The sequence below is a fragment of the Anastrepha ludens genome, chromosome 2 (genome assembly GCF_028408465.1).
Source record: "Anastrepha ludens isolate Willacy chromosome 2, idAnaLude1.1, whole genome shotgun sequence".
In the NCBI taxonomy this organism is placed as follows: Eukaryota; Metazoa; Arthropoda; class Insecta; order Diptera; family Tephritidae; genus Anastrepha; species Anastrepha ludens.
In genome coordinates this window covers 132853101-132997279 of record NC_071498.1, presented here as the reverse complement: position 1 = coordinate 132997279, position 144179 = coordinate 132853101, and the positions used below count along the sequence as shown (strand labels likewise).

The window sequence follows — 144179 nt, the reverse complement described above, 5'->3', positions numbered from 1 at the left end:
AAATTCCACGCATATCGTTCGGCAACCACCGTATTCGCCTGACTTGGCTCCGTGTGACTTCTGGCTATTCCCAAAACTCAAGAGTCCACTCCGGGGAACGCGTTTCGAGTCGATTGAGGAGATAAAAGCTGAATCGAAGAAGGTGCTGATGGCTATACCGGAAATGGACTATTTGGCATGTTTCGGGGATTAGAAAAATCGTTGGCATAAGTGTATTTCATCGAGAGGGAATTATTTTGAAGGGGATGAAATTGATTTACAAGAATAAAGAAAAAATTTTCATTTTACAACCATATTCACCTTACTTTTTGCCAAAAAGAGTATGTTGCCTTGACTAATAAATATTTTTCGTGCTTCATATTAATAATTTCATATAATATATTAATAGGAATTTGTTTGCATAACCTTTTATTGGTGTAAGTCTATTCAATAATTTTTGGTATAATTATGTTGATCAAAATGGCTTGGTTCCCTCGTAGGTTGGACTTTTTATGTAGTAATTTATAACGTTTCTAATTTCCTCCTCTAGTTTCGGCGTCATCATTGGCACAGACCATATTTTCATGGTGAAAAACATTTAGAAGGTGTGGCCAATATCAGACCACTAACCGGCTCACAGCGAATCTGAAAGAATCAGCTGATGCACTGATATAACTGGGAATATAACAGTGGATTGTTTACGAAAACATTAAAATTTTGTTGGTGATATACGAAAAAACTCAACACAGTCCACGCTCATGTTACTTCATTACCATCTCAACACTACTGATTGGACAAGTGTGTGAATAAGTGTGAAATGAGTGGCCAGAATTATACTGCCGAGTACTCGGTGACATAGCAGCCGAAGTTCCCCCCCTCAATTTCATTTTCCATCATAGCTGAAGGCCAAACCTGGTAATCTATCCCTCCTGATACTTTTCACATAGTCCCAGAGAAGTGCAGTGGTGACAAATCGCAATATCTGGACGGTTATTTGACTTCATAATTTTCTGAGATAATGCATCCTGGAACCTTGTTGGCAATAGAACCATTGATTCGTGTCATATATGTGACCAGTGGAACATATTTTCTAAGTCACTTAATTTAGGCCATCAAAAGTAGGTTATAATAACTCAATAGCACTCACCGTTCACCAAAACTGTGCTACTTTAGTTTACTTTCCACATATTGATGTAAAAATTTGTTTCTTTGGGAATTATACACCAAAGACAAAATGTGACTCTGAGTTGAAGATATTTACAGGGTCCGGCACTCGAAGTGTAACCAACTTCAGACCGCTCACGCAGCTGACGCACGGGCATAAGCTGTCTGTTAGTTGACAAAAAACAGCCCAGAGTATTGTTTACAAGCGCGTTGAAGTATTTTGCCGAGAGTAAAAGCGAAAAATAAAAATCAGTAATGGATTTCAAGCGAAATAGTGCGATTGCATTGAAGTCGTCTGGAAAATCACAGACAGCGATTGTTCGTGAGCTCGAGCACCTTAGAGTAAACAAAGTTTTTGTTTATCGCACCAACTCTCGTTACAACGATACTGGTAGTTCGGCGAAGCGTCATGGAGGTGATTATCAAAAGACTGCAACGTCACGTGAAATGGTTCAAAAGTGAAGAAGCGACTTGAGCGAAATCTCCGAGGAAGTTCCAATCGTATGGGGAAATAACTGAAAATATCTGACCGTAGTATCCGCCATATTCCGAAAAATTATCTCAAAGTCAAGCCTTAGAGCATTCAAAATGCGCATGATCTCACCCCAAAGCAGCAACAAGTCAGACTTGAGAGGCCGAAGGAGTTGATTCGTTTGACCGTAAACGGTCAATTTCCAAACTTTGTGTTTTCTGACTAGAAAATTTTTCAAATTGCGCAATTCGTAAACTCCCAAAACGATAGGGTTTATTTGACCGATCGTTCACACGAGAATTTGAGTCATCGATTGGCCACCCGCCACAGGTAATGGTTTAGGCCGCTGTAACCGCAGATGGGCGCTCTCCAATCGTTTTCATCGAGCCTGGCGTAAGGTAAATGCGACATATGTATTATCGGGAAAGTATTTCAACGTCTGTGGAATCTATCTGTCAATAAGATTCTTGCGGAACGAGTATTCTCGGATAAACACCTTCCAAGATTGTGTGATCTTCAACAAAGATCTCTCAAAAGATTATCACTTTGGTGTAAAAGGCGAGGACTAGAACTAAATCCGAAAAACACGTATCTGATACAGACGCGAATCCGATGGAATATTCTCTTTGGACCATTTCGGAGGAACTAAAAGATTCAACAATCTCGATGCGCTGAAAAAAGCCATTGTCCGCGAGTGCGCCAAAATACCTGCAAGTCACATTCGTCCAGCTTGCGATTGGTTTCTGGACCGTCTTAAGGCCGTAGTCAAGGCCAAAGGTGATCATATCGAGCAAGAGTGAATTGAGTTTCAATTTTATGATATTTTCCCACATTTTTTATTCTTAATTGAATACGGGGTGTGTTCAAAAAGTATCGCGAATTTTGTGTTTTTTCAAAACTTATTTATTTATTCATTAATATCTATTTTGTCCCCTTCAAAGTAATTCCCATGAGATATTATGCACTTGTGCCAACGTTTTTTCCAATCTTCGAAGCACTTCAAAAAATCACTTCTTTTTTATCTTGTTCAGCTCCTCTTTCGATGCCGTCTTTATCTCGTCAATCGTAGCGTAGCGCCTTCCTTTCATGGATCTCCAGTTTCGGGAACAAGAAAAAGTGGCAGGGAACCAGGTGGTTGTGGCATCATATTCTAGGGATAAAAATAAGAAACTTTGCCAAAGGAACCATCCTCTAAAACGAATTCTGATGTTCCCCAATTTGGGTAGATCGGCCGTCCAAAGTTAGTGGGGGTCGGTCATACATTTGGACTCGATTGGAGCACTCTAAATGGGTTAGAGTGGGATTTTTCGTTCGACCCAAATTGGGGGACATCAGAATTCGTTTTAGAGGTATAGTTCCTCCGGCAAAGTTTCTTATTTTGATCCCTAGAATACGATTTTCACAGAGCAACGAGCGATTTTTAAATCGACCCGCCCTAATGTATATATACTTTATACTTCTATAATATACACCTGGAAATATATCGCCGATTAATCCGGAGTGAGTAGTAAATATTATAATCTAAGTTATCTAAGTCTATTGGAATTGTTGCTCAAACTTCAAACGCAATTTTCTTCCAACTACTTTTTTTGAGATGGTCGTCTTGATATCTCAAGCTCTACTTGACTGATCGCTTTGAAGTTTGACAGGAATTTTTTATTATACATCTGTCTATCGCGCCTGCCTCGGATTTTGAAAAATTTAAGTTTGAAGTATTTTTAAAAAATTTGAAAAGGTAAAAAAAGAGGGTAAAAAATGTTTGTTTTTTTAAGTTGACGCCATTTTGTGCATTTTTTTAAATTTGATTTGGCGTAATCCGATAGCGACATCCTAACTAATGAAGAATTTTTTTAATTTGTTTGTTTTAGATCACTACAAGGGTTGGAATTTTGACAACCATGGAGCACCGTTTTTTATGCAGCCCCCACTCCGGCGGTCTGTATTTCCACGATTTTTGGATTTTTTTTATACTTTTCCAATATTAATAAAAACCATAAAAAATGGATAGTAAAAATGCTTTTCATTTTTTTTTCTTACTTTTAAAAATACCTAAAATTAATTCGTCTAAACCAGAATACCTCTTAAATATCAGACTCATCGATTCAGCGGCAAATCTTACATAAGAAATAGCATTTAAATGAAAGCAAATTAGCGCACGTGGCTGGAATATCCCCTACTATGGGCTAACTAAAATCAATTATGCCTCATTTATGTATGCCTTTGTGTGCCACTTTTTGGGAAATGAATCGGTTCATTTGTAACTTATGAGTATCACAAAATTGCTACCTCATCTGGTAGTTAATTTGCAAATGTTGCGTGCAGCACGCAAGAAACGCATTGGACAAATTAGCTGGCATAGAAAGGCACTTTGACTAACAGATGGTATATGCCCACTTACGGTAAAATAATAGGCCGGCGGCCGTCGTGGTCAGTCATGTTTTGCACCCCCCGCACATGCACGCGCACACAAACCTCAAAGTGTCGGGCAAAAAATAAGAAATATCGAACAGAAAACATCAATCGTGTATTTATGTAATTATGCGACACTCACCTACAGATTCACAATAGCAGCACTTTTAATAGGCTGTCATATTGGCCTCGTTTTACTGTAGTTATTGTTGTACACAAAGTGACCTTTCATATTTGCTTAAGATTTTCTTTGCGTTTGCTTATTTTTACTATTTGTTTTCCTCTTTCCTTTTTGCTTGTTACTGTTGGCTTGCCTGCTGTCGGCACTGTGTTGTTGCATTTTGTGTTGGTCCTTGTTAACTTGACATATTTCCCACGGGGAGTGTAAATCTGAAAACAGTGTAAACAGCCCCGCAAAACGAAAGCATCAGAGAAAAAAATAATAATAACTTTTTTATAAGTGCCTGCGTCTCATCCTCTGCCACTACTACAACGGTAACAACAGCAATAAAAGCAACAACAAAAAGTGGAGACTAAACGAAACGGACACGAAATTGAGCCCCTCAACATTAGTGGTCCAAACCACCTCTAGTGCCGTGAACCATAACGCTACAGGTGAGTGACAACTAAGACCAACAAATATGACAGCAACCTTAACAAATACAGCTGGGGTTAATGGCGGTATGATAGGGGTGTGATGGACAATAGTAACAAGGAGGGTTACGTAAATCAGGAATTTGTATCTGAAGAATGAGTTCTGTCGTTTGAAATGAAATAATTTTATGCAATACAAATGATGTAACATTTCGTGTGTGCTGGAATTGAAGGGTGAACAATAAGAGTTAACCGAGATAATTTTTCACTTAAGCCTCAATTATAAATACACACACATACTCATACATATCTTCTGCTTCTCACACATATAGGTACATACAGTAAATATGTGTAGCTATTAAGACGCAACCATTGAGTGCAGTACTTCCAAATACACGGCGAAGGCGTAACTGCTTGAAATAAATTAAATATTAATTTAGTTGAAAAACGATATTCAAAAACAACAACAACAAAAAAAGCATTGCAAACGCTGCTGAGTAATAGTAAAAGCAATCAGCTACACGCAGCCTGAGAAGGGTCAATTTGGTCCCAATTGAGTACTACAAAGTCCATTAGAATCTCTGTCGCAGGTGTTTGCCGCTATGGAAAGCAACATTTTCGCTGCATAAAAAATAGAGAGGGATTGCCAAATCGCGAAAATTGTCCCGAAACGACTACGGTATATCGAATAAATTAAAAATATGTGGAATAAAATCATATGAAGAAGTTCCAGATTCAATTTCGAGCCAAATTTGATCTAGTGGGTTACCAGGAATTACAAGGCCCCGGCGTGGAACCTCCTGAAGCTAGGAAACAATGAACTACTTCTCAAAGATCATGGACAGCAAATTGCTGTAAGAGCTCAATGTTGACGAAAGGGTGAAAAAGGCATGTAGTGCATTGTACGGACGTAAAAAATTGCTGGTCGTTACTTCGGGTCTATCACCCTCTCTGGTGTATTGTTGCTACACAGCAGTAGTTAGACCGATATTGCTGTATGGGGCCTTAGTATGGTAAACTGCGAGAAGAAAACTGGCACATTTAATGCGACTGGAGAGGATTCAGCGACTCGCTGTTCTGTGCATAACAAGAGCGATGAAAACCACTCCAACGGCGACGCTGGAAATGATACTCAGCATGCCACCTATTAATCTTATGGCGGAAAACCTGGCAGCGAATTCCGCGCGGAGGTTAGTGGCTGCTGGGGTATTCACTTGTAGAATCTTCGGACACAACTCAATAGGAAAGTGGAGTTCAGGTTGCACAGACTACGTGACTCCATACTTTAATTGGGAGAGAAGTTTTGGCGGCTCCAAAACTTTAGAGGGAGTGGGAGCAGGCATTTACTGCCCAGAACTAGGGACAAGGCAGCCTATTAAACTGCCAGATCACAGCACTATTTTCCAAGCGGAAGTTTTTGCTGTGGGGAAAGCCGCGTAGCTAGCCTACACAGGAACATGAAAGAACTCAATAATTAACATATGGATGGTCAGCCAAGCAACAATAAAAGCAATGAACTCATATTGCATTAAGTCCAAAGCTCTTCAACGGAGCAAGGAGGTCATAGAAAGGCTAGCCGCAAACAGTAGGCTGCATATCTACTGGGTACTTGGTCACGAAGGTATTATGGAGAACGAAATAGTAGATGAGATAGCAAAAAGTGATGTTAGACTACCTTTTGAACAAGAGAACGACATACCAAAACCGCTAAATACAATATGCAATGAAATGGATGACTACATGAAAAGGCGAGTGAAAGCTAGGTGGACTAATCTAACCACATGCAAAACAGCAAAATTTAAGTGTAGAACTAAACTGACTCAATTCGTACTTACGCTCTCGCGAAAGGAATGCAGAACTATCATAGGTATGCTAACAGGTCATAATCTAGTGGCTGCACATTCGTACAAGATAGGGATTGCTAACACGGACAAATGCAGGAAATGTAGAGAGGTGTTGAGGAAACTTTAGAACACCGTCTGAGCGTTTGTCCGGCATTATTAAAAACGCGATTAAAGTACCTGGGAGCCCCATTGTTTGAGGGTCTGAAGGACGTCTCAAAAGCGGATCTCCCAGCTCTGCTTTGATTCGCCAAAAGCGTTGACATCCTACTTGTCTACTTTAGGTATTCATAGAGGTCGGTCTCCTTCTGGTATCGCTAGGGACCAAAAGATCTACGTGTGGCTTAATGTCAACCAGGCTAACCGAGTCGAGTGGGTTGATGTGACCAAAGAGCTCTACGCTCAATCATTTTTTTTTTCAAGTTTGTCTGTTACATTAGAACTAATACTGCTGGTGCAAACTTCTTCAAGATTTTAGATAAAAAAAATACAAAAACAACAACGATAATTTTCTTCATATGTCATTCATGAACGTCCGGGAGCAATTTCTACGCTGTACATTTTATGAATCCAGAGTTTTATTATAATAAAAACATCTACGATTTGCTTATGATCGGTCTATATGAAAGCGATTAAAATTAAGTCAGAGCCAGTTAGTCTTATACGTAGAGAATTTTCTCAGATTAGTTTTATTGGAGAAACGGAACTGGATGGTAAAGAGTGATCAGATGGAAGGTACTTTTTCCAATAGGGCTTTTTTTGGCAGACCACGCGGACAACTGTCAAACTACAGCGCATGCTCGATAACGTGAACTAATTCAAACCAAGGGAGTTCACGTTAACAAAAGTGTTGGAATGCCCAAAAAGACTAAGTAAATATATTTTTTCACATTTAAATTCACATTTTATTCTTGTTTTCGTTACATATTAATTGAAAATTAAGTCATATGATGGTTTTATTAAAAAAAAATCAGTCATCTTTTTTGTATCTTCTGTTTTTCTAAAACTTGAAGCACAGCTTTCTCCCTTAACCGTTTTAGCACACTCATATCATTTTGATCGACGTCTTCATGACCAGCCCATACTAACGCCTTGTTGAAAATGTCAATTGCTTCAGTCGGTTTAATTTTCTCCAGTTGCTCTGATACGCTGTCATCATCGGATTCGTCGTCTTGTTGATGATCGTCATCTGCATTGCTCTCCTCGCTATCTTCGTTCCATTCATGAATGGCTGGTAATGTGAATTCAATCTGAAATGTTTAATAAAAAAAAGTTTTTTGAATAATCCACATACATATATTTCAGCATATCTGCGAACACGAACGAACCTCAGAGTGTTGCTCATCAAGGTGCGAAGTTCAGCTTCCCATGTTTCTTATAAAACCGCAAACGGAACATTATCTTCGGGATCACCATTGTTTACCGCAAAATTTAAAATTTAGCTAATGTTGCTTCACCAACACGAAACCAAGCCACATCCAAAACATTTATAACTGTTTTTAAGTTAATTTTTAATCAACGACTCGAGCAAATCAGACTTTGTCGCTGCTATTGAAGCTAGAAGGTTGTTTCTGTAATGCAACTTAGTGTTTTCATTGCATTCTGATCCATCGGTTGAATGAGTAACGTTTGGTGGCATAAATAATGCCAAAATTTGCCCATTCTCCGTTGTCAGTTCAGCTTCATTTGGGTGAGAAAGAGCGTTGTCGATTAGGAGGAGAGCTTTAATTGGTAAGGCTTGCTCCTTTAAAAACTATGTAACCTTCAAAAACAACCAGTTAACTTTAAAAATCGGACAAAACTTAAAAGGAATTTTCCCTTGTGGAACAAATGACTCATGAAACCATTGCTTGAAATTAGCCGACGTCATCCCGGCGGATTTCGAGCTCTTATAGTCGGTGGGACACTGAAAGTTTTTAAAGCAGCGTGGATTCTTCGCATTTCCAGTTTGAACAGCATAAAACCGTGATTCGCTGCTTCTCGGACTTTACCCCTGGGGCTCTCTTCTCCAAATTTGACGCGTACGTTTTCTCTGGCAAAAGTATCCAGAATAACCCCGACTCATCAGCATTATATAACTGATCGTTGCAAAACTCCGATTCGGCCGTTTTATATTAGCTTTAAGTTTTTCTTTAAACGGATCCACTAGCTGAGGTTGCGAAGAGATTTTTTGGCCTGATATTTTAAGAAGACGAGTACCGTACCTCTTCTTGAATCCTTGGAGCCATCCATCACTAGCGAAGAAGTTTGCTTCATTTTCTTTAAATTTTGCATGTAGTGATTTTGCCTTTTCTTTCAACATTAGAGCACTTACTAGCCAGCATTCGGATAAACCAACGATAAAGAGCTCTCTCCATTTTGGGCAACTCTGAAGATCGCAGTGGTTTTCTATTTCCAGGTCCACAAAACGTGTTGTTTACGCATTTTAAAATCAATTGCTTTTTCGTTGTTGTTGATTTAGCAACATTATATTTCTTTGCTAAATTCGTCACAGATGAGCCTTTTTTTAAAAAGCCGAGAATTTTAGCGTTTTGTTTTAATGTCAAGCACACGGGTTTTTTAGAACTCATTTTCACCAGAAAACATAAGACGAAACACTCTTTGCAAAACCAAAACCGCGACTGAAATATTTTACTCCTTACATGCAATTACGAAAAATATGCCTATTTTATAATTAGGGCATTCCCCAATTTCAGAACTACTTGAGATCAATGTAAACTGCATTCAAATAATTGTAACGTTTATTGTTCATGTTATAGAGCTTTTTGGGTTTGTTCACGTTTTAGAGTAGTCAATGAACAAAAACGTCTGTTCACGTCTTGGGGTGTTCCCGCTTTAGAGCGTTCACGTTATCAAGCGTGCGCTGTAAATGCATATTTTATTCAGTTTTCAGTAACATTTCATCACGAAAAGACTAGCGCCTCAACAACGTTTACAAATCGTATAATTGTTTTACGAATATCAACGCTATATGAAAAGGGTTCATTGCACGCTCAGGTCAAATGAGGCCCACTTTTGGATTAATGGCTACGCATATAAACAAAATTGTTATATGTGAGCTAAAGAGCAACCCGAAGCCATTCAAAAAGAGCCATTACATCTATGGGCCGGTGGAATCATCGGCGAGGCTTTTAAAATTGGTGTTTATGGATGGTCGAATTATGGCGCAGTTGCGACCAACATTTGAAAGGAATTATGCTTAAAAAATAAACTTCATGAATGGTTCTACACAAATATAATATAATAAAGATTGCCCAATCAATTTGAAGTTTAGAGTTTATTCTAAGACACCGATTTCAGTCGTTAAAACTCTTGTTTAACTTCTCAATGACTACTCTACGACCAATCTAGCATTATGTGCAGGAATTCAACAGCAGGGACAGGTTCTTTTACAGAAAATACATCGTGATGGTTTCATTAGCCTTTTGAAATCTTGTATATAATCTAATTTAATTTGTGTGAGTAATCTGTAATAATTTGTTGTTCATAGGTTAGGTTAGGTTATACTGGCTGGCCAAGGCCAAGCAGAGACCATTACAAATGTTGTTCATAGACTTTAAATAATTAAAGTAAAGATCTCGACTTGTGTTAAAATGCATTTTAATTTGACTAGGGCAGAGTTGATTATAAAACGAGATTTCAATCGTTAAAACCTTTTCTTTAACTGTTTTATGACATCTTCTTCTTCTTAATTGGAGCGATAACCGCTTGCGTGATTTTGGACGAGTTTAACAAAGCGCACCAGTCGTTACTTTCTCGAGCTAACCGCCGCCAGTTGGACACACCAAGTGAAGCCAAGTCCTTCTCCACCTGATCTTTCCAACGCAAAGGAGGCCTTCCTCTTCCTCTGCTACCTCCAGCTGGTACCGCATTACATACTCTCAGAGCGTTTGTATCCATTCGGACGACATAACTCAGCCAACGTAGCCGCTGGATCTTTATTCGCTGCGCTATGTCTATGTCGTCGTCAAGCTTATACAGCTCATTGTTTCATCGCCTGTGATACTCGCCGTCTCCAACTACTCATCTATGACTACTGGTTTACTAATTGGGGCTTACGCTCTTTATTAGGTGTTTGGCCGAACTCCTCCTCCTATTTGTGAGATGCCTCTTGATGTTTTTCGATATATCGTGGAACCTATAGCTTTATGCTGACTCGGAACGGCAGATGGTTTTATTTGAGAAGCTTTTTTTATCGAGTATTTTGAATAAATTACAAATCTTTCACAAGCTATGTAGATATAAGAAAGTGAAATTCCATTGTTGAGTCACAGATGTCACGATCCACCATGAAAGTGTATTTTGTCAACTTTTCAGAGTGTCAAAGTTAAGTAAACGATTTTTTAGCGCGGAAGTATTTAGACAATAGCGAAGTGCCACTAGCAATGAATAGATAAGCTATGAATTAATCAGAGATTAGACAATTTAAACACCATGAATCGATTGTATTCTCTGTGGCAGTTTTCCTCTTTTTCATTCGATTAACTCATACAGCACAGATTGACTCATGTAGTAGCGCCCTGCATTGTCTTTACAAACTACTTTAAACTATTTTCCTTTACTGCTGCCTAATTAAAATGCCTCTATGGTAATGCGTCCCATTAAAAAGAAGCCAAGCAATCGAATGTAGCCTAATTAACACAGCTTGCAAAAACAAAGAAGCCTTATGGGAGTGCAGCGAGTACTCTTGCAATCTGTAGTGAAAGCCAAGCGTATTTGACAACAGCAGCAAGCAGCAACGGCAAATGTAGTGCTTCAGCCAAGGATATCATGCCTCGTCAATTACATGTCTAAATGTCATCCAATCTGTTTGTAAGAATGTCAGTAACGAAATCGAGGCTATATAGTAGGAAAATTTACAACTAAAATAGCAGTAGAAAATAGAGTATTAAATGAGCAGTGACAGCCGTTTGGCTGATCATATGGCAGTCACTGTTACTGATGCAAATAACCAACAATGCTCGGAGCAACGTTTCTATCACGTTTCTGTTCTTAATGACAATGTAAAATAGTTGATGTAAACATTTGTATGGATGTAATTTTGCATGCTCCTCTAACTTAAGGATTTTGTCGGCAAATCAAGTACTACTGTGGGCAAAAAGTAAGGTGAATTTGGTTGTAAAATGAAAAGTATTTATTTATTCTTGTAAGTCAATTTCATCCCCTTCAAAATAATCCCCTCTCGATGCCAACGATTTTTCCAATCCCCGAAACATGCCAAATAGTCCATTTCCGGTATCGCCATCAGCACCTTCTTCGATTCAGCTTTAATCTCCTCAATCGACTCAAAACGCGTTCCCCGAAGTGGTCTCTTGAGTTTTGGGAATAGCCAGAAGTCACACGTAGCCAAATCAGGCGAATACGGTGGTTGCGGAACGATATGCGTGGAATTTTTGGCGAAATGGTCACGAAGAACGAGTGCAGTGTGAGACGGTGCATTATCGTGATGCAAAAACCAAGAGTTGTTGGCCCATAATTCTGGTCTTTTTAGACGAATTGCTTCACGTAAATGACGCATAACGCTCAAATAATATTCCTTATTAACAGTTTGACCAGGTGGAAGGGTTTCATAGTGCACCACACCACGAAAATCGAAAAAAACTGTCATCATGATCTTCATTTTTGAGCGACTTTGACGTGCTCTTTTCGGTCTGGCCTCGCCTTTAGCACGATATTCGCTTGATTGGTCGGTTGTTTCAGGGTCGTAAGGCCTGATAGTCTGAAAGCATTGTTTCACACACATCAACGCGACGACTTTTTTTCAAGAAATTGAGAGTTTTCGGTACCACACGTGATTTGACTTTTCGTAGGCCCAAATGGTCTTTCAAAATGGTTTTCACAGATCCTTCTTATATTCCGATCATATCAATAAGGTCTTTAACAGTCAACCGACGATTTTTGAGCACTAACTCCTTCACTTTATTGACGTGTTGATCATCTGTTAACGTCGATGGTCGTCCGGAGCGCTCCAAGTCATCAACTCGTTCTCGACCCTCTTTGAAGTCTTTGTACCACTTATAAAAATTTTGCTGCGACATGGTCGAATCACCAAATGCCTTCTGCAACATGCTAAACGTTTCCGCAGCCGAAATTTCATTCCGCAAACAAAATTTGATAGCACTTCTCTGCTCAATCAAATCAGACATTGTAAAAATCGAAAAATGCACTCTTGGTCGTTTGGTAAACACAAGCGTAAATATATTACTGATAATGACATTCAAATGAAAGTTGGCCCAGATGTTATTAACACTGCTGCCAACTCATGGAAAAAATAACTAGAGCGAAATTTTAATCCCGCGAAGTCTGACAAATAAATTCACCTTACTTTTTGTCCACAGTAAATGCGAGGAGCAGGGAGAGCAGGCCTCCTTCACTCCTTTTTTGTCAATATTATCGACATATGACAAATCATAATTTATGTAATTTTTGCTTGATCAAACTTAATATGAACCCATCAATAAAGGTGATACGTGAAAATATCTTTCATTTTGTAAACAAATGAGAATTGGGCAATCGAGAAAATGAGTTTTTGTTTAAAAACCTCTGAAATAAAGCAAATATTTACATACAAATTACAAGTTATTGAAATCTCACAAATTAATGTTTTACAAATTATACAAAAAATATGAAATTTATAGAAGGACTGTCCATGATTTGATCTCGTCACAATTGTCCTGCTATCACCGACGGGAGTGAATGTTCTAGAATAAGACTCAGAATCAACGCTACCAGAAGCTTAAAATTCATTTCACTAACACGCCGCATAATACAAAGGTCCTACAAATGGGTATGGTTTTGGCCTAGAAATTAAATATCATATAATCATTAACACTAGGTACCAGACACGCATCCGAGGGGGGGCTTGGGGTTAAAACGAAAATTTTTACGAAGAAATTCCGCAAAACCGTCTTGGAAAAAATTACAAAAAATTATAGACATTTTTTTTGCAACTTCAAACTCGAAATCTGTACGCTATAGTTCATATTATGAATGTCATCTCACCTTATTAAATTATTGCACACTCGATGCACGGCTGTACTTTGAAGCTCTTCATTGTAGTAGTAGTTGAAGGAGCCAGCCGAAATGCTGCAGCAACAATATGCAACAATCTTAACGATTCTTATAAAAAAAAGATCAAATAGATAAACTCTCACTAACCGATGTGCAACAATTGGTAGAAAGTTAAAGAAATTACTTACTGTGGCCAATATCAAAAAGGCTAAACAAGTAATTTATTTACTCAAAAATATGACTGCATTAATCGGAAGAGATGGTAATCCGAAGGCGCAATGTCTGTGAAATACGGTGGGTGGGGCAATATTTCCCAATTCAGTCCATCTAAATATTTTTGGACCGATTTGGCAACGTGTGGCCTGACGCTGTCATGCAGCAAAATCTGTTTGTCATGTCTTACGTCCCATTCCGGCCGTTTTCCTTTAAGAGCTCGATTCAAACGCATTAGCTGCAGTCAGCAACGACCCCCAGTGATGACTTCAGATGGCTTAAGGAGTTCATAATACATGACACTCTTCTGATTCCACCAGAATGTTTCCTCACGTAACCTTTGAAGCATGATTTTTTTCCGCTATCGATGGGCCTGGTTCGCTTGGCAGGCTCCAATATTCTCGGCGCTTAGGCTTATCATAATAGCTCCATTTTTCATCACCAGTAACGATACAATGCAGAAAACCTTTTCTTTTCTGCCGTTCAAGAAGCATCTCACATGTCACCAAACGTATTTCGAGGAACATCGATTCATTCTTCAATTGATGTGGCACCTAGTTACCTACTTTCTGTACCATTCCCATCGCGTGCAAATGTCTACCGACGGTTGATCTGTCAACATACAACTCTTTAGACATATCATCGAGAGTTCGATATGCGTCTTCATCCAATAATTGTTGTTGTTGAGTGTCTTCGAATTTGTTCTTTGCGCCTTCGCAATCTTTATCACTCGCATCTAAATTGCCACTTTGGAAGCGCCGAAACAACGCTTTTCAAGTTGTATTTGATGGAGCCTGATTACCGTAAATATGAATCAATATACGACACGTTTCAGCTGCACTTTTCTTCAAAAGGTAATAATGAAGTATAACTTCCCGCAAATACTGCTTTTTTGGGATTAACGTAAACATTTTTGACGTCAGATAAATAAGATCTTTACGCTTCAAACGAATGTCAGCTACTGCAATCGAGATCTCACATATACACCTTCAAACCTCCAGTATATTATATATAGCGAACACAAAAGTAGTATCAGCTGCGACACCTCTTTTAAAAATAAAAATAAATAAATAATTGGCGCGTACACTTCTGTTAGGTGTTTGGCCGAGCTCCTCCTCCTATTTGTGGTGTGCGTCTTGATGTTGTTCCACAAATGGAGGGACCTACAGTTTCAAGCCGACTCCGAACGGCAGATATTTTTGTGAGGAGCTTTTTCATGGCAGAAATACACTCGGAGGTTTGCCATTGCCTGCCGAGGGGCGACCGCTATTAGAAAAAGGTTTTTATTAATTTTGCTTTCACCGAGATTCGAACCAACGACCTCTCTGTGAATTCCGAATGGTAATCACGCACCAACCCATTCGGCTACGGCGGCCGCCTCTTTTACGAGGGCGAAAACGGCAGATTTCTAGGGTCCCTGCTATACGAGTATGTCTTTTTTTTTTACGAGGTGTAAAAGCAATCGAAAGCCTTATTCAGTGTGGGACTTTAACGCCACTAAAAGTCCGACAGTTCTTCCTACAGGGATACCGTTTTGGTAATTACGTCTGAAGGCCGTCGTGAGCAATAAGCTCAATCGTCATTTATATTCGTCTACTTATCGCCTTGCTACTTTGTATCAAAGCGACAGTTGTGGTTGCTGCCGCGTTCGTCTCGCGTGGTGCCTTCGCCTCCAATCAATGTTGCGAAGTTCCACGATAATTCGAGTTGCACAAACTTGCGTTGCCCTCCATTTTTCATTTGACTCAAGCGTTTATGGGACTAGGTTAATGGGAGTCAGAAACACACCAGTTGTTCTTGCTAGGTCCTCGCATTCTTTAACGAACTGGCAACAATAGAAGGCCACATGTTCGATCGTCTCCTCTTCGTCAAAGCACTCTGGACAATAATAGCTATGTACGTTAGGAAGAAATCAATGTCCTCGTGTTTACGACAGATCCACCCGTTAATCCGTGGGACCAACCTACGCGTCCACCGGCCTTTTGATGACTGGTCCCACTTTGATTGCCAGTCAGCTATCGAGGTAGAATGTTCTGCTTGTTTGAATTCGTCTGTCGGCTTCTTATTTTACCTCTGACTAACCACTTTCAGAGGAGACGAACTCAACTATAGGAACATTTGCAGACGACACAGTTATATTGTCCTCTGAGAGGAATTTCTCAACCGCAACAACAAAACTACAGCTCTACACCTACAACGTGAAGAAGTAGTTTGATAAATGGAGTTTAAAAATAAAGAAATACATATCTGTACAAGTAATATTTACGACAAGATCAAAGCTTGCTGCTGCGCCGGTTAAGCTCAACAATAAAAATATCATATAATAAAATATGCAAATCTATCTGGAACCTCAATGGGGACTCAAAATTAGCTTGGAAATATCACATCAAACGGATAAGAAAACAAATAAAGGAAAACATTTCGACAATTACTTTGACTAGTAGGTAAGAATCCGAAGCTCAGCATTCTCAACAAACTATTACTATACAACGCGGTCATTAAAGGAAATTGGGCCTACGCACTTCAGGTGTGTGGAACGGCAAAAAGAACTCGCATAAATGAAATTCAACGACAAGAAGCAGAAATCTTATGTAATGGTGCCCAACAAGTACAAAACTGATGACATCCATAAAACATCGACTAGGAAATAAAAACGATATCAGCAAAATATTTTAATGAAATAAGCCAGCACAAAAACTAAGTAGTCAATACACTCTCGCAAATTGAAGAAAGGCTGTACGACGTCGGAAGAGGAGCCGACCAATTACCTATTAAATTAAATTAAATATGTATTCTCGTCTGGTTCCGCGTAAAATGAAATTGTTGTCTACCTCAAACTGTGTTTGTTTTGTCACTGACCATGGAAATATATTCAAAATCTTCCTATCCAATTATTACAAAATGTACTTATTGCCAGGAAGACAAATGTATGATTAATGTAAAAAAATGAGAGTCTATAAGCACCGGGAGCATTGAGTCGCTTGATAAAAATGTTCATATTGAAGACAATAGTTTCTCTTCCCAAGTTTAGTTCTGTTGCTCGTATCCTACAGCTTATGAAGGCAAATCAGAGACCTCCTTTCACTTTTCACTTTTAACTCTAACACTTTGTGCTAATACTTGCACCACTTAAATAGAGACGAATACTTTTGACACAACCTGACAATTGACTTCAATCGGCAATCTTTTTAGTTCAAGACTCTTAAGAGAGGCCAGAGTAACCGAACTAATGTGCATTTCAAAATATAAATATATAAACATCGAAGGTCTGCTGGTGCCCATTGGCCAGTTAACCTGCACTGAGCGTGGGAATAATTCTAACTAAATACTTCAAAGAGGAAAGTAGCCGCGCAGGAGCATATCCCGCGAGATATGTCAAAGGAAGTGTAGTCGATGTAAAGAATGACCTTTGTATGGCAGGAAGAATGCTAAACAAACTAAGCATTGAGGGACAAATAATGACATAAATCAATCGTAACAACAATAATACACACACATAAAAACAAAAACAAAAAAAGACAATGATGCCTCAGACTTACGGACAGACGACCGCTGGCGCAGAACAACTGACTGAGCAGGAAATTCCAAATGTCGAACGATGCTATAAAGTGTATGGAAAAATTACAACAAACATACAAAAATTATATAATCAAAACTACATAACAACACATCAGTATTGGATTCACAACAACAACATAAACATGTTGACTACGTGCCACTCAAGTATCTGAGTAGGTGGGGGCGGACCGAAGAAGAAATTGGTTAGGCGAACGGTCGAAGAGCAACAAGCAGACGCTACACAAGTGGATATCGTCAAATTGAAATGTGGGCAAAAAAAATTAGAATGCCACACAACGACAGATCAGCAGCGCAACGGAGTAGTTGAAAAGCGAAATGCCTCATGAGACATGGGTCTGGGGATGTGAGGCACAATTGAAAAAGTAGCAAAGAAAATACGAATGAATCAACAAAGAGTTTGCAAAGAATCAAGCAGAAAAACATAACTAGAATCAATGTTGCAAGTAGTGCAAGCCGAGCAAACGGGCATACGGACAGTCAAACAGTTAGATTGACAGGCGAGTACGAGTGCGCCGGGTCTTATGCATGCTGACTGACGGGCCAAGTTGACGATCGGAACGGAGGCAAACATGGATGCTTACATGAAAAATCACTGTAAAATACCACAGGAAAATAAAAGAAACGAATAAGTGTATTTGTGAGGAAATTCAGTTGACTGAATGGACAAAAAATCAAATTGGATATATGCATGTAATACAAAATGAAAAAACGAAAAAATAAATAAAAGACAAGAAAAAAACACACAACAATGAAAAGTTGTCAAGCACCGAACGGCCAGCAGCAGGCGCAAGCACAAGCACAAACTCTCGCACGTGCACGTGGGCAACAGCGCAGTAGATGGTGGCGACTGTTGAGGCACATGCAGGCAAATGAGACTAAAAGACCAAACACAAATCCAAGTAAATCGGATTTTATGATTTTCGCCTGCACTTTACCTCCTCACTTCACTGCTGTCAATTCTATTTGTGCTTTAATATTTTACGTATTTTTATTTATTCTTATATGTGCATGCACAGCTAAGCCTTTGTGTGCCGGTCGTTGTTGGTTGGAGATTTCGTTGTTGTCGCTCGTTAACTTCAATTGGACAACACAACACAGTGATGCACTTGTCGCACAGTGGATGCAATTTGGCACGCGGAGTGGGTATTTATTTTGCAAATGATTTGTTGGTTTGAAGCAATTGTGCTTAGGAAATCTATTGATTAGGGACCCCAGAGTTAGCAGTCAAGAGGGACAAGCCAAACCCGGGGTGCTGGCGCAATGCTCTGATGCTATTAGACGGAGCAAAATGCAAATGATGATGACAAGGCTGATCAGGCCTTTTTTTCGTATGCAATTTTGCTTTTATTTTCATCTACAACCGATGACAGAGCGTCTGAGTAATTTTAATGCAGTTATTTGCTTTTGTCTCTGCCCTACTTACACAAAAGGCAGCATTTCAATGAAAATGTAATACTTTCAAATAGATAGTTGCAACCCTGCTTATGTTAACGAACAGAAAAAATGGTGTATTACAGCAATTATGTTTTTATAGACAAGATGAGACGCTCATTTCTAGTGGTAGAGGGCACGGCGTATGAGTAATTTTTCAAACTATTTAAGGTGACGCGTTCAAAAAATCGATTTTTTTTTTCTAACATTTTTCGGAAGAAAAATATCTTAAAAATTTACTATAAAAATTTCAGACAGAAATTTTAATTATTTTTGAAGTTATAGCGCAGTGAAGAGAGCGCGCCGTAGTGTGTATGAAAGCGTGTGACACGCCAACAGCAGCTGATCTGACCGTCTTTAAACGCGTTTTTCTCAAAACCATTTTTTCGACATTTCGGGGAACCACTGACTCAAAACTACTCAACCGACTTGGCTACAAATTTAACTCTTTATTCTAGACGCACATATCTAGATCCCGGACCTTTAAAACATCTAATTTTTTAATAATAAACTGAACTTTTGAAGAAAAAAAATTAGATTTTGAGAACTTTTTTCACAAGTCCGCCATTTTGTTTTTGTTTTTTTTTATTTTTATGCATATTTTAGGTTCGGGACTTAAAATAAAGTCTACAAAATAATAATCTCTTTGAATTTTTAATTTCAGATGACTTTGGAAGGCTGTGTGTTTCCCCGAACCAACTCATCTGTTTTTTAAGGACTCTACTTTGACGTCAAAAATTTTAAACAAATTAATATAAAATTAACTTTACAAAATTTTTTTATATCCTTAAAAACACCAATAAAAACATGTAAAAACTTTAAAATGATCGCATTTTATTTTCTTTTTAAAAAAGATTAATGAAAAAACTCGAAATTTCGGTCGTTACACCGGACTACTACCTCAAGCTGTTGCCGGTACAGCGAAATAAATATAGGGCAGCGATCTGGTTCATAATTTTAATAAAATTCATAATTAAGAAAAAATTCACTTAATTTTAATAAAATTCATAATTAAAGAAAAGTTTATAATTTTAACAAAATTCATAGTTAAGAAAGAATTTATGATTTTATTAAAATTCATAATTAAAGAAAAGTTTATAATTTTAATAAAATTCATAATTTTAAAGCATAAATATCATCTTTTTTATGACATTTAAAAATTAATATTATTACAATTTTTTTTTTTAATTAAAAAAGAATTACTTTCGTAGTCTGTGGACGAAAACACTCCTTTAGAAGAGCACAAAGTTAAAGCTAACGCAACTAAAACATTTTATTTGAGCAATCAACAATTTAAAGTAATTTAAGACAGAGATAGTGGAACGCATTGATGCCTTCGGTTAGCGAGAATACAACTCACTACGACTACAAAATATTAAAAATATAAAATACAACTGTTTTTTTTTTTTTGTTTTGCAAACGCAGAGGCGGCAGCCGGTAATTTAAGTCCCCGTGTGTGCTGCCGTGTAAAAGCTTTTTATAAATATAATCTGCAGTTGTGTTTATATGTTCATTTAATTTTATTTATTAAATTGTAGGCTGCAAAACCTTATAGAGAAGAAGGACACAGAGTGGTCTGAAGATAACACTTAGAAGTAATATTCATTTTTGTTGTAGTTTGCTTTGCAATTTCAATTTATTACTTGTATATTCTACAGACTTATGGACAATTGATTTTTTTTTTATTCATAAGAAGTTATTCAAACACAATGATGATTCATTTTGCGACTCCTTGCATATGGGAAAACCATTTCCCTTAAGTTGACAGCTACCTGTAAACGACCATATTTTCCCTGATTTTCATTAAATTAAAAATGAAGCAGTCAATATATTTTTTTTTAAATTGGCATACAGTTTATTTATACACTAAAATAATATAATTTCTTTTCTTATTTTAACCATTTAAAATGGTGGATGTACACTCAATTCTTCCAGGAAGGTCGCAGCGGGGCTTCTAAATCGGCGGACATTGTAGCATTTGCGTCAGTCACCTGAATACAAAAAATCAAAAATTGTTTTCTTTACTAATGTGATAATTTCTATATGAATTAAGCAAATATGAAAAAAAAATCACGGAATAAAATGCTTAAAAAAAAAATATAAATTTTGCGGCGAATTTCCTACTATTTTTGCTTCTCATTAGAACATAAATTTAAGTATTTCTTAATTATAGATCGTCAACTGTGACGACCCTATTCTTTGCGTTGGGGCGCTGGGAGGGGTATAGTTACGTTGCCGACTTTAGACTTGTTTTTCTGAAAACTCTATTTTTCGTATTGGCGTACACGATAACTCAAAAAGTTATTGACCGATCTCCCTGAAATTTTGCACACATCTTTTTTATGATATTACTTTCAATGTTAATTTACAATTTGAAAATTTTTCGAAAAAATAATTTTTTCGAAGCAAAAATAGTAGGAAAAATCGCCCAAAAATGCATTTTTTTTTTTTAACATTTTATTCAGCGAAGTTTTTTTTTCCATTCTTCTTAATTCATATAGAAATTAATAAACAAAAACATTTTTGGTTTTTTGTATTCAGGTCACTGACGCCGATGCTACAATGCCCGCCGATTGAGTAGCCCCGCTGCGACCTTCCTGGAAGAATTGAGTGTACATCCGCCATTTTAAATGGTTAAAATAAAAAAAAAATATTTTTTATTATTTTAATGTATAAATAAACTGCATGCCAATTTTGAAAAAAAATGTATTAACTTCTTCATTTTAAATAATTTTAATGAAAATCAGGGAAAATATGGCCGTTTACAGGTATCTGCCCCCTTAACGCGAAATAGTTGAATTTTCATCAGTTAACTGTAATGCCTATGATGTTGTAGTGGGCCTATCAGCATCATATGAAAGTAACTGCTAAGATTTCCCGTTTGAAGCTATCTGATTTTGAACTACTGGAACCCAAGCAACTTTATTTGGTTGTGATTGTGACGTATCCATATCGGTACTATGTCTAGAATTCAGCTAGTTTGCGTGGCTTTTGAAATAATAAAAAGAAGTCTTCATGGGATATACCATTTTACCCAGTTTCTGTGTAATTAAGGCTTTTACTCATTTTTCCACTCACGCATAGTTAGAAAAAAATCAGGTTGATTCACGTGGACCGAATGCTTACTGGGAAGCGCTTGTACTTGACTTAATACCCTTGAACCCAATCTTCCATGAAGAAGTTCGAAATTAGATTTACCATCGGAATTTGCCATAAATCGGTACGTGGATGAAAATTTACAGTTACAGCTCTATTTAGTGCAGGTCGTCATAAGAAGGACCTTAACCGCTGTTCCAAAAGAGCTTAAAAAATGTTCAGTGAGGGCGTTTGATGCTGGATGAAACAACGCACTTATAAAATGCTTTAAACTGTATCAGCTGGGCGCAGAAAACTTTGAAATCATCGGATGTGGGCTGTGGGCCATTATCCTTCACGAACGCTATCGGAATTACTTCAATAGCAAATATCGACGATAAAGCTACCGTTGTGTCAGCTGAAGTTATTGTTATCATTTAAATGGGGAACCGAAATTGCGAAAAGACATTATCACATATAAGTCACATAGAGTTATAAAACGGTTCGGCAAAGTCCATGTGAATCCTCTCTCAAGGATGGCTTGGCGCAGGCCATTCACCATTTACACAATTTGAAGCCGAATTGGTAGCTTTGAAAATGTCACATTGATCGTCAAGATTCGCTATGTTTCTATCAATGTTAACCCGCCATTGATGTTTGCTCGCTAGTCGTTTGAAGCACCCCAGTGCCCAACATGTAACTGCTCGAGGATGTGCTGCTGTAGCACAACGGTGATGACGGGTCGGTATTTATTTTCTTTAAACATACATATATTCAAGCACTTTAGAAATTTTTGGCAACTTATCAAACAGGTCCATAGTTACAGACATTTGTTTTTATTACTCTTCAACAGGGGGCTAATATAGGCAACTTTCCAAACGTCAACCACAACGCCTGAGGCAAGTGATTTATTCGAAGCAATGCGTAATGGTAAAACCAAGGCTGGAATATTTTTACTTAAGGGGTTATATACCTTGTGAGCCCAAAAAAATGCCCGATTGTCACAATTTTTTTTTTTTAATATATTTTAGAACTTCAATTCAAATGAGACATATATCATACTGAAGGGTAACACTCGAAGAATACCTTTTCGTGTTTTTATTTAAAAAAATGTTATTATTTATTGTTGATATCGCCCCTCCGCCGAAACGCTGTTTTTTAGAGGAGGCTTGCGGTGATCACTGTAGCGCGTGAGCAGCTCAACTGAAATCAAAAAATGTAAATGATTATTGTAGAAAAATGTTTTTTAGTGAATCTGAAAGGTTTATTTACACAAACAAAATTTTCTCGATTTGAAAACCGCTTTGCACCAAAAACGCGATTTTTGAGGGTTTAAAAAATTAAAAAAAAAAATTAATTCCAGCGAACTGTGCAAATATTTATAAAAAGTGAACCGTTCAGATTCACGAGGTTGTAACTTAGAATAATTAAAAAAAAAGTTTATGCAAATCGGTCAAATAGTTTCTGATAAATAATGATTACTGCGACAATAATTTTCAAAAAACACGAGCTCGAGATAATCGCGTCTAAAGTTTTGCGTGCACTTTATTTATGCCGGGCGCTAAGCCTCGTTCCAAGAAGGGTCGCGCGCTTCCACGGTCTGTAACTTTCGTTCAAGTGCTCCGATCTTTATGATTTTTTGAATTTATATTTTTAAGATGTTGTACTTTTAGAATATGCCATAAAAAAGTTTCGATTTTTTAGTCCAACACAAGGTATATAACACCTTAAAGAGCAGAAAAACCATTTAGATCCATTTTTATATATGGTTTCAGTTTAGCGATCCCATTTGAGACATCATCGAACGACAAAGCCAGAGAGTCAAAATTGGCAGAGAAGTTTATTGAAGAATTGAATATGCATTCAGCAGTAGAAAAATGTGAACTGAAAAGTTGTGCAAAAGTCTTAGCAACATCTGCTCGGTTACTAATAAACTTTCCTCGAGAAAAACTGCTGATGGTATCCTAGAGCTAGATTTTTTGGATTTAACAAACTCCAAAATGCCTTTGAATTAACTTTAATATTCGCAAAGAAATTTATCCAAACTGTTGAACTCCTCGAGATATTTCTGAGAGTCTGCAAAAAATTAGGCTCCCGGATAATAAAGGGTGGTTAAGTTTTAAGAGCCGGTGTTGATTTTGAAAAAAATACAATTTTTTTAGAAATTATTCTGATTTTTCTTTATTATGATAATATTAGTATGATTTAATTACGTATAAAATAAAATAGCGGCCAAATGGCCGCCGCGGCTTGGCGACACACCTCCAAAACCACCAAGTGCAAATAGTTCCTTATCTAAAGAGTGGTTAACTTTCGAGGGCCGGTGTTGACTTTGAATAAAATACAATTTCTTTAAAAATTATTATCATTTACCTTTTTTATGATAATATTAGTACGGCTCAATTACGTATGGAATAAAATATCGGCCAAATGGCCGCCGCGGCGACACACCTCCATCCGATGGTCAAAATTTTCGATGACGCTGAGGCATAATTGAGATTCTATGCCGTTAATATGCCGAATTATCTCATCCTTTAGCTCTTTAATTGTTGCTGGATCATCGACGTATACCTTCTATTTCAAAGAAAGAAGTGCAAAGAAAGAAGTCCAACGGTGTCGTTGACGCTTAGGTGTGGTTCACATTCAACATTGGTCCTTGAAATTTAACCACCCTTTACTTTATAAAAAATGTATTCCTAAGGATCTTTGATATTTTTATTTTGCAATTTTATCATGATAATTTAGCAAATATAAGATCCAGAGTTCTATCCAATTTATTAGCGTTCTTATTACCTTGTATTAAATTTAGGCTTAAAAGGTCATCAATTAGAAAGGCTCTTCACTGGCGAGAGACCAAAAGTTAAGAAAAGTTTTCTTATCAACGTACATTGGCTAAGTTCAAATCACTTAGAACACATAAATGATTATCTCCTCGTTATCAGTATGGGAGCAATACAATTTTTCACAGTGGGCAACTACAAAAAACTGTGCACTGGTACACAGATGGCTCGAAGACGTCGGAAGGCATATACATATATACATACATATAAATGACGCTTACACCGTTTTTGGGTGTTTGGCCGAGCTCCTCCTCCTATTTGTGGTGTGCGTCTTGATGTTGTTCCACAAATAGAGGGGCATACAGTTTTAACCCGACTCCGAACGGCAGATATTTTTATGAGCAGCTTTTTCATGGCAGAAATACACTCGGAGGTTTGCCATTGCCTGCCTAGGGGCGACTGTTATTAGAAAAATGTTTTTCTTAATTTTTGGTGTTTCACCGAAATTCGAACCAATGACCTCTCTGTGAATTCCGAATGGTAGACACGCACCAACCCATTCGGCTACGGCGGCCGGAAGGCATAGGCGCTGTAATATATGGCACCAGAGCCAAGTGTTCCGTGCCGATGTGTGGTTTTCCAAGCCTCTTTCAAGGAGAGGTTCATGCGATGTGTGCAGAGTTTAACTTAGATTAAGTTCTCACTGGTCCTAGAGAGTATAGAGAAACTTAATCTATTTGGAACGCACAATCTCATCCGGCTAATTTGGCTCGCAGAATACAGGAATATAACTGGGAATCGGACTCGAGCCCTTCTTTGCTATGGAGCAACACACCATCACGAAGAAGCTAAACAGCTACGGTTAAGAGATGTTAGCTGGCACTAAACAATGAGGTTACGCCAGGGGAAATCCTTACAACCAAAAGAGGTTTTAAAGACTAATGATCCTCCCCAAGGATAAACTGAGAGTAGTAGCGAGCTTTCTCACAGGCCTCTGCAGACTGCATAGTCATCTGCACAGGGTCGGGATATGGTCCACTGAATCTTTTCGTTTCTGCGACCAATCCCAAGAGACTCCAATTTACCTTCTCATTGAATGCAGCACTATAGTGCACAGAAGGTTGAGACATCCAGGCCACTTGGAATCAAAGGCACATACGCTCAGTCCAACACGGCTCTATGTTGAGTTTAATAAGGGAACTGGGCATGGGTGAGGCACTGAGATCAGTAGAGGGCACAAAAGATCATGAGGTCGAAGTGCAAATCTCCAATAAAACTTAATCTAAATCTAAAAAAGTGATCCAGAAGACGGAGCTCCACTTACTCAGACACACAGTTAGTCCAAAAGAGCAGAAGAGGTTTTAAGAGTCATAACGCTCAAGAACGATCAACATGCCCATTATAAATATGAGATGTTGCTCGGTCAAACACCCAAAAAGGCTGCAGGTGACAATCAAACAATATATAAATAAAGATTGTTTTTCCCTCGTACCCAATACCGCCTCTTCTATAATATATTACATACCTACACAAATACCTACAAATTTTCAAGTGCTTCTTGAGCCGGCGGTATTATGCCAGTATGCATAGTTAGTTTTCTTCGGAAGCAAAGAGTTTCAGAAGATAGTTTGGGACGCACAACTAAGCTTGAATAATTTCAGTAATGATTTGATATAGCCCCAGTTTCGGCACGCTGTTTGGCTTTTCTTTAAGCTCTGCTTCTTTAACGCAATGATTATACATTCAGTACCTGCCGGAGGTCATTTACTCTTAAAACACGTATAATTTTGTTTTTGTTTTGATATATCCATTGAAATGCTCACCAATATTAATGTGAGATTAAAAACTTTCGTATGCGCAATCAACCTATTTCGCTTCGATATTAACAGTCACAGCCACATTAAAAACAGTGAACCAAAGCTTCGTTCGAGATTTAATAATAATCCACACAATTTGCGCCGTCCAGCGCAACTGGCGGTCATAGCAAACACAGATTGGTGCTCAGTTGGCTTAGCAGTGCAATGCTAACAACAAAAAAGGAAAATAAAGCAAAATCAAAAGCAAAAAGCTGCAGCTCACTCGATAACCAAACTTTGTAGTCGGCCAACCACTTCAAACAACAACACAACAACTGGCAAATGCACTTATCATAAGCCATCAGCTGTCGGTTGGTATTTCATATTGTGAAATACACAAGAATTCTGAAAAAAAAATAGAGGAGCAAAAAGCAGCTGCAATTCCTAGCACACTTCAGGTACTTATCCTACATATCCCGTTATCCCGTTTGCACAGCAACGCACTCACACACACTAGCACACAACGTGCTGTCAAAGTTTCATAAATATGCAACGACCAATTGTTCTCTGCAAATCCATTTTACGATTATATTTTTGTGCTGGCCACAATTAATGCAGATCCGCATATTACAAGAAAAATATACAACAGCGGTCAGCTGCTGAATGAGATGTGTATTATGATAGTCAAACGCTGCCTGCCTGCCAACCGAACTGTTGTCTATGCAGACGTTGTCAGGATGTTGTCTGTTGAAGTGGCAGTAAAGTCATTGCTGTCAATGCACTCCACTGCAAGCCAACTACTCCACTTTGCAGTGCTGAGCCTTTGGGCAGACAGCTGGGGCATAGGGAGAAACGGGAATGTCAGCTAGACTGACGGATGACCACTCTCAATAGCTAACTTATTATCCAGCCGTGACCTCCTTGCTACACATTCCAGCTACTCCTTGCTTATCCCGTATATTTGCATTTTATTCTATCACTGACCATTTACTTGTGTGTCTCTTCATATTTTATTATTTGCCTTTGTTTTATCCTTCCAACTGTTTGACTTTATTTAATTTTATTCTGTCAATTCATTCATACTAAATGTGTTTTCCTTACGATTTAGTGGAAAAATGAAACGGAAACGGATACGACTGCGACAGAGATTAGCATTTACTCCCGGTTGTATGCACACGTACACATACACACTCCGGAATATGCAGAAGCAAATACTGGTGCATGTGAAAGAAAGTCCTCTGCAATAGCTGGTTGGCCATTAAACGAGCCACATAAATGAATCATAACTTCGCTGCAGACAAACACTTGCTTGCCCTTATTTAAGAGAATTGAAGATGACGACCAGAGCTTGGAAAGGAGAGAAATAGTGGTAATAGGGAATAAGCAACTATTAACTTAATCACTCAAACATATATTATATATACATACATACACATGAATATAGGTTTTACTGCAGAAATCCATTGTAAAATGTTTGCCTTTTAAAGCTAAAAGTATTTAATTCTCATCGAGGATGGTGTATTGGGAGTAAAATCAAATTCCATAAGTTCATACCCAATTTGCACCAAATATTAATTATAATGCCAAAGGAAAGTGAAAAAGGAAAATAGAGATAGAGACAGAGATAGGGATAGAGATAGAGATAGATATAGAGATAGAGATAGAGATAGAGATAGAGATAGAGATAGAGATAGAGATAGAGATAGAGATAGAGATAGAGATAGAGATAGAGATAGAGATAGAGATAGAGATAGAGATAGAGATAGAGATAGAGATAGAGATAGAGATAGAGATAGAGATAGAGATAGAGATAGAGATAGAGATAGAGATAGAGATAGAGATAGAGATAGAGACAGAGATAGACATAGAGATAGAGATAGAGATAGAGATAGAGATAGAGATAGAGATAGAGATAGAGATAGAGATAGAGATAGAGGTGGAGATAGAGATAGAGATAGAGGTGGAGATAGAGATAGAGATAGAGATGGAGGTGGAACCCGGTTAAGTTCGACGGTTGTTCCCAATATGTTGCAAGTACACAATTCGATTAGTTTTTCTTTTTATTTCATTGAGTTCAACATCGACATGAAAATAGTGGTGTGGACTATTACTTAGATTTACCCTCAATAATCCAGAAATTAAATATTCATTCTCGGGTAGTTCTTTCAGTAAATCATAATTCGACGTTGTGGTTTCTTTCCTAATTTCATGCGAAGTTTACCAAAATTGTATTTCTTCATTATTTCACATAACTTTTTTTCCGTGGAAACTAAAAGAGGATCTGATTTTAAATTGAAATAAAACAACGAAAGTTCAAATTGATTGGGCAATCTTTATTAATTTTGTGTAGAACCATTTATCATCCTCATTTTTTAAAGATACTCCCTTTCAAATGTTTGCCGGAACCGCGCCGTAATTGGGCCATCCGTAAACACCAACTTTGAATGACTCGCAGGAGGACTGCGGTTGGTATCTCGTGAATAACTTTAGTAATGTTGACTTCCACCAATGCTCAAATAGGATCTGATCTTGGTGGCCAGTACATTGGTCCGAGACAAGAGAAAAACTGCTTACCGAAACGACGACGCAGTAAAACCATTGTTTAACGGGCTATATGGCAAGTAGCCCGGTCTTGTTGGAGCCAACTGTTGTGAACATCACGGATTTCAATTTCCGGCATCCGGCATCTGACATCAACAAGTCCTTTATTATCATGCGATAGCGTTTGCCATTCACTGCTACATTGGCACCAGCCTCTTCTTTTTAGAAATATGAGCCGATGATTCCTCCAGCCCATAGGTTCTTCTTAAATGACTTCGGATTGCTCTTCAGTTCAAATACGGCCATTAAGGCAAAAATGGGCCTCATCGCCGAAAACCATAAATTGTTCACGCGCTCAGAACACTTTTCACAGAGCATCGATCCTCGAAATACGATTTGTAAGCCGTTAGTCTTTCCATGAAGAAATGTCAATGAGTACTGAATTATGTCATGTTAGTTTTCCAGTAGTCGTGCATAATCTGTTAAACAAACCCTGTTGGAAAAAATACCGCCAATCTGATCAGCCTTCAGAAAAAGAGCTCAAAGGTACTGTTTTGCAGAAAAAAATGGAGAGGTACCATATCCGAATGAAACATGTTGCATGCACAGTTCCATTGTACCAGCATCAGTCTCCAGTTAATTGCCAAAATGCAAACTACTTTTGCACTTCTTGATATTTCGTAAAATCTACCGAAATTCACTCTAAGCTACTTGTCTGCATAGGGGAAAAATTCAACCAATTTAGTAGCAAAATCCAATATGGCAGCATTGCTAGAGAATAAACAGAATATACAATAAGCAGCAAACTACTGCGAATTTCGTAGAAGATTTAGTAATCCGCGCAAAATTTAACTCCATAAGAGTAAGAAAGAATGACAATTTCGAACGCACTCTTATTTACATCTTCGAGTAGTATATCTGCAGAAAAGAGGCAAAGGGATTACAGAATTCCAATTACGAATAGCGACACGTATGGCTGCATTGTTCGCTCACAATCCGTCATCACCATGCCTCTTATAGTTTTTCTTTTTTCAGTTCATAATTTGAATTACTAAAATGCATATGAAACTTACTTATGCAAGTAGAAGGTGAGCCAAATTTTATCTCGAAAATAATTTTTATAATCATTAATATGTTAATATGTTAAAAATTTAAGCAACGAGCAATATCTAAAACTTTCATTACAGTGAAACTGACTCTGCTCTGGAAGAGTCACTTTAGCAAAGGCGAGCTTCAAGCTATTGTTCAACATGAAACTTTCTCCTTCAAATGCCGTAGCTTTCGCTTTTATAGAGGAATTCGTGTAGCCATAGTCTCAAGTCCCCGTCAATTTTTTTATTTTTTGATTTGAATGCTTTTATGCTGTGAGAGAAAAAGCCGTTCCCATAGAGATTAAGACTTCTAGCACTGATTTAGGAGGAAGTGTGCGTGCACATAGATGATGATAATAATTAAATGAGGATATAATAAACATAAAAATCTTTATCAATATCAGTTTGAATATATAATAGTCACACCTCCTACTGTGATTTGCCTAATTAAATAATTTTCCAGATAGTTGGAATGCATGGCAAGTAAAGTACCGAAAATATTTATATCCGTGACAAAAATTGGACAAAAACTCAGTGGGGAAATGATTCTTTGAATACGCCAAAATATATTTAGAGCGCCTCAGAGAGAGCTCAAACGTTTTGATAGTAAGTGAGCCCAAAATAACTGCAGCGAAGAGAAAATAAGAAGAGGGAGTCCGCGGCTGTAACTACAGTAATTGTCTCATATTAATAGTAGTCAGCAAAATGCTTTGCCTTGGCATTATTTTAAAATATCAACAAATAGTTTGAACGCACCATTGGCAAGTGTTACAAGGGAAAGTGGAGACGAGCGAGAGGAGCCAAAACAGACATTTCCGCTCATTAAAGCTTACACGGTAGCCTTCGACCCTTCAACACAAAACAATACTGTTTTCATAACTGGTAATATTTTCACCTACCTTTGAATTGTCGTCGCATTCGGAAGATTATTCGCAGCGAAAAAAATCACGAATTTTGCAAAATGTTGTCGCATAATAATAATACTTGAAAACTTTCAAAGACGTCGTAAAAAAAATGTACCGTCTAGGAATTATTTATTACTGTCATCTAGGCGCCACTTTTGACAAGCCCTTTACTTCTCTCTGTACTTTCAGACAGATTGGCAATGTGTTGCTATTGTTGGTGCTGTTCGTACCCATTGTATTGTTAGCTGCTGACTTTTGTGTAGACAGATAATATTGAGGCACTTTTCTACTCTGATTTTATTTTTGTTATTTTTTTTAGATTGATGCCCATCTACCTGCTGTTCTCCCATACGCTGAATAGCCAGCTTTAGCCAAGGTTCAAAGTGCGGCAAAAATGGTGCTCTCCATTTCGATGTTGACAACACCTTTGCTGCTTAACATTTCCAAATACTCCATTTTATCAGCTTCGGTGAACTCGCAGAATGCGCCATCCAGACGACGTTGACCCTAAAAAAAATTTTAATTCAATTAAAAAAAAAATTAATTTAATTTAAAAAAATTTAATTTAATAAAAAAAATTTAATTTAATAAAAAAAATAAATAAAAATTAAATACAATTTTCTTTTAATTTTTTTATTAATTGCTAATAAGGGCAATCTGAAATTTTAATTTTTTTTTAAGTTTTTTTTTAATTTTTTAATTAATTATTAATAATGACAATCTGAAGTTTTAATTTTTTTTTTTAAGTTTTTTTATTTAAATTTTTTTATTAATTGTTAATAATGGCATTCTGAAATTTAAATTTTTTTTAAATGCTTTTTTTTAATTTTTTAATTAATTATTAATAATGGAAATCTGGAATATTAATTTTTTTAATCTTTTAAATTTTAATATTTCAATTAATTGTTAATAATGGCAATCCGAAATTTTAATTTTTTTTTTTAAGTTTTTTTTTTTTAATATTTTAAATTTTTAATTTTTAATTATTTATTGTATTAATAATGGCAATCTGAAATTTTAATTTTTTTAAAATGTGTTTTTTTTTTAATCTTAATTTTTTTATTAATTGTTAATGGCTATCTAAAATTTTACTTTATTTTTTTTAATTTGTAAATTTTAATATTTTAATTAGTTGTTAAAAATTGGAATCTGAAGTGGAAACTCACCTTGATAGAAGTCATTTGTGCAAAAGGTTCAAATCAAACACTTAAACTAAGAACATATGTGTGTATTCTTCATTGGTGCTTATTTTTGGTTTTGTTGTTGCTTCTGCCTTGTCGTACCTGTTGTTCAATCAAATCATTATTTCGGTGTCTGCCTAACAATTTAAGCATTGCATGCCACTTAGACCACGAAATGGATCCGTGGTGAGCACAGCGTTTTCAGCACATTTTTGGTAGTTTCATTTTCCTCCCTGCAGAACCCATAAGTTCCATTGGAGTATATTTCCAGGTTAGTTAGATGATGATTCAATCAACAATGCCCGGTAGAATTCTTGTGATGATTCTAAAATTATTCTTATTTAGTTCCATAAAATCTTTAAATCGGTTTAGGTTGAAGCCAATTATCATTGAATTTTATTGCGATAAACTCAGTATGACCTTCTTTGTCTTTTCTCTACTTCCTGAATAAGAGAGGACAAGTTACCTTTTCTAGGCTACAAATTATTGTTGGGCTTATAAACAGTGAGGCTGCTCTTCCTTAACTAATTTATCTGCCATTTCATTCCCAGAAATTTCTATGTGACCTGGAATTCGGATGCATACCTGATTGTTAAGGTCTAAGACATGGAGAGTTTCGAAAGCATTGATTGCTGCCAGACACATGCTCCTTCATCTTTCTAGGTGAGGAATTCATCCGTGTACCATGCGAATATTCATCGAGATATTTAATTACTTAATTTATATAGATGTCGCTTGTTTTGGGTTTGGCTGAGCCCCTTCTGATATCTGTGGTGTGCATCCTGATATTTTTCCTTACCTAAAGTTTTATGTTGCCTATGAGGAGCCTCTTTATGGCAGAAATACACTCGAAGGCTTGCCATTGCTTGCCGAGGGGGGACTGCTATTAGAAAATAGTTTTTCCATCATTTGATGTTTCATTTCCGAGATTTCGAAACCGGGTCATACCGAATGGCCGCGTGCTAACCCATAAAAATTCATATAGCGCATACAAATTGAGGGAAAACTTCAAAAGAGATGGTACAATTGTCACTGCAGATCCATTTCACGAATAAGAATGCAGAACTTGAAACGTAGCAAAATTCAAAAATATCAGGTCCGTTCATGAGTTCGTGCGTTTTTTAAAGGCGGATCAAAAAACTTTCTTTTTCAAGCCGATGCAGCAGCTGAGAACTCATATTCACTCTATGCTGAAGGTTGGCGACGGAAAGTCTATGCGGAACCCATTTACCCAGCTTTGAAACTTTTTCCAACTAAACCAGGTGCCTGTGAACTGTTCCATGCGATGAATTTAACCTCTGAGCTATCATATCGACTGTCATATTTGGCTCAGCTTCCACGAGTTCGAGCAAGACGTCGGAGTTAAAGACTTCAAGACGACCAGAGGGCGCGGCATCCTCCACGTCGCAGTTACCACTTCGGAATTTTGAAAACCACTTTTGCGCAGTCCTTACACTGACGGTATCCTCTCCGTGAACAGTGTTTATTTCCGCAGCAGCAGTTGTTGTATTTTTACCACTTTTATAAAAAAAATACAAAATATGTCTCTTATACGCGTTCGTAAATTCCATTTTATTTTTTAACAACACGTGCTTCTATCCGCGATTAAAATCACTTTGTTGAATGCACAATATACCAAAGAAAATATAAATAATTTCTTTATATTCCGCGAATAATTTTTTGTATGCAAAAATCGTACAAAAGTGAAATTATGGGTAAAATACGCTCGCACTTATGGACTGAAAACAATGATTTCCACTACTCAAAATCAGTTGTTTTATTTAGTAAAAAGTGATTCAAACACAAAATCGGATGATTAATTTTGCGCCAACTTGAACGTATCGTATGTTTTTGACGTTATAACGTCTTATAATTCGATTTAATAGGCTGCACGCGCGAAAAAATGTGTCGTTACCTTGCTCATTAGTGTTGCCTTGCTCATTTTTCGTTACCTTGCTCATTGCCGTTACCTTGAATGAACTGCAAGCGAAAGCGCGGAACGAACAAAACAAACGAAAGGCAACGTTCGACATCTTGCTCTCTCCTATTTAAGTGAGCGTATAAATGTATGTATATGCGCATATGTACATATATAAATTCACGTATTTGTATTTGCATATGCCTTCTTATTGATTATTAATAATTTGATTTACTTGAAGAATTTAAAATAAAACCAAGTTTGTTAATAATACCTGTTGTTTTAATGTTATTATTATTAATTTTTTTATTATATATGAAGGAAAAAATATATAGTACAATAATATTTACCATATACCTTATAACATATGTGGTATACTAATATATGTATATAAACATGCATATACATATACAATTTCGCGCAATTTTCAAAAAGAATAAATCTATATGTAAAGATGCATACAAATCATATGGACATATCAAATATACGAATCTATTCCGTACGCAAGCAAATGTAAGCTAATGTGCTTGAACTGCAAGCGAGAGCGCGGAACGAACGACAAAGAGCACAATCGGTCCCCGCGTTCGGCAACGTTCGACATCTGGCTCTGTCCTACTTGAGTAAGCATATATATGTACACTACCGGTCAAAAGTTTGGGTTCACTTACATTATTTTGGAATTTTACTAAATAAAGTCGGCTTATTAGTGGTTTTGTTTTTAAAACGTGCGTTCTGCTACTAGTTTGAGTTTAGGAGATTGTTATTGTTTACAAAGTGACTGTGGGAGACGTGTAGATCAAGCATTAACGGGTTATGACTTACTGCATTCTGTCAATGCGTCAAGTGCCTATTACGCGTAACATCTTACTGCTGCAAAACTCGCTTCAAGAGTTATATTTCTAATTGTTGGTGTCATCTTTGTTATCAAAAAGGTAAGTAAAACAATTTTTTTGTATTCCAAAAAATAACTGTCTTACAAAAACTTACATACAAGTCGACGTTATACCAAAATTATCTTCTAATTATTAAAATTTAAATAAAACTACATATTTCTTGTTTTATTATTTAAAATCTGTCGGAAAGCAGAGCTTAGTGTAGAAACACGAGCAGTTATTGTAGCACTACATGGAGAAGGCTATTCAACGCGAAAATTTGCTTCGAAATGTAATGTCTCTCAAAATGCTGTCATGAGAACGTTACAAAGAAAGAGCGATACTGGGTGTAATCACAGTCGTCATCGTTCTGGAAAGCCTAAAACTTCGTCAAATGGAAAGGATAAGTTCATATGTGTTGTAAGCAAAAAAAATCGTTTTCTAACAGCCCCGCGAACAACTCAATTCCTCGCGCGAGGCTCCAGTATCTGTTTCGACGGTACAGCGACGACTAAGAAACTACGGCCTAAAAGGGTGCGTCGCCGCCAAAAAACTTTTACTTCGAAAGCAAAATGAAGTAAAGAGACTTAATTGGGCTAAAAAACATAAAGAGTGGACAACTGAACAATGGTCTAAAGTCTTGTTCACGGACGAGACCAAATTTGAAATTTTCAACAAACGACGCCGCCAACATATTGGCCGTTTGTCGGTGAACGAGTGATGAACCAATCTGTTGTTCCCACAGTTAAGCACGGTGGAGGGTTAGTGTTAGTCTGGGGATGCTTTGCTGGAGAAAAAGTTGGAAACATTGTACAAATTAAGGGTATCATGGACAAAAAGTCTACCACAACATACCTCAAAGGCACGCTTTTCCATGTGGGAAAAGACTTGTGGGCAGCGGATTCGTTTTCCAGCAGGATAACGATCCTAAGCACCCTTCAAAATTTTGCCAGGATTACATTGCAGCCAAAGAAAATCAAAAACAACTCAAATATATGGAATGGCATCCTCAGTCGCCGGATTGTAACCCGATCGAGTTCCTGTGGGACGAGTTGGTCAGAGAAGTAAGAATATTGCAACCTACTAATACAAAACAACTTTGTACATTTCTACAAAATTGCTGGAATCAAATAACAGAAGAATCTTTGCGAAAATTAGTTGATAGGATGCCCAGAATATGCAATGCTGTAATAGGAGCCAAAGGTGGATATTTCGAGGAAACGAAAATATGAACAAATACTTGCGGGTTTCTTTAAAAGTTAACATATTTTGTATTAAACACAATTACTTTCTGTAAAATAACAATATTAAAAAATCTTTGACGAAGAAAATCATGATTATTTGAAATTTTTTGACAATTTTTCAAGTGAACCCAAACTTTTGTCCGGTAGTGTATGTATATGTATGTGTATGCGCATTTGTATATAAATTCACATACTTGTATTTGCATATGCCTTCTTCCTGTGTGCATTGTAATGAACCATTTCTCTGTTGAGAATAGGTCGATGATAGAAAAAGTAAGAAATGAAAGGGAGTGTTTCGAGTGTAAAGTGTCTTGAAAAAGCAAATCGATGATGGTGCCTCTTAGTGTTGTTGACTTATTAACGTCTGATGCACAATCGAAATTGAAGATATCTTTCATGAATTTGATAAATGTTTCGTCATTTTTCACGTTTGTGTAAATGTAACTTGACCTATTCCATTGCGATCCCACTTACCTACTTCTCTATATCCATACAAAATATCTATCAAACAAATAAAATTAAAATTTTGTTTTGAAAAATGCAACCGTTCCATCAATATTTTCTTATGACGTTGTCACATTAAACTATCGTCAGTAAATCGACTTTACAGACAACATCTTTTTTATCTGCATGAGAAGTATCGATATCGATAATTACAGTCTATAATTTAATCTATATTTGGTCATATCACCTTTTTATGTGTCTTACTAATCTACTGCACCAATACATATCCAACTTATGGACTGACCTTATACTAAAGGATTCTCTAATAGCAGGTGTTACAGGTGAATGGATTGCGCTATTGAAAGATGAATAACGATTTTTTACGGCCGGAATTGGATAGTATTGATCTGGACAACGTTTATTTTCAACAAGATGAAAATTTTACGGGACAAATTTCCGGATTGTGTTATCTCTCGAAGAGGTGATCACAATTGGCCACCGAGATCTTGTGATTTAACACCTTGTGACTTGTTTCTTTCGGGCCATTTGAAAGAGAAGATCTACGCAAACAGCCCAGAATCGGTTCAAGACCTCAAAGATGAAATTCGTGAGGCTTTCGAGGACATAGGGCAATTCGGTTATGGAAAATTTCATGAAAAGGATACTCTCCTGTAAGCGTGGTCGCGGTGGTAATTTGCCTGATGTTATTTTCCACTATTAAGGACATACCTTCCTTCCTCTTTATATTGAAATAAACATCCGATCATTTAAATTAAAAAAATAGCATTTTTCTATGAATATCAAAATAACACCTCTTATTAAAAAACCCTATATAAGACAAAGGGAGGATGACTTTCTGCTCTACAATTTTCTTGATTACATTTAGTTTTGTAAGTTTTTATTTTTTTTTTCACAAATATTCTTAATACAGTGATTTTTTACAATATTCACCAAATTTTATTATATTTCAAATGCATAGATTTGTTTCATAAAAATGCAGAAATTATAAAAAAATCTGCGACAATTTATGACTTTTAACTCTCAATTTATTGTGCTAAAACTAAATAAACAATATCCACTTTACTAATACTATTTTTATATGGTAATCCTATATTGAAAATAACCTGCCTGCGTAACATATTTGTATTCAGCAATCAAAGGGAGGTAGTTTAGATACAAATCTACGTTTTGTGCATACGCAGGATTTACATGGATTAGTGTCTGTGAATAAATGTGACAAATAGATCAGAGCTAGCGAATTCAGGTTAAATTTTTGTTATGCAAGGCGAAGTCCACAATAAACAATACTGCGCTAAAATACAAACGACAGGAGCTTTATTCTGATAACTTCGAGTTTATTTATTCAAAATAGTCCCCTCTGGCCTCGATTTTTGAGTAGTTGATATTAGCGTGAATTCACTGTGCATATAAAGGGTGGGTTTTTTAAGAGCCATAGGAAAGTTTTTCAAAAAAACACACGTAAAATTCAGGAAAATGCATGAAGTTTTTATTTTAATCGATAGTACAGTCAATATAATTTAATGGTTGATGATTATTTCATGCAAATGTTGACTGCGACTACGCTTCAAATGGTCTATCCGCTTAGTCCAATTTTGGCATACTCTTTCCAATGTTTCGGCCGGTATCTCAAATATAAATGCTTTAATGTTGTCTTCCCGTTAATTCAAGCAGGCTTGTCTGAATAGAAATGAGCTTTAACATAGCCCCACAAAAAATAATATAAAGGCGTTATATCGCACGATCTGGGTGGCCAATTGACAGAACCCGAACGTGAAATAAAATGTATACCGAACTCGCCTCTCAATAAGTCCATTGTTACGCGTGCTGTGTGGCATGTGGCACCGTCTTGCTGAAACCACATGTCATGCAAGTCAAGCTCTTGTATTTTGGGCAAAAAAGAGTTGGATACCATTTCACGGTAGCACTCACCATTCACAGTTACGTTACGATTCGCAGCATCTTTAAAGAAGTGCCTTCCAATGATACCTCCAGCCCATAAACCGCACCAAACTGTGACCTTTTCTTGATACATTGATAGCTCTTGCAATTCTTTTGGCTGATCCTCACTCCAAAATCGACAATTCTGCTTATTTCCCTACTCATTGATTCAAAAATGAGCTTCGTCGCTGAACACAATTTTTCGACTCTAAACTTTCTTAACAGAACACGCATTTTTATAATAAAATTCAATCATTTGCAAGCGTTGTTCATTTGTAAAACGATTCATGGTTACAGGGCCGTAGAGAGCATATCCGGGCCCCGGGGGAAAATTGCAAATGCGGGCCCTTTCCAATGATGTCTAATTCATATAAATACGTATAATCTCGAGTCCGGGCCCCTCTGAAAATTCCGGGCCCGGGGGAAAAAGTACCCGATCCCCCCCCCCCCCCCCCTCGTCGGGCCTGCATGGTTATATTACAGACCAAACTGAAGATATTTGACAGTGAAACAAAACACGAAACATGCGTCCGCTGTTTAAATTAACTGTTTAAAAAGATAATAGCTAAAAAATCACCCTTTATATTTATATTCCGCCGGCATTCACACATTTAACAATACCCACTCCCGCTACCCATCTGCAATTTGCATCCAATTATTCTTGCCACTGCAATTCATACTGTACACTTATCCTTGGAAAATAATCGACATTTTCAGAAAAAAGCGTAACCAGAAAGAAAAACTATGTTAAATAAATAACTGTAAGCTCTGCACTTTTTGCCCTTTTCGCTTACCAATTTCGTGGTCTGTATTCCTCATTTGTTTGTTGTGTTTGCATTATTTTATTGTTATTGTTGTGTTTATGTTTAAAGCACTTTTAACAGCATTTTGAGGTTAACTGCAGTTGCATATGCGAACGCTTGACTTTTGGAGTGCAACTTAGAATTTATTTGCGTTTCTGGGTTTTTTTATGCCATTCGCTTTTTATGGCGTTTTCGCTGCATTTCATGTTTACACATGCAACAACACTGCCCCCCTACACACTTATCACATTGGCCACACTACAAACGCATAATTTAATTAACAAGTTGGCACGAACTCTTGCCACACGAACTGACTGTGAAATATGCACTCGAGACGTGCCATGCCACGCTGCACGCGTCCAAACTGCCGAACTACTGAACTGCAAAGCTCTTGCACGCGCCCTCCCCATCACTACACACCTGCAACTCCAGCGCCAGTGGCAGCGGCAGCGGCAGCGGCAACGGCAGCAATGGTATGGCATCATCGTTAATTGTTCTGATTAATGGATGCATCCATGACCTCGCCACCATGTGGCAGCAAGTGGCACCGTTTTAGCGCAATGCTGCATGTTAGCATAAAAAATATTCAACAACAATATGCAAAACGGTTCACATTTGCAGTTTGCAGTTTACAGTTTACAGTTTGCATTTTTCAGTTCGCTGTTTGCACTTTTCGTTCTTCGCTTTAGCATTCGGTTTAAATGCAGCTTAGAGTTTTTCTTCGTCAATGATATGTAGCAGAAAAATCTGCTCATTGGCTTTGTTTGGCGCGGCAGTTAAGTGTGCGGCGTTGCTGCTACATACCGCTAGCGCAGTGGTGGTGCCGTCAGTTTATTTGAATAACTCGTGCCATGACTGCCACTACTGCCATTCCTTTGCCACTCATCCTCTTCGTTCGGCCACCGCAACTGCTCCAGCTGCCATTTGTTGGCGTTGCCGTGGCTCTTAATGCGTTCCTACCGCCACATGATGACTAACCATGCCGCCATAAATCGGTTTTAGTTACTGTTGCATGCGCCACTCTTCACTTCTTTTCCACAATTACAGCCCTGCTAAAGTGAATGCCACAAATAATTGTGCGCCAACTCCCTAAAACATCACCCTGACGCTTACTCAAGGTGCCAACTTTTTGCTGTTCTATTTCCTGTTCTTTTATGGCTCCTTGCTTTGAATGGCAGCATTCTGAACTCCTTGCATTGTTGATCGCAATGGAATATTCCAATTTACTGTTCTGCATGCTTATTATACTAATCATGAGTCCTCCGGCTGCCACCGTTTGCCGGGCGTATCCTTGCTCATTACGCGTATCTGTGTAGGTAAGAATGTATTTGTGCTAAGCTTACATAACTTAGCGCGACTGCCTTGTTAATGTGGTGTTGTAAATTAAGTTTAGCAGACATTTAAGCGTTTTTAAAATTAATTACAATGCAAAGTACAGCGCCTCTATAAATCATTGGACTGAGTATGCACAGCTATCGGTCTAACTTGACGCGATACGCTTGTTCTTACTCTTTTCTCGACCTGCGGTGGATGGTGTAACGTATAGGCCACACAACACTTCAAATAGAGAAGCCAAAAGCATATTTAACGCCTCTAAAATTACAGTTAGAAAGCACAATACAAAACTTTCATAGAAAACCAGGCAATTTCAAATATTTTAAATGTAAATATAATTGCCACATAAATCCTTTGCTAGGTACATATCTGAGCTCCGCTTCCAATTTATGGTGTGCATCTTGCTCTTACCCTGTAAACAAATATAAGGATATACAGTTTAACGAAACCTTTGAATGAAAGATAGTTAGTATAGAGTAGCAAGAGGGAAGTTTGCCCTGGCCCGCCAAAGGTTGACCGCTACTATAAAAAAACTGTTTCAGTCATTTACTATTTACTTTGGCAGTCATTAAGCAGACCTCTAAAAGTCTGGCTCCCAGCTATGAGAAATCGGAGGAAATTCGTCCTTTTAGTTATTTATACAAAAAAGATTTAATAAATAAAAAAAAATAAAAAATAAAAACGATAAAAAAAACTTGAGTGGCAGTCATTAACAAGACTTCTAAAAATATATAATATATTTAAATTTTTGCTTTTTGTTTTATATATTCTGTCGACCGCCGTAGCCGAATGGGTTGGTGCGTGACTACCATTCGGAATTCACAGAGAGAACCTTGGTTCGAATCTCGATGAAAACACCAAAATTACGAAAAATATTTGTCTAATAGCGGTCGGCCCTCGGCAGGCAATGGCAAACCGCCGAGTGTATTTCTGCCATGAAAAAGCTCCTCATAAAAATATCTGCCGTTCGGAGTCTGCTTGTGGAACAACATCAAGACGCACACCACAAATACGAGGAGGAGCTCCGCCAAACACCAAAAAAGGGTGTACGCGCCAATTATATGTATATTCTGTCAAAACAAAATCGAGAATTATTCATTTAAAATTTTGTTTTTGCTGGAACGTTGGTACAACTGTGTTCTATAGTATCGCAGAGTTTGAGCGTAATCTGTCAATTAGCTTTTTTTGGCATTTAATTATATCAGTCAACCGCAGGTGTGCTCTGCGATTTTCAGTATGGATAAAAATAGCGAAAAATAAATTTGTCTTAACCCCTTCGCGCCGGAGTTTTATTTTCGCTACCGGAATACTTCTTGCCGGATACTCAAAAAAGACGAAAAATATAATAGAAAAAATATGTTCTGCATACTTAAAAAGTCCTTAATTCCTTGCATTATCCTGGGACATACTGTCCCAATAAGGATTTATATTGGGACAATTTAATAAACCGTCGAATTTAGTTTTAAAAAATTTATTTGAAAAATTTAGTTTTTTTGTGTTTTATTACAGAAAAAGTGTTTACTTATGGTACGAGGCAAAACATTTCAAACAAAGTGCATTGTTGCATCCAGAGCAAACGTAATTTGTTCTCGTTTCTTTTTGCAGGGAAGCGCATCGTACGCAACGACGTCGAGAACTACCTTTTAATGGTAAATGATCACCTATATTCAAGAGCTCGGTACATGGGCGTTTAGATGGTCTTCCACCAGTTCGCCGAGTTTTTAACTCGTTGTGCTTGGTTCCTTCCGCAATAGGGGACCCTGCTAATGGGACTATGAACTGTATCAGTGTTGATTTTTTACGGTTCAGGTCGTTATGCACAATCCAAGCATTAACAGTTGAAAGCATCAGAATCTTGAAAAAAACCTTTTTCCACCACTTTTGGGATTTCCGGTTGATATCGTATACCGCTGATTTCTGATCAGCTAGATCTACGCCACCCAACAAACGATTATAGTCCACAATAGCTAAGGGGCAGGCAACTTTTTTCTTCTTACCGTCCTTTTGCCTCGTATCTACTTCTCCTATGCTCGGCTTGTGACAGTTGGAGACAACAAGTACTTCTTTCGAGTTCATCCAACGAGTAGCTAGTCGACCATCGCAATTTATTTGGAACTGGCTTTGCCCACGTTCTATTCGCGACCCGAACTCCGGTGTTGCTTTTCGATTTCTCATATAGGTATGTACCAATAGCAGGAAATGGAATGGATTTCATCAATGTTATCGATGGGAAAAATCGATCGAATACAACAGCCACATCATTATCACGGATAGTACCTGCTAATTTCAAAACCACTCTTTCTCCAAGAGTTCCAGAAAGATTAGTGGTGACATCTTTACCAGTGTATACATTCAAATCGTATGTATATCCTGTTTTTGCATCACATCGCAACCAAATTTTAACACCGCGTTTGATTGGTTTCATAGGCATGTACTGCTTTAGACTGGACCTATGTACCTTTGAATTTTGCCATACATTCATCGATTGATTGAAAAGGACTATCACTTCGTATTCGCATGAATTTTTCTTTCATACATGAAACGACTTCGGAAATATAGTAATCTTTTGGAGCATTATCAGGTTTGTCACAATCATTTAAATATAGTTTCGAAGAAAGTAGAGTGAACCGATCGCGAGAAATACTTTGCTTTATCATTTCGTTTCCCATTGATGCGTGTTTGCTCCAATAATCATGTAATGATGGCAAATGGTTGTAGTGCATAATCATAGCCACGCCTAAAAACAACATTATTTCATGTTCATCGGTTAATGCTCTATTAGTTTTCTTCTCTTTATTAAGTTTTTTTAGTCGCTGATTTGTGCACTGTGCAATAAAAATACACAAACTATTTGGAAAAAGTTCTCTGAATACACGGAACTCGGTAGACCCTCTGGGAAGATCCACCAGAACTTGAAAATCTCTTTCTAATGGCATTCGAAATTTGGGTTCGAAACATCTATCTTCTATGATGTTAGTCCAGGTGGCAATGGCAGGTGCTTCACTCACCTCATTCTCGCATAATTCTTCTTCCTCATCCACACTCGAATTTATGGCATCGCCAGCATATTCTTCGCCTGATTCGGAATAGAAAGCATCACTCTCACCTTCATAAGTATTGTCTCCATCTGATTTGCTGTTCCCAGAGTTTGACGATGGTTTGTAGCTACTCTCAGATGGGCTAAAATCTTCCTCTTCAGAGCTTTCATATAAAATATCTGCAACTTCTTCCACAGTGTACTTTTTCATCGACATCTGGGAAAAACCATATTGGTACAAATAAGTCCCATGTAAAATGCAAACTGGGACAATAGATCCCAAGACATACAAAATTATATGCTACTCGCCTTTACTGATATTCTAAGAATGTATTAAATGCAATGTAGGGAGAATTCTAAGTGCACTATTTACTGATTCGATGCTAACGCAATGACGATCGCGGAACATATGTTTTTGACATCGTTTGTCTTGCCATATCGTCAAAATTTCTCAACACGTGCTTGTTAACTGGATCAGTGGTGCCATATATTATAATTTCGAATATTTTTGGGATTTTTTTATAAATGAAACCAAGAACTTTTAATGGGGCAGTAAAGATGGAAGTTTTATTGAATAACAAAACTAATAAATAACTTTGTACGAGGCTGGGACATATTGTCCCAGTAGGCGCGAAAGGGTTAAATTTTGAGTTTGGAACGGGATTTCGTGTGCCGAATCATTGACAATATTGTAGAAAGCCTATGGCGGGTATGCTTTTTCAGAAACACGAGAAGTCGTGGAAGATTTGCCCCGAACTTGTCGCCCATCAACGTCTTCAACGGCTGAAAACGTCGACAAAGTCAAAGAATGGTGTCGGAAAACCATCATTTAAGCTTGAGGGAGGTAGCTTGTGTTTTTAGCGTGTCTCACGAATCAATTCGACACATTTTACACCATCAATTGGGCTTGAGACGCGTGCCTGCTCGATCCGTTCCAAGAGAGTTGAATTTCTTTCGGTCCAAAGTGAAAGTCAGGCTACTCGTTTGCTTTGATTATCATGGTGTTGTGCACTCGGAATTCATTCCAAATGGTTCTATGGTAAATAAAGAATATTATTTGGAAGTTATGCAACGTTTGAGGGAGAATGTGCTTAAGAAACGGCCCAATTTGTGGAAAGAAAACTCATGGATCTTGCACCAGGATAACGCAACTTCTCACAAGGCTCATATTGTGAACACTTTTTTGACCAAAAACTCGACAAATATGAACAAAAACAAGCACCGTATTCACCGAATTTAACCCCCTCTAAAAGGAATAATAAATTTCATTAACACTTTAACCACTTAAATTGCAGTCAAGCGCATCGAAAGAAAGAAAATAAGCAAAAAATGTCCTGTCCCTAATAATTTGGTAACCCACTGTAAACCAGCTGTTGAAGATTCGTCATGAAATGGCGAATAAAGAAAATCAAGCGCATGATACTGCACGTAATTGGATAAACTTGCATGATTTAGAATCGAGCGCATACCTGCCAGACAGCTTTGGGGCAGTTCAACTTTGTAAAATGTCTTTTTATTTGCTTTGTGAATAACAGTCTGTTAAATATTAACATTATGCATTCTTTTTATAATTAGGATCTATTATGTTCTTTTACCAATTTTACCAGAAGAAATTTTGAAGTGCAACTTCTTTACGCGCGTCAGAGTATAATTTCAAGGCCGCAACACACAATCTAGCGTTACGAAAAGTCGTCACGAAATGTATAAGCCTACGGCATAGAAGCTATTATCTTTCTCCGCTTTATGCGGTGCTTCGTAGTCGTTAGTAAAACAGCAGTACCGATAGCTAGACGATCAGCTACAGTACCATTAAATCACAATAAATGTACACATTTTCCTGTAGTTTGTGCATGTGCCAGTACCATACACAAATCTAAGGGCGGTACATATTCTGAAATAGTCTATGAATACGGTAAAAAGCAGTCACAATAGCTGGTGTATGTAGCACTGTCACGTGCTACCTTCATTGATGGAGTTCTGCTGATGTTTCAATCAGTAAAAGTTCAGATCAAAAGGGAGATCGATCCATGCGCTGTGAAGCACTTAAGCCGTTGGAAAATGAAATATACATAGTATGCAATTATTTGGCTTGGCTTGCTATGAAAGAATCGAAATTGTGATTTTTCGGGTTGATGGCATCAGCTCATTTCAAGAATTCTCTCAGCCCAAATATCAAAACACTCTTGAAGCCTTGAACAAATATTTACGCTAAAAGAGATTTTTGTTTGAATATCCGTTACAACTCCAAGCTGTTTTACGGCTAATTCACCGAAGGTATCACGCAAAAGATTCCTTCACTACTTGGCCCTTACTTGGTTTAAGGTTAAAGCGTTTTATCTAAAGTTTCCTCAAAGATGACGGTCACAAAGAATGGCGATCAAGAGCTACGAGAACTTTTTCGGTACTTGAAGTGTGAGTTGTGTGGGCGAATCCCAAACCCAGCGCAGAACCAGCTTTCCTGGATTGCTTCGCCTTTTCACATTAGCTCGCTCTCGAATAGGTGTTCGGAAGCTACATAGAGGGTACTTGGACTAAGCACGGAAGTTATAAGCTGCTTGGATCATATGCAGAACAATCATCCTGGCCACTCGCAAGTGAATGCCAATCAGTGACTTTCCCCATTTGCGTAAACTTCTATATATGGAACCACCCTCTGAATGGATACACACGCTGCGGTTCTGAAAGTATTCATTGCGGTACTAGCAGGTGATAGTAGAGGAAGAGGAAGAGGTCTCCTGTGGAAAAATCAGGTGGCGCCGGTTAGCACGAGAAAGAAACGGTTGGCGCACTTTGTAAAATTCGGCCAAAAACGCGTAAGCGGTTATCGCGGCAAATCAAAAAGAAGCATAATGTTTATTCGTACCGTAATGTAGGCAAAGTGTTCAATAATTTTTAAGTACAGATTTTCCCAATTACTATACAAAACACCTCAAAATCACAAAAAGTTCGTCATCATATTTTGAAGCTGTAAAGGGTAATTATCATTTACCCTCATTGTCCTCTTATCTACTATCTTCTATTACCATCTTTTCTGCAAACTCATGCACTTTTGATGAATTTCACTCGCCAAAAGGAAGCAAACAATGATTTTCTCGCCACATTGACGCCACCATTTTATGCTCATTCCGTCCATCATAGCTATGGCCCCAGCTGATGGAAGTGCAAGTGCAGCTATAGCGAACCCTAATAATGGCACCGAACCACATTATTGTGCGCCATTTGCTCAGCATCCGCTGACCTCGTCGATTCGTGGCATCGATGCATTGCAAGACGCTCCACTGCCTGCGCAAACATAAATTTCCCACGCCAGCGGAGAACAGAACACAACGGTAATGTATCATGCAGTTAGCGACATACACTCACACATGCGTTCCACGAATCCAACTATTCTTAGGTAAATTTCATATTGCATTAGAACAGCGTGCAATCACTGCGTCGTTGGGAGCTGTTAGCGCTATCTTCGAAGACGCTCCTGCTCCTCTTTGCACCCGAACGTTTCATCTGCACATAGCATGGCATAGCATTTTGAGTAATAACTAACACATTTCTGAATTCATGCACCATAAAAACGTCTGGCTCTGATGAGCATTGAGCGCACCCTGTTTCCGGTGCATCTGATTTTTTGTCCGTGCTATGCTTGGCGCCAAAAATACTGCCAATAGCGACTTTGTTCCTGCCACATCCATTTACTCGGATTGTGGCTGCTGCGGTTAGTGCACTCCGAAGCATTAGCTGCTCGATTTGTTTGAGTCAATAAAAGGGTGCATCACATGATAGAGAGCCATTGTTAGGACTCTATGTTTTTGAAGAGAGAATGGAATGGAGAAGAGTTGTTGAAGGAGTGCGCCATACAACAGACGCCAGAAGTTAATTAATGCAATGGACAATTCGAGACGGAAGGACGTGCGAATAATGGAAGAACTGAAAGATAAACAGTCGAAAAAAATTAGGTGAAGTAAAAAGTTCTCAAAAATAGTTCGCTTTGTTTCAAAGATCAAATCAACTAAAGAGCAGTTATACTTAAGGAAATAGTTCCGAAAGGTCGGTTTGGTTACACGATTTCCATCAGTTTAGCAACATTTTTGAAGATTGTCCTTTCAGAGTCTATCTTATTTTCAACGTTTATAATACTAGAACAGAATTAATAGGACTATGAATAAGTTCGTGCGGTTTTTTTTCGAAATTTGAAACTTTATTGACGTAAAATGGTTACAAATTTAATATTCAAAATATTGTCCATCGCTTACTACTACTTTTTCCCATCTTTCTGGCAATTCACGGATTCCCTTTGTGAAAAATTCGGTCGGTTTTGCCGCAATCCACGAATCGATCCATTTTTTGACTTCATCGTAATTACGGAAGTGCTGGTCAGCCAGGCCATGTTGCATCGATCGGAAGAGATAGTAATCGGATGGCGCAAGGTCTGGACTATACGGCGGGTGGGGTAGGACATCCCATTTGAGCGTTTCTAAGTATGTTTTGACCACTTGTGCAACATGTGGCCGAGCATTGTCATGTTGCAAAATAACTTTGTCATGTCTATCGGCGTATTGCGGCCGTTTTTCTCGCAGTGCTCGGCTCAAACGCATCAATTGTCGTCGGTAGACATCCCCCGTAATCGTTTCATTCGGTTTCAGTAGCTCATAATACACAACACCCAGCTGGTCCCACCAGATACACAGCATAACCTTCAGGCCATGAATATTCTGCGCCGACGTCGATGTTGAAGCATGGCCAGGGTATCCATACGTTGCCCGACGTTTTGGATTGTCGCAATGGACCCACTTTTCATCGCCAGTCACAATTCGATGCAAAAAACCCTTTCTTTTGTGCCGTTGAAGCAGTTGTTCGCATGCCATAAAACGGCGTTCAACGTCTCTTGGCTTCAATTCATACGGCACCCAATGGCCTACCTTTCGGATCATTCCCATGGCTTTCAAACGTTTGGAAATGGTTGATTGATCAACTCCCAAAGTTTTTGCAACCTCTTCTTGCGTTTGAGCCGGATCTTGATCGAGCAATTCCTCCAATTCGGTATCCATGAACTTTGGCGGCGCACCCTCGCGTTCTTCGTCTTCCAAGCCAAAATCACCACTTTTAAAGCGTGCAAACCACTTCTGGCACGTTCGCTCAGATAGAGCATGCTCACCATAAACTTCCACCAAGATACGATGACTTTCGGCTGCTTTTTTCTTCATATTAAAATAATGAAGAAGAATTCCCCGCAAAAACACATTATTTGGCACGAAATTCGACATTTTCAAGTGTGGTAAAAATATTGTTGTTTACGCTTCAAATAAAAAACTTATACTGACGTTTGTGCCTTACGACAGTAGCTCTCCAATGAATGTTTGGAAATGTGGATCGATGGAATAATAATCAAGTTACGCCATCTGTTGTAAAACCGAAACGAACTTATTCATAGTCCTATTATTAGAGCCACCGCTTCGCTTTCACACTCGATACTGTTTTTGGCATCTAAATCGCTTGTCCCACCGCATCGCTTTTTCACCTTGGTCGTAGAAAAACTGAACGAAGTTTCGGAGTTTTTGAACGATGTAACAACAACTGGCCTCTTCAAACATAAAACTAACAAAGAACCCTTGTTTGTTACCTTAAAATACATATCATGCCACTATGTGACGGGTAACTCATTTACGATTTATTTTTTCACAAATAAAAAGCAATGAAGAAATCAATTATTTTATTGGTACGTAAAATAGTAAAGGAACACCTGAAAACCGAAAAAATTGCATAAATTTACGCAGTGGATATCAATGTTGAATCTTATGTCTACCTTTATTCCTGTCTCTATTCTTTCCTATCTCTTCCTCTGATACTTTTCTCCTTTTCTCCTTGACTGTCTACCCTCTTTCCACAGCTCGAAATACAATGGGTTTTTTTGCGTAAGTGTTTTAGGAGCCACCAAATCTCTTGGTGCTCCTTGGCTCGACCTATTCAAATTTCAATTTCATTTTCCTCCGATGCCCTTGTTAGCATTATTATACAGTTCTTGTTGGATCTAAAACCTGTTTGGTACCGATTGACCAGCAGATTTCGACTCGGAAAATAATTTATCTGAGCATACATTAAGCGCTCAAGTACCTTGGACAAAACAGTTAGTGTAGCGATGGGAGCCTCAATAAGACTCAGTCTTGCGTTGGTTTCTTTAATCTATTTGACTTCTGATGGGGTAGGTGATTAGACCGCCGCTACCAGTCCTAAGTAGTGGGAATGCCCACTTGTCGTTGCTTAGGAACAACGCCTTCTTTACTGCTTGGAGCACCATCTGTGTGTCAAATTTTTCTGGCAGAAGGATTGCACAGATGGTTGAGGGCTTCGCTAAATTTGGTGTGTCTGCGCGCTATTACCGGAATTGCCCGCTTCCTTTTGCTGGTGCCACTGTTGCATTGTGTAACTGTGTGTTTTTCTTTGTTTTGTTGCTTGTTTTAGCAGCCACAATGCAAGCAATGCGCTGACTTGTGTGTGGGAGTAAGGATTGGAAGGATAAGGTTGTTGGGGTTGAGGAATGAAATTATTATTATTATTTTTTTTAATTTTTTTTATATAGAAACTGGGAAAGTATGTAAGTTTGGAAAAGTGCTTTACGTGGGATTCGAACCCACTACGTATGGGACGACTGATAAATTGCTCACCAAAACGACGACGCAGTAAATCCATTATTTCGCGGGCTGTATGGCAAGTAGCACCGTCCGCCGTCTTGTTGGAACCAAATTTTGTGGAGCTCACGAGCTTCGTTCCGGCATAAAACAAGTCGTTTACCAAGGGCTATAGCGTTTGCCATTCCCATTACATTGGCGCCAGCTTCATCTTTGAAGAAATAGGGGCCCATGATTCCTCCAGTCCATAGACCGCACTAAACGGTTGTTTTCAAAGGATGTATTAGCTGTTTCTGAATGACTGCGGACTATTTTTTAGCCTAAATATGAAAAGTTTGCTTATACCATATATGCAGCCATTAATCCAAAAATGGGTCCCATCGAGGACACCACAAGTTGGCCTGAGCGCGCGATGAACACTTTTCGCGGAGCGTCGATCTTCATAACACAATTGTACGATTTCCTAATGTTGTTCAGCCGTAAGTTTTCCATGATGAAATATCAATGAGTACTGAAAAAAATTATGTATTTAATTTTTCAGTAGTGGTGCATGATCTGTAAAACAAACCCTATTGGAAAAAGTACCTCAAATCTGATAAGCCTTTATTTAAGAAGTCCCCGGTGAAATTTTCAGGAATTTTTTTTACAATAAAAAAATGAAAAACGATATTGAAATTGTTTAAGGTTTTTATTTAACTTCTTTAACATACAAAAATGAAAAATTTTTTTTTTTACAAAATGCAATTGAATTTGAAACTCTGAAAATCGGGTTTTTTTCAATTTTTTAATCAAAAAAATACGAAATAATTGAAATAATAATATGATTCTAGTACGAGCGATAGCCATTGATGTTTTGAACAACATATTAAAGTTTCATTCGATTCGGTTGAATGGTTTTTTTTTTTTTTTGACAACACCAGGGCGAAAAAAATAGTTTTGAGATAATTCAGTCTTAAGTTTTGAAAAAGAATATTTTCCATTGATGCTTGACAAATCTGACTCTACCTGCTAAAGCGGCTGTAGAATCGAAAATACTGGGAGTATTCTTCCAAAAATTTTAGACTATACTCTTAAAAGCCTATGCTGTCGAAATTTAAAAAAAATTGCCCTTAATTTGATCATTTTTTTTTTATTTATTTAATTTTCCTTTATGCTACTACTAGTCAAACCTGATCAACGTTTTGATGACCAATCATTCCGCGCGGGCTGTACATGTAAAGAAAAATAAAACATCAAGGGAGTAATTATGCAAGAAAAACCCTTACTATTTTATTTATGAAGTAAGCTGATAAATGTGCAAACTAAATTTGTATCAAAGTTCCTCAACCCTCCTCCCTGGCAGACTGTAGGAATGAGTGCATTGCATAATATGATAACCGTCACACTTGAGGACGTAAATCAGTGCGGTCGCACAGGAAACGGAAATCCATTATTTATGGAATACCTAAACACATACAATCAGTCCGGCATGCATTAAATTACGTTTATTTTTATTTATTTTTTGCATACACAAATACGAGCATATCACACTTGTAATTCAAAAGCGACATTTTCTTTTGCCAGAAAATATCAAATAAAAATTTCAAAATGGTTTCATCTAGAATGGCATAAAGACAAGCGACATTAGTTTGTCAGAAGTTCACAACAAAAACCGAGTTGATCTTTTTACCACTAGTAGAAATTCTAAAGCCATAAAATATTAATTGTGAAAAATTTTGAGTTTTGTCACTTTGTACATGTACATGTAGGGGATTCTGAATGGTTCTGTAGAGAAGAAAATGATACTGCCAACATGTGCTGGCCTCATGTCCACCACTGATGTACCTGTATAAGCAGGACAAACACATGGGAAAATATATTTAACCAGAGGAGGAAATAAAACTCAAACAAACAGGGGAAGTACTTAAATTTATTTATTTATTAGGTATAGAGAATTACTCTTAATCCATGAACGAGGCGGGATATAGGTATAACACTATTCAGGTCGCAGTGCTAAATCCCTTCACAATAATAATAATAATTATAATAATAATGTAGCTCTGTGCGCTATCCGCTTAGTTAGAGGGAAACTTAAGCCAGGCAGGACTTCCCACACTAATCCTTAAGACTTTAGACCTATCAGTCTCACGTGCTTCCTCCTGAAAATTCTAGAAAGGATTGACGTTTAATATCTACGTTTAATATCTGCGTAATAGCGTCCTATGTGGAAGACTTAAGCCGTTTGCCAACACACTGATCGGGCCTTATCAGTGCGGCTTCAGAAGTGGTAAGTCCACCATCGTCCAGATTTTGACATTACGCCAAATCCTGGAAAAGACCCATGAAGAGCAAGTCGACACCCATCATCTCTTTGTCGACTATAAAGCTGCGTTCGATAGCCCGATAAGGGATTGCCTGTACGCCACCATGTCTGTGTTCGGTATACCAGCGAAGCTCATACGGCTTTGCAGAATGACGTTGAGCAACACAACCAGCTCCGTCAAGATAGGAAATAACCTCTCCGAGCCATTCAGTACCGTTCGAGGTTTCAGACAAGGCGATCCACTGTCATGCAACCTCTTCAACTTCGTGATGGAAGGGGTGCTCCGAAAAGCAGGTGTGCATCATAATGACACTATTTTCTACAAATGTGTCCAGCTCCTTGCGTACGCCGATGACATTGACATTATCGGCCGCTGTAAGCGAGATGTCACGGCTGCGTTTTCTGCTATCGAAAAGGAATCATCACGAGTGGGTCTGGCGGTGAACGAGGGTAAAACGAAGTATATGCTGTCTACAACGCGGAATACACGGCGTGTAGGAACGCACGTCATTGCGGACAACTATACTTTCGAAGTTGTGCCAGAATTTATATATCTTGGCACCGCCGTTAACAGCAACAACGATATCAGCCTGGAGATCAAACGGAAAATCACTCTTGCTAATAGGTGTTACTATGGGTTAAGTAAGCAATTGAGTGGTCGAGCCCTCTCTCGCATGACCAAACTGACACTTTACAAGACGCTCATCATACCCGTGTTGTTTTATGGCGCAGAGCTAGGGTAGTGTCACAAAGCGATGCAGCCGCTCTTGGGGTGTTCGAGAGAAAAGTTCTTCGTAAGATCTTCGGTCCTGTGCGCGTTGGCGAAGACTACCGTTCAAGAATGAGCCACGAGCTGTACGAGCCGACATTGACGTAGTTCAACGCATCGCCATCCAACGCCTGCGTTGGCTAGGGTATGTCGTGCGTATGGATGAAGAAGCTCCAGCAAAGAAGGTGTTTGAGGACGAAGTCCAAGGGAGCCGACGCAGAGGAAGACCATTGCTCCGGTGGAAAGACCAGGTGGAGAAAACCCTATGCTCGCTTGGTGTAGAGAATTGGAGAAGGCGCGCGCGGAGCAGAGGCGCCTGGAGAGAGCTAGTGAGGTCGGCCGTAACTCGGCAACGGAATGTTATGGCCACCTAAGTAAGTAAGTAATATCTGCGTTAAGCCAATCAGCAGGTTCTCCTATATAAAAGGCTAATCTTTCTGAGCAGGGCTCGGAATAAATGCCGATAAAACTGAACTAATTCTCTTTACTAGCAAACATAGACTACTCAGAGTCTCCCGCTTATTTGTCAAGGTGTGGAGATTCCTTTGAAGAAGAACGTTAAATACTTAGGACTCATACTAAACAGGAAACTTACGTGGAAACTTAATATTATGGTAACTGTGTACCTTAACACATACGCCGTAACAAAAACTACTATAAAAATCTTCTCGGATAGCCAGGCGGACATCAAATCAATGGAGGCAAAACCAAACAAAAAGCACACTGATCTTGCGACGTGCGACCAAGTTTTTGCTCGAGATATTTCTATTCGGCCATCATTATCGCCACCCTATAAAGGACTGTAAAAGGGTTTAGATCGTCATCCAAAATAGAGTACCTTTCCTGGCTAGCTCATCAGCTTTACAATTTCCCTCAATATCTCTGTGCCTCGAAACTCAAATAAGCCTGACCTTAAATACGACGCTAAAATCATTTAGGGCTGCCCGGCATTCCCGTGTAACCTACGATCTTAGTATAGCCGCATTCCATGGTTTAATGGCCGCTTGGCTATTTGTAGTCGTTTTTGTTACGGCATGCGAATTTAGATATGTAGCCACATCTTTTATAGCTAGAACCACAACCTGATTAACGCTGCAGTAGTCTGGTAGTCGTACGGATAGTTGCAGGCCTAAGTCCTTCGAAAATACTTTATAGTGAACCTTAACGTGTAGCTTGGAACCATCTGTATAAAAATTCTCCTCTTCTCCATGGCCTTGGTGTCTGCCACTCGCTTCTTGACGATACACTCGTCTTGAAGAGCTAGTCGAAGGTTAGTCTAGGAGCAGAGTAGTCTATTTCTTGTTTGTGACTATTCAGAGTGTGCAAAATAGAAGCGTGCCCAAATCACCGGTCTTTCCGTAGCACCATACTTTTGAGTCTGAGCGCCGAGGCGGCGACCACGTGTTTCCCTACAAGATTTATTCTCTTCTTAATTGGCGCGATAACCGCTTACGCGATTTTGGCCGAGTTTAACAAAGCGCGCCAGTCGTTTCTTTCTCGTGCTAACACACCAAGTGAAGCCAAGTCCTTCTCCACCTGATCTTTCCAACGCAGAGGAGGCCGCCCTCTTCCTCTGCTACCACCAGCCGGTACCGCATCGAATACTTTCAAAGCCGGAACGTTTGTATCCATTCGGACGACATGACCCAGCCAACGTAGCCGCTGGATCTTTATTCGCTGCGCTATGTCTATGTCGTCGTAAAGCTCATACAGCTCATCGTTCCATCGCCTGCGATATTCGCCATTGCCAACGTGGAAAGGTCCAAAAATCTTACGCAGAATCTTTCTCTCGAACACTTCAAGCGTCGCTTCATCGGATGTTGTCATGGTCCAAGCTTCTGCGCCATACGTTAGGATGGGCATGATGAGAGTCTTGTAGAGTGTTAGTTTTGTTCGTCGAGAGAGGACTTTACTGATCAGTTGCCTACTTAGTCCAAAGTAGCACTTGTTGGCAAGAGAGATTCTACGTTGGATTTCCCTACAAGATTTGGTGCAGGTAAATTGATTAGTACTTCCAGTGTTTTGCTTGGGGTAGTCCATAAAGCGGCAGAGATGCATAAAAAAGCTGTTCTTTTGACCTTACTCATGATTTTAGCGTAACTCGCCTTTTGAGCAGATGGCCACCATACAAGTATTCCGTATATTAAGATTGGCCTAACTGCAGAAGTATAGAGCCAATGTGTAAAAAGAGGTGCTATTTCCCATTTAATACCGTCCGCTTTTTGCAAGTACATAATGCAACGTTGGCCTTCTTTACTCTTTCCTCAATACTAGATTTCCTCGAGAGTTTCCTGTCTAATATGAGTCCTAGGTACTTGACATTCTCTTTCAAATGAATCTCCACATCCTTCAAAATTAGCGGGGAGATTATAAGGAGCCTATTTTTCTTTATAAAGAGAAATATTTCGGTTTTTTGGAGTTTATACCGAGTCCCCTGCTCTCAGTCGAGCTTCTAAGTGTGATCATGTTAGAGCGCAGAATATCCATAAGGGTGTTAGTATATTTGCCTTAACGGCAATTGCTAGGTCATCTGCGTAAGCAGTGATTTTTGTGGTTGTACAACAAAATAACTTTCGTTCTCGTTTTGTTTTTTGGATCGAGCCGAACCAGCGAACACATTTGTGTTCATTTTACAAGGAATCCACATATGTACAAGTACCTTCTGCTCAAATATGAACGAGACGTTATCAATAAATCGGTCCGCGGATGACATATGGCAAAAATAAATTTTTTGTTTTTTGGAAGGACTGTTATAAGCTTACATGGCAAATTTCAGCGTAATATGTCATACAGTTTGTTTTCTGTGCTACTGTAAACAAGTCAAGCTCGAGTGTGTTCTTCGAATTTAACGATGGAAATTCAAGTTGAACAAGGAATTTGTTTGAAATTTTGTTATTCCAACAAAATTTCGGCTTCAGGCGCCTTAAAAATGTTGCAGACAACCTATGGGGGCTCTGCTCTATCGCGTGCATGTGTTTTCCAGTGGTACAAATCGTTCAAAGAGGGCCGTACATCGGTTGAAAACTTGCCTCATGAACGTCGTCCAGCAACATCAGTAAACGACGAAAACATCGGAAAAGTAAAAGAAATTGTGCTTGAAAATCGCACAAATCGCAAAATCGGTTAACGCTGAATATTATTTAGACGTTTTAAAGCATTTGCGCGAGAACATTCGTCTTAAAAGGAAGGAATTGTCGGACAACAAGTCATGCTTCTTGCATCACGATAATGCACCAGCTCACACATCACATCTTGTTCGCGATTATTTGAACAAAAACAATGTTAATATCATTCCGCAAGCACCGTATTCGCCTGATATGGCTCCATGTGACTTTTTCCTGTTTCCCAAGCTCAAGTTGCCGCTCCGTGGAAAACATTCGAATTCGAAGAACACACTCGAGCTTGACTTGTTTACAGTAGCACAGAAAACAAACTATGTGACATATCACGCTGAAATTTTCCATGTAAGCTTATAACAGTCCTTCCAAAAAACAAAAAATTTATTTTTGCCATATGTCATCCGCGGACCGATTTATTGATAACGTCTCGTTCATATTTGACCAGAAGGTATGTACAAGTATATCTAATTTTCTCGCATTATATAACATATTTCATCTCATTTAAGGAATAGTAAATTACTTCCCTGAACGAGCAATTCCTGTACTTTTCGATTATCAATTAATTGCAAGAACCAGCCGATGACCTTGAGCTAGTGCTGTTACTTTGTTATTTTTCGTATATTTATATGCTTAAGAGAAAATAAAAGTCTAGTTCTAATTCTCCTGTAGAATTTCCTAATCACCTGCTGTCCCATTCGTGACGGATTTCTAATAATTATTTATTTTTGATACAAATATGAAAGCTTTATATCCTTGTACTACAAGCTGCCGAGCACTCAAGCTAGGAAAACTTTAAATTAATGTGGCTGGGGTTCAAGGTTAAATAAACAAGCGTTCGTGCTCGTTTACCATCAGATTAATTTAGTTTGCTTGCATAACTAATTTGGAAAATTTTCAACATTCTCTTACTGGTTTGATTGCTGACACAAACTTATACTGACGTAAATTGAACCCCAAATGACCACTTAGTGCAACAACTGTGTCAGTGCAAAACCACTAGCGTTTCAACATACATACATATGCACATGCACATGCTTTTAAGGGGCAACGATTATCTACGCTCATAAATGCAGCGCAAAATTTGTGTTAAATAAAGAATTCGAATCCCCACCATCCACTTGTGCTTATATTATATAATATAAACTTATCCATAAATATATTTATGTCGGTGAAAAACTGCTTGCAAATGCTGTGCAACAGTGCTTTATAGTTGGCCCAAAGAAGCCCAAAAAAAACCAAAATCAACAAAAACAACACTTCATAGAAACTACAAAGGCAATACAACCATCTTGTTTGCAACAAAGTTTTCGAGCAACTGACGTAGACCAGAAGGCGAGGATGGGTGGTAAAGCGCAAAACGCAATCAGTACTACCGCCACAACAACTGCAAGCTCTGCTCGAAAGTCGAGTACTCGCTGCACTGCTTCAGTCGCTGCGATACTCGTAAATTTCAAATGTACAAAGTAATCACTCACTCAACGTGAAGTGCTGCATTGCCGGTGCACAGCGGCATGGTTAGAGGGTATGGGCTACCATCAACAGTTGAAGGCGAATGCATTTTATCATATTTGCTTAGCGCTTCAACAAAAAACATTCCGATTACAATTGTGCAACATGTGTAACAGTGGTCGGCAAACAGTTGAAGTTGGCCAATGACTTGAGGGAGGCGCGCGGTCACATGCGACGCCCGAGTCGCACTCAACATGCAACTTGCTGCTTTATGTGGAAAACTTCAAACTTGCCAAAGATGTGCAAGAAGTCGTGCATGCATTGGATTGTGGCCAAATTTATGGTAAGCGTTTTGTTTTCTTTTCTTTTACTTCAGCGGCATTTTGTTGTTGCCATTATTGTTGCTGTGTTATGATTTTTTTTGTTTGCTTTTTCGCGTTGTCGCAAGTTGTTATTTGTTGCATGTTGTTAATATTTATGTTTCACTAGCTGCACGACCAGTGGTTCACATACCCACAAACATGCATTCACTATTTTGCAAGTGCTGACTGTTGACCCAGTCGCTAGCGACGAGCCCCAATCCCACCAGCAAATCGTCTTCCACTGCTGCATTACAAAAACGCTTGTGGCAACAGCTACTGCTATCCAATGCTACTTGAGCTATCCAATGAAGAAAAATTGTTCAACAAAAAACAACTGCCAGCAACTGAGTGTTCTATTGCTGCATTCAATGGCCGAAAGAGTGCTGAGCGTGGCAGCAGAAGAAAAAATCGTGCGCGCACACATACAGACGAAAACACCATGGAATAGATAAAAGCAAATAGCAAGTAACTAAGCGTACCCGCGGGCATTAACAACTCGTATCCTTATCCACATCCGTGACGGTGTCTGCCTCTGCCACGCGCGCGCCCGGCCACATGGCGTATACGTAACATTCCATTTGAAATTACCTGGTGCTTGCTGAATGCGCGGCAAACGCTACACTTGTTTCCGCTTTATATACCTACGTGTAATGTGTTTGTGTGTGTGTGTGTGCGTATGTTACAATTTTCGTTTATTTTATGCTCAGGTTCTTTCGAATTTAAAACGGCTAGCCCTCGTCACCTCCTTTCTCTTCAAATCCAAAGTACAGTATCTGTTCAAGGAGTCACAACCATTGGGTGTTTTTATAAATATACCTTATTAAAAGATTTCACAGACACTACTCAATAGTGAACCAGTAAATTGCAGTTTGCTAAATCATTGCTCTGCGCCACTACTGGATGAGGTTTAGAACTAAATTTTGGCAGCACCTAATTATGCACAACGAGTAATCGGTCCCGTTAGCTACTAAGAGAAATCTACACTTAAGCATTAAGGCGGCTCGATAGCCAAGAAATGTCGCCCTAGTAGAACATTAAAAGGCTGGACTTTCAATTAGAACAACTACGGTACTACATTTAAAGCTTAGAAGCTTCTCAAACGCATGCATATAGGTGGAATTTTTGAAATACAAGTCGGGCACTCTCCTAGTAGGATTAAAGCGCCCTTTTGATACCATTATGAGATATCCAATGGGCAGATCTCAATCAGATTTGTTGATGTAACTGAGAAAGTTGATCGGATTTAAGTTGGAGTACTGCCACAGACTGTCGAGGAAAGGATCACGCAGGACCTTCTGCAATCATCTGGTTCCAAAACACGGACCTTTGCAGAGAAAGTGCTTTAGAGTCTAATTTTCTGAAAGGTCTCCACAGCTTCTGCAACGATGGTAGCTTTTCTGCGCGCATGCTGATTGTTAAACGACCGGTAAACATAGCTAAGAGTTTGGAAATTGAATGGCGTAGAGTCCCCAGAACTTTTCGCATACTGCATTTAGTGTACTCGGGCTAAAGGGTGCAATTCTCCTTTAACAACAGCCTGGGAACAAAAATACTGCCACTTAAATAATCTTTCCGTGCTTTTGTAAGACACATAGAAAGCTTCACAGGGTAAGTATCTGATGCTGAGCCACTTAGCGTAGTCAAATGGAAGTGTCTTCAAGATATTTCAGCAAATTTTTTATTATTTATTTATTTCATATTCTGCTCTTCCTATTAATTTTTCCCAGTGCTCATAATTAAGTCCACAGATACTGTAGCTGCCACTTTTAGTTGTTTTTATTGCTCAACCGCCTCCGTCCGAACTTTTCTGTATTAAAATATATGTGTAATATACCATCTGTATCTACATATATGTGCGTGCATGGTGTGTAACATTGCAACACTTTACGATGAAATTCGTAGCGTCGGAACTTTTGAATTAACTACCGTTTGCATATTTCCCTTTTTTATTTTTTTACAATTTTTTTATTTATTTTTTCACAATTTTTTTCTTTATTTTTTCACCCGCCTGTATTGCAGCTTTATTTTTGCTTCATCTTTTTTCCTCTCTGCCTCATTCAGCAAAAGAGAAAGGTAACGGTGTCCAGCTCAGCCATGACGTACTCGTACGAATTGCAGTTCACCGAAAAATCCACACATCACTGAGTGCCGACTGCAACGTATGCGAATTGTGCGCCACGAGGGCGCAGTGTGAAGGCGGGCCAGGTGCATGTGCAATGGCAGCCCACTCAACAGCCTCGGTGTTGCTGCTTCGACTTGTCCGCTCAACAGCCTCGGTGTTGCTGCTTCGACTTGTCCGCTCACACATACCCCATATGCTCGCTCACACACCTATACACGCACTAGCTGGAGCTGTAGAGTATGTAGAATACAGTCGTGGTTTGTTGCTTCTCAACGGCACAGCGCTTCATTCTTTGAAACTCAGCTCCACCCCAACTACACACACACATACCTACTTGCTACTTGTACTCTGTCCATCTCTATGTTAGTAAATTGTTTGGTTGCCTTGCTGTTTGCATTGTTGTTGTTGCTTTTGCTGTTTATTTAGGGTTTTTCTCGGTGGTGTTTCCGTTTAAATTTATTTTATTTGCTGAGCAATACAATTTTGTTTTGTATCCTTGTAAATCTGTTCGTCCTCGATTTCTCATTCGCTTTGCTTTGAGTTCGCCTCCTCTCAGATCTTAGCTGAGTGATGGACGAATTATATATTTGTTGTGCTATAATGCAGTGAAAAGGTAAAAAGTACAATTTGTTGTTTTTTTCAGTGAATTTAACATAAACATATGTATGTACTCTCCCTGCGGACTTTTTGCCGTGGCACTTGCTCTATATTTTTAGCCTTAAAGTTTTCATTTTGCCTCTGCTTAAATTGTCCAATTGCCAGTAGTTGCTATGATTGTTTTCCTTTTTGAATTGTGTATACGAGGTATGGCAATTAAGTTTCGCAAATTTCTCAATAAAGCAAAAGCAAACTAAGTCAGGAACATAATTTTTTTTAATGAACTTCACAATAATCTTCTTCTAGCACTACACGATGAGTCCAACATATTTTCCACAATCAAAAGTACGCTTAGTAAATTGCCGAAGCTAACCCATCCAATTCTGCGGGTACACCTACCTTTGTCTGCAATACACCGCCCAGGACATATTCCCTAGAAGCTCAAGACTTCACTTACAACCTCAACTTGGGGAATAAGAAAAGATTGCAACTGGCGATATCGGTGATATGTGAAGCGAAAACTATATGGGACGCTGAACTAAAAAAATTTATTTTTTATAATAAAATAATCAGAGGTTAAATCTGTTTAGCTTTTGGCATAAGCGAAAAAACAAGACGTAAGAATAAAGCATACATACTAAAGGACTTATTTTAGCCTTTTGTTGGAAAAATGTAAAAATTTTCAAGGGCGTAGGTTAGGTATGTAAGGTGAAGTCGCTATCTTAGAACGCACCAAGGCCAAATAGAGGACCCTTGTGATTCCACCGGAAATTTCCTATCCTCACTCCCCTTTGTCCTTTTTGAACCACACTATGGACTTCATAAATCTAGTTAGATTTCAGTCGATAGAGAAAATCAAAGAGAATGAGAGGAAGAAGCTGAATTCCATCCCTTCGTCGGTCTACCAGGGGTACATGGAGGGCTGGGTTACACGTCGGCACATGTGTGTTGCTTCAGACGGGTCAAATTTTGAAGGAGATGAAATAAATTTGCCCGAAATTTAACTCTGTTTTGTTTTATTTAAACATTCCCAGTACTCTCAGATCATAGCGTATACAACATGCGTGACGCTGTCCAAAAAAGCGATTCTGAGCAAATTCAACCTTCTTCTTCTAAAGTCTTTCCTATTCTAAAGTCTTTCCTATTAAATTTAAATATACCCTTAGTGTGACACATTTCCATTCTGGCCATGTCTGTCTACTAATGCTACAGATATGTAGTCGCCTCCAGCGATTGTTGGCCATACTTATGGCGTATCTAACTATTTGCGGCTTACATGTTGCCAAGGGCAGAGGTATATTAACTTTGGTTTGAGTAATTAGCTAACTCATCCGCCTGACAGTTACCATCAATATTACTGTGGCGCGGCACCTAACGTCAGAGTTATAGCGAAAGACTGTGCGAGTATCTTTAACTGTTCATAACACTGTACCACTGTTTCCGAAATGTGTTTCCATGATTGAAGCGATTTCAGAGCTGCCTCACTATAGGATTTATATAGATCTTTCTGACTGTGTCCTGCGTCTTTATTTAGTGCTTAATGGACTTCTTCAATCGCCAACACTTCAGCTTGGAGCACCCTGCAATAGCCGTGTAAGCGGAAAAGTAAGCTGATGCCTATAGTATCCGTATAGATACCGCCTCCCACTTGATCGTTTCATAAAATATGAAGTCATTTTCCCAGTCCTCTTTAGATGGAAATTTGATCATATAAGGCATGGCAAGGTATAAATCCACCGAGTCCTAAAAATCGGTGGTTACCGAAATGTAAAGAAACAGCTTGCAAATACGCGAATGCTCCTTTTTATTAGTTTTAAACATAGCTGATTTACTCAATCTTCGGACCGCTTTAATGGCTGATTGTTAACAAAACAAGTCAGTCGGTAGTAAATGCAACATGACATTTAACGTTAAGTATTATTCTCGGAACCCCGCTAATGGTCGCTAGCCATTGAATGCTGTCTAACTGCTTGATCGAAGCTATCTTTTCAAGAGTTCACCACCAGACCAGAACTCTGTAGGTCATGACTGGTATTACAATACAATAACTATAAAAAGGCAGTGAACAGTCTTGCGTGATAGACCCGACTTTAAGAGGACCCGGTGGTCTAGAAATTTCAAAAAATCAATTTTCTGTTTTTTCGATATTTCGTAATTTCGAAATTATAATATCATAAGAATATTCTGTGAAATTTGCATGCGGAAACTACCAATATTAGCTTCTACAGCATATTAATTAGAAAGAGAGCGGTCCACGCGCTGCTGCTTGAACTCATTTATCTCCGATCGACTTTTTTCGGCCTAGTGTTGTCAAAGAAAAAAAAAACTATTCAACCGAATCCTCTAAATTTTAGTACGTTGTTCACAGCATCAACGGCTATCGCCCGTACTAGAATCATATTATTATTTCACTTATTTCGTCTTTTTTTAAATAAAAATCTGAAAAAAGAAAACAGAGTTTTATAGTGACAAATTCAAAACCGCGCCATTTTGTGAAAATTTTTTTTTTTTTTATAGTACGGGACATAGCTACAGCCACTTTTTTCCCCTGCACATTCCTCTCGGGAGCATAGAGCTTCGACAAGACTCTTGTCTTGCGTTGGTTTCGTTAATCTATTTCATTTCTGACAGGGTAGGTGATTAGCCTGCCGCTACCAGTCATAAGTAGTGGGAATGCTCATCTGTCGTTGCTTAGGAACAACGCCTTTTTACAGCTTGGAACGCCATCTATGTTTCACATTTTTCTGGCAGAAGGATCGCACAGATGGTTGAGAACTTCGCTAAATTTGGTGCATATGCGCTATTACCGCGGTTGCCCGTTTCCTCTTGCTGGCGTCACTAATGCGATGTGCAACTGTGTATGTTTTTGCTTGTTTTAGCAGCCACAGTACAAATAATGCGTTGATTATTGTGTGCGAGTAAGGCTGTAAAGGATACGTTTTTGGTAATGTTAAGCACAAATAACTTTTTTATTTTTTGACATATTTATTTTCCTCTTTTTGTAGGTTATAATTGAATTGTTGGAAATTTATTATGGAACCCTACCGTTCAACACAGCACGTTAAAATTATCGAGTTTTTCTAGCCACACAAATTGATTTTTTAAATAATGTTTTGATGTCGGATGAAGTGCATTTCCATTTAAATGGTTATGTCAACAAACAAAACTGTAGATTGTGGGGCTCTGAAAATCCAAGGGCAACACATTAACATCAGTTGCACCCGTCTAAATGTACTGTTTGGTGCGGTGTTATGGCCACTAGAGTTATCGGTCCATATTTCTTCGAAAATGAGGATGAAACGCCGGAATCGATTCCAGGAGCTTCTTACAGGCAGTAGTCTTTAGTCATTAGTAGCTCTTATTTGGGCCTCCCTGTAGAAGCTCCAAAATGGACGACACTCTCCAGGTCCAATTTTTCGAAAGGGTCATCTTCAGCGCCGTTTTGAAAGTTACTGAAATAATTTTTTTAATTTTTGTATATAAAATAAGTTAGATAAAAAGCCTAAATTTAAATATCGTTTTTAATTTTTTTAATTTCATGAAAATACCCGAAATTTTCGAGCTCTTGCGAACAATACTAAATAGTTCCGTTTTGGATGCTTTGAGGCTTAAATCAAATGTTTAAGCCCAAGTACATATTTACGACTTTTAGAGTACCCTGCAGTAGACTACAGAGAGTAGGATGTAAGAGGAAATGGATATATGAGCGAAAGTATAATAAAATTAAATAAAATCTTAAGGAAACCATACACGTTTTTGATTATAACTGATAGTAGTCGTCCTGACATCGAATGTACGAGTTACTGCAGGACACTATGCGCGAATTTTGCACATACCTTCTGAATATCTTTTTCAAGGTGCAACAGGCAATTAAACTGGCATCCGCTTTTATAAACTTGCTTCGGTCTGGACTAACTGCGAGCCACTTCAACGTAAGAATATTTTTCGGCGCAAAAACGCCTACGTACGCTTAGCACTGTGGATTGGAGCATTATCCTGTTGATACGTCCAAGACTCACCGTGAAATTCTTTGGCAAAATTCATTAAAATATTATCCAAGACCTCTATGTAGCTTTCTTCGTTCATCTGCCACGGTAGCTAAAAGCACCCAAAGTCATAAGAAAGCCACCGCGGAAATTTTGGAAGTGACGCATTTATCGTGATTCCATCTTCAAAAGAAAATCAACCTTTGCTTATGTCAAAAACAAACTAAATATGTCACAAAGGGGAAACTGTAAACATACAAATTGGTCAAAACAGCGTCTTTGTATTCATATATTATTTTTAAAGTGACGGCTGTTTCCCGATCTACGTTGCCCGCGAAATTTTGAAAAGTCGTCACATTTCTGGAACACACCTCGTATACAGTATATGCGTCAACTATATACTCATATAAGTATATGTATATAAGTGCATTGAATGAATGAACCCAAAGAGGATTGTGGCTTCAAGATGTAGGCTGCCAAGAGGCAGCTCAAATGAATCGACGTATTTTGCAAAGAAAGAAATGCCTAGGAGGCTAGTATGTATGACCATATACTTATATTATATATGTATGCATGTATGTATGTCCATTCAGTACAAACCAAAAGTAAATATTTCAGCTACTTCAGGCCTTCGATTCCTTTCATTCTTCTGCAGCGCATTGCTTTATTTATTTATTAAATTACTTGACGGTTTGTTGCCACCGAACATTGGCATATGATTGCCTGCAAATTTGTTGGTTTGCGGAAAAAATCAAACAAATTATCAACTAGAATTTTCGTGTTAAGTTCTTGGCTTATCGTCGGATGCTTTTCCCTTCAAGCTCTTAGCTTTCACTTCGCCTCTCTACATGCACATCGTGTACAGCTCAGTGCTCAAGGTGGAATAAGTTTCGTTTGCTAAATTGCCAACAGGGTAGTATATTTTCGTGTTTTGGTAAGTTGGATCTGTTCGACCTGTCAGTTGAGGTTTTCGTGTTTATTTAATTTATTTGTTTTATCCAATTTGAATAGTTCTTGCATTGAGAAAATATTGGGTATTGTGAATTGTAAAGTGGTAGGCAGCCATCGCCGCACGGTCATACGGTGGTGAGAAAGTTTTGCCACGTGTAGACAGTGCTTTAATTTTTAACTTTTAAACCCATATTTTCTAGTCGATGTCATTATTCCAATATAAAAGTAGTAGGTTAGGTTAGGTTGAAGCGGTTGTCCATTGTAGGACACACTCAGGATCATGGCCCATTGTGATGCCGCGTGCGGAACTAGCCCCTATCCCTCCTGAAACCAATGTGTGATATTTAAAAATTTCGCAAGGTCCTTAATTTCAACAGAGCCGAGGTTTTCTAACTCGTTGAAGAAATGTCCGCCCCAAATTGGCGAGTCTGGATAGAGCAGGATAGTGACACAGAAGGTGCGGGATCGTCTCTTCCTCTTCCTCGTCTAGACAACTTCTGCAGAAGTCATATGTTTGCACATCCATTCTCTGTGTAGTAGTAGTTAAGAACATTTCAAATTTCTAATTTTTATGACTAGAAAGACTGATTATTTATAAACATCAACTTGTTTGCCCTTAGAATATTTGGTGATAGCTTTTGCCATCTCAGTTCTTTTTGTAACTAGTCACACAAAAATTTTATATTTTTTTAGAACATTTTAGTATATATTTTTATATATTGAAGCTAATAATAAGAAAACGAGTATATGAAAAAATTTAAAAACTTAGCTGGAAGAGTCCCATTAACGTAGTTTTGATTTGGCTCTGCTAAGGTTCTCAATCAGCTTGTGAAAAAAAGAGTTTTTCGATTACACATCTGAATAGCAAGGAAGTGAATAATTTACTTCCATAAGGAATATACAGGGTGAATGATATGAAGTGTTACCAACTTTACACTGCTTGTATCTGTAAAACAGTTCATGACATCAACGTCAAATTGTTCTAATGATAGTTCAATATATTGTTTATAAACCATCAAAAGCATTTGCGTCTCAGTTTTGTTGATTTTTTTCTGTGATGGAATTCAAACGCAATAGTGTGATTGCGTTATATTTGGCTGGAAAGTCACAACCAGCCATTGTTCGTGAGCTCAGTCACCTCAAAGTGAATAAAATATTTGTGTGTCGCACTATAAAACGTTACAATGATACTGTTAGCATTGCAAAACGCTATGGAGGTGGACCAAAAAAAACGCAACAACGCCAGAAATTATTCGGAAAGTGAAGGCTCGAAATCCACGTCGAAGTGGAAGAAAAATCGCCAAAGAACTGAAAATATCGCAAGACAGCATTCGACGCATATTGGAAAAAGGCTTACAAGTTCCAAAAAGCACACGATCTTTCACCCCAGCAAAGAAAAGTTCGGTACGAAATAGCAAAGGAGTTGTTGCGCTTGCACGAACGTGGCGAATTTCCTAACATTGTGTTTCCTGATGAAAAAATTTCCCAATTAAGCAGTTCATAAGCACTCAAAATGATCGTGTTTACTTGACCGAACGCTCATTCGAGAATTTGAGCCTACGTATGGCCACTCGAAGCAATTTTCCACCGCCAGTAATAGTTTGGGCCGCAGTGACCGCTGATGGACGTTCTCCAATCGTTTTTATCGAGCCTGGTGTCAAAGTGAATGCGACTTATTATCGGGAAATGTTTTAGAAGCTGCTTTAGAGCCGTGGACACGCAAACATTTCGATCGTAGACCATGGACGTTCCAACAGGGCTGTCAGGCAGCGTCTCATAAAGCTCGTGTGAACCAAGAATGGTTAAAAAATCATGTTCCACACTTCATTTCGTCCACAGAATGGCTTTTGAAATCGCCAGTTGCAAATCCGATAGACTATTCCATCTGGTCCATTTTGGACAGCAAGGTGAGGACTAAAAAATATGCCAGTATGGATGCGCTGAAAAAAGCGATTATACGAGAATGGGCCAAAATACCTCAAGATCACATTCGTGCAGCATGCAACTCTTTTTTTGACCATTTCAAGGCTATAGTCAATACAAAAGGTGGTCATATCGAGCTAAAGTGAATGTATGTTAAAATTATAAACATTTTTGAACATTTTTGTCGATAAAAACTAATTTCACACAAAAAAGTTATATCCAATAAAGAGACTGCCGATGAGTTAACCGCAGTGAATTTCTCACTTAGCTCATGCAATAATTATAAAACAGCTTCAAAATATTCTCCTCTATTACCATCAGCAATTGTGTCATAAGTAGCGCACGCCATCAGGTTGAACGAAAAACGACTTACGCAACCGTTGAAAGAGCTTACAAACTGTTACCGCAGCTCAGGCCTAAAGTGGCAGAGTTCATCGCAGTTTTTGAGAGGTACTGGCCTCATATATGTCAAAAATAAATAAATAAATAAAAATAAATATATCACCTTAATAAAAAAGTTCCCGAAACAACTCCCAAGTGACCCTCTGAGTCAATTGATTTGAGTTTGGTTTTTTTTGTTTTTGTAAGGTTGCCATATGGGGATCAACTTTTCTACCAAGATTTTATCTCCATTGCTTAAAATTTGTAAAAGTTATGCCATCGAAAATAAATCCACCTCTGCACGTATTTTCGAATTTTGAAAAGGGATTTGAATTTACAACAACGAATTTGTATCAAACTTAGCGTTAAAAATGAATCCAATGTTGCGACAATCTTAGAAATGTTGGGAAACTGTCTCGATAATGATATTCTAACGAAAACAGCCGTTCACGAGTGAGATGAATGGAAGAGATCATGATTCCATCAAGAATGATGAACGTAGTAGTAAGCCGTCGACATCGAAAACTGATGAAAACATCAATAAAGTGGAAGAACTTGATCAATAACCACAAGTTAAGAATTGAAGAGCTGGCAGACGACCCGAGCATTGCTTATAGGTCCGTTGTCGGTTAATGATTGTAGTTAGTAATTTAAGATTGTGCCGTGTTATTGCGTGGCTGGCCCCAATGGACCTGAATTTCAAAAAAAGGTACCGCGTTGATGTCACCAATGACATGATTTCCAAGGCTGAATCCGAACCCACTTTCATCGAACGCATCGTTTCCGGAGATGAGACGTAGATCTATGAGTTAGTCTCGCAATGCAGAACTCAAGCAGGTGTGTTGACGGCTCCGAATTATTTAATACCAAAAATAGTACGTTGTTCAGTCAAAAAAGAAGGCGATGCTTACGGGCTTAAGTATTACAACTTTATTGTATACCATAAATTTTTGCCGGAGGGTCAGACAAAAGACAGAAGGACTATAACTTGGGCGTTATGACGTGTTTCTCTTCTTCTTAATTGGTTCTTTAACAACCGCCCCAGCCGTTTCCTACTCGTGCGAACCGGTATCAGTTGCAAACACCAAATGAAGCCAAGTCCTTCTCTACCTGATCTTTCTACCGCAGAGGAGGTCTTTCTCTTCATCTGCTACCACCAGCTGGTACGACGTCGAATACTTCCACAACCGGAGCGTTTGTATTCATTCGGACGACATGAGCCAGTCAACAAAGCCGCAGGATCTTTATTCGTGGCTCAATGCTCCATCGCCTACGATACTCGCCGTCACTAACGTGCAAAAGTCCAAAAGTCTACCGCAAAATCAATATCTTAAACACTCAAAGGATGCCTCAACGGATATTATCATCGTCCAAGCTTCTGGGTCATGCATTAGGATGGGCATGATGAGTGCACGGCACCTTTACGTGACGCAGTTTGCTAAAAAAGAAAGGTTTTGTGGCAGCTCGTGAATTTTGCACCATGATAAAGCAGCATCGCGCCACCTGATATGGCTCTGCGATTTTTTTCAATTTGATCGACTCAAAAAATCAGTACGTGGAACTATTTCGTCGTTTTATTAGCCGAAAAGAAGTAAAGGAAGATTCAAAGACGGCTCTGATGACTGTTCCGAAAATGGCGTTCCAGAGTTCCATGTTTCGAGAGTTGTATCGAACGCTGGTATAAGTGCATTGCAGTTGATGGAGAGTACTTTGAAGGTGATCATATCAATTTTGAGGACTAAACTTGTATTTTAAAATTCCTGAATGTATTCCGCGAACTTTTTGATCAAGGTGGTATTTTCCCTTAAGCGGACACCTAAGGAACTGAAAATTTTGTCCGCTTATGGAAGTTGTCTGTTTATAAGAAAAAGTGTAAAAACAGTTATTAACATGTTATGAGACGGTGATCCGCTCAAGAGAAAAAAGTTTAAAAAAAATTCTTAAGAATTTGTGTTATGCACTGAAAAAAGTGTCCGCTATAGGAGGTGCCCCCTTAAGAGAGGTGTATATTAGGAGTGAGTACACTGTACTTGTATAAATTAATATTTATTAGTTTTTGAAGTGAGTCGTTGGGAGTGATTTGAGACTCGATGAAACGAAAAAGCGACACTCTTGGCTACGAAGCGTTATATGTTAATAGACGTATATGTGTGTGGCTGTGTACTGCTGAGCCACGCTAGTATAGTGAGTATTGTAGTATGTATACTACACTGCCTATTACTTGCTTTGGTGTTTAGTTCAAGCGTCATACGTATGTATGTTTGTATGTATGCTAGTACGTATGTATGCGCGCCTGCGTATAACGGCGCCACGGTGAGCGAGAAGGCATTATGTATACCTATACTACACTACCTAATACTTGCTTAGACCAAGCGTCCTACGAATGTTTGTGTGTATGTTAGTACGTCTGTGTAATATACGCGTTACGACGCTCATAATAGCAACCGCGTGTGCTGTATTGCGTACGTATTTTTATATTCGTAAATATTTTCATTTTTAAATATTTTCATTTTTAAGTATTTACCGCAATTGCAGGCGGTGTTGCAATATACCGCAATCAAAATGACGGTGCTTGTGTTATAACTCCACAGATAGATCTGAATGCACAGCAACTAGAATCACTGTCTGTTCAGCTCTCTAAAGTGGGAGAAATATGTGCATGCGAAACCAGATTGAGCAATGGAAAAACAGTTTTAATTGTGGCAATTTATATTTCACCGAATCAATCAATAAATAGCATCACGGAATTCATTCACGAAAATTTAATAAAGTATACCCCAGAAGTATCGCGGATACTTAGAAAAGATTACGATAAAGTTCCAATGATTTTAAGTGGCGATTTTAACGTAAATTTTGCATTGGACACAGCGGTTCCTTTAATTGACTTTCTCAATACAAAATTCAATTTAAAAATGTGTAACAATCGCACTGAATCGACAACACGATCAAAAACAACAATTGACGCGGTATTTCAAAGATATGTTGACAACATCGAAACCAAAGCATTTGTATCATATTTCAGCTATAATAAGCCACTCGTATCATTTGTTGAAATTGAAAACATTGAGGATGAATAATAATAAAATGAAGAAAATAAAATATGAATTTTATAGCAATTTTATAATGAACCTATAATTATCCCGCTCCTAATGCTGCTTTCGTCTCATTCTCTCTCAGTTTGTTTTACGGAAGGTTTCACTTCTATCGCGTCTAACCGTTAGACTGGTATTTTTTTTTAATGTCCCGGTATTATATTTGATTGAAGTTTTATATTTTGATTAATCGATTATTTAATTGCGTATTCTCGGCAAATAATATATTAGTGCCAAAGCTGAAACAAAACGGCACCTAGCAACTAGCCACATTACACTTCACTAAAATATGCAAAACATTATAATGAATATCAGTTTTTAATTATTATTGCACACTGTGTCTGAGAACAGTTCACTTTAATTTTTAAAAAATCATTTTGTTCACTTTATCCTTTTCTGCTTTAACTAATTTCGAATTAACACCAAAATTTATTTCAATTTCGGACTTAAATTTATTCTACCAAATATGTCGTCTGCACAATTAAATCGCGAGATGGAAACTCAATCCGAAACGCCCATAATTGACACAAATTGCTTTTTAGGATGTAAACCCGACAACTAATTCGCCGAAAGCAGAATTGGTGTTAAGCAAAATCTTTGATAAGCCAATGGAGCGCATTGTCGGTGCTAGCGGCAGGGCATGCAAATGTGTCTGTATGAGCCTACATAAGTGCTGGAGTGCATGCATACATCAACAGCGAAACCGACATTAGCACTTGACAGTCAGCACCAGCGCGAGAACTGCCGCCAACGCGACCGCATAGATAATATTAACAACGCCATTTTGCGGTTTCATACAAAATTTATAATGGCAAAAGAATAATTTATACCAACGCACTGTATACGCACACGCACACACACAGGCAAATACCAGTATACCTTGGGAAATTATACACTCGTTGGCAAATAATTAGGCATACATGCATGCATTTGCATATGACATAATATATTTGCGTATATGCGTGCGTATATAGTCCCTGCAGTGAATTGGATAATCTCCTGCTAAAGCGAAACGATCTAATCTAGTGGCCGCCACCGCCATGTGCTGAATCACCATGAAATGTTATCACCTGTTTAATACAAAAGTGGTCATATTATTGAGAGCACCACATTTCGTGCATTCATTTCAGACTAAATCTGAAGCAGTATCTGTAGAACCAAAGCTTGGAAATCTGAACACAATTATTACTTAGAATCACACACATGTTACCTGTTACAAAACACACACCTGTTACTCTTTTTTAATGTAGTTGAACTGCAACTTTTCTGAACTGCGTAACGGCCCCAGGTGCCTGCCTTAAGATAGACCAAAAGTGGTTTTAAACACGTCAGATACAATTTATTTATTTATTTAGGCGGAGGAATTGCATACTATCATCCCGATAGGTTAGGTTAGCCAGGTTGCCGTTATAAGACAAAATATTCGGTATCCTAAGGCATACTCTCATACCTGCATTTGATTCATATCACCTAACTAAGTGGCTTCAACCACTAAGATCTTTTTAAGTAGGTATCAAGAAAATATTGATATCATCGCCCTTAACAACCGCGCTGTTAGTTTTGCCTTTTCCAAACTGGATAAAGAAGCAAAGTGAATGGATCTGGTTGTGAACGACGACAAAACGAAGTACCTCCTGTCATCAAACAAACAGTCAGCGCACTTGCATATCGGCACCCACGTCACTGTTGACAGTTACGATTTCGAGGGGACCAGCATTAACAAGGATAGCATTGTCAGCCTTGAAATCCAACGGAGAATCTCTCTTACAACAAGTGCTACTTGGGGCTGTGTAGGCGATTGAGGAGTAAAGTCCTCTCTCGACGAACAAAAGCAACACTCCAAAAGGCTCTCATCAGGCCCGTCCCTTACATTTGGGGCAGAAGCATGGACGAAAGCAACATACAGTGTGGCCCAAATAAGACCTATTAATGTTAAGCACAAATAATTTTTTTAAAAATCCAAGAGCAACACACCAACATCAGTTGCACCCGTCTAAATGTACTGTTTGGTGCGGTGTTATGGCGACTAGAGTTGTCGGTCCATATTTCTTCGGAAATGCGGATAAAACGCCGAAATCGATTTCAGGAGCTTCTTACAGAACATTGATTGAAAACTTGTTGCGGCCAATGGCGGAGCAGTATCCTAATTTGTGGTTTGAACAAGATGGAGCAACTGCGCATACTGCTAGGCAGTAGTCTTTAGTCATTAGTACGTCTTATTTGCGCCACCCTGTATGTACGATGAGGCATCCCTTGAAGTGTGTGAGGAAAAGATTATGCGGAAGACTTGTGGACCTTTGCGCGTTGGTTACGGCGGGTATCGTAGGCGATGCCACAATGACCTGTATGAGCTTTATGTCGTCATAGACATGGCGCAGCGAATTAATATCCAGCGGATTCGTTGAATGGGTCATGTCTTCGATATGGATTCAAAAGCTTCGGCTCTAAAAGTATTCGATGCAGTACCAGCTGGTGACAACAGAGAAAAAATAAGGTATCTTCTGCGTTGAGAAGAGCAGGTGGAGAAAGATTTGGTTTCACTTGGTGTTTCCAACTGGCGGCGGCTAGTACGAGAAAAAAACACCTGGAGTGCTGTATTAAACTCGACCAAATTCGCTTAAGCGGTTATCGCATCAACCAAAAAGAATAAGAACTGGTCTCTCCCGTGAGATGTTTTACAAATTTTCCAGGTCTTCAAAGAAGTAATCGCCTAAATATCAGTTTCTTCTTCATCTCTACAATTCCTGCAGAAGTTAATGTGAGGTACACCCATTCTACTGGCTAGAGTACCAATAGAGCCAGTAGAGCAATGGAGGACGCTGGTAGTTGATTTGTTGAGTGCAAGCAGACATTTTGCGCTTTTAAGCTTCAGTTTTGGACAGAGCACTTTGAAGGCCCTGCAATTAGTAGTCAGAGACCACCTTCTATTCATTTCCGCGTTTACGCTCAAGTCAATCGCAGTCTATAGTTCGTTCAGAGGAATGGTAATATAAATAATATCCCCTACCACTCACTGAGGGTCAATCTGAGAGCCTTTCTGTACACTTTCATCCGTTCTTTCATTTCCCTCTACTACAGAGTGGCTGTGAACCCAACAAAGTGTGGTGTTGTGTTGTTGGATATGCGAGCGTAACCTCCTGCATTCTTCAGCACATTTTGAATTGGTGCGCATTGAGGCCAGTGTCTTAATCGCTGCTTGACTATCAATAAAAATTGTAAGGTTTGCTCAAGGTAAGTTCATAAGTCTTATCTTTTTTGTTGCTTTGCCTATAGCGTAGATCTCAGAGTGGAAGACGCTACACCGGTCTGAGAGTCTAATGATGCGTTTTGCGAGTACACTCCCGATCCACTGCCATTGTCCATCTTTGAGTCGTCAGTATATTTATAAATATGGAGACTCTGGTTTGCCAATAATTTTTGTCGCACTTTAGAGTCTATGTTGAGATCTATTTTGGGAACCAGTTAGTCTGTTTTTGATGCGTCTTGCAATTTTTCCACAGATAGGAGAACTGATGCATGACCGTGCGTGGTTTCTTTTAGCATACGTGCTGCTGTGATCTTGGAAGCAGATTTGGCCGCTATCTCTTTAATATATATACAAAATATAGCAATGAGAGGAATATGAGGGAGGGAGTGCCGCCTGAGGCGTCGATCAGAGTGCATTTGCTATTGCTGTACAAGCTAATCACGGATTTTTTATGAGATTCTCTAGAATAGGATTGTCTGGGCACCGCCTCCCTCCACACAATAGCTCCATAAGTCAAAATGGGTCTGATGATCGTATTGTACGCCCAGTGATTGATATACGGTTTCAGACCCGAATCAGTCCGGTATAATACGAACCATTTAAGCGTGCTAGCATCCAATCTAAATGATTTCCATTATTTAAGAATTATTTTATGATTAACCCCATACAAAGGCTTTCGAATAGTCATCATCATCCACATTTAGCGTTACAATCCGGGGTGGATTTTAGCCTTCTCTACGATATTCCTCCAGATCTCTCTGCCTCTTACTAGATATTTTCAGTTTGTTCGAGCGTTCGCAGGACTTCTTCTATGCAGTTCAATATTAGCCTATGCGGGCGACCTTTACTCCTCGTTATCATAGGTTTGTGCTTCATTCTTGGTTTTGGCACGCGCGTATTCGATTCGCAAAACATATCCAGTCCAGAATTTGAAAATGTATCCGCCATGCAAAAATTAGAGTAAGTCTTTGTTGATTCATATTATGTATTCACCCCTTTCGTTTAGCTTGGGGCCTTATATCCTCCTGATTATCTTTATCTCAAAGACTCTGAAAGGTTCTTCTTCGGGCGCTGTCATGGACTACACTCCGAGCCATATGTAGAAATGGGTCTCACTATTATTTTGATTGTTTTTCGAATAGTCTGTAACATTAATATTCAGCGCGAAGTGTTTATTACTCAACATTATTGGAGATAAAGCAAAAATTTATTGCATTAGAAGTAGAGTCTATATAACACTCGCATCCATTTTGGACTAGTTTGGATACAGTCAAGTGGTTGGTAGAATAACATCTGTGATGAATATGAGTACTGAATACATACATACATATATTTTTGTGACACAATTACCCTATTGCGTGTGTGTATTGGTGTGTGCTGTGTGTTCTGATAAACGTTGGTAAATCGTAATTTAAACGGAAATAATCATGCTTGACAATTTCACATAATTTTCGCGTACCAACTTTCCTATGCCCCACCGAACACACATAGCCATACATGGACACACAAATAGACACACACAATAGCGCCACAAGCATTGTTGACGATTTGGTCACAGAGGCAATGCACGCATTTCACTGTCCTGATTACACATTCATTGCTCACAGGGGAACGGTCGCCACATCTGTCGCAGATGCTGCTCCTCCCTGTGGCGTCAACGCCTGCACCAGCTACCCTTTAGCTAGCAAAACGCGCGATCGCTTCCGCATTGCGACAAACACAAACACGCCTACACATACACACACGCAATTAATATTAGTATTTACTACCGAAGCAGCCGGCGAGGGACAACGATTTGGGGTTCATTTTAATCCTTTTATTATTCAGAAATGAGAAAAAAGAAATTAAATGTTGCGGTGTTGTCATTGACATACGCAAATGATTTACGAAAACGAATTGCGCGCACATTTTGTAATTCGCCATCAACGTTTAACCTGCCAAAAGTGAAACTTACACCAGCACAGACAACAATTTAAGGACCTCGGCCTTGGCGTGTACGCATTGAAAATAAGTACCAGCATAAATTATTTGTAATTGCAACAACCGGGGATTTTGATGATAACTTCGCATACATACATACATTTGTATACAAATATCTATGTGGTAGAGAAATCTAATTTATTGAAGCAGCTTAGCAGTTGAACCGAAAATAAATGTGTCAGCGTTATGCGGAGTATGGATTTACAGGTCTCTGTACAATTCTTTTAAATTGAGAGCAACTTAGCGACTTGCGAATAAACAGCAAGTTGTTTGTCCCATACGAAATGCACTGGGAGTTGAGACAAAGTAAATAGGGACGTTAGTGTATGGCAAATTTGTCTGACAGCGTTGAAGTCATATGAAAGAAACCTTAGTGGGCTGAGTTAGTGCATTGAAAGGTAAAGTATTGCATCGAGTTTAGATAGATTATGGCACACCGTATAAGATAAGATAAACAGAAGGTACTCGGCCAGTTCATATAAAGTAGCTCTGGGTCATACATTAAAACGAAACTCAACTGTCAACGAAATAATTCTGCAGAAATTCGGAGAGAGCAGGACGAAATAAGCCAAATAAAATATTTACGAAAAGTATGAAAATAGTGATTTGATTGTGTATATGTATGTATGTAAATGTTCACGGTTCTCAATTCAGAAAATTCACATAATATCCCCAAGCATTACGGGTGTTTTTTAAGAGCTTCAGAACTTAAAATATTAATCTATATATAACGGTTGATTTTTTAGCTATTATCTTTTTAAACAGTTGGTTTAAACAGCTGACGCACGTTTCGTGTTTTGTTTCACTGTCAAACATCTTCAGTTTGGTCTATAATTTAACCATGAATCGTCTTACAAACGAACAGCGCTTGCAAATCATTGAATTTTATTATAAAAATGCGTGTTCTGTTAAGAAAGTTTAAAGTCGAAAAATCGTGTTCAGCGACGAAGCTCATTTTTGGATTAATGGGTACGTAAATAAGCAGAATTGTCGATGTTGGAGTGAAGATCAGCCAGAAGAATTGCAAGAGCTACCAATGTATTGAGAGAAGGTCACAGTTTGGTGCGGTTTATGGGCTGGAGGTTTCTTCTTCAAAGATGCTGCGAATCGTAACGTAACTGTGAATGGTGAGCGCTACCGTGAAATGATATCCAACTTTCTTTTGCCCAAAATGCAAGAGCTTGACTTGGATGAGATGTGGTTTCAGCAAGACGGTGCCACATGCCACACAGCACGCGTAACAATGGACTTGTTGAGAGGCGAGTTCGGTGAAGATTTAATTTCACGTTCGGGATCATGTCTATTCAGACAAGTCTGCTTCAATTAACGCATTGGAAGACAACATTAAAGCATTTATATTTGAGATACCGGCCGAAACATTGGAAAGAGTATGCCAAAATTGGTCTAAGCGAATGGACCATTTGAAGCGCAGTCGCGGTCAACATTTGCATGAAATAATCTTCAAACATTAAATTATATGGACTGTACTATCGATTAAAATAAAAATTTCATGCAGTTTTCTAAATGTTAAGTGTGCTTTTTTGAAAAACTTTCCTATAGCTCTTAAAAAATCATCCTTTATATTTTTCGAATTGGCGTACACGATAACTCCCTGAAATTTTGCGCACATCTTTTTTATGATATTACTTTCAATGTGAGTTTATAAATTTTCGAAAACTTTTCGAAAAAATAGTTTTTTCGAAGCAAAAACAGTAGGAAGTTCGCCGCAAAAATCATTTTTTTTTAAGCATTTCATTCCGCGATTTTTTTTTTCATTTTTGTTTAATTCATATAGAAATGATGACATTAGTAAACAAAAAAATTTTTGGTTTTTGTATTCAGATCACTGACGCCGATGCTACAATGCCCGCCGATTGAGAAGCCCCGCCGCGACCTTCCTGGAAAAATTAAGAATACATCCGCCATTTTAAACGATTAAAATAAAAAAAAATGTTATATTATTTTAATATATAAATAAACTGTATACCTATTTTGAAAAAAATATATTGACTTCTTTATTTTCAATAATTTTAATAAAAAGCAGGGAAAATACCGCCGTTTACAGGTATCTGTCCCCTTAAGGGGTTGCATACGTCCAGCAGCACCAAAACTGCGCTAAAAGCAAAACTGTTTTCAGAAGGGATAACAATAGAAATAAAAATAAATACAATAAATTTTATTTATTGTTATCTAACTAAGTTTATTGAACAATCTCTTAAACTTAAGAATACAAAAGTTCTTAAATGTATTGGCTTAATTCTAAGAACTCCAAGGGCGGCGGCAGCTGCAGTTGTTGGTGTTGTTGTTTATTTTTGATTATTTGAGGACGAGCTTTGGCTGCAACAAGCGCCACAGTTATTGTTGTTCTTATTGTGTCAACTTCAGCTGCAACGGCAACGGCAGCTACAGCTGTTGTTATTTCAGAAATTTAATCATTTCCTTTTAGTCTGGAGAACGCTAGCAGTTGAGCTTCAAAACTGCAAGCATTGCAGACTATCAAATACTGCTTCCAGTGGAAATGTGGTTGGAGTTTGAGTCATGTGTTAACTTATATCAGGTCAGTCCATAAGTTCGTGCGTTTTTTTAAAGGTGGTTTTAAAATTAATAAAAAAGATGTTTAAAGTATTTATTAATCAATCCTTTCCTTCATTATTCACAATGTCTTCCCAACGTTTCGGCAAATTTTTAATTCCCTGCTCAAAAAATTGTTTGTTCTTGGAGCCAAAATACGCTTCGATATCCCTTTTTATAGCTTCTTTTGATGAGTAGTTCTTGTTACTCATATGGGATTGAAGTCCACGGAAAAGGTGATTATCACAAGGTGCAATATCCGGAGAGTATGGTGGATGCGACATTAGCTCCCATCCGAGCTAGTTCAGCTTGCCTAATGTTTGCCTTGCTTTATGAGGTCTTGCGTTGTCGTTGTGAAACAAAACTTTGCGTCTATTCACTAAAGACGGTCGATTTTTGTTAAGTGCCTCATTCAGGTTTGATAGCTGATGGGAATAATAATGAGCAGTTATCGTCTGGTTTGGTTCCAGAAGTTCATAATAAACAATACCGGCCATATCGCACCAAATAGACAGGAGAATCTTTTTGCGGTGAAGGCCATCTCTAGGGGTCGATTCTGATATTCCATCTTTATCCAACCATTGGCGTTTGCGAACGGGATTATTGTAAAGGACCCATTTTTCATCACCAGTAACGATACGGTTCAAAAAACTTTCATTTGCAAGCCGTTGCAGCAGCTGAGAACACACATTCACTCTCTGCTGAAGCTTCGCGACGGAAAGTCTATGCGAAACTCATTTTCCCAGCTTTGAAACCTTTCCCAACTGAACCAGGTGTCTGTGAACTGTTCCATGCGATGAGTTTAGCCTCTGAGCTATCATATCGACTGTCAAATTTTGCTCAGCTTCCAGGACGACCAGCGCGCGGGGCATCCTCCACGTCGCAGTTACCACTTCGAAATTTTGAAAACCACTTTTGCGCAGTCCTTACACTCACGGTATCCTCTCCGTGAACAGTGTTTATTTCTGCAGCAGCAGTTGTTGTATTTTTACCACTTTTATAAAAAAAATACAAAATATGCCTCTTATACGCGTTCGAAGATTCCATTTTATTTTTTAACAACACGTGCTTCTATATATATCAGAGCTTCACAATATATCAGAGAAAATATAAATAGTTCCGTTTAATTCCGCGAATAATTTTTTGTATGCAAAAATCGGGCAAAAGTGAAATTATGGGTAAAATACGCACGAACTTATGGGCTGACCGATAAAAAATCACGTGACCCAAAGTACAATGAAAAAAAGTTGCTCCATGGTCTGCATCATTTCTCCTTGAAATGTTGATGGATCTGTAAAAAGTAAAAAAATTCTTGTAAAATAAAGATGTAGCTATAAAGGGTTTTCCAATAAGAAATGTTATTTTGATATTCAAACAAAAATTTTTTAATATAAATTATCGGATGTTTATTCTATTATAAAGAGGAAGGTAGGCCGTGAATAGTAGAAAATAACATCATTCAAATGACTACCACGACCACGTTTACAGGACAATATACTTTTCATGAAATTTTCCATAACCGAATTGCAAAGTGGCTGCCCTATGTCCGCGATAGCCTCACGAATTCCATCTTTGAGGTCTTGATTCGACCCTGCGCTGTTGATCTTCTCTTTCACGTGGCCCCAAAGAAAAAATTCACAAGGTGTTAAATCATAAGATCTCAGTGGCCAATTGTGATCACCTCTTCGAGAGATAACACGGTCCGGAAACTTTTTCCGTAAAAGATCAATGGTTTCGTTGCTTGTGTGGGAGGTAGCGTCGTCTTTTTGAAAATAAACCTTGCCCAGATCAATACCATCCAATTCCGGGCACAAAAAATCGTTAATTACCTCTCGATAGCGCAATCCATTCAACTGTAACACCTGTTGTTTCAAAATCCTTTAGTATGTCGAGCTGGCAAGCTGGTATGTGGACCAAATTTTTGAATTTCCAAGAAATTTTGCAATTTACGGCATTTAAAAAAAAAGTATGCGTTTTACGTTAAAAATATTACACCTTAATTATGTAGTTAAAACTTTTTTTATAAAAATATCAAAAATTAAATCTATAGAGAAATATTAAAAACTGGGTTTCGAATCTTGTATAAAGATCAAAATGAAGAATCAAGTGTTTTCTAATAGCGATTGCAACTCGGCAGGCAAAGGGAAACCTCTGAGTGTATTTCTGTCATGAAAAAGTTCCTCATAAAAAAATATCTGCCGTTCGGAGTGGGATTAAAACTGTAGGTCCCTCCATTTGTTGAACAACATCAAGACGCACGCCACAAAGAGGAGGAGGAGCTCGGCCAAACACCCAAAAAGGCAGTACGCGCCAATGTCTGAGATGAGGATAACCGAAACAGGCAATTTCACTTCCCTGTATGCTCTTATGCCCTGAAATCCAGGTAGGATTCTTTCCTGCACATTCGAGACATTTCATCCAGTGTGCCTGTCTTGCTAGGAAGAGGCGGATAGCACTGAGCGCTTTCTCTGTAAGTGTCCTGCCTTTGCTAGAGCAAGGCTACGGATTTTGGATTCCGATGCCGTCAAAATGAGTAATATTCGCACCTACGCTTTAATTTCTAATACATAGCTGTAATATATTGAAAACTTCACTAGTTCATAACCATGGAAAAAGGGTCGAAAAAGGGACGAAAAAGAAACCCAGACAACACAATTCATGCTTCATAAGACATAGTATAACACGAACTAGTCACGGTTCTAGATTCACTAAACACTCATTCACGTCCTGCAGAACACAAACAGGAGCCTGTGTACACACACACACATATATAAGTGGCCATTGTACACATTACCGTACGCCAGTCAACAAACACTATCAACACCTTCATATTGACATTCAGCTGGCATACTAAGTAATTGTAGTTCGCTGATTTCGACACATATTTAGTAGTCAAAAGCATTTGGTGTCACCACGGCAACACCACAACGCCGAGTACACCATTTGCCAATATTGACAGTTTGGACCGGCCGGTCATTTGGAACAGTGACCAACTCTCCGCTTTGTGGTCGCTGTGATGCAGATCAAAGCACAGCCGCTTCATTTAACTCAGTTGCAGAACTCTCGATAGAAATCGCCGAAGCAGACATTTATTGCCGAGTGCGTAAAGCAAATATTTAAAACATCAACATTGTTGCCATTTATGTTGGTTGCCAACGACGCGCCGCATGGCCACTCCAGTTAGAGCTTACAAAATCGTGATATTTGGCACACCGAGTCATTTTGTATCACTGCAACGGTACGTATTTCTGTGTAATTGTATGCAATCGGTGTTGGCTACTCTGTCGTGGTTCAGCAGCAAGTCTACTTTTTAGCGTGGCCGGCAATGGGCTAGGTAAAAATAGAAGTAATGGTTTCGTTGCATGTTCATTTCATTTTAGTGACCTGTGTTTCATTTCGCAAATATGTACGCAGGTGTGCAGGTGTAGACAGTCGATGAATTTTGCGTTGTTTGGTCAATGTTTAGCTTTTGAATTCATTCTGTGCATATTAATGGCATTACGCAAGAAACTGATCAGTTTAGTATGGAGATCTTTTAATAATCTATATATATAAAATTCAAATTATGTATGTATCTATAGATCGACTTGCGTCTTAAACGCATAAACCGATCGTATCCAAATTTGAAACACGAACTGGATACCTTACCGGGATGGTCATAGGCTAAAAAATATTTTGATATATATAGGTGGCGTGGCACCTCCCATACAAATGGAGTTTTAACAGTCCGTATTTCTGAAAATATTTACGTTAGACCACTGAAATTTGGTAAGGGGTTATATGACATTAATCCTTACCACATCCACAAAAACTGCGTATAACTAAAGAGGGGGCGTGGCACCTCCCATGCAAATGGATTTTTTAACAGTCCGTATTTCTGGAAGTATTTACGTTAGACTACTGAAATTTGGTAAGGGGTTATATGACATTAATCCTTACCACATCCAGAATAACTGCGTATAACGAAAAAGGGGGCATGGCACCTCCCATACAACTGGAATTTTTTGTAGGCCATATCTCTGGAAGTATTTAGGCTAGACCAATGAAATTTGGGAAGGGGTTATATGAGGTTAATTCCTAACACCTCCAAGAAAACTGAGAAAAACGAAAAAGGGGGTTTGGCACGTCCCATATAAATGCAATTTTTCATTGTCCATATCTCCGGAAGTATTTGGGCTAGACAACTGAAATTCGGTAAGAGTGATAGAAATGGGGCGTGACACCTCCTATACAAATGGTAGAATACCAAAAATTGGTAAAAAGTTTAATGAAGTTAGTATTTAGTACTCCTAGAAAAAATATGAGCTTAGAGAAAAATGGGGGTTAGACCATTTTATATAGAAACGAATTTATATTATCAACGATAGAGGTATTGGTGAATTGAATGCATTCTCTTATTGGGAAAGCTTACCGCCGCAGATGAAATGAATGTCTGCTTAAAATCGTCATACCTATGGGACTACGTTCTAAAATTGACTCTTTCTACAAATATGAGAGCACAGGGAGGGATGGGAGGAGATGCTTCAGCAGAAGTTTTTTCTGAACAACTACTTACAATAGGCAATGGAAAAATACCAGTTTCTTTACCACCAAATTTAATTTCTTTTCCTCCAGGTTTTTGTCAACTTATGTTATAAGTCGATGCTTTGATAGAAAGGGTATTTCCAAATATTTCAACCAATCACACAAACTATAGATGGCTTTGAGAAAGGGCAATTTTGGCACCTAAGAATGACGATGTAAATGTCATTAATTCCAAAATTCAAGAAATACTACCAGGAACTGTCACAACTTATCATTCCATTGACACAGTCGTCGAAGAATCCCAGGCAGTCCATTATCCCGTTGAGTTTCTTAACTCCTTGGACCCATCAGGAATTCCTCCTCATCGACTGATGCTTAAAAAGGGGGCCATGATAATTATGCTGCGTAATTTGGATCCTCCACGTTTATGCAATGGCACAAGGCTAATCATCACGAAACTTTTACCGAATGTTATAGAAGCTATGGTTTTATCAGGAAATTTTGAAAACCCCAAAGTTTTCATACCAAGAATTCCAATGATAGCGACGGATATACCTTTCAATTTTAAACGCCTCCAATTTCCTATTAGACTGGCTTTCGCAATGTCCATAAATGAAGCTCAGGGACAATCATTAGCTGTAGCAGGAGTCAATCTAACCAACTCATGTTTTACTCATGGCCAATTATATGTAGCCTGCTCCAGAGTTGGCGCACCGAAAAACCTTTTTATTTATACTCAAAATTATATAACAAAAAATGTCGTATATCCGATCGTTTTAAATAATACCTAAACTGACTTAAAAAAGTTAAAGTTGTTTTATTTACATTGCATACTTTTTGATAGAAATGTGGAGTGAAACCCACGGGTATAAGCTAGGCATTTATATTCATAGGACTGCGTATATTGGCATCACTGGTCATGTTGAACATACCCCACTGCTGCTCTTAACGTCATTCTGCACTTACTTCCCGTTGATTTTCAAGTTCAATCCATTGCTGCTCAGAGCGTTATTAGGTCGAAAGAGGTTGGCCAAGGCAATCTCTTGTAGGACTATGAGGACTCTTGTAGCATTATGAGACAGATCTCTCTATCCGCAAATTTCCAACAAGCTAGATTGGAAAGGGGGGGGAGTCTGCATGAACCTAGGAGCCAATGTTTTCACAGACAAATACAATATGGAATCTGGAGTTGAAGTAGGGATTATTTCTGAATCAGCCAATATTTCAGTCTCCTTTAAACTGCCGAAAACTAGTAGAGTTTTTCACGCATAGATCTTCACAATGCTGCAGGCCTGCAAAATGCTTAGAACTCGCTGTTAGGAGGGAGACATAAATATCTTTTTCGATAGTGAAGCAGCGATCTAGGCCCCGTTGTTATAGTGTTGCAGCGATCTTCTGGTGAAGTCCTGTAAGGAGTGAATGAAATGTCTTGAATGTGCAGGAAAGAATCCTACCTGGATTTCGGGCATAAGAGCATACAGGGAAGTGAAATTGCCTGTTTCACTGTTTCAGTTGTCCTCATCTCAGACATTGGCGCATACTCCCTTTTTGGGTGTTTGGGCGAGCTCCTCCTCCTATTTGTGGTGTGCGTCTTGATGTTGTTCCACAAATGGAGGGATCTATAGTTTTAAGCCCACTCCGAACGGCAGGTATTTTTTTATGAGGAACTTTTTCATGGCAGAAATACACTCGGAGGTTTCCCTTTGCCTGCCGAGTTGCAACCGCTATTAGAAAACACTTGTTTCTTCATTTTGGTCTTTATACAAGATTCGAACCTACGTTCTCTCTGAAATCCCTTTGTCCATTGTTAAAGGAAAACTGCACAATTTTTCTCTTAAAAGAGCGCTAGACAGACGAAGTTCATTCTTATCGTGTGCTATCTCAAAAACACTTTGGCCTCAGTACTACAGTGGCAGGACCTTCTGCTGCTGGGGATCCCACGCCATTCAATTTCCAAACTCCTAGTGGTGGTCACCGGTTACTGAGGAATCGTAACTCATACGGAGAGGTTGGATCCGGCAGAGAAAGAGATAGTCTTTGCAAATCTCCCGTTCTGACGGCTAAGCACTTGAGTTTTCTTAGTGTGCCTTCCGGAGATAGCCTAAGGCAGCTCTCTAACCTAGATCCCATTTCTCTCCTCCACTACAGCAAAAGCACTGGATGGCTGTAGACGGTTTTTCTTCTTTTAAGATTTGTAGTTTCTCTTTTGTAATCTAACATACCTGCATTCCTGTTACTGTTCTTCTGCCTCATCAGCACTACTTTCACTTAAGTGATTTGTCCATCTCGTGCTGACTGGCACTAATTAGCTATGAGCCTAAGTTAGTGGAGTGGTGGAATATTGATTCGCTCCCACACTGCAACTCGCGTGCCTGATCATCATCTCGGTCTTTCGGGTTTCTGCTGTCTCGTGACATTCCTCTTTACGCTGACGTCCAACATTGTTTTCGCCTTTACTTGCCTAATCGCCGGGTTCATTCCGGTACGGCGGCCACCACTCTGGTTTCTCTTCAATTGCTGAATTTGATCTTACTAAATATGATGATAAGGATTGCCTTTAATATTTTTCACCTTTGCAACACCACAGGCCAGGAGCTGTAATTCAATACTTTGATCGACAAGTTTGATATTTCTAACATAAATTTACATATAAAATTTTCTCTTACTAATTTTAGTTTTTCTTTTTTCTGTGAGTTGAAAAATTCACCTCGCCCAAAATATGAAATTAACTCGTGAGCATTTTAGTGCGATGCTTTATTACGAGGTGGATTATCGAGGCGGGAGTGCATTGATCAAGTTTCCTTGACTTTTGGTGTTGAAGCACCACGCTAATCCAATGAGCTCCAAAGCAGCCGTCGATCCTTGGAGGATGGATTTTGTGAAGTCCGTCCAAACAAGAGATGCTGTGCGTCAATTGATAATATAAGATGGTCACGTGACATATCGCGAGTTAAGGACGTCCAAGGAAGTTAATGGGATCAGCATACATTATATAATATATTGTAAGAACATTTGGTCGGCAAAAAGATTTGTTCTCGTTGAATACCGCATAATTTGACAATTTCCCAAAAAAAGGACTCGAGTCGATTGGTGTAAAGCCGCAGTGGTTAAAATTATGCCTGTGATATCGTAAAAGGTAACGAGTCTTAGATCTATGCACATGAGATGAAAGCAAAACCGCAACTGACAGTATGGATGTTCCAAGACGAGCTTAATCTAACAAAAGTTGTTAGCGGAAGAAACACCTCAAAGCAAATTGTCGGCTGTTTTTTCTCGAAATTTGGTCCATTCGCTACCTTACTACTGAAGCAATTTAAATAGCCAATTATTGGCTTAGCAGAACTTTTCAGAGAACTAAGGAAAACCAACCGCCGAAGACAAATAAATCATCTTTCACCAAGCAATGCAAGCTCCCACGCATCGGCTCACACAAGACAGTTTTTGAGCACTCAAAAGATCGAATTAATGGTCATCGACCTTACAGCCTTGATTTGGTACCTAATGATTCCTTTTTGTTCTCGAGCATCAAAAATAAAATGTGTGTTCAACGTTGTTAAACGCGTGCAGAAGCTTTTGAAGCACGGTTTGGAGGTATCCACTTCCAAAGTCATTTGAAAATTAGTTCAAGCTAATGCAGGAAGGGAATATTTGGAAAAGCGTATAGCCGTATTTATTATTATTTTACTGTATTTTCCTTATTGGGCAAAATTTCATCTTGACTAGAGCTTACAGGCCATTTTTACATAAACTATACTTCACACAAAGCTTCGGAGTTCATTCTGTGTTGAACTCCTTGCAGTAGTACCAAACAAAAATAAAAATAAATGTCTATGCATTAGTTAGCAATGCTTGTGGGGAAATCTATTTGCGGGTGAATGTACATCTACTCAATTGAGCCCATTATAACTATTACGAGCGACAAGCAAAAAAATTACTTCGACGATGATTCGACTTATTGCCCGTCATCAGAAAAACTTCAAATGTCCGGGGAAAAATCACATGAAAACTTAAAACAATTATAATTTCCTGCTAAATTAACTTGATCAAACACAAGAACATTAAAACTTTATCCAAGTCTCTGACGTTGGAAAACCTCTACACCGTTACCCATACACATCACAGTGCCGCAACGCTTCAGTGAAATGTGAGCAACCAAAAGCACTCAAGCTCCTACAACACCACCACTTCTCATGACCAATCCTAACAGCATTCACAGCCAAACAACTTTGCCGCGATGTCATCGATAATACCGAGGCCGGCGTTGAGAAGTTGCAAACTCCTTAGCGGCGCACTGTTGTCGCAACAGGCGAAGGGTAAGCAAGAATTGAATGACCAATAGCTATGCCTAGTGGAGGGAATGCGCAGTTCGGAGCGAATGAGAACCAACTAAGAAAATAGGTGCCCGCCAAAGCGCAGGATGACGATGATGATGCCGCCGCAAGATGAAATTGTGCAGAAGAGGACGAAAAAAAAAATGTGAAGAAAGAAAATTCATAAACTATGAAAAAGGAAAAAAAATTAAGGAAAAAACAGGTTGACAAGGAAAATAAATAGCAAGTGGACGGCGAAACAAATAAAGTTTCCAACACGCCTCTCCGGCACTTTGGCAATGGGCTTTGTGAGCACTGATCCACAAGCAAAAGTCGTTAAAAGTTTATAAAAGTCAAACAGAGCGCGCGGCAGTTGGCAGCCGCGCCAGTTGGTAGCAGCGCTACAACACAATCGCTGACAACTACAGTTGGCAGGCCGTAGCAGCAAGCATTGGATAACGACGTCTCATCCAACTGGAGCGTAGTCCACCTTCCAATTTCTCAGCTCGAACGTAGCTGCAACTGCAAATGCAACAAGGAAGTGCTTTAAGCTAGCGTTACTTCAGCTATCGTTGCTCCTTCTGCTGGTGTTGTCAGTGATGCTGCCCAGACAAAATGATTTGCTAGCGGCACATCCATTTGAATTATTTACACAGTACTTGGATACAAAATCTTAAATTAAATTGAATAATTTTTTTTTTTATATTCTTCAATCAGCCGCGGGTGCCAAGTGTGCTTCTGTCTGGCATATTGGCTATTAATAGTTGTGGATTCGGTTGACACACCTCGCTGACATGAAATATTAAAATCGAAAGCCAACCAGTATAATCGCCTATTACGTGCTATTTTTTGTCTTCTCGGTTGGTGGGCAAAGATCTGTACTGCCCTGAAATGTAGTCAAAACCTGCGTGTTTCGTAGGTAAGTTCAATTCTCAAAATGTTTCTTATTTACTTATGGCGAACGCCCATTTTGTCATGTGAGACTCCCGGCTCGGAGGACTCTCAGAAAGAGTCAGCTCTTGTGATAAGAAGCGTGAATCAAGGAATGGCATGTGAACATCTTCAATACAACTTTCATTAGCCATTTAAGAATGCGGCTAAACTTATACAAAGGGCATGAAATTGTCGTAGTAAGAATTGTAAAAAGAGTGGCCTTAAAAACCGTTTGCCCAACAGTTCTGGTGCCAATAAAGTTATAATTTCTCTGGCCTTATGGATTCATCCGTAGCACATTTAAAAGCGAAATTCAAGTAGCCCGTACCATGTTGACTCAGTCTTCAGTATTTAAAATTTACACTCCCTTCTAAAGGCTCCCGGAATATATTCAGAAAATTCCAAATACAAATTTATTCCTCAAAAGTAATATTCTCGCATTATCGCCTTGAAAGTAATACCCATCAACTGCAAAGCACTTATGCAAGCCTTTGATCGAGCTCTCGGTACGTTTCTGGAACTCTATTTTCAGTTGAGTCATTAGAGTCATCTTGAATTTTTCCATTACGTCCTTTCGGCTGTTAAAACGCGTTTCTTATGGTTTTTGACTTTAAACAGAAAAAATCACAGGGAGCCATATGAGGAGAACTCCGTGGCCGTTAGAAGGTTGGATTCATTTTGTTCCTGTGCGTTTTCGTGGTGCTAAATCCACGAATTTTTTTCCTACAAATCCTTTTTTCTGGCTAATGGCTTCACATAAATGTCTCACAACGCCCAAACAATAGTTATTTTTAATTGTCTGACCTTCTGCAAAAATTCGTGGTGCACAATACAGCTGTACTCCATAAAACCAGCAAGCATCGCTCTGTTTTTCGACTGAAAACGACTTGGTTTCTTTGGCTTTGGTTCATTCGGAGCTCTCCACACTCACTCGCCTAATGTCTGGACCGCATGTTGTACTCATAAACCCTTGTCTCCTCTCAAGTAATGACGCAATAGATTAATGTTGGATGAACTTCAGGCTTGGCCTTGTTACTGTTGACTGTTTAATCGAAGAGACCGAGACCCATATCGTCGTCTTTTTCGGATTCTGATTCTTTCTTTTTTAGTTCTTCTTTCTTTTCAGCAACAACATCAGCGCCAGCAGCAGGAGTAGACGCAGCAGTGAGAGCAGCAAATTTGCTTGGATCCTTGCTCCCTTTTGCATACAATTCAGGTTCTTTGGAGCCAATTTGGTAGCAATCCTAATCGGATCCATAAACAATATTCAAGTCCTTTGTCAGCTCTTTATTTGCGGTTATTGTTCAACTTTTCTTTCACTTTATTGATGTTTTCATCAGTTTTCGTTGGCAACGACCTGTCACTACGTTCCTCATCCTCGATGAACTCACGATCTCTTCTATAGCGTTCATATCACTCGTAAATGGCCGATTTCTTAGGAGCATCATTACCGAAACAGCTTCCCAACATCTCTAAGGTTTTTACACCATTGAATCCATATGTAAAGCAAACTTTAATGTTAACTCGGTTCTGCGAATTCTGATCCATTTTTAAAACAGTAAAAAATCCAAAACAGGTGCAGAGGTAGTTTTGCTCAAGATCGCGTAACTTTTATAAATATCAAGGAATGGCAATAAAGTTTTGGCAGGAATGTCAATCACAGATGTGGAAACCTAACAAAGAAAAAAGCAGGACTCAAATCAATTGACTTGGAATGTCATCTGGCGGGTGTTCCGGGTGAAACTTTTTGATCAAGGAGGTATGGACTGGATCATATGAACAAGCCATACCAAAAATGTAATTTTTTGGGCCCATAAAGTTTGCTTGGAAACTCGCATCTCCTCCTTCTATAATTCCTATTTTCAAAAGAGGCAATGTGAGGTATGTATATAATTATAGACCTCTCTCGAAGCTCGCTAGTGTATATAAGCTCCTTGAATGCGTCATCAAAAACAAAATGTGTTTCGCAGTTTCATTTGTTTTCGTTAAATTTGGGTCGTTCTAAACTTACAACTCTGTCTGTCATTAGTGAGTATTGCATCTCAGCATTCTCTTCTGGGTGATTACATTTGCATCGACTTTTCTAAAATCACAGTCGACAAAGTTTTGATTTTGATTTCGCTCAACATGCTCGCTTGCCTGGGTGTTCACTCTAATTTTCTGCAATGACAAATCCTATTTGTGTCGAAGGCGGTGCGTCGTCATACTCGATCATGTTTAATCTGCATATTTTTTCACAACTTGTGGCGTACCGAAAAGTGGCATTCTGGGTTCATTGCTGTTTATTCTGTTTATGAATGGCACTGGTTCTTGCTTTTCATTCGCCAACTTTCTATTATACGCCGTCAATATGGAGATTTATTCAATCGTAGTCGAATACCGCAGATATGATGAAACTCCAATCCAAACCATATGAATTATATTCTTGGTGTTGACACATATTTCTTAAATATCTGAAATATAGCTCTAGGTTTCATTTTAAAAATCACGCAGTTCATTAAAAACTCAGTACAACTTCTCGGGAAGTAACTTCCAATGCCTTTAGGAATTTAAGGAACTCGGCATTACTTTTGATATTAAATTTTTATTCCTGATCACATGAATTTTGTCATTCCAAGGGGTTATTCCATTCCATTATTATCTTTAACTTTTATTTTTGCATTACCCAAGAAGTTTATGACTGGCAGCCACTTTTAGAAAGAGTAAATTCTAATGTTCCGCAGAGGTATCTTCTTGCTTCGTTGTCTTTCTATGCAAATAATTCTGGAGTGAGTAATACTCGTTGTAAGCCTATTCGAAGGACTTTTTTCGAATTCAACCAAATTTCAATAACTGTCAGTCTTGACAATTTTTCTTCTTCTTCTTAATTGGCGCGATAACCGCTTACGCGATTTTGGCCGGGTTTAACAAAGCGCGCCAGTCGTTTCTTTCTCGTGCTAACCGGCGCCAATTGGACACACCAAGTGAAGCCAAGTCCTTCTCCACCTGATCTTTCCAACGCAGAGGAGACCTTCCTCTTCCTCTGCTACCACCAGCTGGTACCGCATCGAATACTTTCAAATTTTTACTAATATTTTTAATTGGATGCCCCAGTTTAAATATAATTGTTAAATAGTCTGTAAGAAAATATTGCTTCATTGACCAAATATGCAAAATAAAAACATCAGCCAATGCTTCCCCATCTGCTTAGCAGCAACAGGAGCCCACAAAAGATATTAAGGTAAAAAATTAGGGATACTGCGGTAGAGGTGAAAATAATGTATAGTAAAAAAGAACTGATAAGTACTTAATAAATGAAAAAAATAATACTAATTTAAACAAGCCCTAATTGATCAGATAAAGATTGCATTCCACGCCCTCTATTTGAACATTGCCACTAGACTAAATGCATCCCTCCGGCACTCAAACTAAGTACTATTTAGGTTTAAAGAAACGGCCTTTAACCACCTTTGGCCACTTTACAAACAAATCCAAAACGAACATGTTGGCAGAATAGGCTTAGAGAATGTGCGGTTCACTAAGTTTTTAAAAATGATAAAAGATATTATTTTCTCCGCAACTAAAAAAGTCTGCTCAACAAAAAACATATTTGGAAACAACTGAAAGTTCGTAATTTTTGTGGTATTGTGGTTACAAAATTTTCTTGTGCAGCCATTTCAAACGAGTATTTGCATAAAAGTGGAAAAATTCAAACTTCGCGTGCTAATGAAATGCTAGTTTTGAGGCAGAACCGCCATCATGTAAACCAATGAAGAGTTTTAAAAGCATTTCACAAGTGGTTTACTCAATTTCAGTGCGCTGATTCTATTACAAGTCACTCCGAATATTCTTCGGCAATGGTCGACAAAAACCACAACCAGCGATCGGTGAGTGAAGAAGCGCAAGCGATGAGTCTACGGACTCTACACACGGATCAGTATTTCCAGTTTCGTACAAATGTTTCGAATGTTTAAGTTAATAAATAATTGACCCATACACTTCTGTTAGGTGCTTGGCCGAGCTCCTCCTCCACAAATGGAGGGTCCTCCAGATTTTAGCCTACTCCGAACGGCAAATATCTTTATGAGGAGCTTTTTCATAGCAAAAATACACTCGGAGATTTACCAATGCCTGCCCAGTGGGAGTGTTTGCCGATATTTAAAAGCTTGAATTCATCTCAGCACACGAGGAGCTAAGGAATAGTCGAGAAAGTGGACTTACGGTGGTGATCCGAAGCCGAAAAAGCCCAAGGTGGATCTTTCGGCCAATGAAGTCATGGGTATAACAATCTTTGGCGCATTTCACGCAGACTCTACTACGACGTCGATTTGAAGAATTTGAATAATCTGCGGCATTTCAAGGAAACTACTTGTAGTTATAATTTGACAAGGACAGCGGACAGGCGTACAAATTCGCAGTCGCAATGGCAAAACAATTGTATTAGATACTCCCTCATTCAGTATGTTCTGGAGATTCAGTCGGTAAATACTACTTCCTGTATTCCAATGTGAAGAAATGGATTGACGGTTAAAATTAAAGGCTAATGAAGGAAATTTCTATTAAATAAACGCCTCGCCAAATTGAATGAAAGTTGGATGAAGAGTATGCAGCTAAAGGAAGACTACGATGGAAGCAAAACATGCTTTTGCCGATAGAGAAAATGAGGAAAAATTCACGTGGGCCTGTCCTAACGTATAGCGCGGCAGATTGGACGATGACAACATCCGATGAGGCGACGCTTGGAGTGTTTGAGAGAGAGATTCTGCGCGAGATTTTTAGATATTTGCACGTAGGCAACGGCGAATATCGCAGGCGATGGAACAATGAGCTGTATAAGCTTTACGATGACATAGAATAAAGACCCAGCGGCTACGTCCGAATGGATACAAACGCTCCGGCTCTCAAAGTATTCGATGCGGTACCAGCTGATGGTAGCAGAGGAAGAGGACAGCCTAATTGGCGTTGGAAAGTTCAGCTGGGGAAGGGCTTGGCTTCACTTGGTGTTTCCAACTGAGAAGAAAGAAATGACTGGCGCGCTTTTTAAAACGCGGCCAAAATCGCGTTAGCTGTTATCACGCCAATCAAGAAGAAGAATAATGGACTGACGAAAATTTTTGCACTACCTCAGCGGCAAGATTTTTATTCCAAATTAAGGCATACTTGTTATGCATCATGGGTGCCATGAGTACAATCTCTAGTGATACCCTAAATGCTATGCTTAATTTGCTCCCCCTGGATCTTAAGATACAACAGGAAGCAATAAAAGCAATGTGTCTACTCCATAAATATGTTTTCTGGCACGAAGATGGAACTTCGGGACACAGAGAAATCTTCAAGTTGCTGTCGGAGCAGTATCCACTGTTTTTGGCACCTAAATATGACCTGATACCCACAGTTTCATTTGGAAGGAAATTTGATGTCAGATTTCCATTGCGTGAGCAATGAAGCGATCCAGGAAGGTTTGATGGATATTTTCTTTACCGATGAGTCCAAGAATGAAATAGGGTCTGGAGCCGAATAGTACTTAAACGATAGTAACAAGTATAACTATGCTATGGGGGAAATGGCAACTGTTTTCCAAACAGAAGTTTTTGCCATCCTAAAAGTAGCCAAATGGATAATCGAGAGGAGGTGGAGGGGGAAACAGATTGGAGTCTTGAGTGACAGTCAGGCTGCACTGAAGACCCTGGAGAATGCGAAGTAAACCTCAAAAAATGTTCAAGAATGTAAGAAGAAGCTTAATTCTGTCGCAAGACAAAACAGGCGTATACTTAAATGGGTTTCAGGACACTCCAGCGTTCAAGGAAACGAAATTGCCGATGAATTGGCTAACCGTGGATCGTTCACGCACAAGGGCCAGAGCCAATAATCGGAATCAGTTCTGCAGGAATCATGAATTGGATCAGCAATTATGTAGGCAATCTACATAAAGAGTGATGGTCCGGTTTAGAACGCTGTAGAACTGCAAAGTATTTGTGACAAGTCCGAACAGAAAACTGTCAAATTTTCTACTAAAACTTAGAAGGAAAGATGTTCGGTTGATGGGCGGCATCATTACAGGACACAACCCATGGGGTCAGCATATGACCACCATAGGAATCATCGAGAACCCGGTATGCCTGTCATGCTTGGAGGAGGCGGATAGCACTGAGCACTTTCTCTGTGAGTGTCCTGCCTTTGCTAGAGCAAGGTTGCGAGTATTGGGTTCCGATGACATGAGAATGAGTAATATTCGTTCTCTAAAACTGGAGGATATTTACAGATTTGCCAAAGAATCTGGAAAATTCTCACAGGACTAAATATCTCTATCTCTGTCTCTATTCTTTCCTATCTCTTTCTCTGATACTTCTCTCACTTCTCTCCTTCCCCTCTTGACTATCTACCCCCTTTCCAGAGCTTACAATGGGCTCTTTAGCCTGAGTGTTTTAGGAGCCACCAAATCTCCTGGTGCTCCTTGGCTCGACCTTTTTAAAGTCAAATTCAAGGCATACTTGTAAAAGTAAAGTTATGAAGAGATATCAGATATAGACGAGTACTGAACTCTACAGAAATAGGCGATGTAGTCGCGGTGTATGAGTGCTTTTCTAGCATACACTGTTACATTATATCATTTATTGAAAGTACGTGAATATAAGAAAAACTATCAAATGGGCACCTATCTTACCCCAAAATTTCTTTCTCGCCCAAAATACTGGTTGCTAAGAACCTAAAAAAGGACATCTTAAAAATTTCGGCACCTACATCAAGAAAAGCATAAGTAGAATAGGGAAAGAAATTTCCAACTGGGTACTTTTGACCATACAAACATTCCGTCGTTTTGCCAATTTGCATGATAAAGTTTTTATTTAACTTTATCCTGCAAGTTTCTTGATTTTCTCATGGCACACAAATCTTCCGGCCAACCCGCTCCAGCGATCACCAACGAAAGTTTGCATGAATAAACCACAGCCATATCTAGAAACCGTTCGATTCCTTCAACAAGAAAAGAAACCCGAGGTAGCTTTGTAAGTGAGTATATGTATATGTATAAGTGTGTGTATGCTTGCGTGTGTAGGTGTAGGTATTTATGTTTCACTGTCTCAGTGTTCGGGCATTTACTTTGCATCACATTAATTTCACTTGTCAAAGCTCATAAAAGCATAAATTCAAATTTGCATCTGCCAACTAAGAAGGTCGCAAATTTTATTAACCTGTTCCATTAAAAGGGCAAAACTGACCCCATTAGGCTTAACAGTTTTCATCTTTGGCACTCACTCAACTCACTTATAAGTTTTGTGTTGGTAATAAAAAAGTTTGCAATTCGCGTGAAACTGTACTTTATATACCCGGCGCATGTTTTTAGGCATAAACATATCGTAAGTGGGGTTAATATTTACTGCTTGAAGATTTGTTAAAAAACAAAAAAATTAAATTATAATTTTTTTTCTGTTTTTGGCACAAAACTGGGTGATGCCACGCTCCTCACATCAACCCTCAGTAATTTTGCTAGCTTAGTTCCGAAAATATTTCTAGCCTTTAAATTTTTTGAAACTTTCGTTTTATGGAAAATGTCAATAGCAATGATTGATTTTTTTTCATGCTGATTATCAACTATATCTGGACTGGGAGTGGCATCCAAGTAAAATTTCGAAAAAAAATTTAATTTTTTTCATAAAATGTTAAGAATATGTTAAAAAAAATTTTTAGAACGTAAATTTAAGTATTTCTTATATTATAGATCGTCAACCGTGATGACTCTATTCTTTGCGTTCGAGCGCTGGGAGAGATACAGTTACGTTGCCGACTTCAGACGCGTTTTTCTGAAAACTCTTTTTCTTCGTATTGGCGTACACGATAACTCAAAAAGTCATTGACCGATCGCCCTGAAATTTTGCACACATCTTTCTTATGATATTACTTTCTATGTGTTTCAAGTTTTCGAAAAATTTTCGAAAAAGTAATTTTTTCGAATCAAAAATAGTAGGAAAATTGCCCCCAAAATTAATTTTTTTTTTTAATTTTTTATTCCGCGAATTTTTTTCCCATTTAATTCATATAGAAATTATGACATTAATAAACAAAAAAATGTTTGGATTTTTGTATTCAAGCCACTGACGCCGATGCTACAATGGCCGCCGATTGAGAAGCCCCGCTGCGACCTTCTTTGAAGAATTGAGTGTACATCCACCATTTTAAAGAAGAAAAATGATATTATTTTAGTGTATAAATAAACTGTATGCCAATTTTAAAAAAAATATGTTGACTTCTTCATTTTAAATAATTTTAATGAAAATGAGGGAAAATATGGCCGTTTACAGGTATCTGTCCCCTTAAGAGCGCGTGACGTCACAACTACTTGGGTAGGTAGGAAGGTAGAAGAGGCAGTCGGTATTTAAACCAACTTACTTGGGCCATTGCCAACTCCTTGTGATACCACTACTGCTACTCCTCGTTAAGGGACCCATGTAACCCCCTTCGTTAGTTAAAAAAATCGATTTTTTTTTTTTTGCTTATTAATTTCTACAACATCTCAGGAATATTATCCTAAATTTTCAAGTCGATCCGAATAATAAATTCGCAGATATAGCCTTTGGAATGTGTGCGCTCCAAGCCACTTTTATTGTTACTCAAAACTTTAAACGCGTTTTTCTCGGACCTTGTTTTCAAAGTCGGTTGTCAAATGTTCTCGAAAACTACTCAACCGATTTTGATGAAATTTTCCACAGGTGTTCGAGATACAATTTACTCGTGCTTGGACGAAGGATTTTTGTTTTTCCAATTACAACTATTTAAAAAAAAAAAAAATGTCAAGCAAATTTTACCGAAATTTTCATTTTTTTGCAAAAATGTCTGCCAAAATTCCAATTTTTACTTTTTGTTCTTTCCTTCATTCAAGCTCGAGTTTATGGTCTTAACTAAAGCACTATTTTTTTTTTCATTTTTGATGAGCCGGTCAGGAGTTATGCTGACAACGCGGACGCACCTTTTTTTCGAGGGGTCACCGGATATGGCGTCACAATGGAGGAGTTTTAATTTTTTGTTTTAAACATGTATCTATAAGACAGAAAAAAGTTTGAATTAAATAAATAATTTTTTTCATAGAAAAAAATATTGAAAATAGGTCTTTTTTTACCCGACGAAACCCATGTAACCCCTTAAATCGTTTTCGTTTTAAGTGCAAACCGATTGACCTGGCTGACACTTACTTCCTTTGGGTCATCAGTATCATTTAAGAACGATGAGCCTACTGGCATGCCACGGAGGACAGTGGCACAGAAGATCTCTGGCAGCCTCTACCTCGTACTGATTCTGGCAGCTTCTGCAATAGTTAAAATGAGGTGCATTCAATGTTTCCGCATCCCATCGACCTAGGAAACTGTGGCCAGTGATTAAAGCAACTAACAGACAGTTTCCCTTGGCGGATTGCAAAAGCGCCATTGAGCGCATGACGTCTTATTTTGGCCAAATTATTTTTGTTGCTTTATATGTCAGACTATCAACTCATCTTGTGTTGGCTGAAGTGCCAACACTACTTGCATCACGCAGTTTGTAGATTGAGAGGCGCATACCTTCAATCTCCATATCAAGAAGGAGGCGAACGGTTGTGCCCTGCCTTGATAGTTCGCCTTCCTTACAATTCCCTTGCACCCATATCAAGAGGATGCCGAAGATCGTTAAGAGATGACCGGCATTTGCGAGCAATGACGGAATTAATGATCTCTTCTCCAAGAGATTTAGTCACCGTGTGTCTATCTGAACAAATATAGGTTTATTTAAAAGTGGTCACATTTTTGCCTAACCAGATAGCTATCTCTTTAACGGCGAAGATTTTAGCCTGAATTACGCTACAGCGATTAATAACACGAGCCGGCTCACTTACTTTTAGCTGCTTACAGTAGACGCCCAAGCCAACTTTATCGTAACGCTTTAAAACATCAGTAAATTGCCGTAAGCAATTTTCCCGAGGCGGTATATTGTCAGCTCACTCACGTCTAGCTGAAATTTCTGTACTAAATAACCTATTAAAATATGGTTCATCCATACAGTAGTCGACAGTATTTGTTGGACTCAGACCGAGAGCTATGGCCGAGTGTCCAAGACCTAAATCACGCCATTGATTAGTTGCGGCAAGCCGAGCAGCGGATTTACCTGCATTTTATTTGCCAATCAATTTGAAGTCTGGGACATTCAGAGCATTAGAAGGTATAGTTCTCAGAGCGTCGCTAATACATATAAGTGCCATACAACTACTTACACAAATTGTTAAATAATCGTGTTTCCTCCATTGAGATTATCCTTTATACAAAATTTTAATAAATTTGTTGAAAATAAATATTATGAAATCATTATTATTGTTCGAATTTTAATACCAACTATGCATATATCCAGAGTGATATACTTACTTTTCTAACAAACAAACACACAGACGTGAGAACAGTTTTAGAACTTTTCCTTGCAGACCATTTCTGGATAACATTTTCGCAAATAGAGCTCAATTTCAATTAGGTTTCAAACGTCTGTGGTTTCTCTCTATGGACTAGAGATCTAAAGTCAGATCAGACGATCTTTGATGTCCAATAAATTCAAAGTTTCCCTCGCAGTATGACAAGAAACGCCATCCTATTCTAACCAAATGTTTCTACCAGCCATCCAAGACCACAGAAAGGGGGTTATCATCATTGTATATCAGTCGCCGTTGGTATTGAGTGCTACTCCTTGCTCCAAATTTATCGCCGAATTGTGGACACTGCAGCATCATCATGAAGATCGTAAATTGGAACGTTTGGCGAACAGAGGATCGTAAATCTAAAATTTGAACAAATTTATCGTTTAAATTTCAAACCAAAATAAGTCTAGCACCAAATTTGACAACAGTAGCTTTTTCAAGAAGATCGCCATTCGCATGTATGCCTACATCTCGACTCCATTAAGCTGTTACTATTTCCTTAAAATTGCCCAATACTGCTAGTGATTTCAGGCAGAAGTCTTTGCGATCCTGCAGGCATGCAAAGTGCTTAGGGAACGTGGAACCGAGGGATATATTCACATTTTTTTCCGATACTCAAGCGGCGAACAAGGTTCTGACGACGCCATGGTGCACATTCAAACTTGTTAACTCCTGTAAAGAGGAGATCAAATCTATTAGGAGTGCAGGTAACATTTCCTTGATCTGGGTTTTTAGGATATGGGAACTTAGAGGGAATGAAATTGCTGACGAGCTTGCCAGGAGGGGTCTACAGAATCGGTATCCGAGACCACCTACTCGGTCATCGGTATCCCCGTGACTCTTGTTAAAGATGAATTGTACAACCTTTTTGTTTCTCAGGAAAGATAAAGCTACATTTCTTCATTTGCTCTTTCGAAAACCGCCAATACAATAAATGGAGTGCTTAGAAAGTCCAGAGGACTCCGCGCCAATCAATTTCTAAACTCGAAGCTGTATTTATCAGTCATTGGACGGTCGATACATACGCGGAAAAGCTAGGCTTACCATTTAGTCCCCATTGCAGAAGCTGTGATGGCCTCTCAGAGAAGGAAACTGTTAAGCACTTTCTCTGTGAATGTCCAGTTAATATCTCTGGGTGCTCCTTTCTTCGACAGCCTACTGAAGACCCATCTATCTTCTCCATTACATCAACAGGCACGGGTAGACTGTAGATATCTGCCTGTTGGAGGTCTCATAGTGGTATCCAAACGGCGCTTTAGTGCTACTTGGGGAGTGCCAGAGTAGAACTTCAACCATTTCACCGACCTACGTAAGCTGTTACTAGCAACCTTTATGTGAACAAAGTTACAATACCCTGTGCTCTAGTGCATCAGGGTATAACGAGAATGAAAGCAAGAAAACAAAAAAAGAACTTTCACATCACCGTGTTCTGGCAATTTTTTTATTATTTTATAAAATATTAGAAAAAGTAACAGTTATAATGGCTCGCATCATTACTCGGTCATAAAACTGAAACGAATACTCGACCGTGCAAATACTCTGGGGATGCAAGCATTGAAACAAGAATGAACTAAGAATGTGAAAGAATTGCATTATCTTGTTTGTACCCCCTTCCCCTGCACTGCTTCAGTGAATTGATTTGTTAAGTTTTGCACACAACACAAAAGCTTCCAGTTGCCCCCCACGCTTGCTTAGCCAATTGCATGAAATTCAACCTTCCTCTATCCGCGGCTAGCTGCTCATTTCATATTCGCCATCCAACAAACTCACAACTGTGTGTATGTTTGTTAGTGTATAAGTATGCAAGATTCACCACCTTTTTCTGCTGCCATATTTTGCAACTGTCATCTTGCCCTCTTCATCTTCATCCTCTTTGTTTTTGTCATTTTTTCATTTTCAAAATTTTCATTCAATTTAATAAAGCATGATGAGGGTTATTGGCCCAACTGTTGCCTGAGTGTGTGCAGTAAAGGTTCCTGCGTTTTGTTTGCATTTCAAGCAAAGTTATAATACGGACTTTCTTCCTACACTTTTTTTAATTTTTACTTTGTCATTCTATTTAGCCAACACAACTTTTCAGATTTGCCAGTGAAATTGTCGGAAAATACTTCATTGTTTTTGAATCGATGATGGCTCATCTCCTTAATAGAAATGTAAGAATTTATCTGGAAATATCTTTAAATTTAATTGCGTGTACTCGTATAATAGATTTATGTTCACATGGGTAGATTTTTGTTTAAATAATTTTGTTAGAATTTTCTTAGACTTTTGTTTAAATGTTTTTGTTAGAATTTTTTTCCTGCACAGAAGATGTTATACATATAACCAATTCTGTTATAACACTTCAATTTCGCTCTCTTGGAAAACAGTTTCATTTGCATCAGACAAATTGCATGCAATTGTACTTCCATACATACATACATGCACACATATATACACATATTTATGTATTTATAAGTAGAGTACTCAACTTACAAATCGGTCCCGAAGGACATTTCTGAATATACCAGGTGTGTACCTATGAAATGAGACTTTCAGCTATTAGTCCATAGATGTCGCTAGGAGTATTTTTAAACCTTCCCAAATGTCTTGTTTCTTTCGTCTGGCATCTGTCAACAATATTCAGTTCATTGTTTGTTACGTTTCATACAACAATGCACTTTTGTCGCTCTTAAAAATGTCGAATTTCGTGCCTTCAAACTACGATTTGCGGACATCGTTGATTTTCTCTAATCAATTGAAGGAAAACGCTTATGAAGCTCATCAAATGCTTATAGAAGCTTATGGTGGACATGTTATAAGTAGAGCACAGTGCTTCTGGTTGTTTGAAAATTTCCGAAGTGGTGATTTTAGCGTGGAGAACGAGGATTCTGGCCGGCCACCGGAAAAGTTTGACGGCGCCGAATTGCAAGCATTGTTGGATGAAGATGATGGCCAAACGCAAGAAATGATGGCAGAGCTTTTGGGAGTGATCCAAAAAACCATTTCCAAACGTTTGAATGACATGGGCATGATTTTAAAGGTCGGAAGATGGGTGCCGCATGAACTGACAATGTGACAATGCACCGCCACATCGAACAAGAGCGACCCGGGAATTGGGGGAGACGTACAATTGGGAACCGATGGTGCATGCGGCTTACTCACCAGACTTGGCGCCTTCCGATTATGATTTGTTTGCATCGATGGGCCACGCACTTTCCGAGCAGCGCTTCAATTCTCATGAAGAAGCCAAAAAATGGCTCGATGAATGGTTTGCGGCCAAAGACGGCCAATGTTTTTGGCGCGGCATCCATAAATTTCCTGAGAGATGGGAAAAATGTGTCGCTAGTGATAGATATTATTTTGAAAATTAAATTTGTAACAATTTTTTGTTAATAAATTGAAAAAATTTGTATATACAGTTACGAACACAAAAATAGCAGTACCAACAAAATTTCGGATTTTTTCAAAAAATCTTGAATGCATTTATTGTCACTTTAAAATATTCTTCTATTTCTTAACTGCACAAAACATTTTGTTACAAAAGATGTATTGTCGATCTCTACATACCTGCGGCCAGTAGACTTCCAACTACGACTAACAGCAACGAATCCGCCTTAGGAATCAAAGAAGGTGGTTTTTCGAATGCTAGGATGTTTGATCAAAATGTCATTTAAGACAGCCAAAGGTTTGCTGGCAACTCGGATTTTACCACCGCTACCCTAGACTTTAGATTAGAGGTTAAGGTAAAAAACCCAACGCGAAAGGGGTGGGATATGAATTCAGGGTCAAAGAGAATACAACTGCACTTTAGACTCACAGATCCAAGGTGGAATGTGGCGTCGGAACCGGTGTATATTCGAAAGACCTCGAACCTTCCAAATCTTTTCGCCTAAGAATAGTATTTTCTCTTGGAAAAAGCCCACACGACAGACATCACTGTCATCTGGGCACCTGGCCATAGGAACATAGAAGGGCATGAGAAAGCTAATGAACTGGTAAGACAGGGTCATACAATAACAAATCCTAAGTGGTAGAAGGTTGAAAATCTCTCGCTATTCCAGCAGCAGGCCTTTGACAGATGGACTAACAAGGATACGTACAAAAATAACTAAACTAACATGGCCCAATTTCAACAAGTCCAAACTTGACGAGTTGTTAAGAATGTCACGAGCAGACATATTCAGAATTACATCAATAATAACTAGCCACTGGCTTTTGGGAGGACATGCAGTCAATCAGAATTTAAGGAAACAGTCTTTAACTATCTGTCTGACAAGAAAATAAACAACATAAACAAATTCATATTCACATCGAGATGTTTCGAGTAATAAATAGCAGTGGTTCTACAAGTGGTGTATCGAAATGGCATCTTTTGTGTTAATTTGGTCTGGGCTGTGTCACTCAGATAAAGTTAAAACTAATATTTAGTCGCATTTCCCAAATTTTTTATTAAGGTAGCATAACGACGGTACATTGGGTCAACCAATTGCTCACATCGATACTTCGCATGCTTAACAACTTTACAAAGTCTTAACTGTTACTCGATTTGGCATTGTGCACAGCTCTTTTTAAGTCTCCTACTGGCCATTTCATAATCTCAATCTTATTTGCGCGAAACCAATTCTTGATCCTCCGACTCGCGTGTTTAGGATCATATGCTGGTAGACACTTTTTATTGGCATTTCCTCTCGGCAATACTATGTTGTCGTATTCTGAAATATTTGCACATAAATATTGCTGTTCATTATGCCATCAACTTTGTCTATGAGGCCTGCGCCATAATAGGTATGAGGAGCATCCACACACTATTATTTTTTAGCATCCATGTTCAATGGTTTTAGAGTGTGGTGTGGCTGATTTTCGGTGCCGTGTGGACGCCTATCATATATTCGTGCATCCATGCCGTCAAACACAATTGTTATAAACTCGTGAGCGCCACAAATCACCTGTCCAACTCGCATGATTTCTTGCAAATTCCAAACATTTTGCTTTATGTTTTGGTGTCAGGAGTGGCTTTTATCGCGGACTGCCAGCTGCTTATCGAGTTTTCTGAATTGTGCGAATTGTAGCGAATTTTTCGTTTTCCTCCACTTTTTTCGGCTTTTCCACAAATTTGATTGCATTTGAAATAATTTTTGCTGAACATGAGGGAATATTTTGTATTTCTATGTAAGACCTTCCAACTGCTCTCTACTTAAGAATCTGCTTTCCAATATAGTCAAAACATAAAAAATATATGCCTGACTCTCACCAAAATTTAAAAAAAAGAATATACGAGATTTGTTCAACAACTAAAGTAAATTTTCAAATTTCGCGGGCTACATACATACGACTTTCGGCTATTCTTTTTTTTACAAACCCCTTATAGTGAAGACTAGGTTAGGTTAGGTTAGGTTTACCTGGCTGGCTGAAAGCCCCCTCATAGACTTATTGGTCCTTAGTGGTACCAGATAGAGTTTGGCCCTTCCATTTCCTTGTAGTAGGCTTCTGGTAATAAGCCTGCGTCTTTTGCGAATCTAAGTAAGCTCTGAAGCTCTAACCCCGAGAGACAGTCTAACGTCCCATATTGTAGAGCGTTCAAGAGTTTCCCTCTCTTCCAGTTTATAGCAAAATCTGTAGGTATCATTGCTTGCAACTCCCATCTTGTAAACGTGTGCCGCTAGCAAATTGTGGCCTGTCAGTGTACTTACTAGTTCTGCTTTCATTTCTGGACAGGGCTAGTACGAATCGGACGTATTTATCGGCATTCTCTGTTCACATGATTTTCGCGGTTTTACTAGTGGCTTGATTATTCCACCTCCTGATATCCGTGTTTTCCTGTCCGCAGCTATGTCATTTTATACCGTAATTAAAGGATTCAGTATGTCGAATTTTATATGAACAGTGATCATCTACAATTTCGTGATGGATGTCTGTGGGTACCCAATAGATGTGTGGTTACACACACTGTCTGTGGCTAGTCTTCCTCTAAGGAGAGGAAAAAATGGGATGGCGGAGGTTTAGGAATAACAAAGGATCTTCGTCGGTACGGTGATCTTCGCATGGTGATTGGATGGCCACCAATTTCGTCAAAAAGCGGATGAATGGCTAGCCAATCCCCATATGGAGCTTCCACATTGACAGTAAGAGCTCTTTCATTTTCATATCCAAAGAAAAACGGGCCAATTATTCCACCAACTCAAAACCCACTTCAAGCAGTGCATTTTTTCGTAGAGGCGGCAATTTAGTTTGTTGCCAAATCTATCCAGAGTGAAATGAGCTTCATCCATAAAGATGATTTCGCGTGAAAAACTAGCTTCATGTCCAAAGAACCAATTCGCGAACAACTTATATCTAACAACAACGCTATCTCGACATTTTCAATAATTAGGTGTTCATGAATTGAGTGTTTGGAGGATTCTACATAAGGATTTGCATTTGCATCTTAGCACTGGCAGCCCTACAAGTGCATTTCTACCATGAAAAAGCGTCTCATAAAAGTCATCGGCCGTTCAGAGTGCATAAAACCGTGGGTGCCTCCATTTGGAGGACAACATCAGGAAGCAAACCACAAATTGCAAGGAAACCTTTGGTCTAAGAATAGTATCTGATGTAAGATACTTAAAATATATGTTAACAAGTTGCCCTATTAATCAAAAAACGTATTTTTATAAGAAGATTTTCCACAGTAGAAGTGCACTCAGCTATTTGCAAAACTATGGTGCGCTGTTGCATGGCCACATTGGCTATTAAACTTAGGAACTGATGACTAATATACCCACGCAAATACATCAGGTGACGGAACTTAGTAAGGCACGAGGTCTGCAAATGTTTCGATTTCGCCGCCAATCAATAGTAATAACGTCAGCGACAATACTCGCGAGCACGCATTTTTCTTAGTTGAGCACAACCTTAAAAAAAGAAGAGGATAATTTTACTCCTTTCTCATAAATGTATGTGTGTATATAGCACATGTGTGTGTGTGTGTGTGCGCGCAAACATGCATTACTTTTCGCAAAGTAACGACAAAAGCAGCAAAGCAAACTTAACTAACTGTAAAAAATGTTATTGTGATTTCATTTTCACAATTCCAGCACCCACTGGAGTCGCTGCACGCATGCGTTTATGCATACATATGTACATAGATTCGTACATAAACATGTATGTGTGAGTATGCGCTAGTTTGCTGCAAGAAAATATCCTGCAAATATTAATCCAAAATGCATTGCATATCTTCAGGCGACAAAAGGCAAGGGTGTGTCTTTTATAAAGCGCATTGAGCTGTGAAAATTGCCAGATATTTCGGAGTTACGGGTTTACGAAACGTAATTCTTATTAGCTTCAAAATCAGCGAATGGAAAAACGTTTGCAGGAAACGTAAAAAGGAGCTGTGCTAGGCAATGGCAATGAACACTCAACCGCTAGCGCGTAGACCTTGAGGACAAAGGACAAAGAACATAAATGCATGCGAATGTGGCATATGCATGTATATGTGTGTGTTCGTTTGTACTCTAAAGAATCTACGAAGCTATGATAGAAATTTCTTAATTTAATTTATTTCGCATTGCACTTTTCTTCATTTCTTACTCTACACATTTTTCTTGCCTTCCAGTAAAGCTGTCAGAAATGGTTTTTCTATAATTGTTGGGGAAGAGAATTCAGGGCTTCCACTTCAACCAAATTTAACACATCTAGAACGCGATGCATACTTCATACAGCTTACATTAAATTTTAATGGCGAGGGCATACAAATTCGGACCGGTAGTTAGATTGCCTTTGAGGGGTATTAGTTTAAGGAAGTAGTCTAAGGAAGAAAGTATTTGAGTGTTCTGAAAAGTGATTGAGCAAATACAGTCCAAAATGAATTATATTTAGTCTTAAGAAAATTGCTCAAAGTGTTATTTACAAATTTTTCGTTTAAGGAAAAACTAACTAGAAAATAGCTAAAAAAATTGGTATTTTGCTGCTCCTTCTTTCGATATTTCTTGACGAGGACCAGGTTTTTGAAGAGTAGAATTAGCTTGGAGCGCACCACGAAGCTAAGTTCGATTGAGCATCGCTGTCCAGCAATCGCGAATAAGCAAAATTAGTCCAAAACTATCGCAGGCATTCTTCTTCTTCTTAAATGGCGCTATAACCGCTTACGCGATTTTGGCCGGGTTTAGCAAAGCGCGCCAGTCGTTTCTTTCTCGTGCTAACCGGCGCCAGTTGGACACACCAAGTGAAGCCAAGTCCTTCTCCACCTGATCTTTCCAACGCAGAGGAGGCCGCCCCCTTCCTCTGCTACCACCAGCTGGTACCGCATCGAATACTTTCAAAGCCGAAGCGTTTGTATCCATTCGGACGACATGACCCAGCCAACGTAGCCGCTGGATCTTTATTCGCTGCGCTATGTCTATGTCGTCGTAAAGCTCATACAGCTCATCGTTCCATCGTCTGCGATATTCGCCATTGCCAACGTGCAAAGGTCCAAAAACCTTACGCAGAATCTTTCTCTCGAACACTCCAAGCGTCGCTTCATCGGATGTTGTCATCGTCCAAGCTTCTGCGCCATACGTTAGGACGGGCATGATGAGAGTCTTGTAGAGTGTTAGTTTTGTTCGTCGAGAGAGGACTTTACTGCTCAGTTGCCTACTTAGTCCAAAGTAGCACTTGTTGGCAAGAGATGATGTCAATATCATCGGCATACGCCAGCAATTGTACGCTCTTATAAAAAATTGTGCCTGAGCGATTAAGTTCTGCGGCTCGTACGATGCTCTCCAACATCAGGTTAAAGAAGTCACACGACAGCGAGTCACCCTGTCTGAAACCTCGTTTGGTATCAAACGGCTCGGAGAGGTCCTTCCCAATTCTGATGGCGCTGCTGGTGTTGAGCAACGTCATCTTACATAGCCGTATTAGTTTTGCGGGGATACCAAATTCAGACATCGCGGCATACAGGTAACTCCTTTCCGTACTGTCGAATGCAGCTTTGAAGTCGACGAAAAGATGGTGTGTGTCGATTCTCCTTTCATGGGTCTTTTCCAAGATTTGGCGTATTGAGAATATTTGGTCGATGGTAGACCTTCCAGGTCTGAAGCCACACTGATAAGGTCCAATCAGTTGGTTGACGGTGGGCTTCAGCCTTTCACACAATACGCTCGCTAGAACCTTATAGGCGATATTTAGAAGACTAATCCCGCGGTAATTGGCACAAATTGCAGGATCGCCCTTCTTATGGATTGGGCAGAGCACACTTAAATTCCAATCGGCAGGCATGCTTTCATCCGACCATATTTTGCATAGAAGCTGATGCATGCACCTTACCAGCTCCTCGCCGCCATGTTTGAATAGCTCACCCGGCAGTCCGTCGGCGCCCGCGGCTTTGTTGTTCTTTAGCCGCGTTATCGCTATTCTCACCTCGTCATGATCGGGCAGCGGAACGACAATTCCGTCGTCAACGATTGGGGTATCGGGATCTTCACTTTCTCGGTGACATGCGCAGCTGTCACTGTTTAATAAGTTCGAGAAGTGTTCCCTCCATAATTTAAGATTGCTCTGTACGTCAGTCACCAGTTCGCCGTCTTTGTTCTTACAGGAAAACGCCCCGGTCTTAAAACCTTCTGTAAGCCGCCGAACTTTCTGGTAGAATTTTCGGGCGTTGTTCCTATTGGCCAGCATCTCAAGCTCTTCGCACTCACGTATTTCGGCCTCTCGTTTCTTCTTTCGGATAATACGTCTCTCTTCCTTTTTCAGCTCTCTGTAGCGATCCCACATGGCTCGCGTTGCGCCCGATCGCAGCGTGGCTTTATAGGCGGCATCCTTTCTTTCTGCGGCAGCATGACATTCCTGGCGTACCAATTGTTTTTTCGGGCTCGCCGGAATCCGATTTCTTCTTCGGCGGCGGTACGTAGAGAACGAGAAATGTTGCTCCATTGCTCGCGCATGCCGGTGTGTTGGGCAGTGCTCTCTGAGAGCAGCAGTGAGAGTCGAGTGGCGAATCTTCTGGCTGTCTGTTGTGATTGCAGCTTTTCGATGTCGAACATTCTTTGCGTAGGTAGATGCACGTTTTTTGCTGCACAGAGGCGTGTGCGCAGTTTGGCTGCAACAAGGTAGTGATCCGAGTCGATGTTGGGTCCTCGGATCGTACGTACATCTAATACACTAGAAGCGTGTCTTCCATCTATCACAACATGATCGATCTGGTTTCGTGTTTTTCGATCAGGAGACAGCCAGGTGGCTTGGTGAATCTTCTTATGCTGGAATCTGGTGCTGCAGACTACCATGTTTCGGGCCCCGGCGAAGTCGATCAGCCTCTGTCCGTTACCGGATGTTTCGTTGTGCAGGCTGAATTTTCCGACTGTGGGACCAAAAATTCCCTCCTTGCCCACCCTGGCGTTGAAGTCGCTAAGCACGATTTTTATGTCGTGGCGGGGGCAGCGCTCATAGGAGCGTTCCAGGCGCTCATAGAAAGAATCTTTGGTAGCATCGTCCTTCTCTTCCGTCGGGGCGTGGGCGCAAATTAGCGATATGTTAAAAAAACGGGCTTTGATGCGGATTGTTGCGAGACGCTCGTCCACCGGAGGGAACGACAGTACTTGGCGACGAAGTCTCTCTCCCACAACAAATCCGACACCGAATTTGCGCTCCTTTACATGGCAGCTGTAGTAGACGTCGCAAGGTCCTATGGTTTTCTTACCTTGCCCCGTCCATCGCATCTCTTGGATGGCAGTGATGTCAGCCTTTACTTTCACGAGGACATCCACCAGCCGGGCAGAGGCACCTTCCCCATTAAGGGACCGGACATTCCAGGTGCATGCCCTCAAATCATATTCCTTATTTCGTTTGCAGGGGTCGTCATCAGTATAGGGAGGTCTCATCCGAGGCTTTTTCAAACTTTTCATTGGGGGGGGGGGGGGGGGATTTTTAAGTGGTGGGTCCCAAACCCAACGCACAACCAGCTATCCTGGAATGTTTCGCCTTCTCACGTTAGCTCACTCCCGAACGGGTGTTCGGAAGCTACCCAGAGGATACGTGGGCTAATCCCGGCCGTTGTGAGCTGCTTGAACCATATGCAGAAGAATCGTCCTGGCCATTCCCAAGTGAATGGCGATCAGTAACTTTCCCCACTTGCGTGGACTTCTACACATGGAACCATCCTCCATCGCAGGCATTGCATTTATTTATTTTTAGTACTTAGTATTTTATAACACATCTACCGAATGGAAGTTGATAACTTTAAGCATTTAGTTCTAGTACAATGGAATGCAAACTTAAAACTAGCAGTCAGGTATACCACATTAAGGCAGTAAGTCTAAAGGTGTATGCTGTTCAAGAAGCGATGAATTTTGCTGTGGATACGTGGATATCGCGGGTAACAAGATATCTGACTCTTTAGCTAGATTAGCCCGTTCTGCCACTCCCTTCTACAGTCATCAAAGTCACGGTTAGCAAACGAGTTACTCTAACCGGCAAACGAGCTTAGCAGGCTGAGAGAGGCTGCAAATGGACCAAAACTGATGTTACCTGTAATGTTCGACCGATTGTCGCAGTTCCTCCTATCACTAGAGCAGAGGGTACTGTAGGAGGCTGGTTGGACTGATGACGGGTCACTTTCTATAGGCAAAGCACATGGTCTGTCCCGACAAAAAAAAAAGCCTAAATATATTTATATACTTGGTCTTGTCATAAATTCTATGACAAATTTTACAATGCAAGCGCCGAGAAGAAATTCGCAGAAATAAGTTACGTTTGCTTTCGTTCGTATGTATTGTCTACTCATTCTCAGTTACGTGGCAAATTTCGCTTGTTGGCAATGAAGTGGGAAGCTAAGGAGAATCGCATGGCAGTGATTGCATTACAAAAGTGTGGCAAAAGTGCAAGTGAGATTTACGAATTGCTGAAAAAACCCAATATTTCCACACGATCAATCGTTTTTCCGAAACATCTGAAGAGACAGACAGAAAAAGAAGAGGTTGTCCTCGCGTCGTTCAAACCTCTTCAGCCATAAAAGCCGTTCGTGAAAGAATTCGCAGAAATCCTCTTAGGAAGCACAAAATCATGTCCAGGGAAATGAATGTATCGACTAGATCCATGTCAAGACTAATTAGAGATGATCTCCGCATGAAAGCCTTCCGTCACTCAACTGGCCATCTTTACACAACGCGATTGAAGAAAATTAGAATCGACAGATGCAAGCACCTTCTTCGGCGGCACGCGGTCAACGGCCATGAAAATATTTATTTTATAGATGAGAACATTTTCACTGTGGAAGGAGTTTTTAATGTTGTATAGTTTCATATCTATAACGCACTTAAAATGTAACAGAACTTATGGCAGGACGAACTACTTGAACATGGCGGCCGCCGTAGCCGAGTGGGTTGGTGCGAGACTACTATTCGGAATTCAGAGAGAACGTAGATTCGAATCTTGGTGAAAAACCAAAATGAAGAAAAAGTTTTTTTCAAATAGCGGTCGCTCCTCGGCAGGCAATGGCAAACCTCCGAGTCTAATTCTGCCATGAAAAAGCTCCTCATAAAAATATCTGTAGGTCCCTCCATTTGTACACCCTTATTGGGTGTTTGGCCGAGCGTGTCCTCCTATTTGTGGAGTGCATCTTGATGTGGTTCCACAAATGAAGCGGTCTACAGTTTGCAGACGACTCCAAACGGCAGATGGTTTTTATGAGCACCTTGTTCTGAATATAACTTCTTTGATTACATTTAGTGCATGAAGGTAAGTGTCAAGAAGACCAGAAAATAGTGAAAAAATTAAATAAATGGATCGATAAGGCAGTTATATCAGAGTCATATTAGGAGAGAGATCAAACTTAGAAGGTCGTGGTACGCGGAAACGCATCATTCAATATTTGAAAATACTATTAAGTCACTTGGGGCAAAAATACCAAATAATTTTGCCTGGGCATCAATTGGAGCAAAAAATTGATTTTGAAAAAGTGATTTTCTTAGCTGAGTGCGAGCATAACCTTAGTACGGGAGTGAGGCAATAAAGAAATCATACACTCGCGTCTTACTTCTAGCACCTTGTGTAATCGAATGTGTTGTTAGGAGGTGACCCGAAAGGTGATGAGAAAAGGTTTCAGAATAGATCAACAGGATGTTGGATGGATCCACGTGAACACGGCCCATGCCACAATCGATCTTTCGCGCACCAAGTTTAATAATCGTTTTACCACCCGCCTCGGCACTATCAATTGACCGCCTCCAAGTTGCGATTTGAGTCCGTTAGGACGTTTTTTGTGGGGGATTCTTAAGAACCGATGTAATGCGAATAATGCATCAACTTGAGGCGTATACCACTGATGAGATAAGGCCTGAAACCATCACTCTTAGAAAACTGGGTTAAGAGGATACGCAACTACGAAGCCAGCCAAGGCAGCTACATGAATGGAAGCATATTCCATGTACTTCCATATTTGGTCTTTTGCAAAATGCAATAATGTAATAAAAAAGTTGATTTTTGTTAATTTTTTTTTTTTAATCTTAGATTCGTCTCTGTGTCTATTCGGCACAGTGCAATGGCTTCGATATTCGTGTTTGGCCTTTCCTCCGACATCATTTGCAATTATTGTGTTATTTCTTTTTTACCAAAAAATTAATTATAATATACTTCAACCAGTATATTATTAAGTCACCACTATAAAAAATATTGTTACGAATTTGTTACGGTTTTATTCAAATAAATCACAAATGTCACAATAATTCCTCTGAATTCGATCACCGCATCAGAATACCATCTGTTCATTAACAGACTACATAATTCCAAAACGTGTCTTAACTGTAGATTTGAAATTATAATCTCAGACCGCGACGAAAGGGACAATTCGAAAGCAAATACTGGAGTCGGTTCGAGAATCTATGGTACAAACACGAAAATCTTCGAACCAATAGGTGAATCGCCTAGCGTCTTTCAGATTGAAATTGAAGCGAATTCAATACGTGCGAGAAGAAATCATATGAGAGGCAACAAGTGTGCATACATAGCTATATACTCGGACAGTCAAGCTGCATTAAAAGCACTAGCTTCACTGTGGAGTCAAAACTGATGTACGAATGCACTAACAACCTAATCTAACTTAGTACAACAAACAAAACTGTACTTCGCTGGGCTCCGGATCACTGTGGAATAAAAGGTAATGAAATTTCTGATGAACTCGCTAGGGCGACGTCGGCGAGAGATCTCCGGCAAACCTAAATACTTATAAGATCTCTCACCTACCATAGGGAACTTCATAACATGCGTTAATTAGACTTCAATAACCATCTCTCAAAAATTCACATTAGGATTGAGAGAGAGTGTGGACTTTGTCTGGAGAACGATGAAATCACAGAGCATATTTTGTGCAACTGTATTGCCTCGGCAAAGGCAAGACTGCACCATTTTCATCGAGATCAAATGCATCCGAATGAAATGAAGAATGCTGTTGCAGATACTCTCAAACATATCCGCAAGGCTGAAAATTTATTCGGTAATACCACAAATATTTTAATTCCTTAAAGTTTCACCATCTTTTCTCAAAACAGAGTTTTCAACAATTATACAGGGTACGGCACTCGAAAGGACTTAAGGCAATTAAAAAAGCCATAAATTTAGTTTGGAAAATGGCCTTTATTCAATTCAAAGCAAAAAATTTGCCTTGACCATGGCCTTGAGGTGGTCCAGAAACGAATCGCAAGCTACCGGAATGTGAGTTGTAGGTATTTTGGACCACTCGGGGACAATGACTTTTTCGGAGCTTCGAGACTGGTTTATCTTTTAGTTCGGACCTTCCTCTCCAAAATAGATTAAAGAGAATAGTCGATCGGATTCGCATCTGGTGAATTTGAGAGCCCTTGTGTGGACGTTATGAAGTTCGAAACGTTGCTTTTTAGCCATTCTTGGTTCGCTCGAGCTTTGTGAGACGGTGTCCACGTCCATGAAACGTCCATGGTCTGCCACGGAAATGTTTGTCTTTCCACGTCTTCAAAGCAACCTCCAGAATACTTTTCCGATAATAGTTCGTATTTACCTTGTGCCAGACTCGATGAAAACTATTGGAGAGCGCCCATCTGCGGTTACAGCGGCCCAAACTATTACCTGTGACGGGTGCTGCCTCCTGGTGGCGAATCGATGACTCAAATTCTCGTATAAGCGGTTGGTCAAATAAACCCTATCGCCTTGAGAATTTACGAGTTGCTTAATTTGAAAAATTGTTTCCTCCGTTCGGAAATTTTCCGATTTCGGCCAAGCGAAGCAACTCCTTCGCTCTCTCAAGTCTGACTGTCTGACTTGTTGTCGCTTTGGTGTGAGATCATGCGTCTTTTGGATGTTGTGAGGCTTGACTTTGAGATAATTTTTCAGTATGTGGCTGATGCTACGGTCAGATATTTTCACTTCTTTCCCCATTTGATTGGCACTTCTTCGGGGATTTCGCTCAAGTCGCTTCTTCATTTTATGAACTATTTCACGAGACGTTGCAGTCTTTTGATGACCACCTCCATGACGGTTTGCGATGCTACCAGTATCATTGTAACGAGTGATAGTGCGACAAACAAAAACTTTATTTACTTTAAGGTGCTCGCGCTCACGAACAATCGCTGGTTGTGATTTTCCAGAAAAATATAATGCAATGTACCAAATTCTACACAACCAGTTTCTTTAAACTGTCGACTCATTATGGCGATTATTTTCAGAAAAGCAAATACGAATTTTGCGATATTTTGTTCTTAAGAATCGGCCATTTTCATAATAAGTTTTAATATAAAAGATGAAATAAAACAGGTACCTCCTAGGAATTATTCACCACTCACTTCGAGGCGTCACTTTTAAAAGAATCTTTCTTATACGTCTAATACAAGCCAAGTCTGCATAGGACCACATTTATACTTTTTCAGATAGTCAGGTGGCTTTGAAAGCCCTTCCATCAACCCCAAAAAATATAAATAACTGCATGAACCTTCTGAGCATGTGAGAGAACTTCAACACTTTATTTTTAGATTGAGTTGCTGGACATGAGAGATATGAGGAAATGGAAATGGCTGATGATCTAGCTAAAAACGGGGCAAACATGCCTCTAATTTATCCTGAGCCTTTCTGTGAATTTACGTACAAAAAGCCACATTAACGAATTTCTCAAAAAATGGCAGAAGAAAAAATTTGTTGAGCACTGGCGAAATTCTATCACACAGCAACTAATGAAACAATTCCTAACGCTGGACAGAGCAGTTTCTATTACGCTACTTTCGCTCAGTAGAGTTGCCTTAAGCCTTTTAACTAGTTATTATGCAGGCCACTGTAGCCTGAGAATGTCATTTAAACAAAATTGGTCTCACTGAGGCCACCATCTGAAAATTCGCAACTCATTTTTCTGAATATCCAGCACTAGGCAGAAAAATGCTACATCAATTGGGTATTGCCGTGCATCTGTATAAATTATCGAGCGGCAAACCTCAGAATCTGCTAAAATTAAAAGAAGCTTAATAATAATAACAATAACAGATAGCTGAAAAAATGTAACTTTTTCGGCACCATGGCCATTCAAAAGCAATTAAAAAGGGCAAGCCACCAATTAAACGTAGTTGAGTAAAATTGCCTTTAAATTAAAATCAAATTTAGCCAAATTAACTAGAGGATTAAATTTCCGCACGCACATATAAACATTTGAATGCTTATAATTGCTCTCATCTAACTCTATAATTCTTGGCTTCTCTCCTTCACAGATTACCACTTGAAGTTGGTTAGCAGTGGGCTGACTGTGCATTGCATTGCACGCATACAAAGGACCCTGAAACAAATACGACGACGATTTAATGAAAATTCTTGAGCATGGCCGCCTGAAATGAATACTTAAGGAATTATTTGCTTGTATTTTTAATTTTCATTGCATTGCAATGCGCATTTCTACGTTCATATTTCAGTGCATTATTGTGTATGTAGTAAAAATAAGTAAGTATTTAGCTTCGAGAGAAGTCCGAATATGCCGAATGAATTTAAAGTAAAAATCAATGATCTCAGTGCCAATAACCAAAGTGAAATATTCAGAAAAATGAGAACTAATTAAACACATATGTAAAGTAATCTCATATGTACATATAAAACATTCGGCTTTTACTATAAAATATTCAGATATTTTCATATATAAATGGTACTTACACGCTGTCTGGGGAGTTTGGCCGAGCTCTTCCTCCTCCTAACAGGAGCTCTTTCATGGCAGAAATACGAGGGCGGTTCAGTAATTACCCGACAGATGGCGCTCCTGAGAGAAGTTGGTATTAGCATCGTGTGCTGCCATCTATCAACCGACGGCAAAAGAAATTTCGGACTGATGATAGGTTAGTTTGGATTCGCTATGATGGAAAAAGAGCAGTATCGTTCGGTAATTCTCTTCTTGTTTTTGGAAGGCAAAAAATGCGAGGAGATAAACACAAAGTTGGATCCTGTCTATCGGGGCGCTTCGCCATCTATGACCGAAGTTAGATATTGGTTCAATGATCTTAAATGTGGGCGAATATCCGTTTTTGATGAAGAACGACCAGGCCGCCAGGCAGTCGTTGTTACCGAGAAAATCATTCAAAAAGGCCACGACATGATTCTCGCTGATCGACGAAAGAAAGCTCGCGAAGCAACAGCGGCCATAGGTGTCGACACGGAATTGTAACTAAAATTGTACATGATAAGTTGGCGATGTAAAAATTGTCGGCCAGATGGGTGTTGCGATTGCTCACAAGCAACAACAAGCGGATACAGCGAGATCGGAAGGAATTTTCGCATCGAGTTGTCATCGTTGTTAAAACTTGGATTCATCACTACACTAGAAACTAAACAACAATCAAAACAATGGAATTCTCCTGGTGAATCTGCTCCAAAGAAGGCGAAGACAGTCCCATCGGCCAGAAAGGTCATCGCGATGATTTTTTGGGATGCAAACGGTCTCATTCTCGTGGATTTTTTAGAAAAAGGAAGAACGATCACTGGACAATATTATGTACAGTGAGTTATTGGATCGCTCTCACAAAAATTTGAAGGAGACACAGCCGTATTTGGCGAAAAAGAAGGTGCTGTTTCACCACGACAACGTACCAGCACATTCATCCGGAGTTGTCCCCGCCAAACTGCATAAATTACGTTATGAATTGCAGTCGCACCCTCCGTATCCCCTCGATCTGGCTCCCCGCAACTTTTTATTGTTCCCTAACATGAGGAAATGGCTCGCGGGAAAAACATTTAGTTCTAACGAAGAAGTCATCGCCGAGACTGAGGCGTATTTTGGAGAGTTCGACAAATCCTATTTTTGGAGGGGTTAAAAAATGGTCGGAGCGTTGGGAGAAGCGTATCTTTCGGGACTATGTTCAAAAATAAAATATAAATATCGATAACTCTGATTTGACAACGGAAAAGGGCAAACCGTATTAAAATTTATGTTTAATAAGGTTCGGCAAATCATCGTGAATCATTTGTGGAAATTTACAACATTCCAACAGCGCGCTTAAAAGGATACGATGGTCTAGAAATTTCAAAAAATCGTTTTCTTTATTTTTTTCGATATTTCGAAAGCCTAGTACCTTAAGACTATTCTGTGAAATTTTCATCTGGAAATCCCCAATATTATAGCTTCTAAAGCCCATTAACTAGGCAGAGAGCGGTACGCGTGCTCCTGTACCTCAAACTTTAAACTCATTTATCTCGAAACGATTTTTTTCGGTCTGGTGTGTCAAAAACACTAAAAAGCTATTCTACCGAATCGTCTGAAATTTCAATATGTTGTTCACAACGTCATCGCCCGTACTAGAATCACATTATTATTTCAATTATTTCGTATTTTTTTTGTATTAAAAGGCCCAAAAAACTGCTTTTTAGAGGGTCGAATTCAAAACCGCGCCATTTTGTGATTTTTGTTTTTTTTTATTCTAGTACGGAGCTTAGCTACGGTCATACTGATTAATAATATTTTTGGTTTTTGTGTTTCAGATAAATAGAAGGGCCAAGGGCCAAACACCGTCCGGGTCCAATTTTTCGGGAGGGTCAACTTCAGCGCCATTTTCAAAATAATTAAAATAAAAAAAGTTTCACTTTTGTATGTAAAAGAAGTTAAATAAAAAAAATGAAAAATTGAAATATCGCTTTTCAAAAAATCTGAAAATACGCTAAATTTTCGAGCTGTAGACTACCTGGACCCATTAACAATCGATTTATTGTAATATTCAAGCCACCATTGACGTTATGCGACTAGGTTTATTGGAAAAGTAGTAAAAACTTGGACTGTTTGAATGAACCAAGTAACTTGTAGCCGCGGCGGACATACTTGAATCATATGTGTATCATATTCAAAAAATAAATATTTCGTTCTACAGGAACCACCTACTTTTTTCAGAATGGTAACACAAATGACATGACGAATGTGTTCATAATTTACTTAAAGGTTTGACATTTACGAAATGGGACGCTATACGCTTGAACAAAATTAGGAAATATTGAAAACCTATTTCCAAAGTGGTGAGTCTTCTTCTTCTTTTCTGATTTTCAAATCGGTGGCTATGTCAATAAGCAAAATTGTCGGATTTGGGGCTCAGAAAATCCACACGTTACTGTAGAGAAGCAAATGCATCTACATCGAGTCACTGTTTGGTGCGGTTTTTCGTCTGGCGGCATCATCGGGCCATTTTTTTTCGAAAATGAGCGAGGAGCCGCGGTTACAGTAAATGGCGAGTGTTACCGTGACATGCTCAACGAGTTTTTGTTTCCAAAAATTGAAGAGGATGACATGGACGACATTTGGTTTCAACAGGACGGTGCAACTTGTCACACTGCCAAAGTTACTCTCGAACTTTTGGCTACCGTTTTTGAAAACCGAATAATCAGCCGAAATTCCGATATCAATTGGCCGCCACGGAGCTGTGATTTAAGCCCGTTGGATTATTGGGAGCGGTTAAGGACAAATGCTATGCGAACCATCCAGAGACGATTGATGCTTTAAAACAGGAAATCGAAGTTGCCGTTCATGAAATTTTAGCCCAAACAATCGAAGATGTGCTTAAAAATTGGGTTGATCGAATGGCCTACTGTAAAGCCAATCGTGGCAGTCATTTGAACGATATTATTTTTCATTCATAAATGACAATGTTCAATCTTCAAAATAAAAGAAAGGCTTGAAAAAATATTGATTAGTTTTTTTTTTATAGCCGATTCAAAAAGCAAATTTTACATGGCCCACCCTATATTATCTACCAAATTAAAACCAAAAAATTCAATCCAAAAAATTTTCTCTTTTGCATAGGCTTTTTCAATATCCAAGCTCTAAAAAAAAATACCCAATACGTAATAAATTGTAATTGTGAAACTCCTTCATAGCTCCAGAGTATTTCTCTGGGCCCAAATTCTTAAAAAACGTCCGACACATAATAAATTTTGAGCATAGAAGGATACTGCGATGACCTTTTCACAGATTCAGGGTATTTCTCTGAGTCCAAATTTCAAGCACAAACAAAGCAAAAGCACTCGAACTTTCAGTTAATTCAATTTTCTCGCTATCTAAACAATATAATTTTATTTTGTGGCCCAATCCAGACTTGTGCGAAAACTCTTCGCTTGTCTGTTTTTTCGAAATGAGTTTGTATAATTTGTATTTTTATTGTTTGTATTTAACTCATTGAATTTTTTTTAACAATCAGGCAATAACTTTCTGGCTCTAGGCCTGTCAGCTATAAAGGTCTACCTACTGGATATTCATACACATTTAGTTGCATGTGTGGGAGTAAATTTACATTTGAATTCACATTAGCAAAAAATCTCTTGAAAGCGCCTCGTTAAGATCAAAAACCACGAGCCACAATCAAATTAAAGTAAAAGTGCCCATCAGCTTTCTTTATTTATTTACTTTTCTTTAGCAACCAGCACTAATGGTCAGACCAAACCAAACACTCCAACACATATGCAACTTGTTTTTTAAATTATTTCACCGTAAAATAATAAAAATAAAATAAAATTGCTCATAAAAATAAAAGCAGCAACGAGATACTCGCAATTTGGCATAAAATGTACTCAGCAACAAGCTTTACATTCGACTTTCAAAACTATTCGCTGCTCTGAGTGGTCAGTGCACGGCAGAGGGTAGGCTCAGCAACCTCACAGAGGCCGTCGCTCCATGCATGCGCCCGTACATATTCACGTATAATAACCAACCGCTGGCAATAACATAAATTCCATTTCTAAAAGTAATACAAAAATTTACCAAAGTGCAAGCTAACTTATTCACGTACGAGTCCAAAAAAAAAGTTTCCACACTGGTCGACCGCATGGCTGCTACGTGCAACCTGTGCGAACAGACCGATTTTTTGCCACCCCTAAGAGTAGCTGGCAATATGTTTGACCGTATGGTGCTTCCTCATCATATTGTGGTAAGTGCAGCAACGGAAAAGAGAGGTGCAAAAATCAACACTGTTGGCTGGTCAAAGCCTTGGCTTGGCAACGACACAAAGGGATACCGATGGTGGGAAATACAGAATTTTTGATGGACAAAAAAAAATTCACTTTAACCACTTCTTGCTAAGGTCACGATTTGGATAGAGGCTCAATATCTTAAATTTTTGAGGAATCATTTCAACATATTTACCTTTCTGTTTAAGTATTGGATGTAAAAATTAATATTTTGCTTACATACAAATAGCAGGTAGTTTTTTTTAACCCTCTAGTGCATAATTTTTTAATTTTTAATTTAAAAATTTTTTTCGCTTAATTCAGCGTCAGAGAATACGAATCCGTCATCGCTTTTGATATTTTACCTACAGTTTTGCCAAAAATTAGGAAAAGAAATTTTTGCCAAAAAGCACTGTCATGCAGTTAAGGTATCATCGTACCGTATCAAAGTATACACATATTTTCGTTTTTGATCGATCAGTTATATTTTTTTTTATTACTTTTTTTTAATAATTTAATTCGTTTGTATCTTTGCCTGCATTAAGATGTACATTAGATATATAAAAACATATATTTATATATTAAATATCATATATATATTATATGATTGGTTTGACTGACTTATGTATGTACGTATTTGAATTAGTTATTTCTTGGTATGAAATTCTTTGAAACAGTTCTTTGTGGATGAATTACATAATGGAATATCGCATTTTTCACAATAAGATTGCGTCTGCGAATTACAAGGTTTATTTTTACAATGCAATTTTGCAGACCGATCTCGAAATTGACACCAGTGACCAACGTTATCAAAACGTACATCTGATATTGGCATATAACCTTTTTTTTTTACCGACAACAAAACTTTCCACTTTGCTTGAGTTTGATGGCCTTCCTCTGCCTTTGACTGAATCCTGGCCTATTTTAGTGAGAGCTTCTGCCACTTCACATCGAAATTCAGCCAGAGTCAAGCGTTCGTGTTGCAATGAATTAATACGATTGTAAAGAATATACGCATTAACTAATGTCATGTCTAACAAATGATAAAAAACACGGGTCGTCCACTTCTGGGTCTTTATGCGGATCTTATATCGGTCAATCTGGCTATCCATCAGGTCGACACCGCCCATGTGTTTATTATAGTCTTGGACAATTTGTGGACAATCAATGTATTCGTAAGATTTTTGTCGTCGATTCCATCGACGAGATTTTTGCAAACATGTATCTGTACTGGATCCGTGTGGTTGTATACCCACGTAAGTTGAAGCAAAACGGACGCTTCTGTTATCATTCCACAATACACTTGGATATTTATAAACTGACATAAAAATAAGTATTCCAATATAGCGCCGAATATCATTAGCCGTACATACAAAAGATGTATCTATCTGTTTCTGCCTCGCGTATAAGTTCGTTTCATTAACAATAGTAGAAAAAAAATGGTCATCAGCAAAGTAGCAAAAACACTTATATGGAGTAGTTAATTGTACGAAACCAGACATATCCGGGCATTGGAATTTGATTTGATCTTCATGAACTTTCATGCTTTTCTTTTTCCACACTATTTTGCTTATTTCCTCATCCTTCTGTCGCATCTGGACAACATTTCCATCAAATCTCCTGAATATATAACTACTGACCCCTGCGCACGTCTTAAGCCTTTTTGGAGGAGCTGGTGGTGTACTGTCACCATGTAAATTTACACTTGATTCTTCCCTGGCTACGGAAGCTGTAGGCGTAACCAAAGTTAAATTTAGATCTGATACACTTATGCCCAGTTCGCCACAGCCAAAACTGAATTTGTCAACCAAACTGATACCGTCATCTATATCTTCATCATCCGTTGAGACCACGTCATCACTGCCTTCCTCATCTATAACATCAATAGTGTTCAGAAACTCCTCAATTTCTTTTTCAGTCAAACTTGAAACCTTGTTTTGCATTTTTTCTTTCCAACCATTCATTTTAACTCTAAAATTTTCAAAAGAGAGAAGTTCGTTACAAAAGAGTATTCACATGGTAACTGCATGCTGGTGCCTTTAGGCATTGAAACTTTGAAAAGTCACCCTAATGAAGTATACATAAAGCTAATACTTTTGACACCTGAATATCATTGAAAATACATGAAATAAATTACCTGAATTTTTTTATCACTTTCTTTATATAAAATACCAGCGAACAAATACTTAAAAGTTTACACTTTTCACACAACTATTTTATGCATGCTCAATACTCAGTTTCTCGCGGACAACTGCCATTCATTACATAATGGCGAATGAAGTAAAAACTTTGCATATCAAAAAAGAGTCATAAAATTGTATAAAATATCCCCGTTTAACTTTTAAAATAAAAAAGTTACATAATAATTCAAAATTCTATTTCAAAGCAAGCATTGCCTAAAGGCACTGTTATGCACTAGAGGGTTAAACTATTTGTATGTTCTTCACCAAACTTTGTGATTTGAAAACTATATTTTTTTTGCACTGTTATCAATCTGCTTCGATGTCATCTATCTCCATGAACTATGAGCATAAACTTTGAAATAGAAATTTGCATGATCTTTGCAGCAGGTTATATGTAATATACGGACTGAGATCTAAAATAAAAGGGAAATTTGTGCAAATACAAGCAACTACTGTGCATTTATTTTGCAACAAATATTGTTTTATAAAGCCACACGCCTTCTATATACAAACGAGCTTTCTGTCATCATTGGCGCGTACACTTCTGTTAGGTGTTTGGCCGAGCTCCTCCTCCTATTTGTGGTGTACGTCTTGATTTTGTTCCACAAACGGAGGGACCTGTCATCATTAGATTAAAGTATTTTGGGAATAATCCACTCTATGGATGGCTGAGTCTTCATCACCAAAAAGCAGTGCCTCCCATTGCGTACAAAATAAATATTGCGTAGAAAATTGAACTCCTCCTAAATGGTTGGACTGATTTGAATGACATTTTTTAAGTGGATTTGAGTGGATCCCTAGATGAATAAGATTCATAATTGGACCCGGCAGGCAGCACTCAGATCGGGTTTTAGGCAATTTTGTGGACAAATTCATATTCATATTTTTGTAACATATCCGTACGTGCCGCTGAGTTCTAGTTTCTGCTCACTTAAAGTTTCCTTTTATTTCGGATTTGATGCATACATTTAGAGCGGACGTGTAAAAAAATTAAACTGCCAAGATTGAAAACACATTTTGCTACTATTAACTGGAGTGTTGATCTTGAAGTATTAAAATCTGATAAAATTATGATAAACAAACAAAATTTTTTCAACTGCTATTAAAATACTAAGTTGTTCAATGAGTATTGCGGTTCCATAAGAAAGGCCGTTGCTACTAGCCAATTTTTTTTTTTTTTTTTTGTTATATTGGTACCCTTTTTACATCAACGTAGGTGAAGTTTCATTTCAACCTGTCAATTCATTCTTTGCTTACAAGCCATTTAGCATCGACGAGCCATAGTAGTTCCTACAAATCAATTGTCGTGTAGTGACTGAACGATCACTTTTGGAAGGTTTAAAAGCAAACGAAATACGAGGTGTGTTTAAAAAATATCGCGAATTTCGTGTGTTTTCAAAAATTATTTACTTATTCATTAATATCTATTCTGTCCCCTTCAAAGTAATCCCCATGAGATACTATGCACTTGTGTCAACGTCTTTCCCAATTTTCGAAGCACTTCAAAAAATCATTTTTTTTATCTTGTTCAGAAAACTTTTACAATCGACCGAACTGGGTCTTAGTTCATGCGGCAGCTTCCATTCAGATTATTGAGCTTTGGTTTCCACGTCATAACCATAAACCCACGATTCGTCACCAGTTATGACCCTCTGGAGCAAATTTGGGTCATCGCGGACAGAGTCCAACTTCTCATTAGCAATGCTCATCCGATGCTGCTTTTGGTCCAAATTGAGCAGTTTTGGTACGAATTTTGTGACGACCCGTCTCATGCTCAAATCTTTGAAAAAAATCGAATGGCACGAGCCACTCGACATGTCTAGGTCCTCAGCAACTACTCTAACAGTGATTCGACGATTGGACAATACAATTTTCTTCACTTCATCAATTTTTTCTTCTGTTGTTGAAGTGCTCGGGCGTCCGGCACGCTTTTCGTCATTCACATCTTCTCGGCCTTCTGAGAACATTTTCTCCCACCGATAAACGTTGCTTTGGTCCAAAGTAGCTTCTCCGTATGGCACAGTCGACATTCGAAATACATCCGCGCACTTAATTTCGTTTTTCACACAAAATTTGATACAGGCCCTTTGATCCATCTTTTTGAATAGGTGAAAATCGAAGACGAGCCGAAACACGTGCATGCAATGCAGCTGTCAACAATTAACTGAACATTCAAAATGCCGAACTCGTCGGCATGAGTGAGAGACATGAGTACCAACATCGGCACTTTTTGAATACACCTCGTATATGAAGGAATGTTGAAAGTGTATGATGACTTTTCGCCATCAATTAGTACAGTAGAGACCTTGAAGACGATCCACGTCAAGGACGTCCAGCAACACCAGAAATCGTTGAAAAAATACATGAAAAGGTATTGGAAAGTCGTCGCGTGACTGAAAGAGGTTTAGTAGAAGCCCTAGGCATCTCATTGGGCAGTTTAAGTCATAGTTTGATAGGAATATTGGGTTTCGAAAAGCTGTGGGGGCAATGGGTGCATCAGTAAAAGTTATCAGAAAAAAGCTCCCGTCGTTTCTATTTTAGCTCAGTCTTATTTATTTTGGACTTCTCCTTGTAGTCACTCTCGACATGATCTTCGAATGTTGTAATTTCGGCAAACGTGGCATTCAATGGAAACAAAATGAAAAGCTTGGATTACGCGGATGACGTACTTTTGTTGTTCGCTAGCCACAACGAAATGCAAGGCATGTTAAACATCAAAATATGCAGCCGTTGTATATCAATAACGACACTCTTGATGAAGTGGAGTAATTTGAGTACCTAGGCAGCGTTCTTTCGCCTGAAGGGGGTACCTCGGCGGATGTAAATAATCGCCTAAGCAAGGCTAAGCGAACTTACGCTCATCTTTCGAAAGTATGAAAGTCCGCCACAATTAAGCCACAAAATGAAACTTTTTTAACGCTTGTGTAAAAACCGGGCTCCTTTACGGTAGCAAGACGTGGCACACAACAAAAACCATTATACAAAAGATGAACATTGCACATTCGGCCTTGGAATGGACCCGATCGGTACAAGCAACACAGACCGTCCAAAAACTACGTAGAGACGTACAGTCAATAATGGAACATCCAAATCGTTTAGCGAAATACGATACATGGCTCGTAATAGAGACGGCTGGAAATGTTTTATAGATAGGCTAAGTTCCTAATTTTATAATGCAAATTATATTTAACTAAATCACGCCAACAAGCAGATGGGTATTTTTGGTCGATTTTGTGGAAAAGGGTAAAAATACGAGGGGTGCCTTTTATATGTCGGGATTAGAGAACAAAAAGAAATTTTAATCATCGAAAATCACTTTATTGTTTTTCAAAATATTTTCCATGAAGATCTATACACTTTTGCATGCGTTTGAACCAATTGTCAAAGCACTTTTGCCACTCTGAATGAGGTACCTCCAAAACATGCATTCTGAATGCCGCAACCGCTTCTTCAGGTGTCGAAAAACGTTGACCTCTCAGTTTGTTTTTACGTACGGGAATAAAAAGAAGTCATTCGGTGCCAAGTCAGGACTATACGGCGGATTACCCATTAATTCGATGTTTTGGGTGCTCAAAAATGCAGTTGTTTGAGCCGATGTGTGAGAGCTCGCATTGTCCTGGTGAAGAGTGATCCGTCTTTGGCGATTGGTTTTCCTAATTTCTTGGAAGGCAACTGGCAAACAAATGGTTGTGTACCACTCAGAATTTACTGTTCTGCGTTGTTCTAGTGGTATGGTTGCGACATGTCCAGTTTTTCCGAAAAAACAGGCGACCATTTGATTGGAAGTACTTCGTGCGCGAACAACTTTTGTTGGATTTGGCTCATCTTCAAACACCCATACAGTCGACTGCTGTTTACTTTCGGGCACATATGCGTAAATCCATGATTCAAGCCCCGCGATCGTATTTTTTGAGCATTTGCTTCGACCAATCGACACGAGCCTTTTTTTGAGCGATTGACAAATTGTGTGGGATCCAACGCGAACAAATTTTTTTGACAGTCAAATGTTTATGCAATATTGTATGTATGCTGGTCCCACTAATGCCTAAGATTGTCTCAATCTCACGATAGGTCACATGACGATGTTGCAATATCAGTTCGCGCACAGCATCAATGGTTTTCGGAACAACAACTGATTTTGGACGACCTTCACGAAATTCGTCGTGGAGTGAACTACGACCACGATAGAATTCACTATACCATCGATAAACACTGGTCCTTGATGGAGGTTCATCGCCAAAAAATGAATTAAGTTCATCCATGCAATGTTGCTGAGTTAATCCACGTCGAAAGTTGTAAAAAATAATCGCACGAAAATGTTCACGATTTAATTCCATTTTTGGACCGAGATGAATCTTTTAAGTTACTGTAAACAACACAAATAGCGCTGGTATTTCAAAACGTTCTGAGTACGTAAAAGCCAAAAAATGTCAAACTTTGCGATACAGCTGTCAGTTGCCAGATTGCAACACCAGGGTTGCCAAATCCCGAAATATAAAAGGCACCCATCGTATAACTGGTTAAATTGGAGCACAAAAATATTTGCTATGCAATTCTATTAATATATAAATATCTTAAAACACAAGAAAGTAAATAATTGGCGCGTACACTTCTGTTAGGTATTTGACCGAGCTCCTCCTCTTATTTGTGGTATGCCACAAATGGAGAGACTTACAGTTTAAAGCCGACTCTGAACGGTATGTATTTTTTAAATTTTTATGAAGAGTTTTTTCGCGGCAGAAATACACTCGGAGGTGTGCCATGGCCTGTCGAGAGGCGACCGCTATTAGAGAAAACTCTCTACCACTTTCTTGTTCCATTCGAACCTACAGTATGCGTTATAGTACTTATAAGTAAGGAAAATAAGCAAAAAATTTGGAATATTTAATAAAAACGTCGCCTTTACTACCTTCACGACCTCCACACTTTAACGACCATTTTCAAATAAATTATGAACACCCACATCAGATTACAAATATCTACCACCCATCACATTTTTTTACTCCGCAAATTCTCTAACTTAACACTCAGTACGAGTACCAAAGCATCGACTCATCGATTTAATTTTAACATCGAAATCAATTCACTGTTGCAGCGAATAATAATAAGCGTGGCGCGGAAAATTCACGCTCAAACTCCAGCAATCAACCGAAGCAAAGCAGCATTGCCAATACATTAGCCTAATTCAAGTCATAAATTGCACGTGGGCTACCGGGCAATTCAGGTATGGAAAAATAGCAATTTCCCTGCCCAATTCAGCACTCCCGCGGGAGCTCTTTAAATTCTACCGTTACACCTCAGCGAATCTGACCAAAGTGAATGTGCGCATCACACATTGACGCCGCAAATTGAAAACCGGAAAAAAACTTAAAATTCAATTTGTATTGACGGTACTACCTACACCTTGGTACGAACCAAAAGCGTGAAGCTGCGGCAGAGTGTCTGCGAAAATTTTCATTTAACGAAAGCACCTACAAATTTTGCCACTCACATACAGCATCACGGCTTCTATCGGCAGGCTTGGCAAAGCTCTGGAGAATGGCGAAAAGGTTGAAATGCGAAAAGGTAGAGAAAAAAATTAACAAGTTCTAGCAGAACTTTGTTGAATTCACAACAACAAAGTGCTTTTAAAACGCAGCAATTTTAAAAATTGATAGAAATAGCAAAAATTGAGTGGACACAGCTACATTACTCGTATACACACACACACTCATACACACACGGAAATAGAGGAGAAGAAGCAGTAATGTGAGTAAGGGTATGTAGGCAATGCATCGTTTAGATTTGTTTGGTAGGCATTTGCTACAAGCCGCACATCAACACCCAAAAATGGCAGAGGGAAATCTCAGAAACACCTGTATTGTGTGAGGTTGAAATGGAAATCGGCAACCAGTAAATAGCGGACAACCGCAGGGTAGCCAACGCAGCGGTCAACCCATCCACCATGCCACCAAATTACCCGGCGGCCAAGCGCTAGACTGAGATGGCGAATTCCGCCACATTGTCTTCACTGTACAGCCATGAATTTCCAACCCTGTAGGCAAATCGAAAATGGGAAGTAAATACTTACAGATGTGACCTACCACAAGGTACAGAATATATTCGATTTTGTATAGGCGATATTGGGTTGTCTCGTGAGATAATCTTTAAGTAAGGTCAGATGACAAAGCGAGGAGGGACACACTTGCGTAGCTGAGAATGAAACTTTTCGATATCATTATGAAGAAACTAGAGAAAGGAAAAATAAAGCATAGAGATAAAATACAAGCGATGAATGGTTTGAAATTGTGGAAAAGAAAACGTTACATGCTAATAAGAAAGTCCCTGAGAGCTCCTCAGGTTGAGTCAGTAAATGAGAAACAAATTGTCTATGCTTACGTCTTCCGAAATCAGAATATCTTCTGAAGAATCTGTGAAATAATTTCACCTTAGGTTAGGTTAGGTTAGGTTAGGTTAGGTTGAAGCGGTTGTCCCTTGTAGGACGCACTCAAGCTCATGGCCCATTGTAATGCCGCGTGTGGAACTAGCCCTTATGCCTCCTGAAACCAATGTGTACTATTCAAAAATTTCGCAAGATCCTTAATTTCGACAAAGCCGTCATTCGTTAAAGAAATGTCCGCCCAAAATGGCGAGTCTACGTCTGGATAGAGCAGGACAGTATCACAGAAGGTGCGGGATCGTCTATTCCTCGTCTAGACAACTTCTGCAGAAGACATGTGTTTGCACACCCATTCTCTGGGCGTGCCTACCGATTACGCTGTGCCCCGTAATAACGGAAATCATTGAATTGAGACTATACTTACCTCTTCTTAGTAGAAGTTCTATGCGTTAAGCATTGAGAGTCGGCCACATCTGTGGGGCTATTTTGCAAGTGGCTTCGTTACGCCATCTTTCATTCGCTACTCTTACGATTTCCTGTATTTCTATGTACTCATCAGACAATTTGGTACCGATTTTCACTAGTTCATCGGCTCTGCAGTTCCCCTCAGTGTCGCAATGGCCAGAAACCCATGCTATCATTAGGTGAAATGACTCGGCCATCTCGTTAAGAGATGCGCTGCATTTCATTACTACCTTGGAGGTTGTCGACTGTTTTGTGAGGGATTTTATCGCCGCCTGGTTGTCAGTGAAAACGTAGTTATCATCTCCAGGTATCGCATCACACTGTACCAGTGTCACAGCTCTCGTTATTACCATCCGTTAAGCTTGAAAGACACTACAGTAGTTGGAAAGTCGAAAACTGAAGGAGATCCCCAGATGTTTGGAATATACACCTCCGCCCGTCCTACCCTCGAGCTTTAAGCCATCTGTATATACATGAATGGACTCGCCACGTCCCGTTCCCACTCTTCCCTCGAGGGTAGGAGGGTCACGAACGTTGTAGTGGCAAGTACTCGTATAGGCGGAACTGTATAGTCACCCTATCTTGATAACCCCAACGAGCCATCTAGGATTTTAACGTGGTCATAGTCTGTGTTTGACCACTTACTTAAAGTGCTCAGCCTTATTGCTGCACTGCGCGCAATGTACTTTGCCTGCAGGTCTACCGGAAGGAAGTTTAATATCACATATTGTGCTTTTGATGGTGTGGTTGACATTGCACCGGTTATAAGAACAGATGCAAGTCTTTGGACCCTGTCAACTCTTTTCATGTCCACGCCCTTCTCCAGGGCGATACCGTAGTAGAGAATTGGTCTAATTACTGCTGTGTGCAACCAGTGTATCATTTTGGGTTTCAAACCCCATTTTTTCCCAATGAGCCTTCCGCAGGAGTATAGCTCCGTCGTAGCTTTGCGTACTCTGTCTGCGAGTGAGAGCCCCCAATGCAGCTTCCTATCCAGTACAAGTCCTAGATTTTCTGTTACCTTAAGGGGTTTTCCCTCGAAAAGTATTTGTTGACGAACAGGAGTTCTATGTTTTCTGCTGAACAGTATCAGTTCCGTTTTTTCCGGATTTACTTCTAGTCCTCGACTTTTGCACCATAGTGATAGTCTGTTGAGAGCTCTTTGTTGGAGATCGCACATAGTTGGAAGGGGTTTGCCAGAGATTGCTATTACAATATCATCGGCATATGAAATTATCTTACCAAACGAGAGACGTAGCTTCGTTATCGCCAGGAAATTTCTTGAATGTACCTATACTGATCAGGTAACCAGGTGGCACTAGCAACACTGATGATCAAGGTTTTCGCCCAGCGCTTCAAGAGTGGATACGAGTTCCATCTGGCCAAGAAACCGCAAGAACCCGCATTCTCATTGTGCACAGAGAGACAACCTCAAGTGTGGCCTACCTTGCCGGTTTATCGGCTACTCAGTTTCTAGCATAGGTACTACTGTGGTATGGTGGACATATTATTGCGAAGTATTGAGATGATTTCAGGCACTCCCTGATCCTGTTGAATCGCTCCTTCAGGGAGCAATGAGAATAAATATGTATCTTCCTAAAAGGGTATTAGACTTGTAAATGGCCCATCGACTGTTTCCTTGATGGCAGCTGCCTCTGCTTCATAGCCGGAAGCCTAAAGTTAGAAAGCCAATGAAAAAACTTGTACTAGAAATATTACGTTCTGAGTAAAATGGTAGTTAAAATGTTTAATTATTCAGAAGTGAAGCCAAAACCCACTCTTAAATACACCGAAGTTACACCTCTTTCCCTTTTCCAGCTAGCCTCGATAGTAGCACTTAGCGCCCTCGCCGATTCAAGTAGTTCTTAGCTAAATACTTCCACAGCAACAAAAGGACTATAGTATCAAAAGGTTTACTAGTTGATTACTAGTTGAGCGTTCAGTTTTTCGGCGTTGTCATATTCTGATCCAGCTGCTCCCGAACTGTGCTTTACTGCGAGTACGCGACGTTATAAGTGAGCATACGGGAATTTCTAGATCAAAAATGTTTCTCTTGATGTTCATCACAGCTGCTAACAATATTAAAAATCATATATATCATAAATTGCTTATGCCTGCTAAAATTCTAGCGCTTCAAAAGAAATTAATTTACTTGATGGTAGTAAGTACCCATTTTGACAAATACATTCCAGAGAATTTTGAAGAATAACACTCTGTTAGAGAATCATTTCCATTGACAGTTGAATTTAGTAGCCTGAACTATATCTGTTTCCTAGCATAAAACATTGAACAAAATCATGTTTTGGAAGAAGTGTACCACGGTTGTCCCCGCGCGAAAGTAATGGAAGTCGAGAGCTCAACTATGACATAGCGGCTACAGTTGGAGTTACTCAATCAACCACTTTCTGCTATTCCAGTCAGTAAGAAAAGAAGGGCCTACCTTAGTTACAATTCAAGGTTTAAGTTCCTTTCCGGGTACTTTAAAGAATGTTCGCAAATTGGTAAATATTAAAGCCAAAGCAGTTCGTTCGGGCAAATATCAGTTTATGAGTAAGGCATAGTACTCCGTTCCCATTGCGAGTGAAATAGCCATCAAAGTCCATATAAAGTTCTTGGGCGTGAACTCTGTGTGAAATTTCACACTGTACTCAGTTCAGTCCGTGGAAAAGCTCACAACATGTTGCCAACCAATACTCTCTTCTTCTCTTCTTAATTGGCACGGTAACCTCTTACGCGATTTTGGCCGAGTTTAACAAAGCGCACCAGTCGTTTCTTTCTCGTGCTAACCGGCGCCAGTTGGACACACATCCCCTGATCTTTTCAACGCAAAGGAAGCCTTCCTCTTCCTCTACTACCACCAGCTGGTACTGCATCGAATACTTTCAGAGCCGGAGCGTTTGTATCCATTCGGACAACATGACCCAGCCAGCGTAGCCACTGGATCTTTATTCGCTGCGCTATGTCTATGTCGGATTAGGGGTAGTCAGAATTTTCAAAGAATTGGATTTTTTTTTGCATTTTCTTACGCAATAATATCTTAAAAATATTGGGTGAAAAATTCAAGTGAATCCGTCAAATACTTTTCGAGTTATTCAACAATCAACAAAGGGCGCTCGGGCGCTCCAGAATCGATAACAAAACTTTAAATTCATTTTTTTCAACTGGTGATCACTGTAACTTAAAAACCACTTGGTGAATTTCAATAAAATGTATACTGCTTTTGAAAAACATAAAACTCTCGTGCCTCGTTAAAGGATTTTTTTTTCAAAAATTTTTATTTTTTTTTAAACTAAATTTACGGTTTTTTCTCGGAAATTTTAAAAATATTTACTGAGGCCGCCGTATTGTTAATTTTGAAAAGAAAAGCTTCGATCAGGCACAAAATTATCTATTAATAAAACTAATTTCTCTTGTCTAATTGATTTTGGGTGAGTCTCCAAGGACTTGTGATGATCACCGCAAGGGACTTCAGGAGAAACGGGCTCCACACAAATAGCGATAACTTTTACAATAATAATTTTTTTTTTTTTTGAAATTTCGCTAAAGCCAAGTCGAAACATGATGAATTAATGCTATGTTTTTATTTTTGTAAAAGAAAGTAATGGACTAGCAAACCAAAATTATTGAAAATCAACGTTTTTTCGCGCCTCTGACTACCCTTAACCCCTTAAATTTAAATGCTTAAATTGTATTTGCTATTCATGAAAAGTGACAGTTCATTGAGTTTAAAAATTGTGTTCAAATTGAAATTCAACAAAAATTGTAAAAATCTTCCTAAAAACAACAAGCTTGCTTTAAACGTGATAAACCTTTTACTTCATAACCACAATTTTTGGATTTAAGGCAGGAATCTATAAGTAATGAAAATATCCATGAATCCAATTAGAGAAAGAAGGTGTTTTTATTGCCTCAAGTCGGCATCCGCTACGCAAGGAGTTTCTTCCTATAGTGACAATTTTTTTATTATAAATTTTTCTTTTCCGATTTATTTACTTTTAACAATAACTACTGTCGATTGCTCACGTGAAATAAATTGGAATTGCCAACGAAATTTCACGACTGTGAGCAAATATGGTTCCCTTGGCCAAGAACTTGAGAATAGCCCCCTATTACTTTTCGACGAAACCGTCTTTAACTTTTCATGAATGTGCACGAAATTACAAAAAAAGTTCACACCTTTCATCTTAATAAAACCCTAAATAAGAAAGGCAAATGGCCGGCACTTCAACCTTAAAGGTATTTTATGTGCGAGCACTAAGGGGGTATTCTAGTGTACATAGAAATTCCAAAAAATCGTTTTTTTTTATATTCTCAAAGCTTAACCTTTTAAGAATATGTCCTTAAACAGATTTCTTAAAATTTTAATCATCTTCAGAGATATAGCTATTTTAGTGTCACGACTTCTAAACTGGCTCAGCTGGAACGCCACAGGGCGTAATTGCACCCCAAACTTTAAACGCGTTTTTCTCGAAACCATATATTTCAAAATGTTTACCTTGATTTCTCAGGTTCTACTTAACCGATTTACTTGAAATTTGGTGTAGACTTTTTCAACATACATATATATCTATCGTACTTACTATAGGGTGGGCCTTGTAAAATTTGCTTTTTGAATCGGCTATAAAAAAACGAATGAATATTTTTTTCAAACTTTTGACGTGATAACGTCTTATAATTCGATTTAGCCGGCTGCACGCACGAAAAAATATGTCGTTACCTTGCTCATTTGTCGTTACCTTGCTCATTTTTCGTTACCTTGCTCATTTGTCGTTACCTTGCCCATTGCCGTTACCTTGAATGAACTGCAAGCGAAAGCGCGGAACGAACGACAAAGCAAACAAAGCAAACGAAAGGCAACGTTCGACATCTTGCTCTCTCCTATTTAAGTGAGCGTATATATGTATGTATATGCGCAAATGTACATATATAAATTCCCGTATTTGTATTTGCATATGCCTTCTTATTGATTATTATTAATTTGATTTACTTGAAGAATTTAAAATAAAACCAAGTTTGTTAATAATACCTGTTGTCTTAATGTTATTATTATTAATTTTTTTATTATATATGAAGGAAAAAATGTATGATATATTAATATTTACCATATACCTTATAAGATATGTTGTATACTAATATATGTATATAAACATGCATATACATATACAATTTCGCGCAATTTTCAAAAAGAACAAATCTATATGTAAAGATACATACAAATCACATGGGCATATCAAATATACGAATATATTCCGTACGCAAGCAAATGTAAGCTAATGTGCTTGAACTGCAAGCGAGAGCGCGGAACGAACGACAAAGAGCACAATCGGTCCCCGCGTTCGGCAACGTTCGACATCTGGCTCTGTCCTACTTGAGTGAGCATATATATGTATGTATATGTGCATTTGTATATAAATTCACATACTTGTATTTGCATATGCCTTCTTCCTGTGTGCATGGTAATGAACCATTTCTCTGTTGAGAATAGGACGATCATAGAAAAAGTAGGAAATGAAAGGGAGTGTTTCGAGTGTAAAGTGTCTTGAAAAAGGCAAATCGATGATGGTGCCTCTTAGTGTTGTTGACTTATTAACGTCTGATGTACAATCGAAATTGAAGATATCTTTCATGAATTTGATAAATGTTTCGTCATTTTTCACGTTTGTGTAAATGTAACTTGACCTATTCCATTGTAATTCCATTTACCTCCTCCTCTATATCCATACAAAATATTTATCAAACAAATAAAATTAAAATTTTGTTTTAAAAATTGCAACCATTCCATCAATATTTTCTTATGACGTTGTCACGTTAAACTATCGTCAGTAAACCGACTTTACAGACAACCTCTTTTTTTTTAATTTTAAAGATTGAACATTGTCATTTATGAATAAAAACTAATATCGTTCAAATGACTGCCACGACTGGCTTTACAGTAGGCCAGTCGATCAACCCAATTTTTAAGCACATTTTCGATTGTTTGGGCTCCAATTTCATGAATGGCAACTTCGATTTCGTGTCTTAAAGCATCAATCGTCTCTGGATGGTTTGCATAGCATTTGTCCTTAACGGCTCTCCACAAAAAAGAAGTCCAACAGGTTTAAATCACAGCTCCGAGGCGGCCAATTGATATCGGAATTTCGACTGATTATTCGGTTTTCAAAAACGGTAGCCAAAAGTTCGAGTGTAACTTTGGCAGTGTGACAAGTTGCACCGTCCTGTTGAAACCAAATGTCGTCCATGTCATCCTCTTCAATTTTTGGAAACAACTCGTTGAGATTATTGGAACGCTTGCAGTCGTGGTAGGTGTGGCGCGCAATTTTTTTTAACCCCCCCACTTCAACAACTTATAACTTTTTGAGTTTTTCGTTTTTTGAGATTTTTAATTTTTGTATGTATTTTCAAAACATTAATAAATATCTTTTTAAAAAATGAATGTTAAAAATATTTTTTATTTAAAGCACCTGAAAAAACACCTCAAATGCATTCCTCTACACTAGAATACCTCCTTAATATAAAGGGTCTTTCGCAAAATGCATCTAGATGTTATTTTAAAATAATTTAAATTCTTTCAAATTTCACTACTTTTGTTCAAAATTAAAAATGGCATCATTTAAATATCCACATCTACAGGTTAAATCCGGCAAACAGTCAATTAGTGAATGCCTATTTGTTGAGATCGTCGAGATATTGGATATCGACGGTGAAGGTTGTTCAGCAACACCTTGCATTACAGCAGCCATTTTCTCAACAGAATGTTAAATTTTTGGTCCATCGGTGTATCTGCCTCATTCCTCTATCCTCTACAGAACCAGAGCGTTTATTCGCACCAAATAGTCACGAATTTTGCGATATGCTGTTCTTAAAGATTGGCCATTTTCATAATAAGTTTAAACTTTGACCTTTTTAAAATAATTTAGGCACATACTTTAAAACCGTTGCTTAGCGGTCACTACTCCTTAGCGTTCTTTACATTATTTCGCAATCGGAGCCTAATTATTTTGAAAAAAACTGGATTTCGAATAAAATTTTGTCAGACTTATTCCTTCTATTATTTTTCCTTATATTCTTTCAATGATAAGCATTGTGTGGCGAGATAATTTAAAGTCTTTAAATCACGCAAAAAAATCATGCAGCAAAATTTTGGGAAACTCCTCCGTTAATAGAATTTAAAGGAGAAGCAACGCGAACTAGGAAGCGTCAGTTCCTTGCAAGTAATTAATGTTCCTAGCGGCCTTTTTTCAATATGTAGTTAGAAATGTTAGTGTGCGTATGTATATTTACACTTCATACTTTTTGAACCTGAGTACATTGATTGCAACTGATTGAATTGCAACTTTTATCGGCATTCTCTCTCCCTTCATTTTGGATTATTTTATTTTTTCTTATTGTTTCCTTAGTCGACGTACGAGTATTACATATAAAACCACAGTTTTATGGCCGCAATCATGTAAAATAGATTCGCATGTAAAATTTTGTATTCACTGCAACAACGGGAAAAGCAATCAAAGAGTTTTGGACACTAGTTACAAACTTTCAAGAAACATCGGCTGGAATGAACATCGATGCCGAAATTCTTTTATTTTTCCATAGAAGTTCGAAGTGCTGAAAGTAATTGGTTTATCCCATAGAATTCCATATCAATTCAACTATGGAATGAAACTTAATTTATTATATGGGATTTATATTTAGTAATTAATAATCAGCTCCTAGCAAATCAGTTAAAAGAAAAGACTCTAACTCAGTGACCAATGTAGAATTCTCTATTAGCAGACTACAGCAGGACAAATTCGACGCCTCAATACCGCTCATACTTGTAGGGAAAGCACTACGCTACGATGCAGCTTAAGTACTTAGAATAAAAGTTAAATAAACGCTTTTAATATATATACCTTCTGTCAAAAAAGTACCGAGAATTGTTCAATAAAACGAAAAATAATTGTTTAATCATCAAAATTTATCTTTTCGCCTTCAAAATAGGCTCCGTTCAAAGCAATACGCTTATGCCAACGATTAGTCCAGTCACCAAAGCACCTTTAAACGCGTTTGAAGAGATGTTCTTCAGCTCCTTCAGCGAATTTTCCTTAATTGCTTCTATCGACTCAAAGCGGGGCCCTCGAAGGCGCAATTTATGTATTGTGAAAGGGAAAAAATCACAGGGGGCTAAGTCCGGTGGTTGTTCGATGATATTTGTCGAGTTTTTGGTCAAAATAGTCTTTACAATATGAGCCTTGTGAGACGGTGCGTTATCTTGGTGCAAGATCCATAAGTTTTCTTTGAACAAATTGGGCCGTTTCCTACGCACATTCTCTCATGATGATCAAAGAAAACGAGTAGCATGGTTTTCACTTTTGACCGACTTTGGCGTGGTTTTTTGGGTTTTAATTCATGTGGATTGGGCCATTCAGCCACCTGTTGACTGGTTTGTTTATCAAACTCATATATTCACGTCATCATCACCTGTTATGATGCGCTGGATAAGCATTGGATCCGATATCACTTGCTCAAGCATGTCTTCAGCCACCTTCTTTCAATGAATTTTTTTAAAGAAATTCAACTCTCTTGGAACGGATCGAGCAGCCACGCGTCTCATGCCCAATTGATGATGTAACATGTTGCGAATTGATTCGTTAGACACGCTAAGGTCACGAGCTACCTCACTCAAATTTAAATGATGGTTTTCCAGCACCATTTCCTTGATTTTTTCGACGTTTTCATCCGTCGAAGACGGTGATCGGCAACCAGATCGGGGCAAATCTTTCACGACTTCTCGGCCTTCTGCAAAAGTCTTATACCACTCATATACCATGCCAGCGCGCTTTTTAAATGAACAATGCCCTATAATTTTTTGACAGAATGTACATATGTATATATTAGTTCGTTACTTGACGTTAAGTTAGATTTTCTACTTTCATTCGAATAAAATTGCGGTTGAGGCTCATTGATTTTTTTTAAATTTTAGCTATTCATTCTTAATACATACGACCCAAGTATGTATGTATAGTCGTCTAAGTCTTGCGAAAACCATATAGCGTCAAAGAAAATGCTATTTAGCACCCTTATCCTCCTAAAAATTTGTGCACAGTAAATCATCGATGATACTTATGGCAACCAAATGTCGTCTTCATGGACAGTGGCCCGTAATTAGTCCTTGCAGGACTCATAGCTCACCCAGCTCGGTATCAGAATGAAGCTACTACCGCCCCTTCAGGTTGTTTCAAAAACCACTTGGTACAGTGCCACAATAGCAGTTTTAATAAGCATTGTTAATGAACACTTTGATAGGGTACATCATATTCCCTCCATACTAGGTCCAAAAATTGACTCCGATCCAATTAGGCGCTCAAACAACTGTTGGTTGTCAATTTACCATCAAGTTCGTTAGTTTGAAAACTACTGTATCTCGGTGCCCTCATTAGTTCAAGATCATTCCACCTTGCAACGAATTTGAGCCCTAACTTACATTCACGGACTATTTTTGAAGATGTGCATGTAATTCCTAATGCTTTTAGGGTAGCTTGTGAGCACCAAGCAGACCTTGATTTTACGGCCTGGACACCTTTCTCCAGTTATTCAGTCTGCCACTTTAACTATAGCAAAGGCTTCCGACTGAAACCATCAGTAAACCTTCTGAAGTTATGGTCCAAATGACATCCGACTTCAATGACTTCAGGGTGAGGAAGTGCGTGCGAGTGATGAAATGAGAGATTTTACCACACCTTTTGCTTCTTCTAACTATGATTTATTTCAATAGATTACACATACGAGGGTGTTCAAAAAGTATAGCGAATTTTGAATTTTCCCAGGTTACGTATACTCGAACTTCGATTTTTTTGTGACGATATGCTGGTACTCATGCCTCTCACTCATGCCGACGAGTTCGGTTGTTGACAGCTGCTTTGCATGCACGTGTTTCGGCTCGTCTTCGATTTCACCTATTCAAAAAGATGGATCGATGAAGAGCGCACATGCATTCCAAATGTTGACTGTGTTATACGGAGAAGTTACCTTGGACCAAAGCAACGTTTATCGGTGGCACAAAATGTTCTCAGAAGGCCGAGAAGATGTGAATGACGAAAAGCGTGCCGGACGCGAGAGCACTTCAACAACAGACGAAAAAATTGATGAAGTGAAGAAAATTGTATTGTCCAATCGTCGAATCACTGTTAGAGTAGTTGCTGAGGACCTAGACATGTCTAGTGGCTCGTGCCATTCGATTTTTTTCAAAGATTTGAGCATGAGACGGGTCGCCACAAAATTCGTACCAAAACTGCTCAATTTGGACCAAAAGCAGCATCGAATGAGCATTGCTAATGAGAAGTTGGACTCTGTCCGCGGTGACCCAAATTTGCTCTAGAGGGTCATAACTGGTGACGAATCGTGGGTTTATGGTTATGACGTGGAAACCAAAGCTCAATCATCTCAATGGAAGAGCTGCCGCACGAACCAAGGCCGAGAACAGCGCGCCAAGTTCGGTCGAATGTAAAAGTGTTGCGTACCGTTTTCTTCGACTGCAGGGGGCGTTGTGTATCATAAGTTCTTGCCGTAGGGTAAAACGGTCAATAAAGAATACTCGTATTACCTGCATGTTATGCGTAATTTGAACGAAGCAATCCGCCAGAAACGCCCGGATTTGTGGAAGAACAAAAATTGACTCTTGCATCACGATAACGTCCCTGCTCTCACATCGTTTCTTGTGCGCGACGTTTTGGCCAAAAACAACACACTAATGATGCCACAGGCACTGTATTCCCCAGATCTGGCCCCCTGTGACTTTTTTTTGTTCCCGAAACAGAAGAGAGCCATGAGGGGACGACGCTGCGCTACGATTGACGAGATAAAGACGGCATAGAAGGAGGAGCTGAACAAGTTAAAAAAGTTAAATTTTGAAGTGGGGACTACTTTGAAGGGGACAAAATAGATTTTTATGTATAAATAAATAACTTTTGAAAAAAACACAAAATTCGCGATACTTTTTGAACACACCTCGTACTTTGGCTGAGCAGCATTGCGACTCTTACGGAAAAGCCAAAAAATGTCTCGATTCATGGATTACCTCAAGAGACGAGGGGTTCTTCCGGTGGGAACAAAAATTTAGGAAAAGCTAATGAAAAACGAGTGGCCGTACCACGAAATTTGTGGGGGCTCTACTCCGTATTTGAGATTGTTTTAATGGACTCCACACTCCGATCCACCGGCCACTAAATAAATTCAAATAAAAACCGTAGGCGAATATGTGTGTACGTAGGTTCAACAAGTTTCCAATGCCATCGGCTCTAGCATGTCTTTTGCAATCCGATAACGAGAAATATGCATGGCCAAATGCATTGCTCTGAAATTTGTAGCTTTGTTTCGTAATGCTTTAAACGATGCTATTGGCAAAGGTAATGTAATACTCTCTCCGGCAGCCAGCCTAATCGTCACCGACCAGTCAAATCAACACAAGACCCTCGAGTGGACAGACAAAGGAAATGCTCACCCGCACTACCAGCTACTCAGCTCTTTTGTTGCGCTAACAATTCAATTAAATATTTGCCTTTGTAGTCTGATAATACCAGCTACTCGCCCATTCCCAGCCAGCAGTCACGTCTTCTTTAAGTTTAAAGGTTCTGCGCCGGCAAGTTGGCTAACTAAAGACCACTGGTGGATGGCAATTGAATAAAAAAATATATTTGTATATATAAGTGTGTCTGTATGTGTATTCGGGTATAAGCGTGCGTGTGTGCGTGTGTGCATGAATTTCTGCGTTCAAGAGAAAATAAAGCAAATTGCCGCATAGGCACATTAATACAAAATCCACAAACGAAGACAATGAAGATGAATTTATAGCTTTTTGGAAATTTTACACTTGATGGCGTCTAATGCGATTTTGTCATACTCCCAAAGAAGCCGAGACCGAAGTCGCAGCAGAAGATGATGTTTTTACTTGTATTGAGCTTACGACAGCAATGCGATGACGAAGGAAACAGAAATTCATTCTAGCGTATTTGAATAATCTTGACTGAGCTGAGCGCAAGCATATTTCATAATTTATCTGCAATAAAACACTGCATGCAAAGAAACACACACACAATCACCCTCATTTAGTTTGCATAGAAATGCAAAATAAATAAGCGGGTCTGCTATAAAAAGAAACCTTAAGCTCGTTACAATCGGCAGTCAGCAACAGCAGCAATAGTAGCAGTAAAGACAGCATATCCTTTCCTATGTATGTACAAACACAGACACATGCATATACTTAAGTAGATAGAAAAGAATATTTGAATGCACATTCGTCGATCCACAATTGAGAGGCTTTCTTACATGCAACCTTTAGACTTTAAGTTTAGGAAATTACCATAATAAAGTGACGCCTTTCAAAAGTGACACCAGATGCGAGTAGTGAACAATTCCTAAACAGCACCTTTTTCTTTCTCTGTCATCTTTGACATTTGAAACTCATTATGAAAATGGCCGAACATTAAGAGCCACATATCGCAAACTTCGGGATTTTTTTGGTGGAAGTAATTGTCCGAATGGGCCGACAATTCAGGCTGGTGAACAAGTTTCAAGAAACTGGTTCGGTCGATAATAAAAATAAAACTGGCATACCAAAAACTAGACGTTCTGTTGAGTAAATCACTGTTGTAACGCAAAGTGCTGCTGAACAACATTCAATATCGATATCTGATTTCTCGACGTTTCTCAACAATTAAACATTCACGGCAATCCACTATTTGCCGGATTTTATCAGCAGACGTGCGCATGGCGCACATTTATAAAGGATGATCAGATTGCAGGTAAAGTGTTTTTCAGTAAGAGCGCTTCAACTTTTTTTTTGAATAAAACACAAACGGTTTGACTTTTTTAACTAATTTTTTTTTTATTATCGAGTTTGAACATATACATTTAAGTGTGAAATTCGATTTTTTTTTTGCATGACCCAATTTTCGACTACTCTTTTGCATAAATCGGCCGAAATTCCAGCAATTTCGCGTTCAATATTGGCTCTGAGCACACAAACCGTCGCCGGCTTGTTACTGTAGACCAAAGATTTCACATAACCCCAAAGAAAATAGTCTAGAGGCGTCAAATCACACGGCGGCCATTCGACCGGTCCATTTCTGGAAATAATGCGCTCATCGAACTTACTCTTCAACAAATCAATTGTAGCGTGTGCTGTGTGGCTTGTGGCCCCGTCTTGTTGAAACCACATGTCGTCTAAGTCCATATCATTCAATTGCGGCCAAAAATAATCATTTATCATGTCGCGGTATCGATTTCCTTTCACAGTAACGTGGCGATCGTTCTCGTCAACGAAAAAATATGGGCCAATTATGCCGCCGGCATGTAAACCGCACCAAACAGTGATTTTTTCGGGATGCAACGGTGCCTTATGAATCACGTGTGGATTGCTTTCTGCCCAGTAACGCATATTTTGCTTATTGACAAAGCCATTGAGCCAAAAGTGAGCTTCATCACTGAAGATGATTTTTCGACTTTAAACTTTCTTAACAGAACACGCATTTTTATAATAAAATTCAATGATTTGCAAGCGTTGCTCAAGTGTGTAGCGTCCCATGATGAAATGTATACTAACGCAGTTTACAAATGACAAGCGAAAAATAAAAAATATTGCGTCGTTCGCCCTCCCTATCGGAAAAAAGTTGAAGCGCACCTATTGAAAAACGCATTACTTTTTCCCAATAGATTTTTTTGACAGATCACGCGTGTCTACTGTCAAACTAAATACATAATTTTTTTCAGTATTCATTGATATTTCAGCATGAAAAGACATTTATCTCAACAACATTAACAAATCGTGCAATTGTATTACGAAGATCTACCAACGAAGATCGGGCCAACTTGTGGTGTTTAGCAATGAGGCCCCTTTTTGGCTTAATGGTTACGTATATACGCAAGCAAACTTATTGTATGATACTTGGGCTAAAGTCATTCAAGAACTACCATTGCTTCCATTGGAAACACCTGTTTGGTGCGGCCTATGGACTGGAGGAATCAGCGATCCATATTTCTTCAAAGACGAGGCTGGCGCGCATGTAACAGTGAAATCGCGCCATGATAAACGACTTCTTGGTGTCGTAATCCGGAAATTGAAACCCTTGATCTTCACAATATTAGATTCCAACAGGACCGGGGTAGTTGCCATACAGCCCGTGAATGAATTTACTGCGTCGTAGTTTCGGTGCGGAATTTACCTCTCACCTCGGACCATTGGATTGGCCAACAAGATCGTGTAATAGCACACCTTTGGTATTTTATTTGTGAAGGTATGTAAAGTCTAAATACTTTGCGGATAAACCAGCTTCGATTGAGGCATTAGAAGTCAACATTACTTAAGTTGCACACAAGATACCGACCGAAGCCCTCGAGCCAGTCATTCAAAATTGATGTTTACGGATGGCCCAATTACGGCGCAGCTGCACCCAGCATTTTAAAGAGATTATCTTTAAAAAATAATGTCATGAATGGTTCTACACAAAAAAA

The 144179-nt window shown here is 38.9% G+C and overlaps 1 protein-coding gene across 1 annotated transcript; it reads right to left on the bottom strand.

Moving 5' to 3' along the window:
- Positions 1-89958: 89958 nt before the first annotated feature.
- On the bottom strand, positions 89959-122611 carry LOC128854978 (uncharacterized). The gene is made up of 2 exons (XM_054089513.1): positions 122309-122611; positions 89959-90156 (listed from the first exon to the last, which is right to left on the bottom strand). The coding sequence occupies exons 1-2, from the start codon at positions 122609-122611 to the stop codon at positions 89959-89961; spliced, it is 501 nt and encodes a 166-aa protein (XP_053945488.1).
- Between the last annotated feature and the right edge of the window lie 21568 nt (positions 122612-144179).

Bases quoted from the DNA above. Each gene is read 5' to 3' on its own strand.
- LOC128854978 (XM_054089513.1), bottom strand. From the start codon at position 122,611: ATGCAAAACAAGGTTTCAAGTTTGACTGAAAAAGAAATTGAGGAGTTT. The intron at 90,157-122,308 runs GTCAGTAGTTAT...GGATCCGATTAG, and splicing joins GGCTTAAGACGTGCGCAGGG to GATTGCTACCAAATTGGCTC.